This window comes from Staurois parvus, unplaced genomic scaffold, assembly GCF_062004578.1.
Source record: "Staurois parvus isolate SC_StPar_1 unplaced genomic scaffold, SC_StPar_1.0 ptg000628l, whole genome shotgun sequence".
In the NCBI taxonomy this organism is placed as follows: domain Eukaryota; kingdom Metazoa; phylum Chordata; class Amphibia; order Anura; family Ranidae; genus Staurois; species Staurois parvus.
The window spans coordinates 110869-255047 of NW_028318424.1; the positions used below are offsets into that span (position 1 = coordinate 110869).

The 144179-nt window shown below is 43.8% G+C and overlaps 1 protein-coding gene and 1 long non-coding RNA gene across 3 annotated transcripts; one reads left to right on the plus strand and one right to left on the minus strand.

Annotated features, from left to right (window-relative positions):
* Positions 1 to 24229: 24229 nt before the first annotated feature.
* Positions 24230 to 118175, plus strand: LOC149449351 (branched-chain-amino-acid aminotransferase, cytosolic-like). 2 transcript variants are annotated; one of them, XM_089693349.1, is made up of 11 exons: positions 24230 to 24367; positions 68858 to 68932; positions 90675 to 90875; positions 96686 to 96796; positions 98472 to 98591; positions 102556 to 102719; positions 105336 to 105478; positions 109068 to 109153; positions 110683 to 110823; positions 111409 to 111483; positions 113272 to 118175. In XM_089693349.1, exons 1-11 carry the CDS (start codon positions 24362 to 24364, stop codon positions 113317 to 113319), a joined length of 1170 nt encoding a protein of 389 aa, XP_089549475.1. In that variant the 5' UTR covers positions 24230 to 24361; the 3' UTR covers positions 113320 to 118175. The 2 variants fall into 2 exon arrangements, with proteins under 2 accessions (XP_089549475.1, XP_089549474.1); XM_089693348.1 differs by lacking the exon at positions 24230 to 24367 and adding an exon at positions 54566 to 54767.
* Positions 81714 to 90326, minus strand: LOC149449352 (uncharacterized). The gene is made up of 2 exons (XR_016315418.1): positions 90084 to 90326; positions 81714 to 82245 (listed from the first exon to the last, which is right to left on the minus strand). It is a non-coding gene; the product is annotated as an uncharacterized LOC149449352 (long non-coding RNA).
* Positions 118176 to 144179: the final 26004 nt, after the last annotated feature.

Genomic DNA, 144179 nt, shown 5'->3' on the forward strand with positions numbered 1-144179 from the left:
GGCCCCTATATACCGCCTCCTCATGCTGCTGCCAGGTCCACAGTGTCTCATGCCATGTGCCACTTTCAGGTCTCCTCACACTGCTGGTGTGTAGAATTTTTTGACATAGGGTGCTGGCAGATTATGGGCCTCCTATAGCTGCTGCCAGGCCCCTAATCTGCCATAGGCCCCTATATACCGCCTCCTCATGCTGCTGCCAGGTCCAGAGTCTCTCATGGTTCCCTGTACGGCCTCCCATTGCTGCTGTCTCCATCGCCACACTCTGCCATGTGCCACTTTCAGGTCTCCTCACACACTGCTGGTGTGTAGAATTTTTTGACATAGGGTGCTGGAAGATTACGGGCCTCCTATAGCTGCTGCCAGGCCCCTAATCTGCCATAGGCCCCTATATACCGCCTCCTCATGCTGCTGCCAGGTCCAGAGTCTCTCATGGGTCCCTGTACGGCCTCCCATTGCTGCTGTCTCCATCGCCACACTCTGCCATGTGCCACTTTCAGGTCTCCTCACACACTGCTGGTGTGTAGAATTTTTTGACATAGGGTGCTGGCAGATTACGGGCCTCCCATAGCTGCTGCCAGGCCCCTAATCTGCCATAGGCCCCTATATACCGCCTCCTCATGCTGCTGCCAGGTCCAGAGTCTCTCATGGGTCCCTGTACGGCCTCCCATTGCTGCTGTCTCCATCGCCACACTCTGCCATGTGCCACTTTCAGGTCTCCTCACACTGCTGGTGTGTAGAATTTTTTGACATAGGGTGCTGGCAGATTACGGGCCTTCTATAGCTGCTGCCAGGCCCCTAATCTGCCATAGGCCCCTATATACCGCCTCCTCATGCTGCTGCCAGGTCCAGAGTCTCTCATGGGTCCCTGTACGGCCTCCCATTGCTGCTGTCTCCATCGCCACACTCTGCCATGTGCCACTTTCAGGTCTCCTCACACACTGCTGGTGTGTAGAATTTTTTGACATAGGGTGCTGGCAGATTACGGGCCTCCCATTGCTGCTGCCAGGCCCCTAATCTGCCATGGGCCCCTATACCGCCTCCTCATGCTGCTGCCAAGTCCAGAGTCTCTCATGGGTCCCTGTACGGCCTCCCATTGCTGCTGTCTCCATCGCCACACTCTGCCATGTGCCACTTTCAGGCCTCCTCAGACACTGCTGGTGTGTAGAATTTTTTGACATAGGGTGCTGGCAGATTACGGGCCTCCCATAGCTGCTGCCAGGCCCCTAATCTGCCATGGGCCCCTATATACCGCCTCCTCATGCTGCTGCCAGGTCCACAGTGTCTCATGCCATGTGCCACTTTCAGGTCTCCTCACACTGCTGGTGTGTTGAATTTTTTGACATAGGGTGCTGGCAGATTATGGGCCTCCTATAGCTGCTGCCAGGCCCCTAATCTGCCATAGGCCCCTATATACCGCCTCCTCATGCTGCTGCCAGGTCCAGAGTCTCTCATGGTTCCCTGTACGGCCTCCCATTGCTGCTGTCTCCATCGCCACACTCTGCCATGTGCCACTTTCAGGTCTCCTCACACTGCTGGTGTGTAGAATTTTTTGACATAGGGTGCTGGCAGATTACGGGCCTCCTATAGCTGCTGCCAGGCCCCTAATCTGCCATAGGCCCCTATATACCGCCTCCTCATGCTGCTGCCAGGTCCAGAGTCTCTCATGAGTCCCTGTACGGCCTCCCATTGCTGCTGTCTCCATCGCCACACTCTGCCATGTGCCACTTTCAGGTCTCCTCACACACTGCTGGTGTGTAGAATTTTTTGACATAGGGTGCTGGCAGATTACGGGCCTCCCATTGCTGCTGCCAGGCCCCTAATCTGCCATAGGCCCCTATATACCGCCTCCTCATGCTGCTGCCAGGTCCAGAGTCTCTCATGGGTCCCTGTACGGCCTCCCATTGCTGCTGTCTCCATCGCCACACTCTGCCATGTGCCACTTTCAGGTCTCCTCACACACTGCTGGTGTGTAGAATTTTTTGACATAGGGTGCTGGCAGATTACGGGCCTCCCATTGCTGCTGCCAGGCCCCTAATCTGCCATGGGCCCCTATACCGCCTCCTCATGCTGCTGCCAAGTCCAGGGTCTCTCATGGGTCCCTGTACGGCCTCCCATTGCTGCTATCTCCATCGCCACACTCTGCCATGTGCCACTTTCAGGTCTCCTCACACACTGCTGGTGTGTAGAATTTTTTGACATAGGGTGCTGGCAGATTACGGGCCTCCCATAGCTGCTGCCAGGCCCCTAATCTGCCATAGGCCCCTATATACCGCCTCCTCATGCTGCTGCCAGGTCCAGAGTCTCTCATGGGTCCCTGTACGGCCTCCCATTGCTGCTGTCTCCATCGCCACACTCTGCCATGTGCCACTTTCAGGTCTCCTCACACTGCTGGTGTGTAGAATTTTTTTGACATAGGGTGCTGGCAGATTACGGGCCTCCCATTGCTGCTGCCAGGCCCCTAATCTGCCATGGGCCCCTATATACCGCCTCCTCATGCTGCTGCCAGGTCCAGAGTCTCTCATGGGTCCCTGTACGGCCTCCCATTGCTGCTGTCTCCATCGCCACACTCTGCCATGTGCCACTTTCAGGTCTCCTCAGACACTGCTGGTGTGTAGAATTTTTTGACATAGGGTGCTGGCAGATTACGGGCCTCCCATAGCTGCTGCCAGGCCCCTAATCTGCCATGGGCCCCTATATACCGCCTCCTCATGCTGCTGCCAGGTCCACAGTGTCTCATGCCATGTGCCACTTTCAGGTCTCCTCACACTGCTGGTGTGTTGAATTTTTTGACATAGGGTGCTGGCAGATTATGGGCCTCCTATAGCTGCTGCCAGGCCCCTAATCTGCCATAGGCCCCTATATACCGCCTCCTCATGCTGCTGCCAGGTCCAGAGTCTCTCATGGGTCCCTGTACGGCCTCCCATTGCTGCTGTCTCCATCGCCACACTCTGCCATGTGCCACTTTCAGGTCTCCTCACACTGCTGGTGTGTAGAATTTTTTTGACATAGGGTGCTGGCAGATTACGGGCCTCCCATTGCTGCTGCCAGGCACGTAATCTGCCATGGGCCCCCGTACCGACTCCTCATGCTGTGACGTTGCAACAAGGTGGAATTCAACCCTACATATGTTAGACCGCCTTTACGAACAGCGAAAGGCCATCACAGATTTCCTGATGTTAAAAGCGGATAAAGGTACTCCCTGTGTAACTTAGATGTCAGCCATTGGCAGCTCATGCGTGACACCTGCGCTTGCTCAGGCCCTTTGAGGAGGCCACGCTATTCGTGAGTCGGCAGGACTATGGGATGAACGACGTCATTCCTCTGTTGCACGTCCTGGAACAAATGCTGTTAACAATGGCTGGTCAGGGTGCGGTAGACGTGGCGCACAGATCTCAATGCCACATGACCCCTGTGGGGGCAGGACAGGAAGAAGAGGAGGAGGTAGAGGAGGACATTGGTGCTCAGGAATTATTGAGTGAAATGGGTGGTTTTTCCACTCAGCGGACAGGAGTGGAGGAGCAGGAGCATCTGGTAGAGGAGGAGGAGGAGGAGGAGACAGAGGACCCAGACGCACCGTGGCAGTATGCTGTGGAGATGGAGGCAGGGAGTCCCTCGCATTCCTTGGCACAAATGGCCCATAGCATGCTCGGTTGCTTGCGTAGCGACAGCCGAATAATAACCATCAGACAGAGGGATGACTTTTGGCTGTCCACCTTGTTGGACCCTCGCTACCGTTCAAAAATGGTGGCCTTTTTCACACCTGCTGAGAGGGAGGCCAAAATAACGTACTATAAAAACCACCTATGTAGTCAGCTGGTCTCTGCCTGTCTGCGCCAACGTCCATCCTCAGACACTGTGGGCCCTGTGCGCTCGCGTTCCGCTGCCATGGCAGCAGGGGAGGGGTGGGGTGGTAGGAGCAGTGGCAGCTCCACCAGCAGTGGCTGCCTCAGTCTGCAGTCGATTATGAGTAGCTTTCTTCACCAGCGCAGTGAGGAAACTACTAACCAGCCGCAGCAGCAGCAGCAGCAGCATCAGGTGGACCTGGAGCAGGACCTCAAACAACAGGCTTAGGCCTACTTGGACAGCACCCTGCCAACCGAGGTAGACAATCCTCTTGACTACTGGGCAACGAAACTTGACCTTTGGCCCCAACTAGCTGAATTTGCCCTTGAAAGGCTGTCATGCCCGGCCAGTAGCGTGGCATCGGAGCGCGTGTTTAGTGCGGCAGGAGGTATTGCAACTCCGCGGAGGACACGACTGTCCACCCAAAGTGTGGAGAGACTGACGTTTGTGAAAATGAATCAGGCGTGGATTAGTCTGGATTTCAAACCACCAGTTCCTGACACAACTGACTAAATCCGCCATGAATCATGCCCCAAACATGTGCCACTTTCAGGTCTCCTCACACTGCTGGTGTGTTACATTTTTTGTCATAGGGTGCTGGCAGATTACGGGCCTCCCATAGCTGCTGCCAGGCCCCTAATCTGCCATGGGCCCCTATACCGCCTCCTCATGATGCTGCCAAGTCCAGAGTCTCTCATGGGTCCCTGTACGGCCTCCCATTGCTGCTGTCTCCATCGCCACACTCTGCCATGTGCCACTTTCAGGTCTCCTCACACTGCTGGTGTATTCCATTTTTTGTCATAGGGTGCTGGCAGATTACGGGCCTCCCATAGCTGCTGCCAGGCCCCTAATCTGCCATGGGCCCCTATACCGCCTCCTCATGCTGCTGCCAGGTCCAGAGTCTCTCATGGGTCCCTGTACGGCCTCCCATTGCTGCTGTCTCCATCGCCACACTCTGCCATGTGCCACTTTCAGGTCTCCTCACACTGCTGGTGTATTCCATTTTTTGTCATAGGGTGCTGGCAGATTACGGGCCTCCCATAGCTGCTGCCAGGCCCCTAATCTGCCATGGGCCCCTATACCGCCTCCTCATGCTGCTGCCAGGTCCAGAGTCTCTCATGGGTCCCTGTACGGCCTCCCATTGCTGCTGTCTCCATCGCCACACTCTGCCATGTGCCACTTTCAGGTCTCCTCACACTGCTGGTGGGTTCCATTTTTTGTCATAGGGTGCTGGCAGATTACGGGCCTCCCATAGCTGCTGCCAGGCCCCTAATCTGCCATGGGCCCCCGTACCGACTCCTCATGCTGCTGCCAGGCCCGTAATCTGTCATGGGCCCCTGTTGTCGCTTGTTGGCATATTCCGCTCGTTCAGATGCTCCTTCTCCTGCTACTCCTCTTCACGGATTCCGTCAGCAGTCTTTCTTGGAATCCGTTTCCAAGAGACAACAGTTTGCGAGCACGCACCAGACGGTGCAGAAGCTGAACGTCCTCCTGTCCAAGTTGCTGCTGCCAGGCTCGTAATCTGTCATGCGCCCCTGTACCGCCTCCTCATGCTGCTGCCAGGTCCAGAGTGTGTCATGGGCCCCCGTACCGACTCCTCATGCTGCTGCCAGGCCCGTAATCTGTCATGGGCCCCTGTACCGCCTCCCCATGCTGCTGCCAGGTCCAGAGTGTGTCATGGGTCCCTGTACGGCCTCCCATTGCTGCTGCCAGGCCCGTAATCTGCCATGGGCCCCCGTACCGACTCCTCATGCTGCTGCCAGGCCCGTAATCTGCCATGGGCCCCTGTACCGCCTCCTCATGCTGCTGCCAGGTCCAGAGTGTGTCATGGGTCCCTGTACGGCCTCCCATTGCTGCTGTCTCTATCGCCACACTCTGCCATGTGCCACTTTCAGGTCTCCTCACACTGCTGGTGGTTTCCATTTTTGTCATAGGGAGCTGTATGGCCTCCCATTGCTGCTGCCTCCACCGCCACACTGTGGCTCCACACTCTGGTTTTGGCCCCGTGACTGCCCAAATGAGTGAAGTGTGCGGTGATTCTAAGATCGACGGCACTCATCTGCATGTCATACTGACTGACAGTATTATTTCTCTTCCCCAGCAGACTCCAAGGGCATTTAAATTAAAGGTACAGTGTTCAGCACTAATATTAAGTCTCTCTGAAGCCTAGAAACACCCTTTTTTAAGTTAAATTCACAGCGAATATATTCGACTCGAATCAAAATTTTTCCACGTATTCGCCGAATCAGTCGAATCGAATTTTTGAATACTTCGCTCATCTCTAGTTATTTTGTGCACCTGTTCTGCCCTGTAGCAGTATTTCTGCTATAGGGAGGTGCGGAACTGGTAAAATATAGAATAAACATATTTTACCACTAATTTGCTGGCTTTTGAAATTAACAAAGGCAACAATTTGGATATTCAAAGAAAGGATAACACTGTAAAACACTGTTTGATAGATAAATAGCGCAATTTTTTTTACCACTATATACATCAGACCAAAATAAGAGACAAATGAGGTGGAAAGAGGGACAGAGGGACTTTTCTCCAAAAGAGGTACAGTTCCTCTAAATCAGTTGGAACCTATGTATTTGGGTTGTATATGGTCTATAAACCAGAGGCTCTGGATGGACAGTTGGATTAATGTCTCTATATTTAGGTTGTATCTGTATTATGAACTGGCAGTTCTGGATGTACAGTTGGATAAATGGTTCTATAGTTAGGACTATTCTAATGTGCTACTAGAACAGTGTAGTGTATTGTAGGTAAAATCATTGTGTAGGACTCATGCTAAGCGTGTGGGTCTGTGATTCATTTTGGGTTATTGCAGGTCAGCTGGATGACTCAACGGCTTGTGGATCTATTGCCTCCTCCTGACTCTGGAGGATCATAGAACCTTCCAGAAGTCGGTAAGCAGGAAGAGGTGGAGAACTGATCTGCATTTTCATGGGTTTAGAGGCCCTGGTAGAATGGTGGATTGGCCCATAAATAGGGGAAAGTCAGGCTGACAGGTGACTCGGGTAGAAGATGGAGTGCTGAGGAGACTGTCGGTGCCTGGGAGAGGTCCCCTAGGTGTGTGTGTGGGGGGGCAGCCTCCAGGATGGGCTTGGGAGGATACATTCAGCAGTACGGCGTGAATGGGATTGAGAACTGGAGCAGCAGGGAGCAAAAGAGGACAGTGTAAGTACAGTAGCAGTCTTTGGGATCTACAAGGGGAAAGACTGCCACACGTAGCAAGCTTTCTAAGGACAGTGCTGCTCTCAATCCCTTATCCTTGTCCTGGGAGATCTTCTGAGAAGCCAGGTGGGCTGGTAGTGCTTGCAGGCTGTGGAGCTGGGAGCAGCTCTATATATGGGTAGAGAAGACATCTCTGCATGTAGCTATGAGAAGTAAAGCTGATTTCTGAGGGGCTGCTAGTTTCTCGCCCGTAAAGGGCAGCTGCTACTGATCCGCAACGACTGACGACTTTCAGGAAAAGAACAGTCCAGGATCTGCCTTTGTACAAGGAAATGTCCCCGTTCCAATTATTCAAACAAGACTGGGCATCCCATAATTCCTATTTCTTTATCCAAGCAGATTTCCCCTAATAAAACAACAAAACCATGTCCAAGGACTGGTCATTGTTTCTGGGCACAAGCATGCAAGGGTCTAAAGCAGCTTTTCTCAACCTTTTTACCCCAAAGGAACCTTTAAATAATCTTCAGGAATCCCTGCTAAAATTAATTTATTTGGGGTCAGTGGGAAGAAGGCCCCTCACATTGGTGGTCAAAAAAGAATACCCCTTTACAATGGTGGTCAGTGGGAAGAATGTCCCCCCTACAGTGGTGGTCAGTAAGAAGAATGTTTCCATTACAGTGGTGGTCAGTGGGAAGAATGTTCCCCTAACAGTGGTGACCAATGGGAAGAATGCCCCCCTTTCAGTGGTGGTCGGGGGAAACAGTGTTCCCATTTTAATGGTAGTTAGTGGGAAGACTGTTCCCCTTGCAGTGTTGGTCAGAGGGAAGAATGTTTCCCTTACAACGGTTGTAAGTTGGAAGAACGTTCCCCTTACAGTGGTGAGCAGTGGGAAGAATGTTCCCCTTTACAGCGGTGACCAGTGGGAAGAATGTCCCCCTTACAGTGGTGGTCAATGGGAAGAATGTCCCCCTTACAGCAGTGACCAGTAGGAAGAATGTTCCCCATACACTGGTGGTCAGGGGGAAGAATGTCCTCCTTAAAGATAGCTAAAATCTATTGGTATCATGCAGGTGGTTCTGCCAAGTGGCCTTGGACCCACAACTATAAATGCACCATCAGATGGGAGGCCAATCATCCACAGCTCAAGGAACCCCTGGTTAAACCTAGAGGAATCCTACGGTTCCATAGAACTGGTTGAAAATAGTTGCTCTAAAGGGTCAAATGCACCCAAAACTGTAATTTTGATGGAGAGTTAAACCACCCTTTTTTAATCCCTGGGGGGCTTTACTTGTGAGGTCAATGACCCTGAATTTCCAATTCCTATGGGGGGCTCCAACTCTCCCTGCTGGAATGAAGTAGAGGCTCCCAAGGTGCGCAGGAGTATCCAAACCTCCAAAAAGGGAAAGTACAAACTAGCTAAGGGTCCCACCAATGAAATTCCCAACAAAAATTATCTCAGCAAGTGACCCACAAGCTCCACCTATAACTGAAATATCACTTTTGTGTGGACTGGCTGTCAGGATACAAGCCATGGCCATACTCAATGTTTTGCAGTCAATCAAGTGTTTTTTTTCCCTGTTGTCCTATCCATAGATGATCTGTTCTATCACATAAGCTGGATGTTGGTGGAAAGCTGGCACTGAAAATATTTTCATGTTGTGTAAAAGGAAAATGATGCAATTATATGAGAGCAGACAAACACGTTGTATGTTGGTTTTCTCAGATTTCAGCAGCAGGTGTTTTTCAGGGTTATAGTGACGGATTCCTTTATTGATTCAGAGGGGTGTGGGGGAGGTGTGTTGTGTGCGTGGCCGGCGTGCCCCCTAACAGCTGCACACACCTCCATGTTTGTACACTGATTGTAAAGGACAACCTTGACTGTGTGACATAATAACAAAGTTCTCTACAGCCATGCGGCAAAGATGGGAGGATCAGAATTGTCCTCCACATGGCCCTGAACTTCTGGCTTAATACTGACAGTGCCACTGGAAATGGTAAACAGAGAACAAAATACTACCTAGGGACAATTCTCCATGAAGCCACATAATCTGTCCACAACTGAGAGAGGTACAAAATATAATTATTGTTGTGCAGGAATTCAATTCAGGCAAAATACAACTTTTAACTGGAGAGGGCTGATGCCATAGATTCAACCACCTGCCTATACCCCCTTCCTGCCCAGGACAATTTTCAGCTTTCAGTGCTGTCCCATTTTGAATGACAATTGCACAGTCATGCAACACTGTACCCACATGAAATTTGTATAATTATTTTCACACAAATAGAGCTTTCTTTTGGTGGTATTTAATCATCGCTGGGTGTTTTATTTTTTTTGTGCTATAAACAAAAATAGCAAAAAAGAGCAAAAAAAAAAGTTTTTCTTTGTTTCTATTATAAAATTTTGCAAACAGGTAATTTTTCTCCTTCACTGAATGATGAGGTTGCACTGATAGGCAGCACTGATGGGCACTGATAAGGTGACACTCATAGGCAGTACTGATGGGCACTGATAGCCGGCACTGATAGGTGGCACTGATAAGCAGCACTGATGATCTGGCATTGATGATGCTGCACTGATATGCAGCAATGATGGGCATTGATAGGTGGCACTGATAGGTTGCACTGATAGGCGGCACTGATGATCTGGCACTGATATGCAGCAATGATGGGCATTGATAGGCGGCACTGATAGATGGCACTGATGGGCAGCACTGATGGGTGGCACTGACTGATGGGGCTGACTGGCGGCACTGCTGGGCATTGATGGGCAGCACTGCTGGGTGACACTGATGGGGAGGTACTGCCGGACACTGGTGGGTGGCACTGCTGGGCACAGGTGGGTGGCACTGCTAGGCACGGATGGGCACAGGAGGGTGGCACTGATGGGCACAGGTGGGTGGCACTGCTGGGCAGCACTGATCATTGCTGATCTGTCCTCTGAAAATTTGCGGTTATCGGCAGTACTTTCCTCATGCTGTGACAGTGTGAGGAAAGTGCAGCTGATAACTGGCAACTGTATCTACCCTTCGATCTGCTGTGTCATTAGACACAGCTGATCACGTGGTAAAAGACCGCTGTGATTGGCTTTTTACCACATCATGCGATCAGCTATGTCCGTAGGATCGCCGGGTGCTGCCTCTGGGGACTCGCCAGAGGGCGCGATCTGGGAGGACGTCATATGACACCCTCCCAGGACTGGACAACCGTGCTGTAGCCGTCATTCAGCTGTAGCGCAGTTGCCAAGTGGTTAAAGCAGTGCTAAATCCAAAACGAAAAAATGAATACTGTACATTGCAACTTACCAATCCTTAAATAATATGGTAACTGCATTTTCTTTTCCTTTTTTTGTCATTTTTCCCGTTATTTTCACCTGGTGAGCCTACCTGTAACATACCTCCTGTTATGGAGCAATGGAGTCACCTTTGTTGGTCTGGAGAGTAGTGTCCAGGGGCCGACTGACCATTTGGAAACTCGGGCACTGCCCGAGGGCCCGGGGTCAGTAGGGGGCCCCATGAGATGCCCCTGGTACCTTTTTCATAGGCTTTTTTGAGTTTGGGCAAGGACACAGGGGCCCCATGATCCCCTATTGCCCGGGGGCCCCATGCGTTGTCAGTCCGCCCCTGGTAGTGTCAGACTAACAGATTTAGATGGACTTTACTAACAAATTAAAGCTAAGTTCCAGCTTACACTTTATACACAATTACAGTAGGTTTTTTTTGCGGGGGGTGGGGTGCAGAATATTTTATGTAAATGGAAAAAAAATGACCATTGTAAGCAGCGGTGGTGTAAATTCTGTATAATATAACATATATCTGGAGAGCGGTGATGTCACTCTTGTATAATATAACTTATATCTGGAGAGCGGTGATGTCACTTCTGTATAATATAACTTATATCTGGAGAGAGGTGATGTCACTTCTGTATAATATAACTTATATCTGGAGAGAGGAGGTGTAAATTCTGTATAATATAACATATATCTGGAGAACGGTGATGTCACTCCTGTATAATATAACTTATATCTAGAGAGCGGTGATGTCACTTCTGTATAATATAACTTATATATGGAGAGAGGAGGTGTAAATTCTGTATAATATAACATATATCTGGAGAGCGGTGATGTCACTCTTGTATAATATAACTTATATCTGGAGAGCGGTGATGTCACTTCTGTATACTATACCTTATACCTGGAGAGAGGTGGTGTAAATTCTGTATAACATATATCTGGAGAGCGGTGATGTCACTCTTGTATAATATAACTTATATCTGGAGAGTGGTGATGTCACTCCTGTATAATATAACTTATATCTGGAGAGCGGTAATGTCACTCCTGTATAACATATCTGGAGAGCGGTGATGTGACTCCTGTATAATATAACTTATATCTGGAGAGCGTTGATGTCACTCCTGTATAATATAACTTATATCTGGAGAGCGGTGATGTCACTCCTGTATAATATAACATATCTGGAGGTGATGTCACTCCTGTATAATATAACTTATATCTGGAGAGAGGTGATGTCACTCCTGTAAATTATAACATATCTGGAGAGAGGTGATGTCACTCCTGTATAATATAACTTATATCAGGAGAGCGGTGATGTCACTTCTGTATAATATAACTTATATCTGGAGAGAGGAGGTGTAAATTCTGTATAATATAACATATATCTGGAGAGCGGTGATGTCACTCTTGTATAATATAACTTATATCTGGAGAGCGGTGATGTCACTTCTGTATAATATACCTTATACCTGGAGAGAGGTGGTGTAAATTCTGTATAATATAACATATATCTGGAGAGCGGTGATGTCACTCTTGTATAATATAACTTATATCTGGAGAGCGGTAATGTCACTCCTGTATAACATATCTGGAGAGCGGTGATGTGACTCCTGTATAATATAACTTATATCTGGAGAGCGGTGATGTTACTCCTGTATAATATAACATATCTGGAGGCGATGTCACTCCTGTATAATATAACTTATATCTGGAGAGCGGTGATGTTACTCCTGTATAATATAACATATCTGGAGGTGATGTCACTCTTGTATAATATAACTTATATCTGGAGAGCGGTGATGTCACTCCTGTATAATAAAACTTATATCTGGAGAGAGGTGATGTCACTCCTGTAAATTATAACATATCTGGAGAGCGGTGATGTCACTCCTGTATAATATAACATATCTGGAGAGAGGTGATGTCACTCCTGTATAATATAACTTATATCAGGAGGGAGGTGATGTCACTCCTGTATACTATACCTTATACCTGGAGAGAGGTGGTGTAAATTCTGTATAACATATATCTGGAGAGCGGTGATGTCACTCTTGTATAATATAACTTATATCTGGAGAGTGGTGATGTCACTCCTGTATAACATATCTGGAGAGCGGTGATGTGACTCCTGTATAATATAACTTATATCTGGAGAGCGGTGATGTCACTCCTGTATAATATAACTTATATCTGGAGAGCGGTAATGTCACTCCTGTATAATATAACATATCTGGAGGTGATGTCACTCTTGTATAATATAACTTATATCTGGAGAGCGGTGATGTCACTCCTGTATAATATAACTTATATCTGGAGAGCGGTGATGTCACTCCTGTATAATAAAACTTATATCTGGAGAGAGGTGATGTCACTCCTGTAAATTATAACATATCTGGAGAGAGGCGATGTCACTCCTGTATAATATAACTTATATCAGGAGAGCGGTGATGTCACTTCTGTATAATATAACTTATATCTGGAGAGAGGAGGTGTAAATTCTGTATAATATAACATATATCTGGAGAGCGGTGATGTCACTCTTGTATAATATAACTTATATCTGGAGAGCGGTGATGTCACTTCTGTATACTATACCTTATACCTGGAGAGAGGTGGTGTAAATTCTGTATAACATATATCTGGAGAGCGGTGATGTCACTCCTGTATAATATAACTTATATCTGGAGAGCGGTAATGTCACTCCTGTATAACATATCTGGAGAGCGGTGATGTGACTCCTGTATAATATAACTTATATCTGGAGAGCGGTGATGTCACTCCTGTATAATATAACATATCTGGAGGTGATGTCACTCCTGTATAATATAACATATCTGGAGAGAGGTGATGTCACTCCTGTATAATATAACTTATATCAGGAGGGAGGTGATGTCACTCCTGTATAATATAACTTATATCTGGAGGGAGGTGATGTCACTGCTCTACAATATACCTTAATTGTGCAGCGCAGTGAAGTAGCTCTGTTTTGTTTTATATACCAGCCGTAACCTCCGCAAACTGAACCCGGCCCCTCTCCACTCCGCAGCTGACTGTCTGTACGACAGTATCCTTCCACTGTCCTGCCCCGACCTGGCCACTACTGCGTATAGCAACTCGCTGTCAGCTGCCTTAGACTCCCTAGCACCGCTAACCACACGCAGCATCAGACCCCAACCGCTTCAACCCTGGCAGAATGACCGCACCAAAAATCTTAAACGACGCAGTCGCACGCTGGAGCGATTATAGCGCAAAACCAGATCCCCTCAAGCGTACACCCTTCACAAATCCGCCTTCCTCACCTACACCTCCTCCCTCCACGCCGCCAAACAAGCCTACTTCGTAACCCTCATCAATACCCTCTCATCCTGTCCTCGCCGGCTCTTCTCCACTTTCAACTCCCTACTCTCTCCCCCCCCACCTCCACCCAGTACCTCACCCACCGCCCACGAGATTGCCAACCATTTCCAAAACAAGATCGACGCAATCTGTAAGGACATCACCAATGCTCAATCTACCTCTCCACCTAGCCTCCCTCCCAATATAACCCCCGCAACTCTCCCCTCCTCTGACCTCGCAATCGCCCTGACCCCCACCACAGCTAACATCCCGCACACTAAAGCCTCCCCAACACTCCACTCCTTCAGCCTTGCTACCACTGAAGAGGTCACTAAGGTCTTCACAGAAGCCCATCTCACCACTTGCCCCCTTGCACCTGTCCCCACACAACTCCCCTGGACACCCTCCTCCTCCATCCTACGCTCCCTCACCCACATCTTCAATCTCTCCCTCTCTACTGGCGCATTCCCCTCCCCCCTAAAGCACGCGCACATCACCCCCATACTCAAAAAACCCTCCCTGGACCCCTCCGACCTGTGCAACCTTAGACCCATCTCCCTGCTGCCATTTACATCCAAGCTCATTGAGCGCTTGGTCTACAATCGCCTAAGCTCCCACCTCAATTACAACAACCTCCTCGATCCACTACAGTCTGGCTTCCGTCCCCTACAATCCACTGAAACCGCTCTACTCAAAATCACTAATGACCTGCTAACCGCCAAAGCTAATGGCCACTACTCAGTCCTCTTACTCCTTGACTTCTCCGCGGCCTTCGACACAGTTGACCACCCCCTCCTCCTTAATAAACTACACTCCCTTGGCATCAGAGACTCCACTCTCTCCTGGCTCTCCTCCTATCTATCCCAACGCTCCTTCAGCGTTACCTATAACGCTACCACCTCCCCGTCTCTGTTGGGGTCCCCCAAGGCTCTGTCCTCGGGCCCCTTCTCTTCTCCATCTACACCTCCTCCCTTGGCCAACTGATACACTCCCATGGCTTCAACTACCACCTCTACGCCGGGCGACCAACAACGCCACCATCAGTCCCACTCCACAAGCCAAAGTCCTAGGTGTCACTCTAGACTCAAACCTGTCCTTCCAACCCCATGTCCAATCGCTGGCAAACTCATGCAGGCTCCACCTCCGCAACATCTCCAAAATACGCTCGTTCCTAACCCCAGACACTACCAAACAACTCATACACTCCCTTATTATCTCACAACTCGACCAATGCAACTCCCTCCTCACCAGCCTACCCCACCACATGCTATCCCCACTTCAGTCTATCCTGAACTCAGCGGCCAGACTCATCCACCTTACCAACCGCTCCGCATCTGCCCCCCCCTCGGTCATTCCCTCCACTGGCTTCCGATTGCCCAACACATTAAATTCAAACTACTAACACTGACATACAAAGCCATTCATAACACTGCTCTGAACTACCTCACCAACCTGATACCCAAATACCACCCTTCGCTCCTCACAAGACCTCCTACTTGCTAGCTCCCTGGTCTCCTCCTCCCACGCCCGACTGCAGGACTTCTCCAGGACTTCCCCCATCCTCTGGAACTCACTACCCCAATCCATCAGACTGTCACCTACCCTGCTCACCTTTAGGCGCACCCTGAAAACCCATCTCTTCAGGGAAGCCTACCCTACCCTCACCTAACAGCCAATCTCCTCCACTCCTCCTACCACTCCATCCCCCACAGCCACTTCCTCCTATGCCACTATCCCCTCCCTCCTAGATTGTAAGCTCGAAAGAGCAGGGCCCTCGAACCCCTCGTATACTATTTTGTTACTGTATTGTCTCATGTACTGTCCCCCACTACTCTGTACAGCGCTGAGCAAACTTTCTGGCACTATATAAATACTGTATAATAATAATAATATACGGATGTGATGCAATCAGGAAGTCGATCATGGTTTGTATGAATGGAATTTTGTTTTTACAGGCGCTAGAAGGATAATCATAGAGAAGGAAAAAAGAAACTTAACAAGATCTAAACTGTTTCCATCCTACACAAAGGGAACCAATTACTTATTTTTCTTCAGATCACAATATATTAAAGCTACATTAAAATGGCCCTAGCATCAGACATACGTATAAGTACAGCATGCTAAGTAATGTGTCATTGTAACTCTTTCAGGTATGTATTAACTGTCTCAGAGATCACAGTACTTTACCTTACAATGACTTCATCTGTTTTTGTCTCCAGAAGGACAGTTCCACATATGTTCAGGCATCGGCCAGGGTCACCAGCTACTTTCTGAGATGCAGGCTCAGAGATAACACAGGCATCTAAATCTTGGTGCCTTTGAATTTCATGGCTGTGTTAACAAATGTCTGAAACAGATCAGCCATTCCCGCAGTCTCTCACCTTTTGATTTACTACAAAGGTTGCAGTCTGATCACTGGGGAAGAGAAGACTGAGGAAATACTTCTTCCTGCCTGCAGCAGACTGATGACATCATCTCAGACTAGGCAAAGCCACTGTCCAGGAGTTTTTAATGGCAATTATTTCTGAGATACTGTTAATGTATATTGTGACATATACAGTAAGGGATGTAGTCATGCAGACCTGTAAAATTACTGAAAGGTCCACTTTCATTTAATAAAAAAAAAAAAAACAAGTAAACATACTGAAAAAAAATTCTCAGAATTTTTAAAGTGTTAGTGGTGTGATCAGACTGCTATCATGTTTGTGGGTGCGCCAGGAACATTCAAATGTTGTTAGTGACTTCACTAACCATAGCACCAATGCCTGAAACATGCCAGTTATCTGTAAGTGAAATGGAATCTGTCCAGAAGGCATATTTGTGTGAATCATCATCTGGTCATTTCACAAAACTCCCCTACTGATCCTCTACCGTGATTATACTGTAGGCTTTTCTTTTATGTTTTTTTACAGCTTTCAGTTCTAGTAAAAATAAAGTTAATGTTTACATCTTAGCTACGGATATAACTCTCAGGATAGCTGCGTCAAACTCCTACTGAATCTTACGGGAGGTTCCACGTGGTGAGGTGTTAGAATTTTGGCAGGAGGAGAAGAGAGACCAGCCAGGAAGGAGGTGTGAAATATGATAGAAACTTGGCACATGGGGCCCTCTGAGGTCTCCAGAAGGAGCCAGAGAGAGAGAATAAAGATGACCTGTCATGCAGAGATGCATGATTTGTGACATGAGCCTGGTGACATCACTGCGGTTTGAGGCACATTGTCAGACCCCTCACACATGGATCTTGTAGATGTAGTCCGAACCACATCATGATCAGAATTCATTAAAAAGCATTCTAGAAGGCCAGAAAGAAACTTTCATTACAAGTATGAGAATACTGAACAGACCACGGATCTTAGCAGAAGCGCTGGCTGTCGTTTAGCAGACAATTAACTGCTTGGGCAGATGCGAGGAGGGAAGACCCCCGAAAGCTTGTCCTGAAAATCTAACTGTTCATGCAAATAAAAAAAAGTATCATAGACAATACTCGAAGTGGTTGTAAAGGCTCAAGGTTTTTTATTTTCATGAATTCTGTGCATGAAAGTAAAAAACCCTCAATACTTATGTGAGCCCCATCGCGATCCATTGATGTGCACAACAGCCTCGGCTGTCTCGGGTCTTTGTCTCCTCATTGGCTGAGACAGCAAGCGGGACCCATTGGCTGCCACTGCTGTCACTCACAGTCAGTCAGCCAATGAGGAGAGAGAGGGGGAGCCAAGCTGTGGCTCCATGTGTGAATGGACACACAGAGCAGCAAGTGCCCCCATAGCAAGCTACTTGCTATGGGGGCACCCAACAGAAAGGAGGAGCCAGGAAAGCCTGTGGGAGACCCGAGAAGAGAAGGATCCAGGCTGCTCTATGCAAAACCACTGCTTACAGCAGGTTAGTATAGACATGTTTGTTAATTTACAAAAAGAACAAATGAACCTTTAGTATCTCTTCAACCGTGTTGTTCTACATGCTCTGATATGGCTACAATCACCTTAATGATGCATTCACACCTGTGCGTCGCATTGGGGTTTTTTAACACTTTTTTGGGTGCATTTGTCCTATGACAGCATATGTGCAACAAATGCACCAATGCAGCTGATGTACCTTCTTTTGGACTAAGCCAAGCATGTTTTGCCTCATTTTTCATGTGAGAAAACATGGGACTGCTACATACATTTGGGGTACCATTAAGAAATAATGGAACCACGCATGCGATGCATGTTTTGCCATGTTTTTCATGTGTCTCCAGGGATTGTGGGCAGAAACACGCATCTCTGCCTGTGTTCCTGGATCAAGTAGATGTAGAGGCAGCCTAAGAAGGCATTTCACAATAAACGCAGCAGGACTGCCAACCTAATTTGCTATTTTCACATGTAAACTACACAGAACACCCAACTTTTTTCATGGACACTTTAAAGGTTTATTTTAAATGTAAGAATTCCAAGTCGCTATACTGCTGGCACCCACCTGTTTCACATACATAGTTTCATAAAAAATAAATGAGTAACAGATGTAAATAACTTAAACATTAAAACTGCTGTGAGCCTTGTAAAAATCTATCCACTGAGATAGCTGCCCCCCTCCCCAGTGATGACTAGCAGCTCAGCAAAACTGAACCATGGCTTTCAGTAGAACGGGAAAGGTTATAGCTTGTGTGAAGTTTTTTTTGCTGTTTATATCTTTTTAACCCAGTGACATCTGATCATGTGCACCAATAAAGGGGACATTTTATTGCTAGAGTCACAGACAACAATTAAAGTGTTACTAAACCCACAACAGTAAAATCAGTCTGTATAGGCAGTAAAGCACTGTGCATTGTGTAAAAAGGCTGTTTGACCCTGACTTCTCCAATCCTCCCCTTCTTTCAGTGTCCCTCTCCTATCGCCAATAGACATACCGTGTGCACATGCTCAGTTTGGCGTGTATTGCAAGAGGTTTTTTTCTTTGGAGGGTGCATGTGATCGGCACAGGGCCAATCAATACTGTCCAGATAGAGGTCAGGGGTTCTGCATCCTCTTAGAACAGACAGAAAACTCCGCCTACAAGCTTTAACCAATGCTCAGCTGAACACTGATAGAAGTCACAAGACTGCTCTAAGAGCTGATAAGGAAAGGTACTTAGCAGTTTATATTTACTAAAATAATTGCATTTCCATGTTCTGTGTACTGTGGCAGATATAGTGAATGCAGGGTCCTGGGTTTAGTAACACTTTAACACCATAATGGGTTTCTAAAGCTGGCCATACACGTATTTGGTCGGCCTGTGGGCTAACAGATTCCACCATCCATGCTAAACATTGCAGAATGATGACTCTATTGTATTCTGAAACGTGGCACCTGTGACAGAATACCTGAACAGTGACTTCAACTGGTTGACTGCAATCAGTGTTCGGTCAACTATATTCTGTTGAGCCAAATGGTGCCAGCAGGGCCGCCAATGAATCAAATTTTGGCTGATTCAGCAGGAAACTCACAAAATGTGATCTGTGTATGGCTAGCCTAAAGCCAGCTATACATCTGTAGATTTTTCTGGTTGAGCACTCAAACCTAAAAAAAGAAAAGTTAATTAATATCTCCCTCCAAGTTAAACCATGTGGATAGTGGAAACCCCACTGGTGACACTTATATTCAGAAGCTGCTGAATATCTGGACAGTGCCTGCATCTCAATGGATGAGGTCAATGTTCAGACAAAAATTTTATAATGGATTCCTGCGACAGAATTCAATCAGATTGACCAAAATTTGAAGTGTGTAGGGCCACCATAACTCTTCCCTACCCCATCCAAAACAAACAAACAAACAAATGAACCAACCAAATGCTTTGGCCTGCATTGGGCTTTACAGTAAATTGTCTTTTACACTGATTCATTTTCTCCTATAGTTACTGCAACCGACTTCAGTACTGAACCCCAATTCCCATATCACTGGTGAAGCTGATGTCACCATGTAAGGGCTTGTAATGGCTGTTTCCAAATATTGTCAGACTTTTCTTATACAGAATTTTCCCGTTGTTGCACACTGGGAGAATTCCTGAAAGCTGCATTCTGCATGCACCACCCTGAGTAAATGATACCCTGTTTTACCATGGTGCATGGTATAAACCTGTTCCTCAAGAAACTTTGTTTACTGAATGTATCTGTATCACTGTGGGTGTTGATTGTGTTACACACTGTAACATCTCCAATGTTTACAAATGTTTTCTTTTATATTTATATACACTTTTAAATGGTACATCTCTTGGGAACTAAGGTTTACTGAGAACGCTGTTTCTCATGATAAGAGAAAATCAGCTTTAAAAACTCGCCTATAAGGCTTCATGTACACTGGCAGCTCTTAAACTCAACTCCATAAAAGCCTGTGTTTCCATGTACACATGGGATTTTAGAAGAGTTTAGAAGCTGCCACGTTTAGGTGAGGTTAAACCTCAATCTCCTGAATGCAGAAGAATCGCATTCAGTATAGGAAAGTTTTGACCGCCGGCTGCAAGAAAACGCAAAACATGGCACAAACGCATGAATATGTAGCCTTAGCCTTCTAAATAGTGCTTCATGTGTATAATGGGCAATCAGATTTTTGGACAAGATGCCATGGCCATCAGAAAATTATGTAAAAAAAAATGAATGTATACATATTTTTAATACATTTTTATTATTTATATTTATTTGTTTATTACAGGTACTTATATAGTGCCGTCAATTTACGCAGCGCCTTACATAAATATATTGCGCATTCACATCTAGCTTTGACATATTCCACAGTTCTGTACAGAGAACACTAAGTCACATCAGTCTCTGCACCAGAGGAGCTTACATTCTAATGCCCCCACCACAGTCACACATCATTATAATATGTTTATATAGGTCTGTCATATTCTGCAGTGCTGTACAGTGAACACTGAGCCAGTCACATCAGTGTCTGCACCAGAAGAGCTTACAGTCTAACATAAATTTACTATACATTTATATTTATTTATTACAGGTACTTATATAGCGCCATCAATTTACACAACACTTTACATAAATATATTGTGCATTCTCATCTAACTCTGACACATTCCACAATGCTATATAGAGAACACTGAGCCATTCACATCACTCTCTGCTCTAGAGGAGCTTGCACTCTAATGTCCCACCCCAGTCACACACTATTATTATTATACATTTATATAACTATGACATATTCCACAGTTCTGTACAGAGAACACTAAGTCACATCAGTCTCTGCACCAGAGGAGCTTACATTATAATGTCCCCACCACAGTCACGCACCATTATAATATGTTCATATAGGTCTGTCATATTCATCAGTGCTGTACAGAGAACACTGAGCCAGTCACATCAGTCTTTGCACTAGAGGAGCTTACATTCTAATGCTCCCACCATAGTCACACACCATTACAATCAGTCACATCAGTCTTTGCACCAGAGGAGCTTACACTCTAATGTCCCCACCACAGTCACATACTAATATTATTATTATTATACATTTATATACAGTAGCTCTGACATATTCCCCAGTTCTGTACACAGAACACTAAGTCACGTCAGTCTCTGCACCAAAGGAACTTACACTCTAATGCCCCCACCACAGTCACAGAACATTATAATACATTTATATGCTGTAGCTCTGTTGTATTCTGAGGTGCTGTACAGAAAACTCTGAGCCAATCACATCAGTCTCTGCATCAGAAGAGCTTACACTCTAATGTCTCCCCACAGTCGCACACTATATTAATATACAATGGATCTTACACTTTATTATCCCCACAGGGGCCTGCGAGTCAATAAATAAGCAGGAATAGTTAATACTTGATCAGAATAATGTATAAGTGCCAGAACCCCCTAGTAACTGATTAGTGTACTGGCTGCTCCAAGCTGAGGAAAGATGTGCTTGCTAGACTTTACCGCACTCTTCACATCATCGTCCCCTCCCTCTGCTCCACCTCAGTGGTAGAAAAGCAGAAGATGCTCCAGGATCAGCTGGTACTTCCAATGACACAGGAACATTGAATTATAAAATGTCCGATTAGTTTCTCTGGTTTCCGTACTAATACCCGGCGGATTAGGAGGGTTATTATTTCCAGTAATCAGTGTCAGGATGATCAGGGAATGGGATACAGTGCTGCTGAGGAGAGGAAATTATTATCAAAGCAGTGAGAACATGGGGAGCCCAGCCATGCATTGAAGGAGATTGTTACAAGCAACGTAAGGCATTACTTCTATCAATGTGTGAAGAAGGGGCAGCAATGGCTTTAGGTTATTATCACTAACAATGTAGCAGATGATGATTGCAACAAATGATGTAGCCATAGGGATGAACATTTGATGACTAGAAGGAAGAAGAATCAGCTGCAGCAATATACTTTGTAGCAGGGATGATGAGGATAAACTTCTATCAGTTGAACTGGATGGACTTGTGTCTTTTTTCAACCAGACTAACTATGTATAACATTGTAGCATATGAAGGAAGATTGTTACACACAATGTCTCAACAGGCCTGAACATACAGTAGTGGTGATCAGGAGGAGGATGAAGCAACAACCATCAAAATATGTGGCAGATGATGATGGAGGGGAAGACCAGTACATGCAGTGTGGAGGAGGAACAGTGATACTAAGAGGGAGTGGTACAGTGAGAGGAGTAAGGTGAAGGGGGGGGGGGGGGTCAGTACATGCAGTGTGGAGGAGGAACAGTGGGACAGTGATAAGAGGAGGGAGTGGTATTAAGGTGTGTGTGTGGGGGGGGGGGGCGCAGAAGAGGAGGAGTAGGAGTGCAGTCAGAACCACAGGAGAAGCACAGACAGAGGAGAAGCAGATTAGTATAATGGGATATGGGAAGGAGTAGTACAGTCAGAGAACAGAGGGAGGAGGAGTACAGTAAGAGTAGTGGAGGAGGTAAAAGTAGCAGTACAGAGGATGGAAGGATGAGCAGTACAGTACAGGCAGAGGACGGAAGGAGGAGTAGCAGAGGCAGATGATAGAAGGAGGAGGAGTACAAGCAGAGGATGGAAGGAGGAGTAGTACAGGCAGAGGATGGAAGGAGGAGTAGTACAGGCAGAGGATGGAAGGAGGAGTAGCAGAGGCAGAGGATGGAAGGAGGAGTAGTAGACGCAGAGGATGGAAGGAGGAGTAGTACAGGCAGAGGATGGAAGGAGTAGTAGCAGAGGCAGAGGATGGAAAGAGGAGTAGTACAGGCAGAGGATGGAAGGAGGAGTAGTACAGGCAGAGGATGGAAGGAGGAGTAGTAGAGGCAGAGGATGGAAGGAGGAGAAGTACAGGCAGAGGATGGAAGGAGGAGTAGTACAGGCAGAGGATGGAAGGAGGAGTAGTAGAGGCAGAGGATGGAAGGAGGAGTAGTACAGGCAGAGGATGGAAGGAGGAGTAGTACAGGCAGGGGATGGAAGGAGGAGGAGTAGAGGCTGAGGATGGAAGGAGGAGTAGTACAGGCAGAGGATGGAAAGAGTAGTAGAGGCAGGGGATGGAAGGAGGAGTAGTACAGGCTGAGGATGGAAGGAGTAGTACAGGCTGAGGATGGAAGAGGGAGGAGTACAGGCAGAGGATAGAAGGAGGAGGAGTACAGGCAGAGGATCGAAGGAGTAGTACAGGCAGAGGATGGAAGGAGGAGTAGTACAGGCAGAGGATGGAAGGAGGAGTAGTATAGGCAGAGGATGGAAGGAGGAGTAGTAGAGGTAGAGGATGAAAGGAGGAGTAGTAGTGGTAGAGGATGGAAGAGGAGTAGAGGCAGGGGATTGAAGGAGGAGTAGTACAGGCTGAGGATGGAAGGAGGAGTAGTACAGGCTGAGGATGGAAGGAGGAGTAGTACAGGCAGAGGATGGAAGGAGGAGGAGTACAGGCAGAGGATGGAAGGAGGAGGAGTACAGGCAGAGGATCGAAGGAGTAGTATAGGCAGAGGATAGAAGGAGGAGTAGTACAGGCAGAGGATGGAAGGAGGAGTAGTACAGGCAGAGGATGGAAGGAGGAGTAGTACAGGCAGAGGATGGAAGGAGGAGTAGTAGGGGTAGAAGATGGTAGGAGGAGTAGTACAGGCTGAGGACGGAAGGTGAAGTAGTAGAGGTAGAGGATGGAAGGAAGAGGAGTATAGGCTGAGGACGGAAGGAGAAGTAGTAGAGGTAGAAGATGGAAGGAGTAGTAGTAGAGGCTGAGGATGGAAGGAGTAGTAGTAGAGGTAGAGGATGGAAGAAGAGATAGTACACAGAGGAGAAGGGAAGAGTAGTAAGACAGGGAGAGGAAGGGAACAGGGTTATTATAAACAGTAGAGAAAATGAATAGTAGTACAGGCAATGGAGGGAAGGAGTAGTACAGAAAAAAGTGAAAGAGAGGAGTAATATAGAGAGAAGGAGATATGGTACATGGAGATGAATAGTAATACAAAAAGAGGAGATTAGGAAGAGTAGTACAGACAGAGGAGGGACGGAGTAGTACAGAGAAAGATGGGAAGGTGGAGTAGTATAGGCAGATGAGGGATAAAAGAGTAGCACAGGCAGAAGAGAAATAGTACAGACAGAAGAGAACTAGTAGTACAGACAGAGGAGAGAAGGAGGATTAATACAGAGAGAAGGAGGAGTAGTAGAAGCAGAGTAAGGAAGGAAGGAGGAGTAGTAGTGTTGGTGAGTCTCCTCCCGGCAGGCGGATCACAATTCACAAATCTTTCCAGACTGCCTGCAACTCTGCAACGTGTCCGGGCTGCATCAGCCAAATCTACTACCCCAAATGGAGGTAAGAGGAATAGAGGGGGCACACTGTGGGGGCACTAATATTGTTTTGTGTGTGCTCTCTGCCACTGCTGTTTAGAATGTACTTATATACTTCATATACACCCCACACCACATGCTGACACTCCTGTTTATTCCTACAGGCTATGTAGAAACACATGTCTCTGCTGTGGAGAACTTGATGGCACACCTGTACACCCTATACATCCTATGATGGCACTATTGTACACTATACATCCCACGATGGCACTATTGTACACTATACATCCTATGATGGCACTATTGTACACCCTATACATCCTATGATGGCACTATTGTACACTATACATCCCATGATGGCACTATTGTACACCCTATACATCCCATGATGGCACTATTGTACACTATACATCCCATGATGGCACTATTGTACACCCTATACATCCTATGATGGCACTATTGTACACTATACATCCTATGATGGCACTATTGTACACTATACATCCCATGATGGCACTATTGTACACTATACATCCCATGCTGGCACTATTGTACACTATACATCCTATGATGGCACTACACTATACATCCCATGCTGGCACTATCGTACACTATAGATCCTATGATGGCAATATTGTACAATATACATCCTATGATGGAACTACACTATACATCCTGTGCTGGCACTATTGTACACTATACATACCATGATGACACTACACTATACATCCCATGCTGGCACTATTGTACACTGTAGATCCTATGATGCCAATATTGTACACTATAGATCCTATGATGGCACTACACTATACATCCTGTGCTGGCACTATTGTACACTATACATCCTATGCTGGCACTATTTTACACTATAGATCCTGTGATGGCACTACACTATACATCCCATGCTGGCACTATTGTACACTATACATCCTATGCTGGCACTATTGTACACTTTATATCCTATGCTGGCACGTTTTTACACTATACATTCTATGGTGGCACTATTGTACACTTTATATCCTATGCTGGCACGTTTTTACACTATACATTCTATGGTGGCACTATTGTATATGCTTTACATCCCATGCTGGCACTTTTGTACACTATACATCCTATGGTGGCACGATTGTATGCACTTTGCATCCCCTGCTGGCATTTTTGTACACTATACATCGTATGGTGGCACTACACTATAAATCCCATGCTGGCACTGTCATACTATGCAGAACATGCAGGTCCATTCTTGCCCTCCTATACCATCTTTCCCGTTCTTATGCAGCCTGGCACCATCCCATATGCTAAAGATGCATGGTATGTGACACATCAAATGTTGGCATGTCAGTGCTGGTTGCTTTCCTCATAAGCTGTGTGTTCTATACAGTACACCCCATGTACTGTGTACCCTGTACAATAGACCACCTATACTGTGTACCCTGTCCCATGTGCTATACATCTCATTATACTACACACTCTGCCCTATATCTCTTTTTACCACATACCCTGACCCATATGCTATACATCACATTATACTACATAATCTGTTCCATATGCTATACAGCTCATTATACTACATAACCTGCTCCATATGCTATACAGCCAGGGGCGGACTGACAACTCATGGGGCCCCCGGGCAATAGGGGATCATGGGGCTCCTGTGTCCTTGCCCAAAATCAAAAAAGCCTATGAAAAAGGTACCAGGGGCATCTCATGGGGCCCCCTACTGACCCTGGGCCCTCGGCAGTGCCAGAGTTTCCAAATGGTCAGTCCGCCCCTGTATACAGCACATTATACTACATAACCTGCTCCATATGCTATACATCCAGTTGTAATACAGTGCATACATTACACCATACTATGATCAGACTCTTCTCTCTCTCCTCTCTTTTTGTTGGTAACTCTCCAGTATTCTCTTCTCAGTATGAAATATACATTAATATTTCTGTACTTTTCTTAAAGGGTCCACCTACTTTCAGCACTGTACTGCCTAACATATGGTGGTGGGCTCAGAGTAGAGGAAAGCACCCTTTTATACTGTAGTGGTGGGCATAATGCTGTATACAGCTAGCACATTCCTATACTGTAATGGGGGTTCCGTACAGCAAATTCCTGGCATGCGTCAATGGAGGGGTATAGCACTGTCTCCACATGGCACCCTTCAATGAGAGGTACAGCAATGTATAAACCTTTCTCTGTGCAGTCATCCTCCTTTTTGCCATATTTGCAGTGCAAGGATATGATGCAACATGTTTGTCATATTGGCACATGTGTGTGGAGTGTATGTTATATCATTTCCACTTTTTATGTGGTGCCACCTATGAGGCATAATATATATTACACATACTCAGTCTGATATATGGCACAGTTATTTTATATGTCTGTTGCTTCACCAAAGTCCATGATCTCTGGAACTGAACAAGGTGATATGTGGCATTCTGCAGGGATGTCACTTGCCTGGACTCCATACTGCCCAGAGATGGTTCCAGGGTTAGTTTACATGAAGCTCAATGTAAATAATAGTAGGTTGCCAAATTGTGGTGCTTAACTACCCCATGTTACCAGAGGTAGACTATTGCCATGTCGGTAACACCACAGCAGAGCCATGTTACAGGAATGAGAGTGATACCAGTGCTATATGACCAGAGCCGTGTACTGTGTAATGCCATCTTACTATCTTACTGGTGTGATGACACTGATATATTCAAGAGCTATGGTCAGGCCTGATTTCTTCTGCCAATCTTCACTGTCATGCCACAAAGGTCAGCACATATCCTTGGAAGATTCTTAAAGCTGAACTCCGGACATATATAAAATAACATCAAATATGATGCAGTTATCAATTCATTATCATTAAATGTGTTTAAATGCAACTAGTGTAGGTAGCTTAGACTTTTCCATCAACCTCTTATAACCCCCTGTACAGCAGAACTCTGAAGGTGAGTAGGAGGGGAAGCAAAAAGAGGAGAGCAGAGAGATGTGCTTATCAGTCTGCTGCTGCTCCTTCATTATCCATCATACATACGTTGTGAAAGGTGAGGTGACCAGGCTGTATTATTCTAACTGCAGTGGCAAAAAGTTAGGTCACCAACTACGCTCTGATGTCTGGCTTTGGCATATAAAACAGCTCCCATTACTAGGTTTTAGCTGTGTTTTTAGCAGTTTTCTTGCAGTTCAGGTCTGAGCGTTTGGCTACGTTCACACTAGCTTTGTCAGCAGCCATCAGACAGGCGTTTGGGAAGCATTTTTAACTCTTCTCAAATGCCTATGAAAATTCTGGCAGCACACAGTGCTGTTCACACTGAAGCATTAGCGTCGTGTCACGGCAAAACTGATGCCTCATGTCGAGTCAGGAAGACTTGTAGCCTCCCATTCAAGTCTATGGTGACGCTTCTCAAACGCCTGGCAGGTGTTTGTGGAGCGTTTGTGGAGCGTTAATACCATTAAACTTCATTATAGGTATTTGTGGTGCGGTTTCAATGCTTTGCAAATGCCTTAAAAATGCGCATAGGGCATTTTGGGAGCGTTAAAAACGCTTCCCAAACGCCTGTCAAACGCTATAGGGGCATTTGGCAGGAGTGAGAAATAAAGTCAAGTGTGAACGTAGCCTTTAGATCAGATGAGAGTCAGCCTGTGTTTAAAACTCTTTCTCTCCTGCTGTGGAAAACATTTCATGCAGTGTGATGCATTCTGCCTGCTGCTGGATTTTGATTTACTGCTGTCAGCTGTGTGACAAAACTAAACTCCTGATTGTATCTTATATGTGGATAGGAAAATCTGCTGAGGGGCTGAGGAATAGCACAATGAGTAGCAGGTGCCCAGCTACAAAATAGATCCTTGGTACCCCCATAGAACTACACACTGTGCCATAACACTGGTTCATATAGATAAAACCAGCTATACACTATTAGAATTTCTTGTTGTAAGAACATTTTTTATTAGTGGGGTCAAATCTATGTTTGTTTTTGACCACAGTTATGAGAAAATTTGAAAAGCCAGGATATATATTTTTTGTTAAAAGAACTAATTACCAACAGTGTATGTGATGTTTATTAAGTAAACTCCATTTGTTCCAAAATCAAATGTTAAAAGCAAAGGCAATTTTGAATTACTTTAGAATGACATACATTGAGTCGTCAAATGTACTGAGAATTTTTGTATGAATTTTCATTCATAAATCTACCAGGGTACAAGCAGCTTAAAGCTGGTCATTGGACCTCAGTGTAGCTGTCACAGATGTCCAGGTGACTGCAGGTCTGGTGGCTGGACAGCAGGGTCATTAATCTGGGTTCATTGCCACCATCCTGGACATGGTCCCGGGCAAACATATTCTGCAGCACTTCCACAAACAGCTTCCTGTAACCACTAACAACCCTTTGCCTTTGTTGGCTGCTCCCTGGAAAGGATCAACGGGATGATGTCCCCATCAGGCTTAGACCTTTATTGTCAGTTCTTTATTTTAACATTTTGAAAAACTGCAATAGAAGAAAGTTAGACTTTTATTACCTTTACAGGACTCCATCAATAAATCCCTGACATGTCACAATATACAACAATATCATGTTTCAGAAAAATCCCACCTTTTATCATTAAAAACCATCCTTGAGCTCCAGTTAGTAACTTTTCCTAGGCTGAGATGATGTCATCAGTCTGCTGCAGGCAGGAGGAAGCATTTTCTCAGTCTCCTCTTCTCCAGCGACCAGACTGCAGCATTGTAACTTTGTAGCAAGTTTTGTGCTTTAGGCTTTTTTTTTGTTTTACAGGCAGCGGTTCGTAGAAACAATGGCTTTTATTTGCAATGATGATACCATGTTCTGACTTTGATACATTAATGCCCATAAAAGCCAAACTAATTTCATTTCCAATAACTGCTTGTAAAGGCTTTTGCAGACTGGACGTTTGGCCATCTCTCCTAGACGCCTTTTCTCCTGGCAACAGCATTTTCCCAGAAAAAACTTGCAATCGCGTGTGCTGCATTTAGGTTCATCAAGCGCTTGGGAGTTCATTTTATTTACCAGAATAATTAATCATTCATTCAATTAAAATAAATTAATGTTCAAGTACTAAACATGCCTAGCAGTAGCATGTGTTTAGACATGTTTACACGCATAGATTGTTTTTTTCTGCCAAAATGCTGCTGCTCCTGGACTCACTGACAGTGGGGTTTTTTCTGCGTCTAAACACCCCTGCCTCTTCTCTAAATGCCTATGTGTGCAAGGACCCATAGACTAACATGCAGGGGCATGACGCCCCTAAGAGAAGCATTAAAAATGCCCAGTGTGCATGAGGCCTAAAATAGATAAAAAATATAATGCAGTTAAAAAAAGGAATATAAAATGCATTTCTGCAATTGCAGCTGGAAAATCGAATTTGATTTTCGGACAGGTACAAATCTGTATCAGACATGGAGAGGTTTCTTGGCCTTAGAAAACTGAAGCTTCACCTAAAACTAGTACATGTACTGTATATCTACCACTATACTGACATTTGCAGCAACCACAATGTTTTTCCCTGACACACTTCATCCAAGCTTCTTAAAGCATCAGTCTACTCAACGTTGATGATTCTCTTTTGGATGGATGCTGGAGGATGAATCGTCTTCTGATGCCTGCTAGAAACTCCAGACCTGAGGTCTCCACACCTGCTCTTTCTGCTCTGTTCATCTTCTTTGACCATCCTGCGTGGATCCAGCTCTCCCTGTGATTTCTACATATTAGAAAAGGCTAGGAAAATTTAACTTTTTGATATGGGGGATGGGGGCATTTTGAAAAAGATCTTGCTGCATTTATTTATTAATATCCACTCAGAACTAGCATTTTACTTTTGGGTGAAATGGCCTACCTACAGTGTTCTTATAGCACAGGCAGAGCGGGACATGCAGCACAGTGGCTAAATGGTTAGCACTTCCACCTGGCAGGACTAGGGTCGTTGGTTCATATCCCAACCACAGCACCACCTGCCTGGAGTTTGCATGCTCTGCCTGTGTGGGTTTCCTCCAGATACTCCAGTTTCCTTCCACACGCCAAAGACATGCTGGTAGGTTAATTGGATCCTCTCTAAATTGGCCCTAGTATGTGTATGTATGAATGTAAGTTAAGAATCTTAGAGTGTACACCCCTTAAAGGTTAGGGACTGATGTGAATGTACAATATGTATATATGAAGTCCTGTGTAAATTGACAGCACTATATAAGTACCTGAAATAAATAATAGAGGCACCATGTATACATTGGCTCTGATATGTAAATCTGATGTGTGTCAATGGGCCAACCTCTGTCCCAGGGACAAATGCTCATTCCTGTACCAGAAGGGATATATAGTTAGTATATGAGTTCACTCCTGTATGTATTCCCTCCACAGCCTGCAGAGCTCAGCACTACAAGAGGCCTAGCAAGAAGGTGACAGAGATAGATATGTGTGTGACAGATAAGACAGAACACAATGACAGTGCACAGAGCGAGCAGTGAATGAACTGCACTGAGAATGTTCTCTTGGATTGTATTTGCTAAGGCTACTTTCACGCTGAGGAGTTTTTGAAGCATTTTTGCATTTAAAAAAGCATCTGAAAAGCTCAAGAAAAACACTTCCCTATGTATGTGAATGTATATCTGTATATGTTTTCACACTGAGGTGTTGCGGTGCGGTGTAAAAACTCCTGCTTGGTGCATCTTTGGGGCATGTTTGGGGAGTAAAAAAAAAAAGCCCCAGAAATGCCTCTTCCCATTGAAATCAATGGGAAACACCTGAAAAGCAGCTCAAAAATGCCTCTGAGAAGCTTTTTTTTTTTTTCTTTTTTTTTTTTTTTGAGCAGTTTTTAAATCACCTGTCCTTTTATAAACGCTCAGGGCAGTAAAAACGCCTATGTGTTTTTGCAGTGGATCAGTGTGAAAGTAGCCTAACATTGTTGTATTGCCTGAGCTTTCTGCATTGCCCCCTACGATTTTATTGAAGTAAATGTTATTGGCTGAATGGAAATAATTGTATTGGTGTGTGGTGATCTTTAACAATCATGATTATTGTTTTCAACTCTATATGGGGGTGGCCAGCTCTTTCAATCTAGGGAGGCTCAGCATCACATGTGGTCATTACCTAGGGTAGTCTGCCTGCAAACTGAACCCACCTGGGAATGCCTAGTCCTCCAGACTGACTTCCACCTATCAAGGCACTTCGCATAACTTCTCCCAAGAACCCACCTACTGTTTCCATCAGAGTTCTTGAGAGGAGTACTGAGGCAGGGTACTGTGATGTTTTTGGGAAGCTATAGATAGGCACCCTATTAGCCCCTCTCACCAGCTATGTTCTGCCTGTGTTGCATAGAGCGCCACAGAGACCCAGTGATGATGTCACTGGTAAGTTATGTAATGAAAATGGAAAGGTTTTATTTAAAAATGTCATTAGGGCAGCATACAAAGTATTGTTTCGTTGGTATTGGGCTCTGGCTCGTTTGGCCCAGGCGAACCCTGCCTGTAGTGATAGATGCTTTCAGGGTTGTGGCCATCGTGGTGATGTATTGCATATCTGGTGGTCATGCCCGAGACTGCTTCATTTTTGGTCTTGTGTGTTTGGCCTCCTTTTCACTTTGTTCCATCTCTCTATACGCCGGGATGCTCGGTATGCTTTGCTTCATTGTCCCATACCGGACTTCTTGGCTCATCAGCAGAAGTTGGCTTCCTATTTGTTTTTGTCGGCCACTAGAAAAATTGCTCAGGCCTGGAAGAGCCCGTTTGTCCCTCTTCAGGGGGTGCAGGACCGTAGGACCACTATGATGCTCAATGAACAGATGTTGAGTATCTGCAATGACCCCCAATGTAAATTCTTAAAAATGTGGGAGCTGTGGTTGCAATTTGCCTTTACCATGCTCCCCCCGGCTAGTCTCGGGATGTGATGTTGTTCGGCATTGGCGTTCTTGGACCCCTGCTCTTGGTTTTATGTTTTTTCTCTTTTGTACTCCTTCTTCCTTTTCCTTGTTTTTTTGGTGTGGCAGTGGATAGCTGCCTTTAGTTTGAGTTACTATCGGGTGCCATTGATAGCCCCTGCGTGGGCACACCTTTTGCTCTGTTGGTGTTAGAGCACTGATTTTTCAAATTTTTTATGTGCAATTGATAGCCCCTGCATGGGCATGATTTGTTGCTCCTGTGTTTAACTGTTACAAATTAATAAAAACAATTGAAATATAAAAATGATATTAGCATGTTGATGAGGAGTTAGCAAAATAAACTTTAGAGAAGCAGCACAGTGGCTAAATGGTTAGCACTTCCGCATGGCAGTACTAGGGTCACTGGGCAACCATGACACCACTTGCCTGGAGTTTGTATGTTCTCCCTGCGCCTGCATGGGTTTCCTCCGGGTACTCAAGTTTCCTCCCACACTCCAAAGACATGCTGGTAGGTTAATTTGCTCCTATCTAAATTGGCCCTAGTATGTGTATGTATGAATGAATGTGAGTTAGGGACCTTAGATTGTACACCCCTTGAGGGTTAGGGACTGATGTGAATGTACACCCCTTGAGGGTTAGGGACTGATGTGAATGTACAATGTGTATGTAAAGCGCTGTGTAAATTGACGGAACTATGTAAGTACCTGTAATAATAATTATAAAGAAACCCATCAGGTCTTTAGAGAAATAAACAGAGCAACGTATTATAAGAGAAGGTTTTACACTCACCTCTCTGGCAGCCCAAGTCTGTTTCAGCTCTACAGCCTTCATATGGCATTTGACACTTTCAGGACTGTCGGATGTCTGCACGCCCCACTGCATGACATGGTTCTTTCCTCCAACCCCTGTGTAATTGCTGTGTCCTGTAAGGACTTAGGGGTTTGAAGGAATAAACCACAACATAAGACTGGGACACAGGCAATCCACACTCCTGTAGGCTTTGATTGCCAAAAAGTCAGATGGAGACTGCAGCTCTGGAAGAAGACTTGGGGTGCCAGAGAGGTCAGTTTAATACTTCGCCATCATTTTTATTCCTTTGCCTACCCGTTGTCATCATTGGACTTTAATGCCATACAGTTTGTGTGCTGGCAACATTCTTAACATCTTTTTCTTGAAAATGTGCGTTACATAAATATGAATGGTAATACATATAAAAGACATAAAAAATGAGTGTAAAATGCGCATATTTTTCATCACAAAAGTGTGAATGCAGCCTTAAGCTGGCTAGACATGTAAATAAATAACCATTAGTGGTAGTTTTGATCAACCACAAGAATAGGGAATTATAATTTCCCCAACAAAATGTGATCGCTTTTAAACTTATTGCCACAATTTTTTTTCTTTAAAGAGTTTTATTTAACTTATCAATTTATTAGCCAGTTTCCAATTGACCAAATTCTGACAGTGGCTTGATCAAGCTCATAGGTGGTAGTTTCTGGTGATGAATTGTGATCATATGTGCAGTTCCCAGTGTATTGCCAACATTAGAGAAGCATCCCTCGTTATAATAAGCTCTGTAGTAGGGTTCATGTGAGGACTATTCACACCCACTACCGTTCTTGGATTCACCTTTAACCTGCCTGTTATATGCTCTTCTAGAGCAGACTGGTTCAGCCAGCAGTTGGCTATCATTGTGTTTGGCAGCGTGGAGCCAATAATTACCATAATTAGGATTGTGGAGCTGAAATTGAGGTATTTGTTGACCATAGAATGTTTGTAGTAATTCAGAGCTGACTTATCACATCGAGTTCTGGTCTGTCCTGGTCTGCAGTGTCCTTCTCAAGGCCTATTCTTAGATTGTGTGTGTCCGTGATTACACAGGGAGGGTGTTTTGATCCTTCCTAAACATAGGCTGACACTTCTGTGTTTGACTTAGTTTTGTACTACATTTTGCAACTAACTTTTTTGTTTTTGAGTTTTCTTTTTTTTCTTTTCCTGCACTTGCTAACTGCATTTATATGAAATGACAGTAGGATTTATATTTATACCAAGCACAGCTAGAAAGTTCTCACTTCCTAAAACTACCTTCACCCCCGGAAGTACTTTTTGCCCACCTTTTGACAGGTTATGACATGCAAAAAAAGGAAGTTTCAGTACATTTGCGGATATCAACCTTCAATATTTATAAAGACTCAGTTGTTGATCATCACCTGTCGGTCACACATGAATGTACTACAGGAGATGGTCAGAGGCTGCAGACATATGACAGAGGGTGATCAGAAGCTGCAGATATAACACAAAACATAGTCAGAGACTGCGGATATACCGCAGGAGATGGTCAGAGACTGCGGATATACCGCAGGAGATGGTCAGAGACTGCGGATATACCGCAGCAGATGGTCAGAGACTGCGGATATACCGCAGGAGATGGTCAAAGACTGCGGATATACCGCAGGAGATGGTCAGAGGCTGCAAATGACAAAAAGGGGGTCAGAGATATACTATAGTAGATGGTCACAGACATATATTATAGGAAATGGTTAGGAGCTGAAGACTAACTGTTTAATAAAACTCTTCAGTATCAGTATTTGTATGTGGATACATCTTCTTGACTGCCTGTTTATAGGGCAGCTTGGGCTGTCAGGGTTGTAGCAGGGGATTGAGTCAACAGGTGCTGGTATTGTCAGAGATGGAAGTGGTTCTGGGAACATGTAGCTGGGAAAGGAGGCAAATCAGTTGACTGCACTGGAAAGTGAAATGTGTGACAAATGTGTAAGTTCCCATTAGGGACAGACTGGTGGTACTTAGTTCAACATATACTGTACATACATGCAGCAGTAATCATATGCATCAATAGGGGCTCATACTGTCTGTGCACAGAGCCCTCAGTTATGGTCCTAAGATAGGCAGACTGGCACCTACCCTGCGCATGCATGTCCTCCATCCCTTGCACTGTCACCTTCATCCCTGGTGGCATCTCCTCTTCGATTTTATGTCTTCTCTCTGCGGTGAATTTTTTGGAATTTACACACTGAACAATTCTGATCCTGCTGAGAGCTGGAGATTCAATTATTAGTGCCCTCCATAGGGGCCACCGGCAAAGGGTTAGCAGGTCGTCCTTTGATCTATGGGAAGAACACAGTCCAGCGTCTCAGCTGCCACCGGTGGGCCCCTTCCATGTCCACCGGGATCTAATTTTCATCGTTGTGACATATGATATTCAGGACTGCAAATCCTCACCTGTCCCTGACAATACGCTCAATTTCCGTGCTCTCCAAACTTGCAGGGTTTTACACATTCTCACAAAAAAAGCATTTTCACTTGTAGAAGCCCTCCTGCTGCTATCACTAAATCCTCTGTTTTTTCTTTCTGTGCTTTTCAGCCATGTCTGTCTATATTCTGGCAGGTCGCTTTATTTCCCTTTTTTTCTTTTGCACAAAAATCTAACTCTTGAAACCTGATACATACAGCCAGATTTTGTCCTGAAATGAGGAGAATCGAGGACATGACAGTTGGATAATAGAAAAAGGGCAATGGGCTTTAGAAAAGGTGCAAGAGTGTGTGAAGTGGAAACATCTTATACATCGATCAGCCATAACCTGATGATCGGTGACCACCCACCCAGGGGCAGACTGCAACTCATGGGGCCCACGGGCAATAGGGGATCATGGGGCCCCTGTCCTTGCCAGAACTCAAAAAAGCCTATGAAAAAGTTACCAGGGGCATCTCATGGGGTCTCCTACTGACCCAGTGTCCGAGTTTCCAAATGGTCAGTCTGCCCCTGCACCCACCTAATATTGAGTAGGTTCCCCTTTTGCTGCCTAAACAGCCCTGACCCACTGAGTAATGAACTCTACAAGACCTCTGAAGGTTTGCTGTGGTATATGGCACCAAGTCATCAGTAGCAAGTCCTGTAAGTTGTAAGGTGGGGCCTCCATAAATCGGACTTGTTTTTCCAGCACATCTCACAGATGCTCAATTGGATTGAGATCTGGAGAATTTGAAGGCCAAGTCAAACCCTCAACTTTGTTGTTGTATTCCTCAAACCATTCTTGGACTATTTTGCGGTGTCAAGCTGGTCCTGGTCAAGGGGTTCCCTGCCATCAGGGAATACTGTTTCCATGAAGGGTTGTACTTGGTCAGCAACAATGTTTAGGTGGCACATGTCAAGTAACATCTACATGTATGGACCATTGCCCAAAGCATCACATTGCCTGTGCTGGCTTGCCTTCTTCCCATACTGCATCTCAGTACCATCTCTTCCCCAGGTAAGTGACACACATACACCCGACCATCCACATGATGTAAAAGAAAAGGCGATTCATCAGACCAGGCCACCTTCTTCTGTTGCTCTGAGGTCCTGTCCTGATGCTTATGTACCCATTATCGGCACCTTTGGCTGTAGACACGGGTCAGTATGTGCAGCCCGAGGATCACCAATATGGGTCCAAAAGTTTTAATGAACAATCACATCGTTACAGCAAGGCAACATTTTGGAGTATCGCAGGACCCCTTCACCAGGCATGTGACCCTTGCTGATTCTGTTCGGTTCCAGCCGACAGTCGCAGCACCCACTTATACACACAGCCATTTTTAACGCAGGAACGTGTGTGTTTGTATTGTACATTTTAAGTATGTGTAGCCCGACTGCTCGGAAGCTATGCAGCCCCACACAACAAACTGCAGTATATGTTCTGACACCTTTCTATCAGAACCAACATTAAAGTGTTACTAAATCCACAAAAGTAAAATCAGTCTGTATATGCAGTAAAGCATGCTTGTTATACTCACTGTGGAACATAAGGTGTTGATCCTCCACATTGTGTAAAAAGGCTGTTTGATCCTGTCTTCTCTGATCTCCCATTCTTTCACCATTCCCAATTCATCTGCTGATAGTACAGAGCCCTAGGAATCACTCTGCACATGTTCAGTTTGGTGTGTATTGCTAGAGAGCTTTTTTCTTGGTGGGGGGGCATGTGATCAGCACAGGGCCAATCAGACAGAGGATCAGGGGTCATGCAGCCTCATAGGGCAGTCGGAGGACAAGAAAAGTCCTCCTACAAGATTAACCAGTGCTTGGCTGAACACTGATAGAAGTCACAAGACTGATATATGCTGGTGATGAGAAAAGGTATTTAGCAGTTTATATTTACCAAAATAATTTCATTTCCATGTTCTGTGTACTGTGGGAGACCGGATATAGTGAAATCGGGGTGCTGGGTTTAGTAACACTTTAACTTTTTAGCAATTTGAACTACAGTAGCCCTTCTATAGGAGCCAGCCTTCTCTCCCCATGTGTATCAATGAGCCTTGGCCACCCCTGACCCTGTTGCCAGTTCCCCAGCTTTCTCTCCTTGGAGCACTTTTCGTAGGTTCTGACCTGTGCAGACTGGAAACATCCCAAAAAAGCTGCAGTTTTGGAGATGATTTGACACAATTGTCTAGCCATTACAATTTGGCTCTTGTCAAAGTCTCTTAAATTGCTACGCTTTCAACATCTCAGCTTCAGAGACAACATGTTCACTTGATGCCCATTATATCCCACCCACTTTAAGATGCCATGGTAACGAGATTCACGTGCCTGGATAGTGACCCTGATGTGAAGAGGTAGGCCTCCCATACAGCTCCGGCTCGAGGGCTACTGATTGTGGGACAGCGGCTGCAGGAGCACGGCGAGGTATAAGTGACTGTGATCAGTCCAGTAGTCCGTGTTTCAGCAGTAGCCGGCAGGCAGGTGAAGCAGCACTGATGGCAGATATCCTTGCATGGACCTTGGTTGTCAGTAGGCTGGAGATTTTTAGCGAGGAGCAGGATCCGGACGCGGCCATGATGGATGGATGGATGGATTGCTGGGGAACAAGATGGATGATGAAAGGTCAGATAAGCCAGGTAGGTAGCAGGCGGGTAGCTCAGACATAGATGGCAGGAGGTAGCGTAGTCGGGTCACAGGTCAGCAGCAGAAGTTCAATCAGACAAGAGCAGGAGACATAAGAGTAATCCAAGACAAGTCCGGGGTCAGGGCAGGTAGCAGACAAGCGGAGGTCAGGAACAAGCTGGTTCAGTATCAGGAGTCAGGCACAAGGATCAGGATATATATGCAGAGGTTAAAGACCAAACGGCAAAGAGACAATACTGCAGCCAGTTTAAATAGCCCCTTTCGGCACCAGAATTAACGACAGGTGTGCGCCTGGATGCGTGAGTGCGCATGCAACTGTGCGCACCTATGCCCTAGTACATGCACATCTGTCCGGCCCATCACTGTTCTGCGCATACTTGTGCAACGCGACTCTTCACCTGCATTATGGGCAAGCCTTTCCTGACACAGTGTGTGTTAATCACTGAAGCTGTCAGTGGTCATACATTTATGTCTGATTGGTGTATCTGAAGCCAGATCTTTACTGTTTGATTGTGAATGGAGTGGAGAACCTGTCTCCCCATTATCCTCTCTATTTGTCCTGATGATTATTGTTGCAAGAACTGAAAGTAATAAGAAGCTGAAAAGGTTACAGTTGCTGCCAGAACAGGAACAGAGAAGAAATCTTCCATTGGGAACACCTGTTCTGGTGACAACTGGCTAAAAGGAGGTTTTCTTGATTTGGAGAGATTTCCACACACGGCGAACTCCAGCAACAGATCCACCTGCTCAGCAGGGAATCTGCTTGTTCCAGTTGAGCAGGTGGATGACAGGTCCATGTCAGCTCTACGTATGCAGAGCGGACACACACACAGCCTGCTGCTCTCTATGGGGTGGTTGGATGAAAATTAACCTCTTGACCATTTACATCTGACTGCCATCCGATCTGCCAGACGGATGGGGAACGGATCTCCATCCACCTGTTTGTAGAGGACAGAATCAGATCAGATGTTGGTGGGTATCAATGGATGCATGTCCGTTGATATCTGCCAATCCATAGGGGGCAAAAGGCGGATCCAATTGGTCCGCCCATGTGAAAGGGGGCTCACTCTATGATTTCTTGGACAGGAAGTAAAAAAAAATCTTCTTAGTAGGTGGCAAAAAAAACTGTCAGTTAAAGCTGAAATTTGATCTGCTTATGTTTTCTTTCCCCCTCATCAACCTACCAATGATGTTTTAAAAGAAAACATTTCTTTCTGTATTACATATCTTATTTTAGGTTCAGTGATGTCATCATTGGGTCTTTGTGCTTCTCTATACCAGTGGTCCCCAAACTGCGGCTCATGGGCCGGATGTGGCCCTTTGCTTGCTTTTATTTGGCCCTTGGGGCAATATTCCCCCCACTATCAGCAACATTGGGGCACCATTCCTCCCACTGATGCCAACGATGGGGCACCATTCCTCCCACTGATGCCAACGATGGGGCACCATTCCTCCCACTGATGCCAACGATGGGGCACCATTCCTCCCACTGATACCAACGATGGGGCACCATTCCTCCCACTGATGCCAACGATGGGGCACCATTCCTCCCACTGATGCCAACGATGGGGCACTATCTCTCACGTTAATACCAATGATGAGGCATTGCTTACTCCCACTAATGCCAGGACATTTTCTTCTCCCAATGTCCACAGTCCTGCCCCCCTAAAGTCTGAAGGCCCTTCGTTTATAAAGTTTGGAGACCCCTGCTCTATGCAATGAGGGGGGGGGCGGGCTAGTAGGATGCTGCACATGGCTTACTGAAAATATCACAGCACCCTGCCACAATACTGCTCTCATGACCTCCCAGCCATGATGCAAGCGGTGGGTTGATGCCTTGATAAGTGTCTGTCAGTCTGGAGGAGTGGGCACAGCTAAGTAGGCTGTATTTGCATGCAGACCTTTCTAGGTAATGCTCACATATAATGCTGAGCCTCCTTGAATGATGAGACTTGGATCCAAAGAGAAGGACTGTCAAGCTGGGGAGGAAAGGGCTGGATGAGGAAATGAGGGAGGCTCTGTCTGACTTGCTGCAGATTCTAATGCACATTGTGAGAAGCTCACAGTGTGCAGTAAAATCAGAGTAAGTAATTACAATACAGAAGAGGAGCCTGTACAACTGTGCAAGACTGAAGGGAAGACCGGAGTTCAGCTTTATCCATTATCCTGTCCAATCCAAAACTAAAAATGACATTTTTGGCTTTAGACACACTTTCAGGTGGAAAACAATTTAATAATCTGATAATCCGGAATCTGCAGGGTGCGGAGGAGGTTTTTGTCTCCTCTCAGCCGGATATTGTGTTCATGTGTTTCAAGATGTTCTGAGACAATCTGAGAGATTTCTATCCGGGGACAGCTGTGCGCCTTCTAAATGGGTCATTGTGTGTCTGGGCAGATATCTGTATCACCCCCGATCCCGGGATAATGACGGATGTGTTTTATAGGAAAGGAGCTGAGTGCTTCCAGTTTGTTGGAATTAGTGCAGCAAAATAGATTGCTTTTTAAACAAGTGCCTTGGTGACACCACTAGCTCCCCACAAAGGGTGAGGCAGCATTCTGTGCCTCGGCCTGCTTTTAGAAAAGAGAGAACATAATAAAATTAGGAAGGAGCAGACACTATAAACCTATGGAACTTCGCCATGCCTCCAGTGTATCTGGGCAGGCCCCGAGTCTAGACATGTGCAGTATGCAAATATTGGCTTTGCCGCAAGTTGGAGATTAGATATGCTCTCTGCATCCCACAATGCAATGCATGCTGGTGCCAGGATTGAGGGGTGTGGGGGCACGTTAGGGGTCAATATTCAGTTTGGAGTTTGTTGTGCAGCCCTCAGACCCAAGCAGTCATTATTGTTAGTGGGAGAACTGACTTGTATAGAAGCTGTGATCTCTCGCAGTCTCATGTTACATATTCTCAGTCTCTGACTGTCTGTTGCAGTATGCCAGGTCTCCAATCACACTTGTGGCATGTCCATAGTCTCTGGACCTGCTTATAGGTACTAAGCATGAACCAAAGTAAAAAGTACCAAGATCTAACTAAAACAGGCTTGGAAACATGTCGGGAAATATAGGCAGCAGACAGAAAACCTTGTCCCATCACTTTCATTTTTTTTTTATGATGCCATAGTGACATCTGCACTGTGCTGTACATAGCTTGGGCAGAGCTGTGGGAGGGACCTAACAGGCTCCACCCACCACCGGCTGCCTGCAGAAAACTACAGGAGGGGGCGGAGACAAGACCAGTCACCCTGCACAAAGAGAGAAAGCAGCAGTGATTGGTCTTCATTACAGGAAGCTAATCTATAGAGGTAAAGTTTCACACTAGATTACTGCATAAATCTGGAAGAAATACACAAAGCACAACAAGATTCAAGGAAGACTACAAGTTTATGTATTCAGACAATATTTGCATATCCTGGAGATCAGTTAGGGCCAATTTTTGAGACCTAGATATGCATTCTAAGTTATTTGTGTGCCTGGAATGGCATTGAAGGCACTTTGTATGAATGATGCCAGTTATCAGGCACATTCTGCACTCACAGAAGTCACATATGTGTTTTATATTGGAGAACTAATATCTCCATTGAGGTACATGGCACCCCATACTGGAAACTCAATACAATTGACTATATTAGAATGTTTACTGACCTCTCATCACTTGCTACATAGACAGGGACTCTTGTCTTTAGAAATAAGCCTCATTTTTAAGTATGTAGCACCCTCCTCTAGTTAGGTTGTGAAGTTAAATTTAGTTTTTGGATCCACTGCAGTGAGTGGAGCAGTGATTTATTATTTTGGTCTTTTCATGGTTTCCTGAGATGAAAGTTTGCTTCCTCCCACCTGCCTCTGAATGAAGTGTCCAGAGTATAAGGCTGGGAGATTCAAATGATCAGTGTGAATATTTATTATGCCCCAGCCAATCCCTGGAGGAAGATATCCAGAAGGTGGCTGGGGAGGCTATAAATATGCAGGGGTCTTTTCCCTCAAGGGAGGCTTCTGGTTCTCCCTGGAGGAATCTGCAGTCTGGACCTCAGCAGCTGTTGGGCTGAGGGCCTGGAGAAGATTGCCAGAAGATTTTGCTTGCTGGAGGGCACTGCACTGAGATCCTGGTCTGGAGAATTATCTTGTTATCTCCCTCACTGAGGATCTACCAGTGGATGCTGGGTGGCAGACAGCTCCTGGGACACTGTGAGTAAAGACTTTGCTAGGGACTAATAGTGCAAGTGCCAGAAGGGAAATAAGTGCCAGAACTGTTGCTGCACAGTCCTACATATACTGGTCATTCCCAGTTACCACCAGGAAAAGCTGCTTTTAGACATCTAGAAAGAAGTTTGGCCTCCTATCATTATTACTAATTGTTTTGGAAGTATCCTCTGACCGTAAACCCTTTTCTTCTATTCAATAAACACTAAAAAAGTCATCCCATAGACTGATCCTGAATGCCAATGTGCACAGGACTGAACTTGTGTGACTGACAGCCTCTGTTACTTTGAGAGAACCTGTCTATTTCTAGTGGACCCTCCAGAGGGTAGGCGCTTCAAGTGCAAGGCTGCTATGGGCCCATCTGGAATTTGGTCTGGATTTTCCTTATAGACCTCACTCTAGCAATCTCTTAGAATGTCCCTGCACTCTCTGGCAATTAATTTCCACTCTAAGCAGCTTTCAGGTACTGTTAGGAATACAACTTCTGCGGGACAGGTTTCAGATTGAAACGAGAGCAGGGGCGGACTGACCATTCAGTCACTCAGGCACTGCCCAAGGGCCTGAGGTCAGTAGGGGGCTCCATAAAATGCCCCTGGTACCCCCCCTTTTTTTTTTTTTTGGCTTTTTTAAGTGTGGGCAAGGACACGGGCCCCATGATCCCCTATTTCCTGGGGGCCCCATGAGTTGTCAGTCCGCCCCTGAAAGCGAGTGCAATTCCAGGTGACACACAGAAGTCAGATACAGATCTTCAAAAACTCACCTTTTTCGGTCTGTAATGTGGTCATCTAACAAAGTAAATCAGAGAGCTGCTAATGCTGTTCAGTAAACACTGCAAACATGTCAGAAAATTCACAGTTTTTATGTACTGCTGGAACTACAGCCTCGTGTCACATGACAACCTACCTATATGTGGGTGAGGCTGCAGTAGGGAGGTGCTGGTAATAGGGAACAAACTGAATTTGTGGTGTCACATTCAGGCCCATTCAGAGGATGGGAAAGGTGACTACTATAATGATTTAGCAGCCATGTGCTCAATGCCAGAATAAAAAATCCTGCCAGTTTCTAGACAGGGCACATCTTTAGACTTCAGATGTTTCATGTCAGTATTACCCCTCTCTGGCTCAGAGGAGCTCATTGTCATATGTTTCCTGTTATTGTGGTATAACTGCCGGCTATAATTTAATTCATTGAGTTCTCAAATGATTTGCACGCTCATTCACGTGATGTCAGCGTGATCCACGCAGAGGACGATGAAAAGGAAACCCTGTGTGTCTGTGCGGATGTAAGACGTCACAGGCGCTCAACAGAAAGAAACCACCAAACAGACAAAACTTCATCTGTGTAACATCTCTGCCCTGTGATGTGTGATCAGCAAACTTTCTGGGAGATTTGGAAATTCACCTTCACTATTCTGAAAAAGAATTCTGCTTGTTTCACCATTTCCTTCCATAGACTGATGATTGAGACATCAGCCTTCATTATCACCGCCTAAGCAGGCACAGTATTGGAATGAAAAAAGCTGCAGTGTCTGCATCCCTGTAGGTGATATGGGGGGGGAAAATATCTACACAAAAAGAAATGTTCTGATTCAGAAAGCCTGAGATTTTACTTTTACCTCTGACCTGACTCCTGGGGAAAAGCAAGGAGCCAATCACACAAGCAGTGTACAAATAATACTTCAGCGCAACAAATAACTCCTCAAATTCCTCTGTATACCAGTGCTGCTGACACTTACATGCGTTTCCACGCACAAAAGATATCATAGAATAGTGCCGCGCATATATCTCTATAACCTCATATATGGTTTAAAGCATCCAAACCATGTGATGATGCAACAACAGTGAATACAACTTAAAAGTCCATAATATGTACTTGATCCGTGCCTTTATAATTTGTTCCCAAACAGGTGCTCTTTATTGCCTATATCCACATATATTCCTATAGGTGCTCCTTCACCAGAGACATACATATATACATTCACCTCCTTTTATGACCCAAATTGCATAGGTCAGATACCGCCTTTCTCTTTGAACCCGGTAGGTATACTGCATAGATGACTCTACTTTCCTCCTCACTCTGCTGCAAACGGTACTGTCTCCTCTTTATCCCACAAATCCTCCACATATGTAAACAGAAACGCTTGCCATAGTGTAGTATATAAATATAACGTGATTTATTAAAAAAAAACAATGTGCACTCACATTTCGAAGATGGCGGCTTGTAAACTTCTGGTTTCGCTGCTTGATGCCAACGGCCTACCCTATGTGTTACATCACATCATGTGACTTCCTGAGGAAGTCACGTGACGTAACGCGTAGGGTGGGCCGATGGTGTCAAGCCGCTAAACTGGACGTTTACAAGCTGCCATCTTCAAAATTCCTGAACACATTGAAAATACTTTATAACAAGGTTTTTTTTACTGTGGTGTCTCAGCAGGACACTTTTAAATGTGAGTTTTTTTTAATAAATCACGTTATATTTACATACTACACTAATGGCAAGCCTTTCTGTTTTACATATGTGGAGGATTTGTGGGATAAAGAGCAGAGTGAGGAGGAAAGTGGAGTCATCTGTGCAGTATATTATAGACTTTTTAAGTTGTATTCCGTGTATTCACAGTTGTTGCATCATCACATGGTTTGGATGCTTTCATTCATATATGAGGTTATAGAGATATATGCGCGGCACTATTATATGACAATCACACAAGCAGATTTTAAGGTGTGAACCCCTCTGGGTTACATAGAAAAGGACATTTGGATTTTTTGACAGTTTTAGAAATACGCAGAAAGAAACTGAAAGGTAATTTATCAAAGCATCAAATTACAAAATGGTGTGTGTAGGAATTCTATATGTTACAACAATTCTTCATCGGTAACCTGAGTAATTAGGGCAAGGTACTGCAAAATGACAAAATCAAAATGCCTCCTCTGCACAATTAACAGATAAAATAGATTTTTAAAAATCTATTACAGGTACTTGTATAGCGCCATCAATTTAGACTGTGATAGAGATATATATATATATATATATATATATATATATATATATATATTACATTCACATCAGTTCCTAACCCTCAAGGGGAGTACAATCTAAGGTCCCCAACTCACATTCATACATACACATAGTAGGGCCAACTTAGACCGGAACCAATACCACCTTTTGGAGTGTGGGAGGAAACCAGAGTACGGGGAGGAAACCCACGCAGGCACAGGGAGAACATGCAAACTCCAGGCAGGTGGTACAGTGGTTGGAATTCAGGTATACACACCCTCCTACATCCCACGATGGTGCAGCGAGTAGGGTGTTGGGGATACATACTGCATTATGGGATGGACGCTGAGCACTGATGAGAAATGCATACTGAGTCTTCCAGGATATTCCTGTCCTGAGAAATGCCATGCAGCCATAGCTGGAGTGCATGCACACTGGAAGTGGCTGGAAAGAGGCTGCATGAGATCAGCAGAACTGAGATAGAAAACAGGGATGGAAACAAGAAATTAAAAAATGGCAGTAGTTTGTGATGCACATTACACAGAGCAAATGAAATGTCATCCAAATAGAGTTTACATCGGGAGTTGGGACATCGTTGTGGAAGTTTCCCACACACTCTAAACTCTTCTACTAGTCGCTGTGCATATACTTTCACAAACTTCCTCTTTGGTTTCCCACAATATCTAATAATTGCTACAGGAAACAATGTGGTTGAGAAGAAAAAGAAGCAGCTTTGCAGGGATGATTGTAAGCTCCAAGGAGCAGGGCCCTCCTATCCCTGTTGTATTGAACTGTATTGTTGCTGTATTGTCTCCCTCCATAATGTAAAGCGCTGAGCAAACTGTTGGCGCTATATAAATCCTGTATAATAATAAGTGGAGAGACTTTGCTGAAATTGATTTTGCAGCAAAACTAACAATTTCACCTGCAATTACATTTCACTGAAATGCTTCTATTTTTATTACATATCCTTTTTTTTTTTTTTTTTTACATCTAGTAACATCATTACTGGGACTTTGTGCTTCTCTATGCAATGCAGGCAGATTATGGCTGGTGGAAGGAGCAAGCAGTGTGTTCTACATAGCTTCTTGTTGACATCACAGACCTCAGTACCCTTCTCAAGAGCCCCCTGGCTCTTGAGTAGAGTTGTGCAAATACCAAAATGTCTTGATGGGTGGATGTTTGTCTGGAGGAGTGGGCATTCCGGCACAGGCTGTATTTTCATGCAGACAGGCCTAGGTAATGCCTGCATGTGACGTCTCCATGATTGAAAGAACTGAAATCTAATGAATGAAAGGGGCAGGCAGGCTGGGAAAGAAAGACAGCTAGATGATGATGGATGTCCTTTAGCTAGATTATTATTATTATTACATTGAGTTGATATAGCGTCAAAGGGTTTGCTCAGCGCTGTACAATAGAGGGGGGGGCACAATACATGAAACAGTACAGCAACAACAAACAGCACACGAAGGGTTAGAGGTCCCTACTCTTTCAAGCTTACAATCTAGGAGGGAGGGGGTAGTGGTACAGGAGGAAGTGGCTGTGGGGGATGGATTGGTAGGAGGAATGAAGGAGGACGGCTGTTAGGTAAGGTTGTGGTAGGCTTCCCTGAAGAGGTGGGTTTTCAGGGAGCGCCTGAAGGTGAGGAGGGAAGTCGACAATCTGATGGATTGGGGTAGTGAGTTCCAGAGGATGGGGGAGGACCTGGAGAAGTCTTGCAGTCGTGCGTGGGAGGAGGAGACCAGGGAGCAAGACAGAAGGAGGTCCTGAGAGGAGCGAAGGGTACGGGTAGGGTGGTACTTGGGAATCAGGTTGGTGAGGTAGGTAGGTTCAGTGTTGTGAATGGCTTTGTAGGTCAGGGCTAGCAGTTTAAATTTGATGCGTTGGGCAACCGGGAGCCAGTGGAGGGATAGGCAGAGGGGGGTGGCAGAGGTGGAGCGGTTGGTGAGGTGGATGAGTCTAGCCACTGAGTTCAGGATGGTCTGAAGCGGGGAGAGCCTGCACTGGGGTAGGCCGGTGAGGGGGGAGTTGCAGTAGTCAAGGTACGAGACAATCAGGGAGTGTACGAGTAGCTTAGTGGTGTCTGGGGAAAGGAGGGAGCGTATCTTGGCGATGTTGCGGAGGTGGAGCCTGCATGTGTTTGTAAGTGATCTGACATGAGGTTGCAAGGAAAGGTTTGAATCCAAAGTGATGCCAAGGACATTGGCTTGCTGGGCGGGATTGATTGTGGTGTTGTTGGTAGTGATGGATAGGATGGGGGGGGGGGAGGTGGGCAGGAGGAAAGACGAGGAGCTCGGTTTTGGAGAGGTTAAGCTTGAGGAGATGGAGCGACATCCAGTCTGAGATGTTGTTTAGGGAGTGAGTGATGCGGGTGGAGACTGAAGGGGTGAGGCGAGGGGTGGAGAGGTAAATTTGAGTGTCATCAGCGTAGAGGTGATAGTTGAAGCCGTGGGAGTGTATGAGTTTGCCAAGGGAGGAGGTGTAGATGGAGAAGAGAAAGGGTCCGAGGACAGAGCCTTGGGGGGCCCCAACAGAGAGGGGGAGGGGAGGTGGCACCGTTGTGGGAAATGCTGAAGGAGCATTGGGATAGAGAGGAGGAGAACCAGGAGAGAGCGGTGTCTCTGATGCCAAAGGAGAGTAGTTTATTAAGGAGGAGGGGGTGGTCAACTGTGTCGAAGGCCGTGGAGAGGTCCAGGAGAAGGACAGAGTAGTCGCCTTTGGAGGTTAGTAGGTCGTTTAGTGATTTTGAGAAGGGCGGTTTCGGTGGAGTGTTGGGGACAGCAGCCGGACTATAGTGGGTCAAGGAGGTTTGTTGTCAGGTGGGCGCTCAGGCGATCGTAGACTAAGCGCTCAAGGAGCTTGGAAGTGAGTGGCAGCAGGGAGATGGGTCTGAGGTTGTTTGGGTCTGTGGGGTCCAGGGAGGGCTTTTTGAGTATGGGGGTGATGTGCGCATGCTTTAGGGGGGAGGGGAATGCGCCAGTAGAGAGGGAGAGATTGAAGATGTGGGTGAGGGAGCGGATGAGGGAGGAGGGGGGTGACCGGAGGAGATGAGAGGGTATAGGGTCCAGGGGGCACGTAGTGAGGCGGGCTTCTGAGAAGACCCTGGTGACTTCCTCAGTGGTAGCAGGGCTGAAGGAGTACAGTGCTGGGGGGGGGGGGGTTACAGTAAGCGGGGCCTTGGGTGTGGTGGGGGGGCAGTGCGGTTGCGAGGTCAGGGGAGGGGAGAGATGAGGGGGTGATGGGCTAGGTGGGGAGGTAGATTGCGAGTTGACTATGTCCTTACGGATTGCGTTAATCTTGTTGTGAAAATGGGTGGCAATCTCGTGGGTGGTGAGTGAGGTACTGAGTGGAGGAGGAGGGGGGGGGGGGGAGCGAGCAGGGAGTTGAAGGTAGAGAAGAGTCAGCGAGGGGAGGTGGAGAGGGTGTTGATCAGGTTTACGAAGTATGCCTGCTTGGCAGCATGGAGGAAGGAGGTGTAAGTGAGGAAGGCAGATTTGTAGAGGGAGAATGCACGAGGGGACCTGGTTTTGCGCCATAGTCTCTCCAGCGCGCGACTGCGACGTTTGAGGCGTTTAGTATGGTCATTCTGCCATGGTTGAAGCGGTCTAGGTTTGATGTTGCGTGTGGTTAGGGGTGCCAGAGAGTCTAGGGCAGCTGACAGTGAGTCGTTGTATGTGGTGGTGACTAGGTCAGGACATAACAGTGGAAGGATGCTGTCGTGTAGGCGGTCAGCAGCCGAGTGGAGGGGGGCCAGGTTCAGGTTGCGGCTGGTGATGGTTTGGCGCCTTGGGGGGGGGGGGGGGGAGTTAGGGGAGATGGAGAACGTGAGGAGGTGGTAGTCGAAGAGAGGGAAGGGGGTGTTGGTGAACTGGTTGAGCGTACAGAGGTGGGAGAAGACGAGGTCCACGGTGTTCCCATCGATGTGGGTGGAGGATTGGAGAACGTGAGGAGGTGGTAGTCGAAGAGAGGGAAGGGGGTGTTGGTGAACTGGTTGAGCGTACAAAGGTGGGAGAAGACGAGGTCCACGGTGTTCCCATCGATGTGGGTGGAGGATTGAGCGTACTGTGTGAGCGTGAAGGAGGAGGTTAGGTGGAGGAGTTGGGAAGTAGCTGGGTTGTTGTCGTTGATGGGGATATTGAAGTCCCCAAGGATGATGGTCGGTAGCTCAGAGGAGAGGAAGAAGGGAAGCCAGGCGGCGAAGTCATCTAGGAAGCGGGGTATGGATCTGGGAGGCCTGTAGATCACTGCAATCCTTAGGTGGGTGGGGGAGAAGAGCTGGATGCAGTGAGCCTTGAAGGAGGAGAAAGGTAGAGAGGGGGGGTTAGGGACCTGGAAGGTGCTCAGCGGTGATAGGAGCAAGCCGACACCACCACCTCTGCGACCGCTCGGTCTGGGTGAATGGGTCCAGATGAGACCTCCATGTGTGAGTGCCGCAGGGGAGGTAGAGTCAGTGGCCTGTACCCAGGTTTCGGTGACCGCTAGGAGGTTGATGGGCTCTATATGACCTGTTGCAGGTTCCAATGCATATTGTGAGAAGCTCGCAGTGTGCAGTGAAATTAGAGTAAGCCGTTTTGTTTAGAGAGAAGCTTGTACAACTGTGTGATACTGAAGGTAAGGATGGAGGTCAGATTTAAGGTGTAGGAAGACTACTGAGTCCTGACCTGTAGAGTATACCCACCAGTGTTGGACCATTAATTTCTTGAGTGGTTGTCTTGACTCCCCAATGTGCACGTCTTTACATTCCTTACTACACCGCACTGCATCTACACAGTTACTTCTTGTGTTTGAGTATTGGGTCTTTTGGATGTTCTAGCTTCCATCTCAGTGTATTTCTGGGCTTGAAAAACAGACACCTGCTATCTCTCCTACCATTTGCTAAAATCCTCTCATGCTTCAACCACTTGAAGTATCGAATTAAGAGTGTTTCAGGCACTAGGAGTAATGGGTTAGGGGTCTTCAGACAGTCTCATATTTCAGGCACGGGGAGAAATGGATTAAGGGTCCTTAGACAGTCTCATGTTTCAGGCACTGAAAGTAAGTGTTAAGAATCTTTAGACAATGTCATGTTTTAGGCATGGGTCAAGTGCAGACGGTGAGGTTGAGACCACAAAGAGAAATATTTGCAGGACCAAAAAATGGGTGTCTTACTCTGACATAACAGACATTGATAGAAGCCAGGTCCAGCAATTGTACAGGTGGTCAGCATCGCTATAACGGCTGGAGAGATTTTTCTCTTAGCTAATTGGAACTTTTCTTGAACTGCCCCTGTAAACCACTGAGCACACTAGAGCTCAGCGCAGTTCCTGAACACAGGGAATATGACCCGGTACAAACCCTAATTATTCTGGGACAACTATAGGTTGGGTGGCGTCTATGAAACATCCTGCGGCATGTAATAAAAATGTTGCACACCATGCCAACTATAACTGATGCCACATTGACACTGACACACACGGAGTACAGCAAAGTCCAGAGGTTTCATAAAGACAATTCATGATTATGTCATGTGACTTTTATGGGGAACGACCTCAATTGCCCACCGTATTATCTCGCTCAACTTATAAAGAATTGGCAGAGTCGTGGCAATGTAATCAGCTTGTGCAAACACGTTGTTCACAGATTATACACGGCACCATGCCAAGCCTTCCGGGGTATACACACCGTGTCACGCTGAGGAGTCATCTAAAGGGGAACTTCAGAAACAAAATCGAAATCCGAAACAAAAGAAACAAAAAAAAAAATTCTCCTTCTGATGCGCATGAAGAAGATAATAAACTGACTATTCTTCGTGCCCATAGTATGACCAAAAAACAATAGTGTGCTTTTTTTTTTTACCCTACATAAACACACTGACTCTGATGCTATGGCTAGGTTCACACTATCACGGCAGTGTGAACTGTGATTTGTATGGGCAAGGCTGCCCATTCATTCCGGGAAAAGTTCCTGCAGAATTTTAGAAATCGCAGCCCGCACGGGAACTGCAAGTGCAGTGTGGTTTCCAATGCAGGCATGATTTGGCATGCCATTAAGATTAACAGCACCCACACACATCTCCTGCGTTTTTCTGGGATGGTGGTGGTGGCTGTGGGAACAGGTGCAGTCCCGAAGTGGCAATCACCCGCACAGATGTGAACCTAGCCTAAGGGTCAATCCACTCCAGGAACACGCAGTGCGTTTCTGTGTGATTCACATGCGGTACGATTTCAGTCCATTTATTTTGAATGGGCTGAAGCTGCACTGGACCACAATGTAGTGCATGCATTTGAAAAAACCCACTACAACCAGATCACATGGTGCTTCTGTAGCATGCAATCCAGTGCAGGCAGACTCGCTGCGCGGGGGGGGGGGTAACTTAACATTAACCCTGCAGATTACTGCATTGCATTTTGAACACGGTGCAGGAAATGCACACAGATTGCGGGTATCCTGTGCCACGTTCTGCTGTGAGGGGCACTTAATCTTAAACCTTTTTTTCTGTTTGTGTATATACACTTCACTAATGAGGAGAAAAATATATAATGTATTTTTTCTCCTCGAAGAAGACAGCAGCGGGTTCTCATACTAGTGATCACTGTGATTGGCTGTCATTCAGAAACGGTAAGATCAATCATCACTGGCAGACTTGGTCGTTACCGTGCCCTCAATCAGGGAGATCAACTATCAAGCGCTACCAGAGCAAATATGTAGGATACGTGTTACATCATTGTCAGCGGTGCCATCAAACAATGAACCCTGGTTGAGAATGGCTGGTCCAAATCCCAGCATCTCTTGCACATAGGCTGCCATATTTCCAGTGCCCAGGACGCCCAGGTACAGTGTACAGCCTGCCACTGACATGAATAGTGGTGCAATGCTGTACTCCTAAATATAGCGGTGCGTTAATAAACATGAGTACAGAGTATGGGAATATGCTCATATGCTGTACTCGTTTTTATGATAGCACTGCCATATACAAGAGTGCAGCATTGCACAGCCATTCAGGTCAGTGGAAGGCTGTATGCTACACCTGGGTGTCCTGGGAGCTGGAAATACGGTGACAGTTACGCTGAACATGCTCAGCTAGCCTGTGTGCAAAAGCCCTTAGGTGACAAACATGTACTTGTATTTGACCTCATTGACATCTGATCTTACTCAGTGCAAGTTACAACATTTTCTGGCCCTGGGTTAGGGAAACAAATTATACGTTTTAGGCTGTATTCGCACATTGTGTAGTGAGACGTTTTACTGCATTGTAAAATACTGTCACTGCAAGGACACATAGAAAACAATTGTTTCCTGTGTGTCCCAGTCACACTGCAATGCATCCCGGAGCTGCGTTATAATGCAGATGTGCTGTGATAAACTGCAGACATGCTGTATTTTATTGCAGTGCACTATACAGAATCGCATGGTGCTGTACAGCAGGACAGAGCAATGTGCTGCTATACAAGGCCATGAGTGATGTGCATGTTTTCTACACTTCAAATACATTTTCCAACACACACTGCGCTGAATTGTGCACCACACTGTCCCCTACTACAGTCGGGAGTAGATGGCTGCTGGACAGGTAAAGCACTTCAACAGCTGTCCTCTGTAATGTGAAATGGTCCTTAAAGTGGACCATTCAGTAACTTTACACCGGAACTTTAGGCTGAGGAATTAAAATTGGCGGACAGGCAGGAATTGTAATGTAGAAGAGACATCCTTTTGCATTAAGACCCTTTCACACTGATGGTCCGATCTGGTCTGCCTGTCCGTTAGTTTTTCACGTGGACCCGGACCACCCATAGACCTCTGTGGACCCGCCAGCATCTGACCCGATCCTGTACACCAAAAACAGATGGATGGGGATCTGTTCCCCATCCATCTGGTGGATCGGAAGACAGTCGGGTGGAAATGGACAGTCTGTTTCCATCCGACCACCCCATAGGAAAAAGAAGGTGGTCTCTGTCTCTGCTCTGCAGCAGTGGAGCGAACACAGACCTGTCATCCGTTTGCTCAGTGGTGATCAATGGAGAGATCCCCTGCTGGGCAAGTGGATCCGCTGGTGGGTCTGTCCCATCTGAAAGGGGCCTAAGGGCCAGTTCACACTATATGCGTTTCCGTTGCTTTTTTTTCTGCATCCAAAATGCACAGAAAGTAGGTTATATGGTTGTCACTGTCACAGTTCACATCAGTGCTTGCAGTGCCAGTGCATTCTGGTTGCAGGAAAAAAAGTAGAACAGGCTGCATTTTTCCTGCACAGAACTGTACTGGAATGTGGTAAAACACATCAAAATTGCACTAGAACTCCCCAAAAACGGACTGGAATGCATATGTACCTACTTGAAATTGAAGATAAAGAGGGGAATAAATTAACTGTAACGCACGAGAATGTGTCAAAAATGTGCATGCAGGAACACATCTGGGCTGCATTTCTATAGTGTGAACCGACCCTAAAAGTTACTTACCGGCCTGTCTGCCCTAGAATGTGCACAGCTACAAATTTTGCAATACTAGATCTGACTGAACTCCTGTGCCTGTGTGGGAGTGATGTCATCCCCACCCAGCCAATAATAGAGCTCCAGCATGCCGCATCGCTGGAACTGATGTGAGTATTGTTATGCTTTAAAATTGCATGAACAAATTTCCTGGCATGTCACATTATACAGCAACAGTATCATTTACCAGAAAAGCTCCACCCGTATTTACTTTCTTTGAGCTCCAGTCAGTGCCTGTGCCTAGGCTGAGATGATGTCATCAGTCTGCTGCAGGCAGCAAGGGGCATTTCCTCAATCCCCTCTTCCCCAGTGATTAGACTGTACATTGCAGCTTTGTAGCAGATCACAAGGTGAGAGGTCACAGCAGGAGCTGATCTGTGTCAGACATTTGTGAACACAGCCTAGAACTGACATCAGAGGTGAAGACCCCAGGATGCTTCTAGTTCTCATTCTTGTGACTTGCATGAATTGTAGTGGTATGATGGAGGACATACATTCTGATGCCACTTTTCGGCAGTGCACCACATTACAATGCATTTTGGTTGGTATGTTGGCTGCCATGCTGGTTTGCGGTAATAGTAATGTTAGTTCAATGACGGTGTAAGGTAATGTACAGAGAAACCATGCCTGCACTAAGATGCTGTCATCAGAGCATTGATGATGTTCTAATGAACGACAGTATGATGATGAGGGCGCTGACATCTTGATACATTGCTGTACAGGGGATATCTGACGTCACATCTCTTCCATCATGACATAACATTGTCATTCACATCCTACAGCGGCTCAGCCCGATCTGTCTTCCAAGCGCGGAGTACGCTGATACAACGCAACCCTCAGCGCTGCGGGAGTCCTGACGTCACTGTGCTCGCCTAGGCTTAGGGGGCTCTGACGTCACCGGTGGGTAGAGCTGCAGCGAGTTGGTAAGGGAGGTGACGTCACTCTGGTGGAGGCGGAGCGGGATGGAGAGCCTGGCACAGCGGCAGAGAGCACCGGGGCACCAGGTAACCCGCATCACCCGGGGGAGGGAGGAGCCTGGGCGCTTATTATAGAGGGGTCACGTGGCTGTAGAATAAACATCCCTCTGACAGATCAGCCTTCTTATATAACATCGTACAGCAGTGACGTCACATGTGACCTGTCCCATCACATTGCCCTGTATATAATCCCCATCATATAGGAGGATACGGGGCTCTATATATAGGAATTTGTACTATAGATTCAGCATTGTCCCCTATAGAGGTCAGATTTTATATAATCCCAATCATGTAGGAGGTTACAGGGCTCTGTATATAGAGAGATCTGTACTATAGATGCAGCATTATCCCCTATAGAGGTCAGATTTTATATAATCCCTTTGTATAGGAGGATACAGGGCTCTGTATATTGAGGGATCTGTACTATAGATTCAGCATTGCCCCTATAGAGGTCAGATTTTATATAATCCCCATCATGTAGGAGGATACAGGGCTCTGTATATAGAGGGATCTGTACTATATATGCAGCATTGTCCCCTATAGAGGTCAGATTTTATATAATCCCCATCATGTAGGAGGATACAGGGCTCTGTATATTGAGAGATCTGTACTATAGATTCAGCATTGTCCCCTATAGAGGTCAGATTTTATATAATCCCCATCATGTAGGAGGATACAGGGCTCTGTATATTGAGGGATCTGTACTATAGATTCAGCATTGTCCCCTATAGAGGTCAGATTTTATATAATCCCTATCGTATAGGAGGATACAGGGCTCTGTATATAGAGGGATCTGTACTATAGATGCAGCATTGTCCCCTATAGAGGTCAGATTTTATATATTCTCCATCATATAGGATGCTGCAGGCTCTGTGTATTGAGGTATCTGTACACTCCGCTATGGACACAACATTGTCCTCTGGAGGTTGGATCTTGTATATTCTCCTTTATAAAGGATTCTGCAGGCTCTGTATATACAGTAGATGTGTCTGTAGCCTGAACTATAGATTCAGAATTGTCTACTATAGAAGTCAGATTTTTTATAATCCCCATCATTTTGGATGCTGCAGGCTCTGTATATAGATGTATCTGTATACTCAGCTAGAATCCCAGCATTGCCCCATATAGAGATTGGATTTTACTGTATATAATCCCCATCATATATGATGCTATATGTATATATTTGTACACTCAGCTATCAATTTAGCAATACCCCCAGTAGAGGTTAGATCTTAGATAATGCCCATTATATAGGTTACTGTGGGCTCTGCATATAGATGTATCTGTGTACCTAGCTAAAGATCCAGCATTGTCCCCCTATAGAGGTCAGACCATGTATAATCCCTATCATATAGGATGCTGTGGGCTCTGTATATACATGTATCTGTATAATAAGTTAAAATAACAAGTTATTCTTATTTTATAGAATAGCGTGGGCACATTATTTAATCTATACAGTGCAGCTTCAAGTACAATTATCAGTGCGTCTATATCTATATAACGCATATATCTCTGATATTCCTCTTATTAATATTATGTCTCCCATATATGACTTTATCTTACATCCATACTGTCTACTCTATAATCCCCCACACTGGCTGCTAATAGTATCCTGCAATCACATTGGCCTCATTATACGCTATATTGCTAAAATTATTGGGACACCTGCCTTTACACGCACATGAATTTTAATGGCATCCCAGCCTTAGTCCATAGGGTTCAATAATGAGTTGGCCAACCCTTTGCAGCTATAACAGCTTCAACTCTTCTGGGAAGGCTGTCCACAAGGTTTAGGAGTGTGTCTATGGGAATGTTCGACCATTCTTCCATGTCAGACGAGAAGGCCTGGTTCACAGTCTCCGCTCTAATTCATCCCAAAGGTGTTGTATCAGGTTGAGGTCAGGACTCTGTGCAGGCCAGTCAAGTTCCTCTACACCAAACTCACTCATCCATGTCTTTATTGACCTTGCTTTGTGCACTGGTGCGCAATCATGTTGGAACAGGAAGGGGCCAGCCATCCCCAAACTTTTCCAACAAAGTTGGGAGCATGAAATTGTCCAAAATTCTTGGTATGCTGACGCATTAAAAGTTCCCTTCACTGGAACTAAGGGGCCAAGCCTTACCACTGAAACACAACCCCACACTATAATCCCCCCCTCCACCAAACTGTACATTTGGCACAATGCAGTCAGTCCAAGTACAGTTCTCCTGGCAACCACCAAACCCAGACAGGTCCATCAGATTGCCAGACGGAGAAGCTCTCATCACTCTAGAGAACACGTCTCCACTGCTCTAGAGTCCGTGGCAGCGTGCTTTACACCACTGCATTGACTCTTTGCATTGCACTTGGTGATGTAAGGCTTGGATGTAGCTTGCGCGGTCATGGAAACCCATTCCATGAAGCTCTCTATGCGTGCTAATCTGAAGGCCACACGAAGTTTGGATGTCTTTAGCTATTGACTCTGCAGACAGTTTGGCGACTTTTGCGCACTGTGTGCTTCAGCATGCGCTGACCCCGCTCTGTCATTTTACATGACCTACCACTTTATGGCCGAGTTGCTGTTGCTTGGACTTATCGCACAGGTGGCAACCTATCACGGTACCACGCTTGAATTCACTGAGCTCCTGAGAGCGACCCATTCTTTCACAAATGTTTGTAGAAGCAGTCTGCATGCCTAGGTGCTTGATTTTATACACCTGTGGCCATGGAGGTGATTTGGAACACCTGAATCCAATGATTTGGAGGGGTGTCCCAATACTTTTGTATATTTATTTATTATTATTTCAGGTACTTGTATAGCACTGTCAATTTACACAGCGCTTTACATATATATTGCACATTCACATAAATTCCTAACCCTCAAGGGGTGTACAATCTAAATACAGATACTAGGGCCAATTTAGACAGGATTCAGTTTACCTACCAGCATGTCTTTGGAGTCAGCATCATGTGATTCTGGAACATGTATTTTGTTTGGGACCCTGCGGCTCCACATTCTGCCCCAGCTGTGTCTGATCTGTGTCCTGTAAATCATATTTCTGTTTTCATTGTACATTTAGTGATTTGGGACATAAATCAGAGTCATTCCCTTTTCATACCAAGTTATCAAATATTTACTCTGTATCCGAAGTGAAAAATGACAGACAGCTGTCAGGTGAGGATGCATTGGTTGGTATGGAGTGATATAGCTTGATAGACCTGGGCCCTAGGGCAAGGTGTGAGCAAGGGCCTGTGAGGGGCATTTTTTTACTCCCTGATCAGATGGACTAACCTCCACCACTATGACTCCGATTTTATTATACTGCTCTATTACTTCCCAACCCTCATATCCCCAATGTCATCCCCACCCCCAAATCCTTAACTCCCATCTGTACCCCCTATAACAGCCCCCTAATTCCATTTATTTCTCTCCTCCATCTCTATTCCCCAGTACTTATAACCTCCTACTACATCCCCACACCAAGTTCCTTCACCCCCTCTTCTATCCCTACCCTCAATTTCTATAGCCCCTCTCCCATCCCCACTCCTCAATTCTGATAATCCCCTCCCCACCCCGTTGTAGCTATTCTCTCCTCCTTTCTCCACCAACCCTAATTCCTATAGGCTCTTGCCATCTCTGTTCCCTGTGTATGCCAAATACACCTTCACCTTAACTTCCTGTCCCAGAGATGCAACAGGAAGTAAGCAGAAATTTTTAAAAAGCAAGGAGATATCCTCTTGTATACAGTTGTCACCAGAAATAGCCTCTTCATTGGAAATTTTCCCCTCATCTCCTATTCCAGTGACAACTCAAACATTTTGGTTTTCCTATTAATGTTTTCTTCAGCTCTCCTCTTTATAACAGTAAAATGAATTTTGTTGGAACTCAGTGCTGTGTATGGTTTACAGTCCTATTCTCAAGCAGATCCAAGGCCAAAGGTTTTGAGAGAAGTTTAATTATATTTATTGTCAGATATTTTTATTGTAAAACTTTTTATTATGGCCATGATGGAGAATTGATGAGAAATAAAATCAGCGACAATCTTGGGTCGAAGGTGACTGCCTTGTTTTGCTCTGTGAATATTATTTTATTTTAACAAGGCTGTATTCATAATTTCACCGTAAAAATTTGGATGAAAAAATATTTCACAAGAGTGGAAAAAGTTTAGTGTAATGTACCGTGACGGGGCCTGGTAACCGGAGCGCGTATTGTCCATGTGGAGTTAATGATTACAAGGATCCCCATTCATAATGGCTCTATTACCATCTAAAACTGCTATTGTGCACAGTCCGAGAACACTGTAATAATGCAGCAAGGTTACCTATAGAATAAGTGTGCTTTGTTGATGGAACGAGCCCCAACCACACAGTGTCTGTAAAATGATATGTTCAACAAGGTTTCCGGGATACTTGAATTATTGAAACATGAGAATTATTGATCCTGACCATTCCTGGTATAATGCAGTGGTACAGTGATACCATGCAATGCTACTTGACCCCCATCTAGGTCTGCAAAATGTGTGTATGTGTATATATGTGTGTGTGTGTGTGTGTGTGTATGTATGTATATGTGTGTGTGTGTGTGTATATATATATATATATATATATATATATAAATATGTGTATATGAGGGAGATTCAGAAATAGTGGGATGTGTAGTCCAGGATTGGTCTAAAATGCTCCTTACTTTTACATTTTTGTTACTTTTACACATTTGGGGCAAATTTAGAGCTCTACTCAGACTAAGATTTTCACTCTTCTATGTTTCAAAACTGAAAAAGTTTTATTTATAGATACAATGTAACTTTTACAAGGGATATACAGTATACTTGTTAGGAAATTTCAATAAACAAATGTCAAAATCAAGCAGGATCCATACTCTCTGCTCTCATATAGAGAAATAAGAGGATGTAAAGTCCACAATTGGTCCAAAATGCTCCTTACTGGTAACTCCAAGTGCAAATAATACAAATCACATTTTGGCAGTAAAGTGATGTATGGCAAATGTTCTTTCAGCTTGACAAAGAATGCAGTCTTTCGAAATATCGCTTTACTGCTAACATGTGATTTGTATTATTGGCACTTGGAGTTACCAGTAAGGAGCATTTTGGACTTCACATCCTCTCTCTTTCTCCATATGAGAGCAGTGATTATGGAGCCTGCTTGATGTGTACATCTGTTTATTGACGTTTGCTAACAAGTACAGTGGGGAAAATAATTATTTGATCCCCTGCAGGTTTTTAAAGTTTGCCCACTTACAAGGAAACAAAGGGTCTATCATTTTTTATTATAAGTGTATTTTAAATGATAGAGACAGAATATCAACCAAAAATCCAGAAAAACACATGATTAAAATGTTCTAAATTGAGTTGCAGTTCAGTAAGTAAAATAAGCATTTGATCCCCTACCAACCAACAATAATTCTGGCTCCCACAGACTGGCTATGTGCTCATGTGGTACACAGATTAGTCCTGTCAATTTTAAGAAGGTGCTCCTAACAACAACTCATTATGTGTATAAAAGACACCTGTCCACAGAATCTCTTTCTTCTAGTCAAACCTTACCACCATGGGCAAGATCATAAAGCTGTCAAAGGACATCAGGGACAAGATTGTAGACCTGCACAAGGCTGGAAAGGGCTACAAGACCATCAGCAAGAAGTTTGGTAAGAAGAGAAGTTTTGGAGTGATTATTCTCAAATGGAAGTAATATAAAATAACCATCATCCGCCCTCGGTCTGGAGCTCCATGGAAGATTTCGCCTCATAGGGTAAGGATGATCATGAGAAAAGTGAGGGATTAGCCCAAAACTACATGGGAGGAGGTTGTGAATGATCTCAAGGCAGTTGAGACCACAGTCAACAAACAAACCATTGATAACACAATACTCCACCATGGATTTAAATCAGGCTCGGACTGGGACAAAAAAAAGTCTGGGCATTTTGGACTGAGAAGCCTAAAGCCCGGGGACCCTTTCCTCGGAGCCTGGTGGCGAAACACCAGGGCCTGGTCAGAAGAGTGACCTGTGCGACCTTGTTAATTCCGCCACTAGTGTCAATAGGTTTTTATTAAATTTTTCAGAATTTTATATTTTTTATAAATTTTTAACTTTTTTTTTTTTTTTTTATAGGGGAGAGAGAAAGTAAGAAAGGGGGGAAAAAAGGAGGAAAAGAGAGAGGGAAAAAGAAACAGGAGACAGAGTGAGAAAGAGAGAGGCGTATAGAAAGAAGGAAAGAGGAAAAGGAAGGAGGAGACAGAGAAAAAGAGCTGTATAGAAGGAGGGAAAGAAAGAAGGAAAGGAAGGATGGAAAAAGGAGACAGAGAAAAAAAAAACTTATGGAAGAAGGTAATAAAGAAAGGAGAGAAACAGGAGACGGAGAGAGAAGGAGAGAAAGAAAAGAAAGAAACGGGAGACAGAGGAAGAAAGTAGGAAGAATGGAGAGAAACAGGAGACAGAGAAAGAGAGAACTATAAAAAAAGAGAGAAAAAAATGAGAGAACGGGAGACAGAGCGGAATAAAGAAAGTAGAGAGACAGCGAGAGAGAGAAAGAGAGAACTATAAAAAAAAAAAAAAAAAGAGAGAAACGGGAGACAGAGAGAGAGGAAGAAAGAGAGAAAGAAATGAGAGAAACAGGGAGACCGTGAAAGAGAGAGAGAGAACTATAATAAAAGAGAAAAAAATGAGAGAAGCAGGAGACAGAGAGAAAAAGAAAGAAAGGAAATGGGAGACCGAGAGAGAAAGGAGAGAAACAGGAGACAGCGAGAGAGGAAGAAAGAAAGAGAAACCGGAGACCGTGAAAGAGCAAACTATAAAAAAGAAGAAAGAGAGCCAAAAAATGAGAGAAATGGGAGATAGAGAAAGAAAGGAGAGAAACAGGAGACAGTGAAAGAAAGCGAGAACTATAAAAAATGAGATGAGGGAGGGGGCCACTGGAGGAGATGAGGAAGGGGGCCGCTGGTGCAGATGAGGGAGGGGGCCGCTGGTGGAGATGGAGAAGGCTGCTGGAGGAGATGAGGGGGGAGGCCGCTGGAGGAGATGAGGGAGGAGGCCACTGGAGGAGATGAGGGGGGGCTGCTGGAGATGAGGGAGGGGGCCACTGAAGGAGCGGAGGGAGGAGGAGCGGCCACCAGGGAGCATACAGGAGCCAATCTCATGCAGGAGATTGATAGGAGAGAAGGCTGGGCGGCACATAGAGGAACCGAGAAATGCACGGTCCTCTGTGCTGCCCGGCCGCCGGGCAAATGCCTGGTGTGCCCTATGGCCAGTTCAGGCCTGATTGAAATCCTGCAGTGCCCGCAAGGTTCCCCTTTTCAAGAAGGCACATGTACAGACCCATCTGAAGTTTGCCAATGAACATCTAAATGATTCAGAGAAGGATTGGGAGAATGCGCTGTGGTCAGATGAGACCAAAATTGAGCTCTTTGGCATTAACTCAGCTCGCCATGTTTGGAGGAAGAAAAATGTTGACTATGACCCTGAGAACACCATCCCTACAGTCAAGCACGGAGGTGGAAACCTTATGCTTTAGGGCTAATTTTCTGCTAAAAATACAGGCCGACTTTGAGGGACCAATAGACCGGGGCCATATATTATAAAATATTAGATGAAAACCTTCTTCCCTCAGTGAACACTGAAGATGGGTCGTGGATGGGTCCTCCAGCATGACAATGACCCAAAACATACCACCAAGGCAACAAAGGAGTGGCTCAAGAAGAAGCACATTAAGGTCATGGAGTGGCCTAGCCACTCTCCAGACCTTAATCCTATAGAAAATTTATAGAGGGATCTGAAACTTTGAGTTGCCAAGCGACAGCCAAGAAACCTTAAGGATTTAGAGAAGATCTATAAAGAAGAGTGGATCAAAATGTCTCCTGTGATGTGTGCAAACTTGGTAATCAACTACAAGAAACACCTGACTTCTGTACTTGCCAACAAGGGTTTCTCCACCAAGTACTAAGTCATGTTTTGCTTGGGGATCAAATACTTTTTACTCACTGAACTGAACCTCAATTTATAACATTTGTTTGTTTTTTTTTTTTCTGGGTTTTTGGTTGATATTCTGTCTCAATCATTTAAAATACATCTATGATAAAACTTCTAGACCCTTAATTCTTTGTAAGTGGGCAAACTTACAAAATCTGCGGAGGATCAAATAATTATTTTCCCCACTGTATACTGTATAACCCTTGTAAAAGTTACATTATATCTATAAATAAAACTTTTTTTGTTTGAAAACAGAAGAGTGACAATCTTAGCTGAGCTCTAAATTTGTCCCAAATGTGTGAAAGTAACATTTAAGTCAAAATAAAACAAAACACACAAAAAAAGAGGTAACACTTACCTGCTATGTGCAATGATATTGCACAGAAAGATCTCCTTTGTCCTCTTCTAGCAGTCCCTGCTAGCACTGTAGGATCCTTCATTCTTCAGGTGCCCTCCTGTTGTAGCAGGCTTGCAGCTATGCAGGTGCTGCATCAAGTTGCATATGGTCATAGACGCACCAAGTTGCAGGTAAGCTGCACTCCCCCTCCCTCTTCACAGGAGATTGACTGATGGCAACAGGAGCCTATGGCTCTGCTGCCCTCAGTTTCTCCTGTAAAACCAGGGAGGGAGGAGAGCAACTCTGGAGAGATGACATGGAGCCAGTTAAATTTTTAGGGATGGGGGTGGGGACGTAGGAAGGTAGCGGGACATTTTATTTAAATTAACCCCTTGGTGCCAGCTGCCCCCTAGCCCTTTAAGGGTTCTAAAACACAGGAGGCGGAGGCGTACCATTGGGTCATGCGACCGCTGTGATTTGGCTGTGACAGCAGTCACATGGTCGGAAAGCTCTAGATCACAAGTATGCACCAGGAGGTTACCGATCACTGCCAGCTACTGTGCGGGGAGCGTGCTCCCCACACAGTATGTCATTTTAGCAGGGCCTCATATATGTGGCCGCTAAGCATTAGGCTCCATGCACATTGGGTGTTTTTAATAATGCTGGTAACGTTAGCTGTGTAAAGTCACATTAAAATTGTGAGTTCTTAAACGCCGGTTTGCCGCGATTTACTGTGTGTTGCCGCGTTTTTCAGCGATAGTGTTTTTACAGCTAAAAAACTCCTCTAGAAACCCACTAGTCCTGAGTTTTTTTTTCCAGCCAAAAAACGCCCCTGCCAAAAAACATTGATTACAGTCTATGTGTGCATGGATACATAGGATAACATGCTGGGGGTTTTACTGGCTGTAGAAAAAAAATGTCAAAAGCCAAAAACAGCAGCTGTAAAAATGTCCAGTGTGTATGAGGACTTAAAGCCCACATGCCGAGTGGCTGCATATATGCATACTACTGGCATCAACAGGTTAATGCAGACTACAACAAAGTAAAAAATGTTTAGGTTTCAGTACTACTTTAAATCCACTTACTGTTGACTGACTCACTACCTCTTCTGGAAGTCTATTCCAAGCATCTATTACTCTTTCAGTAAAATAATAATTTCTAAGGTTAGTTTTTGAACTTTCCTCCTACAAGTTTGAGGTGAAGACCCCGTCTTTGGCTTCCTACTGAAAATTCCCTCCTGAACACTATTCCCACCTTTCACATATTTAAAGTAGGACTAAACCCATCAGTTTAGCAGTTTAAAAAAACTGTTACATTCGTGGCATGCCTGGAATGATAACTGTCACATTTGCTTGTGCTCTCAACCAAACTGTCAAACAATCAAATGGCTGGTGTCATGACTGATCACATGGGCAGCACCATGGCAGTTAGGCCTCTTTCACACCATGGTGCAGAGACATCAATTTTTCTGCACGTGTTTTGCAAGGGCACAACAAAATCAATTGTCCTGTATATGTCCTGTTCACACAACAACACTGGTATCATGTGCATATTTTCTGTGCAGGAATCTGCAACGTGTATAGAACTCATTGAAGTGTGCGTGGAAACTGATGTCTCTGCAAGTGAAATCTGCATGTCATTTTCCATCAGTTTTTCTGCAAGTATGGTGTGAATGAGGCCCTACTTGTGCTCTCAACCAAACTGTTGAACCATCAAATGACTGGTGTCATGACTGATCACATGGGCAGCATCATGGCAGTTGAAGATCAAACAGAGGCTAAGATGGCAGCTTCCTTGGTTGAAAACGATTGGAGGGTTTAGTTCTGCTTAAGCCCTGGTTCACACTGATGCTTTGTGGAATTTGCAGCGTTTTCCATGCGAATTCCACACCGCATCAGAATTGCACCCCGTTCGTGCGAACTGCTGCGAGTGTGTATGTTAACACCCCGAAAGCGGTCCGCAAAACGTGGTGCGATGTGCAGAATCGTATTGCATAGCTGTGAATACCCATGCGATCCGATTCTAGTGCAGACCCAAAAAAAGGGTCCTGCATGTTTTTGATGCGGGTGTGGTATGATTAGAGCCATACATAATGCTCCAATTTGCACCGCACACAAATCGAATGTGATTTGCACAGGAATGCGGTGTAGTTCCTGTGCAAATCACATGCGATGCACCGCACATTTGTGAACCCAGGCTTAAGTTTCTCCAGACTGTCCTGATAGTATAGATTATAGGTGTCCATGTTGCCGTTGTAGATTTCCCTTGTCACCACTCTGCCCAAACTTTAAAAAAAAAGTTTTAGCTGGAGTTAAACTTTCAGGGGCCTGTTTTTAATGCTTGGTGCACTCAGAGCTACAGGAGCTACTTTTTACTTCCATAAACTTGAATGGGAACATGTAAAAATGTGAAATTGCGCAAGTGCCTTAAGCTTGAAAAGACATGTAAAATTTGAAACATATTTCTAAATCAATCGCATACTTGTGCAAAAGTGCTAAAAATATGCCTGAAAACATCTGAAAATCACTCTGCTCAGGTTTGAATGTTGCCCAGAGACTGCCATGCACAGCTTGAATTTCAGCTGATTCCTACTGCATCGGTCTGAATTTGACCCACAGATGGCCTTGTCAGCACTACCTGGATTAACAAAAGCCAATTTTTCATTTAATCAGCTGTGGTCAGTGTTCAGGTATTCTGACAGCCGTGGGTGCTGGCTGTCAGAATACAATAGCCGCAGTGGGAGATTAGTATGAATGAAGGAATCTATTACATTTCCCAGGGGCTGAACAAGAAAAAAATGTATTGCTAGCCTTACACTTCTGTCAGAGAATTCCAGTCTGGAGTTCCTGGAATGGATTGTAGTAGTAGCCATCAAAAAGGCAGGCTAATGAAGGCTATAGACAGTTCATTTATCGGCCGAATTTTCGAAACATCGGTCGTTCTGTTGCCACCAATGATTACAAAAAACGTCCGTTTTTCTCAAATTTTCCAGCATGACCGATAAAAGAAATGAGGAGGAACAGCGAAAATCAGCCGATGACATTGCCCCACTAACGGTGCGAATATTGGCCGATTTATTCTTTCGGACGAAAATTCGGCCGATAAACGTACCTATGTCCTGCATTAGTAGTTTCCTTTAATTGTAGTCTTGAAAACCTAAAAGGAAAAGAGCCTCAATTTGTAAGAGCTTTTCTATTTACAGGCCTGTAGAATTTTATTCAAACGTTCTGATGAAAAGTCCATTCGATGGTGCCCTCATGGACTTGACTGATTGACTTTTTCTAAAGTTCCATGTCTGTCTTGATTTTCATACAATGAACATTCTACTTTCGGAAGAACTTTTACAAATGCATGCACGTAAGACTGTTTTGATTTTTCTCAGCCAGGAGCAGATTAGTACTTTGTTCATTCTAATTAGATTCAAAAACATTTTCTATTCTTATCCTTTAGTTTTTTTTCTCTGCTCCCTCTGATTGAAACCAATTGTTGAATTGTCCTATTTAACTCTTAGTTAACATAACCAGCATTGAAAATGACATATTTTATCAAAATTCTACAGGTGTAAGGCCAGCTTTAGATTTCCTTGGGACCTCCAACTTGGAGATCTCACCACTGGAGCCCTTGAAATACCTAATGTTCCATTGGATGATTAAGCTCGCCAGAGCCAGAATTTATCGAAAACTGAAATACCTGGATGTAGAGCCCAGTATTGCCAGGGATGGAGTGCTGCCAGTGTGACTAGGATTGCTGAGTCCTTTGTAGATACACAATAACAGAGAGTTGTGGCAGAACGTGGTGTACATGGGTGCGTCCTTGACCCTCATATGGAATGCTCTGAGTGATTACCAATCAATGCCACAGATGTCATTACCCTGGAGTCTGAGAATCAATGAATATCCCAGTTTTTACATCTCCTAATGCTGCAATGCAGACATATTCATTTTTTTTACCGTTGGCGTATGCACTAATTCTGAACATATAGGAACTATATATGAAGAATGTATGAGTAACAGTATATAGTTTAACATGTATTCTATCTGGAGGAAAGTTTATCATTCAGGATCTGTCTGTTAGAAAACAATATCCTCTTTGCAGTCTTTGATGACAGGAAACATCCACATTGCTTCTGATAGTCAGAGATCATGTAACTTTAGGCTTCAGATGGGTTTTTTTTCTCACGAAAAAAGTACCTTTTTTGCTTTAAAAAGAAAAAAAAAAAAGTTATTCGCTAACACTGCTTCATGGGAAGTGAGAATTATGACAGTAGCTGCAGACACATTGCAATCTGCATGTATTGTTTCACATTTAGATTTTTTTTTTTTTTTTTTACTGTCACCAAAAAATATACCAAAAAATAGTAGTATATAAAAAAAGAGTCCTAACAGGAACTGTCCCATCACTGGTGACCCCGATCTTTGTCCCTTGTAAAGCTGGCCAAAGAATCTTCAGATTTTTGCCACATATTCAGGGGGATACTGTGGCTTGGGATGTAGTGGGCAAATGGGGTAAACTGCAGTGCACTATAACAGACCAGCCAAACAACACACCTGGAATTTTCAGCCACAAATTGTAATGTATGCAATGTGCTTTGCAATCATTTTTACTTTAAAGCAGAACTAAAGATAAGACTTTTTTTTTTTTTTTTCATTTTGGATAAGGTACAGAAAGGTTATAACCACTGCCATTTTTTGGCAATCTCTGTCCCAATGGGGAGATTTCCCATCACTTCATATTTCATAGTCACAACTGGAAGTGAAAGGAAATCCCTCTAAAGTGAGGGAATCCCTCATTGTCACCAGGGTCATCACATCTACAGTAGTGTCCCCATTGGATGATTTCCCCTCTATTCCTGTTCTGGTGATAATCCACAATTTGGGATTTTTTTTCAGTCTCGATGATAATGGTAAACAGGACAAATACGGTGAATTTCCCTAATGGGGCACAGACAGATATAAATACCAGAGAGATGTTCTAATACCTCTCCACTCTATCCAAAGCTGAAAAAAAAAGTTTTGCCTTAAAGTGTAACTAAAGGCAAAATGTTTTTTTTTTTAGTTTTTGATAGGATAGGGATTAGGCTTTTATTGCTGTCTGTGCCCAATTAGGGAGATTTGCCTTCTCTATTTGTAAGAAAATCCTAAATTTTGGGTTGTTACCAGAACAGAAATAGAGAGAAACATATCCAATGGGGACACTAGATGTGACGATCCTGGTGACAACCAGGAATTTCCTCACTTTTGCAAGTGAAGGGAAATCTCACCTATGGGATACAATTGGTAAAAACTTGTCAGGGGTTGTAACGCTCCTTTACCTATTCAAAATGAAAAAAAAAAAGGTTTTGCCTTTTTAGTTTCACTTTAATTTATACTTTAATGTCACAACTTTCTCATGCGTAGAAGTTTTACTTTGATGATTTTGTGGTTGATACATTAAAAAAAAGTGATTAAAGCCGACAAGAAGACGAGACGAGTGCTTAGGGGGATCACAGGAAGAAGTAGAGATCAGAAATTCTGATTGAGTGGACAGGCAACAGATGATTCTATAGCATTTAAAATGAATATCTCTGAACTGCAGATCTCTGTATTGTCATGTGAAGGTAACTGTAGAGGTGCATTATATCGGCATGTGCTGGCCATGTTTATCTAACAATATATTGTGCAAATATGAACCTTTCTGAGGCCATCTCACCTCCTCCTCCAGTGTTCTGTGTACACAGCGGTCAGATAAGGCATGTGGTCACAATATTCAACAATCATTAATATTGCTCATTGCATTATAATTCATATTCCAAATAATTTCTTGTTTTTTCTTTAACAGAACTGTAAGAATGGCTGCAATAATGGAGCCCCCTGCTGTGACGGGGACAAGGATCATGTACCTGGTGCCTTTAAGGTGAATATTTAATTGTGGGTGATGGGTTCCTATAAGGTGATTCCTGACTCTGTTCATAACATATTTAGTCTGGCTGAAAAGGACAAAAGTCCATCCAGTTCAACCATATAAAAAAAAAAAGTTATAATTCTATTCCCACAGTTGATTCAGAGGAAGGCAAAATCTCTCCTTCCTGATCCCCCGAGAGGAAATCGGATATTCCCTGGATCAACTTTACCTATAAATGTTAGTACACAGAATATAACTGTATATCTAAGAAACAATCCAGGCCTTTTTTAAAGCAATCCACTGAGTTGGTCAGAACCAACTCTTGAGGGAGTCTATTCCACATTTTCACAGCTCTTACTGTGAAGAAACCTTTCAATATTTGGAGATTACATTTCTTTTCCTCCAGACATAAAGTGTGCCTCCTTGTCCTTTGTGATGATCTCAAGGTGAATAACTCTACACTGAGTTCACTGTATGAACCACTGATGTATTTATACATTGTTGATCATATCCCCCATTAATCTCCTCTTCTCAGGAGACAGTAAATTTAATTCCTCTAATCTTTCCTCATAGCTGAGCTCCTCCATGCCTCTTATCAGTTTGGTTGCCCTTCCCTGTACTTTCTCCAGTTCCCCAATGTTCTTTTTATGAATTGGTGGCCAAATTTGAACTGCATATTCCAGATGAGGTCTTACTAATGATTTGTACCGGGGTAATTATATCTCTCTCTCTGGAGTCTATACCTCTTTTAATACAAGAGAGGATTTTGCTCATTTTAGAAACTGCAGCTTGGCATTGCATGCCATTATTAAGCTTGTAATCTACCAGAACCCCCAGATCCTTCTCCACCATTGATTCCCCCAGTTGTACCCCCCCTAGTATGTATGATGCATGCATATTCTTAGCCCCCAAGTGCATAACTTTACATTTATCAACATTAAACCTCATTTGCCACATAGTTGCCCAATTACACAGTGCATTGAGGTTGGCTTGTAAGTTGAAGACATCCTGTAAGGACGTTATTCCACTGCACAGCTTGGTGTCATCTGCAAAGACTGAAATGGGATTTTTATTCCCAGACTCTATATCATTTTATGAATATATTAAAAAGTAAGGGGCCCAACACTGAACCTTGGGGTACACCACTGACAATCTTAGACCATTCAGAGTATGAATCATTAATCACTACTCTCTGAATACGATCTTTTAGCCAGTTTTCTATCCATTTACATATAGATTTTTCCAAGCCTGTAGACTTTACCTTACACATTAGCCATGTGGGGGGAACTGTGTCAAATGCTTTTGCAAAATCCAAGTATTCCAGTAAGAACTCATCTATGTGGTCTTTTATTAAACTCTCCAGTATCTTCCAACTATAGATGTTAAACTAAGTAAAGTAAATTTGGTAAATATTTTGACCTCTTTTTAAATATAGACACCAAATTGGCCTTATGCCAATCCAGTGGTACTATGCCAGTCATTTTAAGAGTCTCTAAAAATTAGAAACCACGGGTTTAAAATGACAGAGCTCAATTCTTTAAGGACCTGTGGGTGTATGTCATCTGGTCCAGGTGCTTTATTCACCTTTTATGCTGTCTAAATATTTTTGGATCATATCAATTGTGAGCCAATGTGGATGATCTGGAGCTGTGTCTATACCATGCCCATTATGGACAAGAGCTCCCCCATGCTCCTTTGTATACACAGAGCTGAATACGGCATTTCATAAATTTGCCTTCTCTTTGTCCCCAGTCACCCACTCTAGATTATTTTGTAAAGGGCATACATGCTCGGACCGAACCTTTTTACTATTATATATTATATATATTTGAATAATTTTTGGGGGGTTTGGCCTGCTATCTTTTGCAATCTCTCGTTCGTTTTCAATTTTTGTGCCCTTTAATTCCTTTTTGCATATTCTGTTATATTCTTCTGATACATATTATTTATTATTAGAAGAATTCTGCAACAAATAAACTAATATCGTCTCTGCACCAATGGAGCTTGCACTCTAATGTCCAACCAGTCACACACTATAATTATTTTACATTTATATAGCTCTGACATATTCCACAGTGCTGTATAGAGAACACTGAGCCAGTTATAACTAACTCTGCACTTGAGGAGCTTACACTCTAATGTTCCATCACAGGCACACACTATTACTTGTATACATTTATATAGCTCTGGCATATTTCACAGTGCTCCACAGTGAACACTAAGCCAGTCACATCAATCTCTGCACCAGAGAAGCTTACACTTTAATATATCACCACCACAGACGCACACTATTAATATACATTTATATAGCTCTGACATATTCTGCAGTGCTGTACAGATAAGATTAAGCCAGTCACCTATCTCTGCATCAGAGGAGTTTACACTGTATTGTCGTCACCAAAGTCATACAATATTATTATTATTATTATACATTTCTGTAGCTGTGACTTATTCCATAGTTCTGTACAAACAACACAGCAGTCTTTGCACCAGAGGAGCTTACACTTTAATGTCCTCATGACAGTAACATACTATTATTATTATATATTTATATAGCTCTGACATATAGTGCTGTACGGAGGTAATGAGCCAGTTACAATTATCTCTTCACTTGAGGAGCTTACACTCTAATGTCTCACTACAGTCACACATTATTATTTTTATATATTATATAGTTCTGTCCTATTCTGCAGTGCTATACAGAGAACACTGAGCCAGTCATGAAAGAAGCTTGCACTCCAATGTCCTATCACAGGCACACACTATTATTATTATACATTAATATAGCTCTGACATATTCCATAGTTGTTCTGAGAACACTGAGCCAGTATCAGTCTGCACCAAAGGAACTTGCACTCTAATGACTCCACCACAGTCACACACTATTATTATACATTTATATAGCGCTGCCATATTCTGTAGTGCTGTACAGAGAACACTGAGCCAGTCACATCAGTTTCTGAATCAGAGGAGGTTATGCTCTAATTCAGTGGTTGTCAACTTGGCTAAAGGGGGCCTCAAATGCAGCCTCTGACATCAGCAAAGGCTTGCACATAATGTTCAATTTATGAAATGCTTGAGAGGACTGTCAAAAACTGCGGATCAAAGAGATGAAATGAGGGTCAAGGAGTGTAGACATGCTACACTATTAGCTGGAGATGGTTAAAGAAGACAATATGAAACTGGGAACATGTTGATGAGGCTAGTAGAGATCAATGCTATTACCCTAATCAATATTCCCACTATAGACTGCTGAGGTTCACACATCCTATATGAAAGGGCCACATGTGGCCCTCAAGCCACAGGTTGGGCACCAGGGATCTAATGTTTCTACAAATAAGATATGGTAGGTTTGCCCTGCTTGTTCTGTCTCCTCCTCATTTGCTGATTCTGGCTTTGAGTGAACTTGGCCCTCCTGACCTTTTTGCTATGACATCTGACTTGTCTGTTCGGTCTCCGCTTTATCCCCTGGCGCTGTTTTCAGCCTGCTGGTTTGACCTTTGGTTTCCATCCCGTGACCTTCTTTCATCTGAGCTCCTGGCATTTTCCAAATTGCTTGTATGCTGTTGGCCTGGTTTACATCCCCTTTTAGGAACAATAAATTTGCTCAGCTTCCTTAACACATCATATAGCCTGGGGCACCCAAATACAGCGCAGAAGCATAACATTTTCCCAGGCAGAAGCTTCTAGAAGTATAGCGCCCTGCTGCTGCCATTAGACCTGAAAAAGTGGTTGTCGCTTACAGTGTTTGAAAATACAAAACAGAAAATGTGAAAATGTGTTCCAGCAATCATGACTCTGGTTAACTCGCCAGGAGTAAGTAAATCTGCTTTCCAAACAATAACCTTAATATTCATAATAATGTCTGACTTTCCTGTGTTTGGTTTTGATGCAGCATTTTTATAATGTGGATTCATTGTGAGTGCGGCTGGGTGTGACACAGCTCTCCAAACACATGACACATTGTACTGGTTTTTCATGGGCATAAAATAACCAGACTTCATAAAAAGGAGCTGGATCATATAAAGCACAGGTCTCTGTTTTAAGGGCTTCTTCACACCAGAACGCGGTGCTGAAAACTCGCGTTCCATGTGCATTTTTTTAAATTAGTGCATGCACTACTTTCCTGTGGTTTAGTGCAATTTCAGCCCATTCAGGTGAATTAGCTGAAATTGCACTGCACTTGTATCACATGTGAATTGCATAGGAGCGCACAGTGTGTTCCTGTGCGATTTATGGTGTGAACAGGCCCTGTAGTCCAGATCTCCCCTGTACTGCTGTATCCTAAAGTATATCTAAATCCATTTTTTCTTGCTTTGGATGGAGTATGGAATGGTTAGACAGTGGTACATGCAATGATCATTAAAGGAATAAAAATTCAGCTCACACACATTGTAGAATGGGATGGTGACATGGGGCAGAGTAGAAGGAAAATGGGAACTGACTGTACACAAGATGTAACGGAGAAGAGTCACTAGGTGGAATTGTCCATAGGATGGGCAAATGGAGGAGAGTGCAGACCAAGGAACCAGGGCATCTGGATTGGAGCCTGCAAGCATTGTCAGGGATGGTGAAGATCCTATGTTACCGATGTGGTGGCAGTGTGAACACAGTTAATGCGTTCTGAGGCTGACAATGAAAGAAGGGATGAACCAGAAGGCAAATGCCTGGAAAAGGACCGGCAGCTCCTCCTCAAGGATGTGGGGAATCCCTCCAAGACAAACAGAAGAAAGCAGGGCGCCAGGTCAGGAGGAGTAAAGCCAGTGAAAAACTTTAAAGCAGAAGACTTACATCTGGAATTCCTTCAGTCGGCATGTGGAGTGGAAGGACCAGCAGAGGAGCGGGATCGTGGTACACTCTGATGGATGGATCAGTGACAGCAGTGGGACCATGCAGGGAGCTGCTTGCAAACTTGGCGATGTGTGTTCAAAGTTCCCATCTGGCAGGGGAGAAAATGACAGGTGCCGTGAAAAGCAGAAAAAAGGAAGGCGCCATGTGAGAAATGAGTAAAAAACAGTAAAGGCTTTATTGCAGAAGACTTGCATCTAAAATGACTCCAGTCGGCATGTGGAATAGAAGAACAGGCAGAGGAGCAGGATTATGATCACTCTGGAGAATGGATCAGTGATTGCAGCGGGACCAAGCAGGGAGCCGCTCGCTAACTCAGCGGTGTCCATTCAAAATTCCCGCCAGGCAGTGGAGAGGACCTCTCCATTCCACCAGAGTGATCACGATCCTGCTCCTCTGCCTGTTCTTCTATTCCACATGCTGACTGGAGGAATTTTAGATGTAGGTCTTCTGCAGTAAAGCCTTTACTGTTTTTTACTCATTTCTCACCTGGAGCCTTCCTTTCTTCTGCTTTTCAAGGCACTTGCCATGGCACCTGTCATCTTTTCACCTGCCGGGTGGGAACTTTGAACACACATCGCCGAGTTTGTGAGCGGCTCCCTAGATGGTCCCACTGCTGTCACCAATCCATACATCAGTGTGTACCACGATCCCGCTCCTCTGCTGGTCCTTCCACTCCACATGCCGACTGAAGGAATTCCAGATGTAAGTCTTCTGCTTTTAAGTTTTTCACTGGATTTAGTCCTCCTGACCTGGAGGGCTGACTGGACATACTGTGGTAGGGAGTTCCAGAGGATGGAAGAGGCTCCGGAGAAGTCCTGGAGGTGAGTATGGGAGGATGTGATGAGGGAGCTAGATAGGAAGATATCTTGGGAGGAGCAAAGTGGGCGATATCTGCGGATGAGGTTGGAGATGTAGCTAGGGGCAGTGTGTGGATGGCTTTGTAAGCTATGGTTAGTATTTTGAATTTTAGAAGTTAGAGTAGGTGGAAGCCAGTGAAGGGATTGGCAGAGAGAGACAGCAGTCACTGATTGGTTGGTTGGTAAGGTGTATTTGTCTAGCAGCAGCATTCAAAATACACTGAAGGGGGATAGCCTGTGTAACAGTAGACCAGTGAGGAGGGAGTTGCAGTAATCAAGGCGAGATAAAACCAAGGCGTGGATAAGTTGTTTTGTGGTGTCATTGCATTGATGGTGGTTGCATTCATGTCACAGAATCTCCCTGGGGTTGAGTTTTTGTGAAATGATGTAACAGTCTTCTGCATTTTATTGAAATGTATTGAAAAGTTTTAATGAGCCTCATTTGCTGGCTGGGGTGAGAACTAAGAAATCTGCCGTGTCCCTCCCATGGGCACCATATTTGCTAGTTATAAACTGTTGGAGTTGCTCCTTGTTCCATCTTGTTACACATACATTGTGCAGAGCTCAGAACTCCAGGATGCGTCTCACAAACGCACTCAATGAAATATCGTGTTTGTTCAGCAGACTGAGACTTTCTCTCTGAGCCGGGACAAATCCTCTCCTCTTTCATCGACCATCAGTGCTGAGCATGTACCCAGAAATAGACAGGAATCTTGGCAGCATCACCTAAACTGCACGCTACAAGTAAAATAAACCAGTTATCTGCTGATGTTATCCAGAAAACACTGCAGTCATGTTAAAGGCAAAAATTGCTTCAATTACCATTTAGGATATGTCTGTCAAGAAAGTACGAGGGCTGCTATTGCTGAGATATTTACCACAATGCTGGTTGTCTGGCTGTTTTATTTTAATATTTTTGAGCAACAGACCCAGAAAACAGATGCTTGCCAGTCAGTGTTAGAAAAGTGTCAGAATTTCTTAATTCTTTATCTCTGTTCCTGTTCCAAGTCAGTGACTCAGATAACATTCAACATTTCAGCTGTCTTTTATCACTAAGGCAATGTTGCTCCAAATCACGTGTTGCAGTGCACCATAATGCACGGTAAAGCACTACTATGCACTGTGGTGTGTTGCTTTGCCAAAGCTGGCGCTTGTCAATTTTTTGGACATTTTGATATATTGGCATCCCATTCATTTAACTGGGCTGACTAATGCAAGGCACATTAAAGCAAAACTAAACTCATGATTTATTTGTTTCCCAAAATGGTTACATTCAAGGCATGCCATGAACAACTGGCATAGCGCTCCCAAAAGCACTAAATGGCCGGTCAAATAACTGATTATGGCACCAACACAATGGCAGCTGCAGATCAAACAGAACTAAGATGTCCGCTTCCCTGGCTTTAATTGATAGAAGGGTTTAGTTCCACTTTAATGTGCATAAAAAAAGCATATTAACACGTGTGCATTAACAAAAGCACCAGGACACCAGGGCCTGAATGGGCCCAAACAGTTTTTCTCTAGAATTGCCTTATGCTTGGCTGGACTTATCTTGCTCTTGGTTCTGACCAGTTTTCCAATAATATCTTGATGAAAAGCATCCCACCACATGATGCCACCACCATGCTTTACAGTGTGGACAGTGGTCTCAGTCTTACAGTGTGGATAGTGCTCTTCATATTTTACATTGTGGATAGTGCTGTCCATGCTTTCAATTGTGGATAGCGCTGTCCATGCTTTCAATTGTGGATAGTGCTGTCCATGCTTTCAATTGTGGATAGGGCTGTCCATGCTTCCAATTATGGATAGTGCTCTTCATGCTTTACAGTGTGGATAGTGCTCTCCATGCTTTACAGTGTGGATAGGGCTCTCCATGATTTATGTTGTGGATAGTGCTCTTCATGCTTTACAGTGTGGATAGTGCTCTCCATGATTTGTGATGCGGATATCACGCTTACCCCTAATGCAGGTGGTCTGGCACTATAGGTGGCTTCTGTGTTTTTCACCTATAGCAGCCGCCTTTCCCATAAGGCAAGCAGCTGGTGTGAACTGAGCACAGCAAACAGGTAATTGTGGTTGGCAGATAAGCAGAGTGGTTCAGTCTAGGTACAAGGCAGGTAAGGTTCAGATTAGTCAGGGTCCAATCCATAGTCAAAAGGCAGGCAGAGTTCAGAGAATAGTCAGTCAGTATCCGATCCAAGGTCATAAACAGGGGAGTCCAAACAGCAGAGCAGGACTTACTCAAATCAGGTTTGGTCTCCACCCAGAGACTGGCCACATTAACCACCTTTCAGGTGGACAGACAGATAGGGAGAGTGCATCATAGCCAAAACCAGGATGTGGGAACCAGCAGATATGATGGAGCAGGAGTGCTACATGCTGCTGAAAGTTGATTGAGTTATCCATGCTTTACAGTGTGGATAGTGCTCTGCATGCTGTATGGTGCTGTCCATGCTGTACGTTATGGATATTGCTCTCCATGCTTTACAGTGAGGATGCTTAGAGTTGTGGATGTTGTTGACTTTCTGCCATAGGTAGCATTTTGCTGTTTATGGGTGGTGGGCAGTGTTGACTTTCTGCTATGGAGTTCCATATTAGTCTCACTAGATCGGAGAACCTTTAGCACATTGGCTTCTCTAATGCTCTGATTAGCCATATCCTCTCCATATATTACAAATGTATTTTGAGCTTTGAAAGATGTTCAAAGCTTAAAATATATAACCAAACCCTGATTGGTGATCTGACTTGTCCTGAAAATCCCCTTTTCCGATGCTGTATGTTTAGATTTGCTTTCTAACAAATGATAGGATCTTCTAGAAATATGTATTTTGAGACTCTGGTTTACACGGGTGGCATGCAATCAACTATGTGACTTCTAAAAGCAATTGATCTTGCTTTATCTTAGTTAAAGTGAAACTCTAGGAATGAAAACAAAATCTACCCTTGCAGGGGGCACTGCAAGGGATAAATGGTTGTTTAGTGCAGGGGTTAAGTGTATTGCTTACCCTAACCCTTGGTCTGGCACTTTCCTCAAGCTTTGGCTGTGGATGGTCCCTTGGCATCACCACGAACAGTGCAGATCTAGTAACCCTCTATTGTACATATGGAGACAGGCATGCAACCGCAGCCTGAAGCTGCTTAGAAGGGATCACTTGCATTGGGTCTGGCACTTCTGGCTGGTGGACACATGAAAGTCACCTTAAGCTGTACAACTTGGAAAGAAAAGAGGCAAATATTTGTGCAATCAAAATATTCCTTTTTTATTAGTAAATATCTTTAACTTTATAAATGCAACATTATGCAACATTATTGCACGCTGTGGTAAGGCGAGGCAAAACAAGCACAAGAAATGCTATACAACTGTTTAATAAAATACTTATCATATAAAGTTTCAAACGGCACTGTATTTAGATTGCTAGAATCTGGTTCTATACTATTCGCTGTCTCCTCTCCTCCTCTAGAACTGACCTCATGTGACCTGTCACTCCCACCGACATCTGGCACGGTTGCACATTCCTGCAATTGCAGTTGTTTTTGGAAGATGTTTGTATTGTCTTACTCCAGCTCCTCAACTTCCCGCTGTCTGGATCAGCTCGCCTCCTGCGGCAGGAAAATGACTGCAGAGATTTGTCCCATCTGGGGCTTTTCTTGGCGTTGTGACTGTAGAGCGCGGGAAAGTTAGATTGCTCTTTTGTGATCGCTTCCTGGAGAGTGAAACATCTGGGAAAGTTACCAGAAGTTGTAGTAACATTTTGTAACATGTTCCCCGCTGATTAATGCAGAAAGTTTAAAGTTTAAGGGATGTCCTTTATTGGATAGCCTAAGTTATTAAAGTTGACTTTGTATGAAATGGAAGGGGCGCTTATTAACCACTTCCTGCCCATAGAACGTACCCATACGTCCTTGGGTTTAAGTGGCTATATTGGGGCCATGGCTGCAGCTGCAGTCATGACCCTGTTATATTTTTTTCCAGCTGAATGATGTAAAAGTGATCCTAGCAGCCAAATAGCTGCTGCATGTCTTTTTCATGTGGTGGAAGGGGTTTCCCTGCTCCACTCCCGTTGCCTTCCTGAGCTTTCCTTCTCCACCAGGAGAAACCAGGAGAAGCAATGAGGATTTTGTCACTTCCTGTTTCGCACAGATGTAAACAATCTTTAGACAGCATCTGATCAAACTGATCTCGGTTTGATCAGATGCTTTTTAGGGTAGAGGAGATATCTGGGGTCTGTGCGACCCCAGATGCAGGGGCATATCTCCCCAAGGCATTTTACTTGGGAGCGGCGCCACTCCCAGACAGAAGGGACACACGTGGGTGTGAGCGGCAAGGCCACCATCGGGGGCTGGGGCAGCCAACACACAAGTAGGGGGGCTGGCTGCAGAGGAGGACAGAGTGGTGGGTGGATCCGCAGTGTGTGCAGGGAGTGGTCAAGGGCCGGGGTCCGCTGTCAGGCAGGCTCTAGTCAGGATCTGCAGTGTACGCCGGGCTGTGTGGGGTGGGTGAGGCCAGGGGTGCCAGCAATGGGAGTGCGGAAGAGGAGGACGTAGAGGGCAAGGTCAGGATAGAGGAGTGCCCCACTTTTTGTTGCAGCTGCTGCCGGAGATCCTGGTGGAGATGTGACACAGGCTCAGCTACCCCTCCTGGCACCAGATCCTGACACCATCTGGAGGAGTCACTGCTGAACAGCTAAGAGCTTGCAGGATTGGTGCTTCCCCACTCCTGTTATACGCTGCCCCCCCATCACACTTCCCACCTCCTGTCCTGCTGCCGCCCACCTGTCCTGCCTCCTTCCTGTCCCTCTGCCCCCCCGTGGAGCACCCTCCCTTGTCACTCTGCCTCCCTCCTGTCCCTCTGCCCCCTCCTTTCCCATTGCCCTTCAACTGTCCCTCTGCCCCTACCTGCCCTACTGCCCCCCTCCTGTCCTGCTGCCCCCCTCCTGTCCTGCTGCTCTTTCATCCTGCTGCCCCCATCCTGTCACGCTGCCCACCCCCTCCGTCATGCTGCCCCCCCTTCTGTCCTGTCCTGAAGTGGTGGGTTTTAAACAGGCAGAGGTGGGACAAATTTAGATGGGGGGTGCCCGATTTTAGTCTTGCCTAGGGCAGCACAAAACCAATATACACCACTTCCCAGATGTCTAGGTAAAGAGTACCTGTCACTACCCATGCTATCACAAGGGATATTATTTATCCCTTGTGATAATAAGTGATTAAAAAAACAATTAAATAGACAGTGTAAAAAATATTTTAAATAAAATAAATAATAAAAAATGAAAGTGCCCCCCTCCCCCTGTGTTTACACAAAAAGGTGAACACATCAGTAGATCACGCAAGTATATGTAAATGGTGTTCACATCACACATGTGAGATATCACCGGAAAATGTTAAAGCGGGAGCAATAATTCTAGTACTGAACCTCCTGTGTAACCCTAAATTGGTAACCTGTAAATACTTTTAAAACGTCATCTGTGTAGATTTTTAAGTACCTTAGTTATCTGCCATTCAATGCAATTTTAAAGCGTGACATGTTAGGTATCTGTGTACTTGGTATACCATCATCTTTTACATTTTACCAAACAATTCAGTGTTGTATTTTGTTTTTGTGTATTCAAATTAATTAAAGGCTGTTTAAAAAAAAAAAACACTGCACAAATATTGTGTTAAAAATTTCAACACCCACCATTTTATTCTCTACGGGACTCTGCGTAAAAATAAATAAATAATAATGTTTGGATGTTCTAAGTAATTTTCTAGCAAAAAAAATATGCTGATTTTTAAGTGTATAACAAGAAATGTTAGAATTGGCCCAGTAGGCAAGTGGATAATTGGCCCTTCCCCCCATAAACCCGAACTGAATGACATTTAGTTTGTTAATTAGCCATTTTTTGTTAAAACTCAACACCAGGATCACCTTAAATACTCCCATTCCTTGCTCCCCCCAAGCATAGTCCATAATCTTACTGTTAATTTTCAGATATATAATTAAGACATTTTACTTACCTGCGACATCACTAGTAGCAGCCGAAATCCTAGCTATGGTTGGGCATTGGGAAGAAGGCCTTGTGTATTGTGCTGGACATGTTCTACACTGTGGGTGGTGAACAGGCAAGTTCTCTTTGTTTTGTCACCAGTCATCTGCGGGACTGCATTGTCTGATTTGTATGAACTGCCCATCAAATTTAGTGGATCTTCATGGGCAGGGAAAGACAGCAAGGGATAAACAGAACGGCTCCACCCACTGCTGTGCTGTACTACTGAAGACTACACAGGGCTGTTACATGACCGGAGACATAAGAGGCCAGGGGCTTGTTTTCACTGACAATGATACAATAAAAATGTGGTCATAGGAGGTACTGTTGTTGAAAGCTGACCACACTTAAAGGAAGCAGGAAAAAAACTTGACATTTATTTAATTGAAATTGCAGATTTAGAAAGAATGAAAGTGACTTTTGGAATGACATCAACATGTTAAAATGTCTATTAGATTTTGGTGATTGGGTTTACTACTTTGGAAAAAAAAAAGACAAGAAAACCATATACCCTGACTTCTAGGCAAGGGTGACATCATTGGGTATTTTCCTGGAATCCTGAGAAAGTGGAGTACCTCAAGTCCCATGGGAATGTGCTCCTATACTGTGTTTAGGGTCCCCCAATTTCCAAGGAGCCCAGGAGAAGGACCAGTGAGGTCACACTTGCCTAAAGGTCAGAGTGCATGGTATTTTGTTTTTTATATTTTCTTCTGATTTTCCTAATTTTCTCCTTAATGCTCTTTTTTTTTGGGGGGGGGGGTAAGGGGCTTCCAAATAAGCAATTAGTTAGGTCCTATGCAATGCGGAAGATTGTCTTCTAAGCTTATTGTGCCTGATGCCATTTAAACTGCCATTTTAATGCAATCCACTTTTTGGCCAGCTAATGACTTTAAAAACTCAGATAATACCATATAAAAGTAGCAGTGACATCATCAATGTGCTGTACATAGCCCTTGCAAAGGGCAAATATGTGGGAGAGGCCAGCAGGCTCCACCCACTACAGCCTGCCTACAGAAAACTGAGAGGGGTGGAGACAGACCAGTCAGTCTGTACAAGGCTAGATATCAGCAGTGACCAGTCTTTATTACAGGAAGCTCTTGAACAGAGGTAAAGTTTCACGCTAGATTACTGCACAGATCTGGAAGAAATACACAAAGCACACCAAGATCTATGTAAGCATACACATGACCCTGTATTCATAGAATATTTGCTTACCCTGGCATTCACCATTAATGGTGGCATCATATTTTCTAGCTACAGGTTGTCTTTAAAACTAAGATCATTTAGCTTGGCTTTTCCTCCAGTAACATATTTTGCAGCGGCTGGCAGATGTAGAGGAGAGAGTCATATGATCAGCAGCTGGTCTAACAAAGAAGGAGACTCAGAGTGGGGCGCAGCCTAATGCCCCATCCTGTCATGTCCAACATCGGGTGCTCTGTGCAGCTCTCTTGGTGGGATTATCCTTGTAATAGGATAACATCTTGTTCTGTTGTTTTCTTACTGGAAGAATTCCACATCAGAACAAACAGCTTCTTGTAGATTACAATTCTGCAATGGTGAAATCAGATTTTGGGATTTTGTTTTCCATTTCCTCCTGTTTGGCGAAAACAAAAAAAAACAACACGTGAGATATTACAATTATAGGTCTAATGTTTCCCCCAAGAACTCCAATGGCATGTGCTATCTGCCATGGTTCCTGGTGCTCCTTGGAGTTTTGGGTGTTCCAGACCATATTATTCACTCCCTGGTTATCTCTTGCATCGACTACTGCAACTCCCTCATCATTGGCTTACCTTTACATTGGCTATCCCCCCTCCGGTCCATCATGAACACTGCTGCCAGGCTCATCCACCTTACCATCCATTCAGTGTCTGCTACCCCTCTCTGCCAATCCCTCCACTGGCTTCCACTCTCCCAACAAATAAAATTCAAAATACTAACAACTTACAAAGCCATCCACAACTCTGCCCCCAGCTACATCACCAACCTGGTCTCAAAATATCAACCAAATCGCTCTCTTCGATCCTCCCAAGACCTTCTGCTCTCTAGTTCCTGTGTCACCTCCTCCTATGCTCACCTCCAGGACTTCTTCCGAGCTTCTCCCATCCTATGGAACTCAATACCCCAATCAGTCCGGCTATCTCCTAATCTATCCAACTTTAGACTATCTCTGAAAACCTTTCTCTTTAAAGAAGTCTATCCTGCTTTTACCTAGTATACCGCCATTTATTTCCTCCATCAGCTCATCCCCCCACAGTTATTACCTTTTGTATCACTCAGCCCTTCCTCCTAGATTGTAAGCTCAAACAAGCAGGACCCTCTGTTTCCTCTTGTACCAAATTGTAGTGTAACTGTATTGTCTACCTTCATTTTGTAAAGCGCTGAGCAAACTGTTGGCGCTATATAAATCCTGTATAATAATAATCTATAAAATACTGCACATAGCCATGCAGTAGGGGTGGTGGAAACTGATGGAGGTTCCAAAAATTCAGGTGATTGCTATAGTGTTGCAGCTCTTTATTGCATTGTGAAACTCCAGTAGGTTTACTGGTAGGGATGAGACAAACCTTCCTGGGTTTTGTTTGCTGGACTTTGCTGAACTGCTCTTAAATTTTGAATGTTAATCCAGACCCCATTTAAATTAATGGAGGCTGAATCTTTCAAATTAATTCTTCCCATTTTTAAGGCTATTAGACAAGGGATAGTCGAACAAAGGGCATGGGGAGCTGTTCTCCTCTCCCCTGCAGCAGCCGCTCACTGGCAGAGGGGAGCCAAAGCTACAGGATCACATGACCCATGACCGGACCAGATCAGATTAAAAATAGGTAAGTACACACAGGGATTTTTTTTCTCAGAAAATAGTTGCAGGAACTCCAGGACCCCCCCCCCAAAAAAAAAAAACCCTCTCCCACCTACAGGGAGTTACAGAGTTTAGAGTTTAGGGGTGCACTACATGCAAAGTTCAGGGGTGCGCTATACACAGAGTGCAGTGTTCAGCCTTCTTCCACAACTGTTCACTTCTGCATCCCCCAGTCACATCTCATTTTCACCCCTTTTTGGCTCTGACCTCTGAATGCAACCATCCCCCCCTCCCCTCAATCCACTGCCCCCCCCACCCCTTAAAATCTCCACCATTTTCCACTTGTCTTAATTTTGTTTCTGCATTAAGCTGAAGCACCCAGCCGGCTGTAGTTCCTCCCCGCACACTGTAGGTGGCTCTGCCTCTCTCACTTGCAGGGAGGTCATCCAGTGGGGGTGTTGGCATCCACACTGCACCTGCATCTCCCTTGTCCCCATCCTGCACTCAGTGGGAGCCGCTCAGGAGATCACATCTATGGTAGCTATTGGAGACAAGCTGTCATTTGTAAACACAGAAGCTGGAAGTGATAGTGGTGAACAAGGAGCAGAAGGCCTGAGCCACAGGTAGAGAAACTGAGTTCCACCAAGTTCCAGATGAAAAAAAGTCCTGAGTACAAACATATTTTTTTTTTACAGGTTAGGTGTGATGGATAGAAGGAGGAGGCAGGAAACTTTTTACAAAATAGGCTTTTCTTTCGCTTTACACTAACAGTTGAGGGGCATAAAAACCTCTGTGGATGAGCCATGTGTTTACTGCCCCCCTCCCCAATCACTACTCTTTAGCCTGCAGAGACAGTGGCTGGGGGTGTACACATACTGCAATCACAATACTTTGCTTCGCAATGACAGCAAGAATTTTACACGCATGCAGTTGGGGCACACTAGTGCAAGCTTCAAGGTAATACAACGCCACCTCACTGCATGTCAAATGCTCTCTGAAGAGCAGTATGAATGTGGATCGCTGTTCAGAGACCAAAAGCAAGTGTAAATGAGCCCTAACTCACCAGAATCAACTAAAAGCTAAGATATCAGGTGGATGGACCCTTTAACAAGAATGGTGTTTGGTTTTCAGATGGGGGCTTTGTTTGCAGCACAATCTGTGCAGTGCCGGACGTTATCTCTGTTTGTATTCCTGGAAGTGCCACTGTACTGGCTGTAACAAGGTCATTTCCTTTTTGTTGATTCAGTTATACATTTTCCTCTCTGTATAGAACATTTTCTTACATCACGAGCGGGCATGTGATCGCGTGCTCCAAAATGTTAAAGGAACAGAGGGCAAGGATCTTGTATTGAGGGGTCATAACATGCAGTATACTGTGAATACATCGGAGACTATTCTCTATTAGTCTGACCCTACCACTACATCATACAAATAAACCCTAGAAGCAGGTGCAGGTACTCCTCTCTTCTGAGTCACTTGTCTCCGCCCCCTACCCACCTCTGAGCACCGTCACTTGGTTCCACCCCCTACCCACCTCCCAGTACCTCTCCTTTTAGACAATATAGAGCCAAATATAATTTTGTGGTGCTAAGTAATTTGTATGAAGTTTGTTAATGGTAACAAGAAAAGCAAAAAAACAGATCCCCCGCAGCCAGCAGCAATAGACCCCCCCCCCAGCAACAATAGATTCCTCCTGCAACAATGGGCCCCCAAAACAAAATACCACCCCAGCAACAATAGACCCCCAACAGCTACAACAGATCTCCCAGCAGACAGCATCAATATACTCGCCAGCAACAATAGAAACCAAGTCTCCTCCCTTGACAGTAAATCCCTTCCAGCAACAATTGACCTTCCCAGCAACAATAAATCACTACACAAAAATAGATGCCACTCAGTGACAATACATCCCCCAGCAATACAATGGATCCTCCAGCACACCCAACACCCCCTGCCAATACATACATTCAGTGCTGGAGGTGCCAGAACTGCGGTCCCTCGCGTTCCCACTGAAAGCCATGGTTATAAGGGAGGCAAACACAGAATTAGCAGGCAGTATGAAACAAAGGCATAGAGCATCACTGCCCTCTTCATTCGCCATTGGCTGACCTCTCTGTCATATAAAGGAATTCTATGGTCACAGCAAACACTTTAACCACTTGCCCACTGTCCTATAGCAGAAATATTGCTACAGGGTGGCATGGCTGCACGTAATCACACACACAAACACACATATATACAGTCATGGCCGAAATTGTTGGCACCCTTGATATTTTTCCTGAAAATCAAGTATTTCACACAAAAAAGGTATTGCATTAACACATGTTTTGCTATACACATGTTTATTCCCTTTGTATGTATTGGAACAAATATAAAACAGAGGCAGAAAAGCAAATATGACATAATGTCACACAAAACCCCAAAAATGGGCTGGACAAAAGTATTGGCACCCTTAACTTAATATTTGGTTGCACACCCTTTGGAAAACATAACTGAAATCAGTCGCTTCCTATAACCATCAATAAGCTTCTGACACCTCTCACCCGGAATTTTGGACCACTCTTCCTTTGCAAACAGCTCCAGGTCTCTCTTATTGGAAGGACACCTTTTCCCAACAGCAATTTTAAGATCTCTCCACAGGTGTTCAATGGGATTTAGATCTGGGCTCATTGCTGGCCACTTCAGAACTCTCCAGCGCTTCTTTGCCATCCATTTCTGAGTGCTTTTTGACGTATGTTTGGGGTCATTGTCCTGCTGGAAGACCCAGGATCTTGGACGCAAACCCAGCTTTCTGACACTGGGCCCTACAGTGCGACCCAAAATCCTTTGGTAATCCTCAGATTTCATGATGCCTTGCACACAGTCAAGGCACCCAGTGCCAGAGGCAGCAAAACAACCCCAAAACATCATTGAACCTCCACCATATTTTACCGTAGGTACTGTGTTTTGTTCTTTGTAGGCCTCATTCCGTTTTCGGTAAACAGTAGAATGATGTGCTTTACCGAAAAGCTCTATCTTGGTCTCATCTGTCCACAAGACGTTTTCCCAGAAGGCTTTTGGCTTACTCAAGTACATTTTGGCAAACTGTAGTCTTGCTTTTTTATGTCTCTGTGTCAGCAGTGGGGTCCTCCTGGGTCTCCTGCCATAGCGTTTCATTTCATTTAAATGTCGACGGATAGTTCGCGCTGACACTGATGCTCCCTGAGCCTGCAGGACAGCTTGAATGTCTTTGGAACATGTTTGGGGCTGCTTATCCACCATCCGGACTATTCTGCGTTGCAATCTTTCATCAATTTTCCTCATCCGTCCACGACCAGGGAGATTAGCTACAGTGCCATGGGTTGCAAACTTCTTGATAATGTTGCGCACTGTGGACAAAGGCAAATCTAGTTCTCTGGAGATGGACTTGTAACCTTGAGATTGTTGATATTTTGCCACAATTTTGGTTCTCAGGTCCTCAGACAGTTCTCGTCTCCTCTTTCTGTTGTCCATGCTTAGTGTGGCACAGACAGACACACAATGCAAAGGTTAAGTGAACGTCTCTCCTTTTTATCTGCTTTCAGGTGTGATTTCTATATTGCCCACACCTGTTACTTGCCCCAGGTGAGTTTACAGGAGCATCACATGCTTGTAACATTCTTATTTATCCGCAGTTGTGAAAGGGTGCCAATACTTTTGTCCAGCCCATTTTTGGAGGTTTGTGTGACATTATGTCGAATTTGCTTTCTTTCCTCCCTTTTTTTGTTTTGTCCCAATACACACAAAGGGAATAAACATGTGTATAGCAAAACATGTGTTAATGCAATACGTTTCGTGAGAAATACATGATTTCCTGGAGAAATATCAAGGGTGCCAACAATTTCGGCCATGACTGTATATATATATATATATATATATATATATATTATATGTGTGTGTGTGATTTTGCATTTCCGTGTAGGGGACCTACCTGCACTGCCATTGGCGGCTTCGGCTGTTGATCACTGGGTCCCGGACAGAGATTCCCCGCTGGCACCTGGCAGTTGCCGATGAACATTGACAGGGGAGAGGTCTGTATGTAAACAATACAGATCTCTTCTCTGTCCACTCCAGCACGCTGCTTTGCAGAGCAATACAAAGCACCATTCTTACAATGTAAAGTACACAGTAAAACAGCACACAGTTAACCCTTTGATTGCCCCAGATGTTAACGCTTTCCTGCCCAGTGTCATTAGTACAGTGTCAGTGCTTTTTATTAGCACTGATCACTGTATTAGTGTCACTGGGGATGTCAGTGACAGTCAGTTCCCCCCCAGTGTCAGAATGTCCGCCGCAGTCCCACTATTAAGTCGCTGACCGCCATCATTACTAGTATAAAAAACAAACAAAAAAACAGTATATATACGGCCATTTGTAGATGCTATAACTTTCATGTAAACCAATTAATTTACAGGTATTGGGATTTTTTTAGCAAAGACATGTAGCAGAATACATTTTGGCCTAAATTTATGATGAAATTTGAATTTGTAAATGTATTTACTTATTTATTTAGCAAAAAGTCAAAAATATTATTTTTTTTCTCAAAATTGTCGGTCTTTTTTTGTTTATAGCGCAAAAAATAAAAACTGCAGAGGCAATAAAATACCACTTAAAGAAAGCTCCATTTGTGGGAAAAAAGGACAAAGATTTAATTTGGGCGCAGCGTTGCATTACCACACAATTGTCAGTTAAAGTAACGCAGCGCCATATTGCAAAAAATGGCCTGCTCAGGAAGGGGGGTAAATCCTCAGGAGGGCAAGTGGTTAATTCTATGACATCAGTATTGTTGTTATAACAATGCAAACAATAGTTATTACTGGCAATCCAATATAATCATACTTGAAAAATCTCCTGCCATGTTGTGAGTTCTGCCAACTATCTTTTTCTACAACTTCCTGGATTCTCTCAATGCTTTGCAGCTTCTCCTCTACTGTTTACTTTCAATTTCTAAGGACTATATATCCCATGGTACCTTGATTCCTGTACTGACTCCGATTCATGAAACTCCTCCCCTCACACCACTAGTTCAGAAGGCAGACTCTGTGAAATGTGTGACACAGCAGTGCCTACTCACAGGGCTGACTACGTGTCACAGAATTCAAGGAAGTGATGCTGTGTGCACACTAGTGTTTTTATGAGCTCAAAAAAATACTAGAAAAAAACGCTGGATGAAAAATGCTGATAATAGCATTTTTATGCCAGCTGCTTGTAGTGTTTATGAATGTTTAGGAGCGTTAGGGTTTTATTAGCGTTTTGTACATTACATTAAGAAACAAAAACTCAAACAAAGCTGTTGGAATAATTTAGAAGCGTTTAGGAGCGTTCGGCGTTTTTTTCTGCTGGGAAAATGCTGCCAAAAACTGTACAAAACCAATTTTTTTTCTGCTCCTAAATGCTGAAGCTTGGAAATCAATTATAACATAATATAACATGAACACATAGCATAGTACTATTTAGCTTCTGGGAGCTTATAAAAATGCTAGTGTGCATGGAGCCAATGTGTGGGGATCTTTATAAAGTATTTATTTCAGGTACTTATATAGCGCTGTCAATTTACACAGCGCTTTACATATATATTGTGCATTCACATCAGTCCCTAACCCTCAAGGGGCGTACAATCTAAGGTCCCTAGCTTACATTCATATATTAGGGCCAATTTAGACAGGAGCCAATTCACCTACCAGCATGTCTTTGGAGTGTGTGAGGAAACTGGAGTACCTGGAGTAAACCCATGCAGGCACAGGGAGAACATGCAAACTCCAGGCAGGTAGTCCTGTGGTTGGGATTTGAACCAACAACCCTAGTACTGCCAGGTGGAAGCGATAACCATTTAGCCACTGTGCTGCCCCAGTAAAGTAAGTTTACAAATGTCATGATCATTAGAAGTAGTTGAAAAACAACGTGGAAATGAATTCTCGATTTTATTTTTTGACCATAGATATGCTTACACTACGATTACTGAATGATAATGCCACTGAACTGAACTTTCCCTTCTTGCTCCCGCTATAAGCTATCACCCGCTATTGGCTGTCCTCTGGGTCACCCATCAGTGATAGGCTTCTAGTCTTAAATTCTAACGTCCCCCTTCTTCTCCTTTTCCTATGTTACACTTTATCATTAATAGAAGCTGTCCCATCAGTGATTAGACATGTGCATTTCATTACGATTTGTGTTTCGGCCGAAAATGTAATTTTCGGAGATTTGGATGTATACAAATCTCTGAATCAACATAGTAACGAATGAAATTAGCGAATGCATTTGTTTCATTCAGATAACATCACATGATTTGATGATAGTTCGGGCCCATGGGGAAATGAATAAAATTTTGACATTTGTTCAATAATTCAGATTCAGACAACAAACGGACCTGAATTTTGTTCCATTCATTAATTCAGATGCACATGACGCCAGACAATATTGTCCAATCAGCTCATGCCATTGCCCTTTGTGGATTGGACTAGTGTTCAAAAATATTAAATCCTTCCGATTCAAATCTGTTCCGATTCTATAAAATATAAATAACGACTGTGGTCCCAACTGCCTTGAGATCATTCACAAGCTACTGCCGTGTTAGGTTTGGGCTGATCCCTCACTTTTCTCATGATCATCCTTACCCCATGAGGAAAAATCTTGCATGGAGTTCCAGACTGAGGGCGATTGATGGTTATTTTGTATTTCTCCCATTTGCGAATAATCGCTCCAATAGTTGTCTTCTTGCTGAGTCTTGTAGCCCATTCCTGCCTTGTGCAGGTCTACAGTCTTGTCACTGATGTCCTTTGACAGCTCTTTGGTCTTGCCCATGATGGTGAGGTTTGACTGGAAGAAAGAGATTCTGTGGACAGGTGTCTTTTATACAAATATTGAGTTGCTGTTAGGAACACCTTCTTGACGGGACTAATCTGTGTACCACATGAGCACATAGCCAGTCTGTGGGAGCCAGAATTGTTGGTTGGTAGGGGATCAAATACTTACTTTACTCACTGAACTGCAACTCAATTTAGAACATTTGTATCATGTGTTTTTTCTGGATTTTTGGTTGATATTTCATCTCTATCATTTAAAATACACCTATGATAAAAAACTATGGACCCTTCATTTCTTTGTAAGTGGGCAAGCTTACAAAATCTGCAGGGAATCAAATAATTATTTTGCCCACTGTAGATGGCATAGCATGTAATAAACATAATATCTTTTCTGTGTTTCAGGCATCGGAAATCACCATTGAACTGACCACCTCACCCAAAGAAAAGCCTGACCCAAGCACTCTGGTCTTTGGCTCAGAATTTACTGATCACATGTTCATTGTTGAATGGTCAGTGAAGAATGGATGGGAGAAACCAGTCATCAAGCCTTTCCAGAACATTCCCATCCACCCTGCCTGCTCCGCACTTCACTATGCCATCCAGGTGAGCAGGAAACCAACAGCGGCCTCTCTCAGCATCTCTGCAGAGTCAGTGGCCATTTTGTTGGGTACAGCTATCCCGTGTACATATATATATATATATATATATATATATATATATATAAAAGCAAATATGTTCAGAATCAATACTCCGACACACTGCCACATTCTAAGCATGATCATTTAGTATTACAGCTGAACTCTAGACAGATCTAAAAGACACAAATTAATGCAGCCCTGTATTCAATAATATATCAATACGTGTATTTTTTAAATGCAAGCAGTGTAAATACTCGAATATGACCTGGTATCAGATAGGTTCAGCCACTTGCAGTCATGTGCAGCAGAGCTCAGACTGTTGAATGGGTGGGGGGTGAGGTAGCTCAAGGAACCAATCAGTTCATGCACTGGCAAGGAATGTGCTGATAGCAGGAGAGAGCAAAGTGACAGACTGAGGGCATCTTGTGTTGGAAAAGAAGTACTGCAAGAGAGCCCTGGACTGAAAGTGAATTTTGCAACAAGAGTTGTATTTTTATTTTACCATTAAATAGGTGAATTTTTATCTTGTTAATTTTAGTCAGAGTTCCGCATTAAAGAACAAATCCGGGCAAAAATGTGATTTTCCCATGCAGTGCACTGCATGGGTTAAATTCTCGTTTTTATTTAGGGGATCATAAAGCTGAGGTGTAGTTATCTAATCCGCAAATCCTCCAAGCGCAAGACTGGTCCCTCTCTTGCACACTAGCAGTCTTATGAATGGGCTGTTTCTGACGTCATCCCATCATAGACTGGCTCAGGATGTGAGGACAGCAGGAACAGTCTACTACTGGACGTGGGGGAGTGCGGTTTTCCAGAGGATCGGAGGACGGGGCAAGTATAGCTTTTCCCTGAGCCCCTTGACAAAAGCAAGCAGTTAACCCATGCAATGCGGGCAAAGCCCTACTGCATGGGAGAATAAAAAAATAACTGGAGTTCTGCTTTAAGGGGCCTAATGTGTGCCACACCACCATCCTGACCCTCTGACACTAAACAGGGTGGGTGGATTCCCGAAACTACACCGAATTCTGACTCTCCACCTGCAGCTCACAGCAGAAATCCTGATCTCCCACAGCAAGCGGTGCTTTTCTCTTTTTGATCCAATGAATTATAGAGTGGAAAAGAAGGTAAAGTCAGGAAACCAACATTTTCACAAGCAGCTTAGAGTCGGAGAACCCCTTTACAATCCTTGAATCTGGTGCAGTTTTATCCTATTTAGATCTTGGTTATTTTTAGCCATAAGCCTCTGCTGCAGCCGGTGTGGTGATATTAACCCTCGTGATGGGGCTTTCACAGCGGGAGGATTGTTACCCTTCGCTGCATGTTTGTATCAGCATTGTTGGCCCGTATGAGGTCAGGCTCAGGTTGCTGTTTATAACTACAGGGAGTTGATGATGTACATCTACCAGCTGCCCCTGCTTTAGAAGCCAATCTCTTTGTCCCTCGTTCTTCCACAGTTGTTGCTCACTTGGGTGCGATCGAAAGCTCTACACAACTTACGAGCAAAACTTTCTTAGTAATTTTCGATAGAGTATGGTGGGATAAGGGAGTGATGACCACTTGTACTAGTCTTTACCAGGGATTTGACAGGTGACTATGCAGGAGCACAACTTGCAGACGGTAATGTCACTCTGTCCTGGACAAGGACATTGATTGTAGGATCACCCGGGATTATTTTATTGAAAGCTGAAGATTCAAAGCATTAAAGCTTCTATGTGATTTTAGAGATTAGGTTACGTCTCCTTAAAGTCAAAGGATTTTATTTTAAATTCTTCTTTTGGTACATTGTACCTCATATAGTTAAAGCTGACATTTTATTAGATTATATGTTGCCTTACCTGCCCCCCCCCCCCTTATCTGACATGCTGCAGTTTCTAATGCACATTTTGAGAAGCTCACAGTGTGCAGAGTAAGCAATTTCAGTGCAGGAGAGGAGCCAGTACAACTATTTTAAGCAGAATTAAAGGCAGTTAATACCTACCTTTCCTCCACTGGGCCCATTCTTCACTGGTGACACCCTCTTCTCCTGTGTGCTGGTTTTCGTCCAGTTTCATTGGCCAGTATGAGATGACATATGTCCAGCGCAGGAGGCTGTCATTCTGGCACACAGGGATCAGGCCAGCTGCTGTAAGCTGAGCCATGAATGTGCATCTCAGTTTACATGCTGGGGGATGCTGCAAACAGGCAAGTGTATTTTATTGCAGAAGAGGCATTGTATGTCAAAGATCATGCCTGCTCACAGCAAACAACTGTGGAACGTCAGTTCCACTTTAAAGCGGAGCTAAACCCTCCTATCCTTTACAGCCAAGGAAGCTGCCATCTTGGCCTCTGTTTGATCTTCAATTGCCATGATGCTGCCCATGTGATCAGACATTTGATGGTTTGACAGTTTGATTGAGAGCACAAGCAGATGTGACAGTTACATTCCAGGCACATGCCAGGAATGATAACTGTTTTTTTTAAACTGTTAGAGCTGATTCACACATGTGCGGTGCGGATTGAAGCTCAGGTTTCACAGCTAATTGATACAGTAGTTGTTCACAGGTTCACATCAGGTTTATGTCTGGTTCAGGACAGGATTAGCTCAGGATCTTATCTTGTTCACACATATGCGGTTTAGAAATGGTTCCCATAGAAGTTGATAGCCTGTAATCTGAACCTGAAGGGACTGCACTGCTCAGAAATCGGACATGACTCTTTTTAAAACCGCACTGAATCTGCTCTCAATTCGCAGCACCAGTGCACCAGACACATGTGAACAAGCACCATAGGAAGCAATTTTTTTGCATGTCATGTGGAGTGGATGCGGTTCAAACCACATCCAATCCATATATATGTGATCGGGCACTAAGGCTACTAACATTGCTCCATTGCGTTGTATTTTTGATGCGTATGCATTGCATTTTCCTCCCATATCTCTGGACTGGACAAAGCACTTCCCACAGGTGTGTTGTGTTTTTGATGCGTTTTTGCTGTGTTTCCTATTCATTTCAATAGAGAGGTGCATTTTTGGTGCGTTTTTTTTTTTTTTTTAACTGACCAAACATGGTCGAAAAATGCAGCAAGCAGAATTTTTAAAAATGTAACTGAAATGCAACGAACCGGTGTGAAGAGTTCAGGGCAGGGCTGGATCTAGCTTGTCTGATTTGGGGGTGCAGTGAAAAATGTTGGGGGAGGATGCAAGGTCAACAAGAGTCAGTAGATCAGTGCACAGGGGGTCAGCAGGGCAGAGGATAGGGTCAGCAGTTTGTACAGGGCATAGTAAAGGGGTTAGCAGTGCAGGGTACAGGGGTTAGCATGGTGGAAGACAGTGGTCAGCAGAGATGAGAATAGGGTCACTGCTGGCAGGGCACTTAAGAGATCTCCTCCTCCTCCCCACAGAGCACATAGCTAAGATCGGCATCCCTCCACACAATGTGTTGCTGGCTACTGCAGCTGCCAATCCAATCAGGAAATTTCATGGGTCAGAACTTCAACATAGCAGCTAGTTACACATTGCGCAGATTGATGCTGTGTCTGTTAGGGAATATGATCTCAGCTATGAGTTATGTGGGGAGGAGAAGATCTGTTGAGTGCCGTGTGGGCAGTGCCGAGACAAGGTCATCCAGCATTCAAGGTGAAGGTGACAAACTGTGCCACCACCCTCCACCCCACCCCCCCAAAAAAAAATTAGCACTAATCAACACACTCACTCCCTAAGCATACATTCCCTCTGCAAGCCCAAATTCTAGCCAACCAAAAATGCAAAATTTCCCCATCCTCAGTCCAAATCCTCCTCCCAGCACAAATCTTTGCCCCCCAATCCCACCTTCCAGCTCAAATCCCCCCCAATTCCCCACAAATCTTCCATGCCCAAAAAAATCAATCTCTCCCCTCTTCTGGTACAAATTATCTCCCCCCCAGTACAAATCCCCCCAAATCTCCATTTCTAGTGTAATTCCTCTCCCAAATCTTCCCTCCTAGTACAAATGTTCCCCCCTAAACCTCCCTCCAAGCACAAATGCTCACCCAAATCCCCCCTTCTAGTTAAAATCCCCCCTACTAGTAAAGATCCCCCCCAAATCTTCACCCTTCCCAGCACAAATCCCCACCCCCACACAAATCCCCCCAATCTCCCCCTTCTAGCACTATTCTTCCCCAGTTCCCCCCTCCTAGCACTAATCCTCCCCCTGAATTTCCCCCTCCTAACACAAATTCCCCCCCCCCCAACACAAATCCTTCCCAATTCTGACTCCTAACACATCCCTCCCAATTACCCTTCCCAGCACAAACAGCCCCCCTACCACCCCTCCTCCACAAGCTCCCCCTCCCCCCAATCTTACATGTGTGAACTACTGGAGTAGTGAGTAAATGCAGGCTCTCTGTGATCTCCCTCCTCCTGTCATAACAGCGCTCCTCCATACAGAAGGTTACATAGGATCGCTCTTAGATCCAACCGTACATGGCTTGATTATCCGCCCCCTACCCACATTTCCAGGAGTTGAGTGGTCTTTGAAGGAGATGGGGGTGGGTAATCAAGCTGTGTACTGCAGGATCTAAGAGCGATCCTATGTAACCTTCTGTATGGGGGAGTGCTGTTATGGCAGAGGGAGAACGCAGAGAAGCCTGTACCTCCTCTCCACTCTCTCCTCTCTGCCGCTGTCACTTTAGTTCACTGTAGCTGGCCCTGAGTGCGGGGATGGGGGGGAAGCTCAGTGGTCATAGCCACAATGTACATGGGTGGGCGCCTGGCTTGGGGAGGCACAACTGAAATCTGAGGGGCACAGCCCACCCTAGTGGGCCCCTTGATCCCACCATGGTTCAAGGCCTTTTACATGGGTGGACTCCCCCAGCGTATCTGCCTGCTCAACTGTCTGCTGATGTCTGCTGATCCCCGCTGAACAGGCAGATGGCAGGTCAGGCTTAAGCCTAGTACACACAATCAGAAAATCGTACGAAAAATTCCTCTTTCGAAGTGATTGTACGATAATCTGACTTTCGGCCAAAATTATTTGAAGGGACAAGCATGAAAAGGTTTCTCATACTATACCAGATTGTATGATTTTCATTTAATCAGTACAGTTTTTTCATCCAAAAATACAATACATCACTTCCAAACTTTCTTTCTAACGTACAAGAATTTTTGTAATGTCCATTGACCCTCCCGGTTCACATCTATGCAGCTGTGTGGACCGCGTTTTGCACGGGCACAAGAGCCTATTCATTTGAATGGACTCCCATGCCGTGACATGCAGGGAAAGAAGTCCCTGCACTTCTTCCAAAAATGCAGCCCACACAGGAACCTCAGTTGCCAGTACGGTTGCGTTTTCCAGTGTGGGCGGCATGCCATTAGAACTAATGACCCCAGCCCGTGGGTCCGCATTTCTCTGTGTGGGTGGTGCGGCTGCACGGATTTTCGTGCGGATCCGCAGCGGCACCACCTGCATAGATGTGAACCGGGGGTTACATCTGCCTCTGCATAGAGGGCAATGGATGGTCTGATCAGCTTTGCTTAAAAAACAGACAGACGGACCCAGTTGGGCTGCCCCTGTGAAAGGGGCCTTCTATAGGCTTTCAAGCAATGCATTTTTCATGCATTATTCTTGCACTGTTTTTTAACTGAGCAACAAAACAAAAACTGCTCAATGTGGAGGCAGCCTAAAGTGATGGGTTTTGTTCCACTAAGGCTGAAGGAAAGGTTGGAGTTCAGCTTTAATTCAATGTAATATCTTTTATGTACATTGTATCCCAGTCACTCATTGTATGACATTGTAATAATTTGTATCTTTTCTCCTTCAGCTGTTTGAAGGACTGAAGGCTTACCGTGGTGTGGATGGTAAGATTCGATTGTTTCGGCCACAGATGAACATGGATCGAATGTCGCGTTCAGCTTTCAGAATGACTCTGCCGGTATGTGAGAATAATTGCAGCCTGAACACGTTTTATAATATGGACCTATTGCATTACATTGCAGTCCAGGACTTTCCCAGAATTAGCTGGCAGCACATTAGAACACCTTATGAACCAGAAAACCGATCAGACTTGTTACTGACATTTGTGTGACTGTAAAGACTTTCTGAAAATGTAAAATATGTCATTCGGTATCTTTCCTTATTGTATACTGAGTGCTGCCTATTACGTTGTTATAACCCCTGAAGGTCCTCAAGTAGCAGATCTTCATTCTGGTACAGTAATTCAGCCTCAGGGCTTATTGTCACTGTGGTTTTTCTGGTGAGTTGTACTTGCTGGGCTGCCAGATTCTGACCCCAAATGAAGTTTGAGGGAGACATTAAAGCCACAGGAGGGACATTAATTCTGGGGTATAGATTTTGTTTACTGCACTTGTGTGCAACCAAAAGAGTGGGCCTGGGAATATACACATCCACACACAATGTATACTTGCTGAGACCAGGATGGTACTAGCAGTCATAGTCCCAGTGTAGAGAGCTGACTTGCTATTGGGCAAGAAATTTCTACTGTCTTCTGACCAGAATGGGACAGTAGGAACCCCTCATAATAGATGCAGTAGGTGTACATACCTGGGGACTCAGTGTAGGGATGGTGGGAACCCCTTATAATGGGCACAGAACTAGGAATTCAGCACAAGGACCTTCATATTGAGTACAGCAGGTGTACAGACCTGAGAACTCCATGCATGGATAGTGGGAACCCCTCGTAATGGACACAACAAGTGTATGGACCTGAGAACTCAGTGTAGAGATGATGGAAACTCCTCATAGTGGGCACAGCAGGTATACAGACCTGGGAACTAAGTTTAGGGATGGTGGTAGCCCCTATTAATGGCCACAGCAGGTGTACAGACCTGGGAACTCAGTGCATGGATAGTGGGAACCCCTCATAATAGGCACAGCAGGTGTACATACCTGGGAACTCATTTCAGAGATGGTGGGAACCTCTTAAAATGGGCACAGCAGGTGTACGGACCTGGGAACTCAGTGTAGGGATGGTGGGAACTCCTCATAATGGGCACAGCAGGTGTACGGACCTGGGAACTCAGTGTAGGGATGGCAGGAACCCTTTATAATGGGAACAGCAGACATAGGAATTCAGCTCAAGGACCTTGAGTACAGCAAGTGTGCAGAGCTGGAAAATCAGCACAGGGATGGTGGGAACACCTTGTAATGGGCGCCATGGGTATGTAGACCTGGGAAACCCCTCAAAGTGTTCACAGTAGGCATGCAAACCCAGGAAATCAGCACAGGGATGGTGGGAACCCCTCATAATAGACACAGCATGTGTGTAGAGCCAGAAATTCATCAACTGAATTTATCAATAGAGACCACAAGAGATAGAAGACCTTCAAGTAGTTTGATTCTTTAGCATCTAACAAACTCTGAAATCTCAGTTTTAGGAGGGCCAACTCTTTAAATATATTAAAACTTCTTGAAACTTCTACGTGAATAATAATAAATAATCTGTCATATAATTTATGTTCAGTTGTCCTTTATCAAGGATTTCAGATTGTAGTGTTTGTCCATGGGATTGCTGACAGGAAGTAAGCCGTGCGCAGGAAAATATCTTCCTTCCCAAAGAACTTTCTCTTGAATTCAATTTGTGTTTTCAGCCTTTCGATAAGAAGGAACTTCTGGAGTGCATCAAGAAATTGATCAACGTGGAGAGAGAATGGGTGCCAAAGTCCACCGATGCCAGTCTGTACATCCGCCCCATCTTCATTAGCACTGAGGTGAGACCCCAATCTGATTGGCAGCCATGGTCAGTGTATGGCCAGACTGTACAGGATCACCGCTGAACAATCAGAGCATTGCATGACTGATAACGATTGATTGTGGGGCCTCTGAGATCAACTTCATTGTTTTTTTTAAATAAAAAACATTTGTTACTTTTTTCCATTAAAACTATTTTATATTTACTAGCAATTGATCAGTACATTTGACAGGAGCATTTGAAAAATGGTTTTGATACAGTTAACCCCAACAATCAGATTTCAGTTAACTGCACTCGGATAAATGAAAGTTTCTCTTTGGATAAAACTTATGTATTTTGTGGATAGAGCAATGCTTCGATCCCCTGTCAGTGTCCTGCTGGGGAGATTTCCCTTTACATCCTGTCCCAGAGACACAAAAGGAAAGGAGGCAAAACTCTCCATAGTTGGGGGGAAATCCCTTCTTAGATAGTTGCCCCTGGAACATGTGTCCTCATTGGAAGATTTTCTCTAACCTCCTGCTGTGCTAACATCTGTAATATTTTAATACTTTGATATTGGTTGTAAGGACAAACAGAGAGGGAGAATCCCACCTGTGGGGATACAGACAGCAATAAAAAATGACGAATTCTTCCATACCCTATTCAGATCTATTTAAAGAAAAGTTTTGGTTAGAAATGCACTTTAGAGCTAAAGCTGATTCTGTCTATATTTTGTCTAACCTGGTCCTCCCTCATCAACCAGATAATAATTTTTTTAACCACCTCCTGCCCGCCATATAGTCCAATGACGGCGCAAGGTGGTTCTCTTGTTCTGGGAGGACGTCATATGACGTCCTCCCATTCTCACCGCGCATGCGCGGCTCAGGGAGCGCGCAGCGCAACGATCAGCGGTGCGCTGTGTCCCTCGGACACAGCGGATCACCGATCACGGAAAGAGCTGAAGATGTTGGCTCGGTCATATGATCGGCTGTGTCCAATCACAGCTGATCACATGTAAACAGTGAAATGCCGCTTATCGGCATTTCTCTCCCCACGAGCTGTCACGCTGACAGCTCGTGAGGAGAGGAGAGCCGGTAATGGGCTTTCCGCGGAGGGGACATGTACACTGGTCATCAGGGCACTGATGATCAGTGTGCCCTGATGATCAGTGTAGCCCAGCAGTGTCACCTGTCAGTGTCCATCAGTGCCTTGTGTCAGTGCTCATCAGTGCCTCGTGCCAGTGCCCATCAGTGCCACATCAATGCCACATATCAGTGCCTACCAGTACACATCAGTGCCCATCTGAGCTGCCTTTCAGTGCCACCTATCAGTGCCGCCTATCAGTGCCGGCTAACAGTGCCATATATCAGTGCCATGTATCAGTGCTGCCTTTCAGTGCCCATCAGTGATTCCTGTCAATGCCCACCAGTGCCACCTACCAGTGCCTCCTCATCAGTGCCACCTATCAGTGCAGCCTATCAGTGCCCACCACTGCAGCCTCATTAGCACACATCAGTGAAGGAGAAAAATCACTTATTTACAAAATTTTATAACAAAAACTAAGAAAATAATTTTTTTTCCAAACTTTTCTGTGGTTTTTGTTTTTTTAAGAAAAAGTAAAAACCCCAGAGGTGATTAAATACACACACCAAAAGAAAGCTCTATCTGTTTCAAAAAAATGATAAACATTTCATATGGGTACAGTGTTGTATGACCGCGCAATTGTCATTCAAAGTGCGACGGGTGAAAGCTGGAAATTGGCCTGAGCAGGAAGGGGGTATAAGTGCCCTGTAGGCAAGCGGTTAAATAAAACCTTTCCATTTTCATTACATACCTTATTTAGATTCAGTATTGTCATCACAGGGTCTCTGTGCTTTTCTAAGCATCACAGGCAGATCATGTCTGGTGGGAGTAATGGATAGGGTGTTGTACATGGCTTTCTGACAACATCACAGCACCCTTCCTCAGTACTCCTCTTGGGAGGAGTTATGCAAATAACAAAATGCCTTAATGGGGGAATCTCAGTCTGGAGGAGTGGGCATTCTTAGGTAGGCTGTATTTGCATGTACAGTTCTGTTCAAAATAATAGCAGTGTGTTGAAAAAAGTGAATAAAGCTCAAAATCCTTCTAATAGCTTTTATTTCCATACACACAAATGCATTGGGAACACTACACATTCTATTCCAAATCAAAACATGAAGAAAAATATATCAAATTTGTGTTGTTCCTCTAAAAAAAAATTGAAGTGAATATTAGACTGTTCAAAAAAATAGCAGTGTTTGTATTCTTCTTTACAAACTCAAACATTCACTATATAAACTGAAAAATGTTTTGAAGATTTTGCTTTCCTTTGAATCACTTAATATTTGGTTGTAGTCGCACTGTTTCTGAGAACTGCTGTACATCTGTGTTGCATGGAGTTAACCAACTTCTGGTACCTGTGAACAGGTATTCCAGCCCAGGATGATTGGACTACATTCCATAGTTCTTCTCTATTTCTTGGTTTTTGCCTCAGAAACTGCATTTTTGATGTCACCCCATAAGTTTTCTATTGGATTAAGATCCGGGGATTGGGCTGGCCACTCCATAACACAATCTTGTTGGTCTGGAACCAAGATGTTGCACGTTTACTGGTGTGTTTGGGGTCGTTGTCTTGTTGGAACACCCATTTCAAGGGCATTTCCTCTTCAGCATAAGGCAGCATGACCTCTTCAAGTATTCTGATGTATTCAAACTGATCCATGATCCCTGGTATGTGATAAATAGGCCCAACACTGTAGTATGAGAAACATCCCCATATCATGATGCTTGCGCAACCATGCTTCACTGTCTTCACAGTGTACTGTGGCTTGAATTCAGTGTTTGGGGGTCATCTGACAAACTGTCTCCGGCCACTAGACCCAAAAAGAACAATCTTACTTTCATCAGTCCACAAAATGTTGCGCCATTTCTCTTTAGGCCAGTCAATGTGCTCTTTGGCAAATTGTAACCTCTTCAGCACATCTTTTTTTCAACAGTGGGACTTTGCGGGGGCTTCTTGCAGATAGCTTGGCTACACATAGGCGTCTTCTAATTGTAACAGTACTCACAGGTAACTTTAGACCTTCTTTGATCTTCCTGGAGCTGATTGTTGGCTGAGTCCTTGCCATTTTGGCTATTCTTCTATCCATTCGAATGGTAGTTTTTCGCTTTCTTCCACGTCTTTCAATTTTTGGTTGCCATTTTAAAGCATTTGCGATCATTTAGCTGAGCAGCCTATCATTTTCTGCACTTCTTTATATGTTTTCCCCTCTCCAATCAACTTTTTAATCAAGGTACGCTGTTCTTCTGAACAGTGTCTGGAACGACCCATTTCCCTCAGAATTTCAGAGAGAAGTGCACTGTAACCAGCATGCACAACATTTGCTGCCTTCCTTCCTTAAATAAGGGCAATCATTGCCACCTGTTTTTCAAAGAATGAATGACCTCACTAATAGAACTCCACACTGCTATTATTTTGAACATGCCCCTTTCAAATAGTGATTCAATTACACAGAATCCACAGCATGCATCTCATGACTGTTGGGTGTGTTGGATTTCTATTACTCTACTACACCTGCTAGTAAGTTATTTGCCATGTAGAAATATCATTTCTACCAAAAACAGTGATTGATCCGGTTAGTGATGTCTGACTGCTATTATTTTGAACACAAATGTAGATTGCCCTGGGCAATGTCCACATAGGATGTTGATCCTGTTGATTTTGAAAGAGCTGAAATTCAGTGAATTAAATGGTTGGGCTATGGACAATCAGGCTGAGGAAAAAATGGTTAGATGATGCTGGAAGTCCTGCAGCCAGGAAATGAGGCAGGCTGCACAACTGTGCAAGTCAGAAGGGAAGGCTGGAGAGCAGATTTAATAGATTAAATATATAAACTCTGATTGTTGATCTGGTCTTGGCTTCTGTATATGTCAGCATGTTTCCATCATTTCAGGTCAAATCAGAGTTTTTCTTATGTTTGTAGCCCTCTCTAGGTGTGAAGAGACCGTCCAAGGCTGCGCTCTATGTCATCCTCAGCCCGGTCGGGGCTTATTTCCAAAGTGGAGCTTTTAATCCAGTGTCACTGTGGGCCAATCCAAAGTACGTCCGCTCCTGGAAGGGAGGCACCGGAGACAGAAAGGTTGGAGGGTGCGTGTTTGTTTAGAAAATATTGTAGCTGCTATTCTAAATTGTCAGAATAAACTCAATACACCATATCTTTGCCTGGAATTGGCCAGATACTTTATAAAGACTGATGACAAACCATATGATCCGCGTTTTTATGTCCCCAACAATATATAAATTTTGCAATAAGAATATATAAAATTGACCTGTTCCCATATAAACTATGTGCAAAGTTTAATTAAATTACAAACTATTGCATACATATCCATAAAATGCGTGACACAAATAATGTCTGATTCCACCATAAACGATGTGCAAAAATATTAAAAATATTTAAACATAACTTATAATGCAACAAATGTCCATAATTAGTGTTCCAAAACAAAGTGCTCTGTGCCCAATGTTCGTGTCCAGACTGCGCAAGACAAAAAAGACACTGGGAAAAAAATGCTCTTCCTCTGCGCCCCAAAAGAGAACACACCACACTCACCAAAAGTATATGACCTCTCTTCTTAAAGAAGGTCAGTCGCGTATGTAATAACTGGTGTATCAATGGGAGAGAGTAATCCCACCAAACACTTGAGGATAACTTCATATCATGGCACCCATCCTGTGAATTTAACAGACTCTGCATAAAACCCCCTCACAGAGGGAAAGAGAGGAACCTCTCATAATGTAGCAAATTCTATTTGTTATAAAAATTGCACTTACATGAGCTTATATCATTCTGGCATATACAGTTTCTATGATGGAAACCAGGTGCGCTCCACCAGCATTCCACTTACCAGGAGTGATGTATCACAGATGACCTGTCCTACATGTTTCGTCAGCAACATCTGACTTCATCAGGGGTCTAATCATGTCTAATGGCCTGGAATGGTCTAATTTTAAAGCCTAACTCCAGACAGAACCATTTGTTTTACAGTGGTCATACACTTGTACATTTTAGAACAAATGTTCATACGAATATATGTATCAAAATTTGTACAAAATTTCTCAGTGCATTCGATTTGATGACTTGGAAATGTTCGAAAATACTTCAAAATTTAGTTTTCTTTTAACAAGTGAATGTCATTTTTTTTTTTAACAAAAACCACAATCACAGTTAGAAATTTGTTTGAGAAAAAACTTCCATCCTGCCCTTCGAATATTCTTATCACTGTGGTAGAAAACAAACGGATGTTCTTCAAACTAACAATTTCAGACAAAATTCTACTAGTGGATGAGCAGCTTTAGTTTTCATTATACTTGAGAAAAGGGAATACTTCTTTGTTGCAGTCTGTATCCTCACTGCAGAAAGTCTAATTGTTAAAGAAAAAAGAGTTCAAATAAAAATCTGACAGGTAATCTTTCTTCCCCATCTGTCAAAATGATTCGAAAGGTTTATTTTTTTTTTCTAACAAACTTGTCATGCTTACCTGTTCTTTTCAATGGTTTTGCACAGAGCAGCCCCGATCCTCCTCTTCTGGGATCCCCCGCTGGCTGTCTTGGCTCTTCCCCCTTCTCTGAGTACCCTCATACCAAGCCGTTTGCTATGGGGGCACTCATGTGGGCTCAATCCTGAACCATGCTGTGGCATCTATTGACATACACAGTGTGGCTCAGCCCTGCCCACTGCTCTCTGCTCACAGAAAATGATTGGCAGCCAATGGCTCTCTGCTGCTGAGCCTCCTGTGAGAGAGGGGAGAGAAGAGTAGCACTGCTGCAAACATGCACATCCCCCATCGAGATGGGACTCGGGTAATTATTTAAGGTGGCCTGGGGGGTTCTGACAAGGAAAGGTTGTGTGTTTTTTGTTTTTTTTTCTTTTTTTTACCTTTAAAGTGGTTTTAAATCTCTGACGTGAAACATGAACAAAGCATATTCCTCTGTAGTGTGTACTTGTCTCAGTTCAGAGCATTAAGTGTAATTTCTGTCTGCTGCCTCATTCTTCTGCTATCTACATGAGTAACATCTGACAAGTTTTCCTGACACCAAGAGAAAAAAGGTGATAGGGGAGGGAGCTCCAGCACGCAGCCTGCGACTGATCATCTCAGCTGTGTTCCTGTGTGTTGTGTGAAGGGAGTGTGTCCTTTCCATCCAATCAGAGCTCTCCTCACTGACTGTAACTTCATCTCCCCGCCCCCAGATTTTCAGAGCTGAAAAATCCTGTGTAAATTCTGCACTTTGAAAAGATGTAGAGGACAGATGGCTATAGAAATACAGGTACAACTTATATAGGGGGATTTGTTCCATCTCTGTGTATCACCTGAGGCCAGTCACTTTACGGGGTATATGTAAGGGTTTACAACCACTTTAATGCAGAGAATGTATTTAACTTTACAACCACATAGAAATATACATAGTTGGGATTCAGTTAAGCATATTGGGTCCTGCAGAAAAGATGATTTGCACCCCTGATCTGATCGTTCCTGGAAGCGTTTTGTGCACATGGGGGGGTGGGGGGAGGTTATACAGTACAGAATGATTGCTCTGAGACGCATGAAAGAACTCTGCAAGACCTGCTTAATATAAAAAGGGGAAAATGATATCAACTATTAGACTTTTGGTTAGTTTCTGTGTTTCCGTGTCAGCATTTGCAGTTTACTGACTGATCTGGAGCTGCACTTTAAAGATGTGCATTATCTGTTTTGTCCTCAGGAATTATGGAAACGCCCTGTTTGCGCAGTATGAGGCTCAGGATGCCGGCTGTCAGCAGGTGCTCTGGCTATATGGGGAGGATGAGCAGATCACAGAAGTTGGGACAATGAACCTTTTCCTGTACTGGACAAATGAAAATGGAGGTAGGTTATTTATTTCTGTAAAGGAAACTTGAACAGAAGCTTTCAATGCTCAGCTATTCTGGAAATACTGTTCGCCTGGAAGTCTCTTCTAAAGCTGAACTGCAGGCAAATATAAAAGGTACACAATAATGCAGCTCTGTATTCACTGATAGATCAATCAGTTGTGTTGCAGTGCAAAAAATAGACTGATAGGAGGAGTAAGTAGAGAGTTGTCCTCATCACTATGCTGCTTCTCCTTCATTGTCCACTCACAGGCTTAGGGTGGATCCATGCAACTGCTGAATGGGCAATGTAAATACAGCAAATTTTCTGATTCTGGTGTCAGATGGGAGAAGAACAATAGAACTGATTCTTTATTTCTTCTTAAAAGTACCTTAGGTATTCTATCCATCATCTTGCATGAGGTGATCATTGAATTATCAATAAAGAATGTAGAGAGTGAGTTTATCATAGAAGTTGTTTGTGCTGCAGAACCACAAAGCAGTAGAATGCAGACATGGGTGGGGGCAGATGGTCTGAAGACAAATTCATTTCAAATCCAATTTAGAGCTTAAATGTTCTTTCCTACAGAAATTAAGAGAAAAACAAAGACAATGTTGTATTAGTGACCACACACAGCCAAGGAGATCTAGATAGAATGTCTCTGTCTCTGAAGCTTAATTGTGGACAGAATCTGGTGAATATCTCCCTCTCAGTTTTCTGTTATACATAATAGATGTAAAGTTAAAATACAATTGGTGTGACAAGTCCAGCGCCTTTTTTTTTTTTTTTTTTTTCTTTTAACTGTTCCTTCCTCCCACTCTCCTTTCTTGAAGTACTCTACACTGCTGGAGGACAATGCTTCATCCTCTAACTCTCCCATCTGAAATACTCTACACTGCCGGAGGACAATGCTTCATCCTCTCCCATCTGAAATACTCAACACTGCCGGAGTACAATGCTTCATCCTCTCCAACTCTCCCTTCTGAAATACTCTACACTGCTGAAGCACTCTGCTCCTTTTTGCTAACTCTCCTCTCCTGAAATACCCTGCACCGATGGAAGACATTGCTCCTATCTCTATATAACTTTCCTCTCTTGAGAGATACTCTGGACAGCTGGAGGACTTTTCTCCTTCCTTTAACTCTCCTCTCCTGAATAATTCTGCAATGTTGGAGGACTCTACTCCTTCCTCCATCTAACTCTCCTCTCCTGAAATACTCTGCTCTACTCTGGGATTCTGTTCCTTCCCCTGTCTAAGGCTGGGTACACACAGAGCGAGTATCGGCCTGTATCTGCTGGTTCAACAGAAATTGGTCAACATTCGGTCAGCGTGTACAGATGTCTTTTTGACAGAAGTTGGTCAATCGGCTTTTGTCTAAGGGACATGCTGGAAAACCAGTATCCAATCAGCACTGGCAGACAATGGCTGTGAGCACTTATCAGTGTGTTCTGGCAGGGTGGGGGCAGTCCCCCTGTCAGAATACAAAGACACAGTGGGGAGATTGCTACACTAGCATTGCTTGTGTTAGTAAGGCAATCTGTCAGGTTTTTTTCATTCAGCCCACTGGGTTGAACGGAAAAGAACTTGACGTGGGTACCGAGCCTCATTCTCCTCTTCTGAAATAGTCTGCTCCTTCCCTTATCCTAGATATCCATTAAATATTAGTAAATATAATTATGTCTATATCCCAGGTCTCATAGACTCAGGGCTCTCTGTTGTCTGGCAGTACTTGGTGGGTCTTGGGGGTAGCGTCAGCTATCCTGTATGGGGCCTGGTCTCTTCTCTCTCTTCTCCTGCTGGCTTTCAGCTGCTACAGGGGAAGCTGCAGGGGGATCACTTCCAGTAATTGTACCCCCCCTTCCCGCCTCTCTGATCATCCCCCCGTCACCTCGATCTGACTTCCGTCTCCCACCTCCGTCAGCTCTGATCCCCCTTTGTGCCCCCCCAAACAGCACTGCTGGCTTCTTTTTCTGTCCCTCCCACTGGCTTTCAGTTGCTGCAGGGCACAGGGGTATCGGGGTCAGGCTGGAGAGCAGGGGACAGGTAAACATATTGCATGTTTACCGGCCCTTCATTTCCTGTATGAGCACAGTGAGCGATCATTACCAATTGCTCCTGTGTTCATTCATAAGTGAAGCACAGTAAACTGTGTTTACTATGCTTCAGTTTGTGAATGAGCAGAAAGCCTCTTTACATAACGTTTCCTGTTTATTCATTCTGTAGTGCAGCTTAGGCTGCAGAGAAAGGGATTGAGGAATCTGCGCCTTAGTCACTTAAAAGTTAAACATCAGTGGTCTGTATAGACCGCTGAGGTTTCATCAATGCTCCTATCTGCTCTCCAAAGAGTAAAAAATATAAACAAAACTTAAAAAAATAATTAAAAATACACATAATTATCGGCTCATTCACACAGTTACTCTGGCTGTGTGAGTGAGTGGTTTGTTCATGCTGTTGGAGCTGCCTGTTACTCCATGGGCATGCAGCAGCTGTAAAAACACAGCCGCAGGTCCTAATTTGATGGGTGTGCAGGTGTGGGCGAGTGGCCCCAATTACACAGTGTCTGTGTTTGGGGTCATACACCTGCACCCACATGCCTGTCAAATTAGGACCTGTCTGTGTTTGTACAGCTGCTGCATCTCCATAGCAAAACATAGGCTGCCTGCACACTGCTCCAACCACATAAACAAAGCACTCATTCACACCGTACAGGCCTGTTGAAGGTGCCCCAAGACCTTATTCACACACACATTAATATTATCAACTCAGTACAGTTTTATCTTTTAGATTTAGCAGGGATTTGTAAGTTTTATGTTTGTGTACACTAATAATAATTCAGTGTATCTTTTGTGGACTTATATTTTTGATCTTTTCTGGAGGGGGGGAAGCTGTCAGGTAGGCTGCACAGGACCCTATGATTTCTAACAGCAGCCCTGCTTTTACACCTACAGCATAGGAACTGGTGTGTGTGTGTGGACAGATATATTTATCTCTTCCTCAGATGCTGCCATGACAGGAGGAGAGGTGAAATACACTCCCCTTTTGCTAGAAATCCTCATATCATCTTCCTACACAACTGCTGATCTCTCACATTTTATTGAGTTCATACTGGAGCCCCTTGGTGTTAGTTTCTTCAGCTTGGCGGATTTATGGCTAACGTGACAACTGGTGGTCCCCTGGGCCCCATTCATAAAAAAATGTCACCAAGCAGGTGGTACAGCCAGTGATGGCACATTGGAGGAATCAGCTGATGAAGGGAGAATACAGTATACAAATGGGCTGATTTACAAAATGAGTTGAAAAAATCTTCACACAATAAACTGTGAATATTCTCTTTAACTATCCAATCATGTGAAACACATACTCAAGCTCACTTAGGAAGTGGTGATTAAAGATGAAATAAGCAAACAAAAATTTGATTTTGATATTAATAAATTAAAGGAAATATTCACGCAATTTATTGTATGAAGATTCTCCATTTGTTTAGTAACTCAGCATCAAAATCTGCAAATGATTTGTTAACCTGAATTATTTTCAGTAACCTTCACATTCTGTTTTTGTATTGCCAGTAATTACAATAACTTAATTAATTGCTTTGTAACTTTGCAGAACTAGAACTGGCTACTCCACCCCTAGATGGAATCATTCTTCCTGGAGTTACAAGACATAGTATACTTGACCTCGCCACCAAATGGGTGAGTACTTGTCTGTATGAAATAGTACCAGGACAAAGTCCTCTGGTTCCCAAGGCAAGGCTGCCAAAGTACAATCAGTGGGAATAAACATGGCCTCAGGGTTGGTAGTCAGTAGAAGGATGAGTAGTGCCCCATGATTGGTATTAATGGAAAGAATATCAGTGGAAGATATAGGGCCTCATTGTTGGTGTCTGTGGGAAGAATAGAGAACAACCTCAACCCCACTGACACACCAAGTTAAGCAAATGAATACTTCACTGCTACTGAGAACACAAATACAGATACCCTGCACACAACTAAGGTTCAGTCTCAAAAAGCAAACATCAGATTGGTTAGTGGTGAATTAACCCAAAATACATATTTTCATGGGTTGCATTAAATAGCAATATGCACATAAATAAGCAAGTAACGGATTAGGTCAATCACAATTCACTAAGCAATATGTTCACTAGGCCATAGCAGTATAGAATGGAGTTCTATGCAGCTGAATTAGAGAAAACCTGGTAAGCCACAAAATCAGCAATAGGTAATGGCATTAGAATGCTGCAATAACTCCTCTGTAACAGTAGGCTTTCTCAGCTTTAGAGTGCACTCTATATTCTGTAAATGGCAGTGTTGAAATGTAAGACTCCCTGAAGAGGTATCTCTTACTATGGACAATCGGTAAAACTCTTGTGAAGCAGCTATATGAGTAGGCAGTCTTTAGCCCCTGTTCTTCAACTAGCTAGCATTGGGGCCCTGTCTTTACTGTGGTGCACATGAGTACAGTCCCAGTAAAGTCTGCATGCAGTAAATAATGCTGCTAGTTAGATGGTTGGTTATGTGCTCAGTCTCTGGTATCAGCATCAGGTTAATAGCAGCAGTTTCCTCTCACCAGTCCCAGTGATACAGCAACAAGGGACCCACTGTTCAGATGTTGGCTCACTTCTGGATCTGCCTGGAATGAATCCGGTCCTCTGTGCTTGCCTCCAGGTTTGTAGCAGGTTGATGTGCACACAAGAGCAGTGACGTGCACACCTCGGTCTCCTCACAGAAAAAAGAAAATTCCTCTGTATTCAGCCTGTGGTAATGCAACTCTCCCTCCCCTTATACCCAACTTGAATTGGGAATTGTAGTCCAATGGTCCATAGTAAAGTTTTGTTTTTCGAACTTATATCTCCCATGATTCAGTGCTACCAAGCATCAAGTCTCTTGAGTGCCTTCTGCTTGTCAGCTCCCCCTGGTGGAAGGAATTGGGTTAGTGTTAACCCATTCTGCTGAAGTCTATTGGGAGCCCAGAGAGCACTGCAGCACAGTGTCGTAAATTACTCTCTCTTTCTAGCCAAACACCTGACTACATTAGACAGGTCTAAAGCTAGGGGTTCACTTTTATTTTAAAGTGGACATCCCCTTTAAGAAATGTAAGAATGTAAAGAAACAAAAATGATCCAAAAGCCAGAGACCATCAAGCAGGTTTATTCAGAAAATGAAGAGATGGGAGTCCAAAAGTTAATGCATCCACATATGATATGTTTTTTGCCTTTTCACAGGGTGAGTTTAAGGTGTCTGAGCGTTACATCACCATGAATGAATTGTTAACAGCATTGAAAGAAAACCGGGTGAAGGAAATGTTTGGATCTGGCACAGCTTGTGTGGTTTGTCCAGTTGGAACAATACAGTACAAGGACAAGGTGAGACTGAGCTGTCTGCGCTCACTGCATGCTGACAGAGAATCAGCGATCAATATAATCAATCTGTCTGATAATACGGATGCTGATCGTCTTGCCACATTGTAGAACATCTCAATCTGTGAGCACACATGAGCTATTATTTCATGAGAAACAGAAAAAAAAGTAGTTTTATGTATTTTTTTAGTTTAATTTTATTGCTAAATTTTTATGTAATATCTAGTATTTCAACAGTTTTCTGGAAGCCCCAAAAATGGAATGGATGTGGATAAAAAAAATTTTTTTTATTATTTTTTAAAATCCTTTTTTAAAAACCATTATAAACAAAAACAGTTGGCCAAACTTGCTGCATAATGTTTTAATAAAAAAGCAGAGAGCAAACGAGTGCAAGGAAAATGCTGTAGCTAAACAAAATAGTAAGGATCTGCTAATTTCTTTTAATCAGCTTGTTTTGCAATTATTAAAAGAAGAATATAAATTAGAAAAAAGACCAACACTTTTATATACCGTTACCTTGTTGGTGATTTGAAATATTTTCGTTTGTAGTTGTAACAATTTTTTTAATCCTTGAATTTTGGGTTTCCACAGAATTTACATATCCCAACCATGGAGAATGGACCTAAGATTGCTGCTCGTCTTTTGAAAGAGATGGTCGATATCCAGGTGAGTTATTACATCCTTTGCCCCTGTTTGGAGGCAGGAACACTTCTCCTGCTTTGTATGTTTACATTTTCACGTATATTTATAAGGAAAGGAGCAATTTTGCAATCACAATTCATTTATAAGGACTGATTTAAAGCTGAACTGTAATGTTAGCATATAATACTTTCCATTGTTCTTCTCTTCCCCTCAATCAGCATGCAATTACATTTTTTTTTTAACCCAAAATGTTCTTGTTTGCAAATTATACCTGTTTTTAGACCCAGTGAGAGCATGACTGCATCGCTCTGCTGGTCTTTGCTTTCATTAAGATCATGTTTGGTGGGAATGGCCAGAAGAGTTTAGCTCATGCATTATATGAAAAAACACATATCCCTTTAGATGTGCATGATCCTCCCTGCTGGACATGATTGGTGGGTGCAGACTTTACCTGTACAATCTGCTACTCAGTTTGATTACAGTCTATACATTTAAGTTTACTGATTAGCTTAGCAGATTGCATGACTAAAGTCTGCATCAAAGTGTATAGTACTGGTCAATTATATTAAATATAAACGGTGCTTATTCCAACTCATAGAACAAGAATGGACATACATTTTAGAAAACAAGGACTTTGCAAGCACCAAAATATTATTGCGCTGTACTCTACTGTTCTCTCCTGAAGAAGATTCAAAATATAAATCTTATGAATTGAAACATGTTGGCATTTTTCTTCTTGGTGATATGCAGCAAACCATCGCCATTTTGCGCAATGCTATGTATAATGTATCTCTCCTTTTTTGTTTTTAAAATTGGATTTATTAAAATGGTGTTTTTATATATTTCTTTTGTTGTAATATTTGGTGCTTGCAAAGTCCCTGTTTTCTAAAATGTATGTCCATTCTTGTTCTAAAGTCTGCATCACCCATTGGCCAGCTGTGGGGGGGGGGGGGTGGCAGCATGCACTTCTAAAGGGATGCTGGGGATGTGTTCTTCATACAACAATCAGAGCAGAGGACCAATAGATTGATGGCAGAGAAAACAAATAGCTGTAAGAGGTGGTCCAGGGACTATACAGATCAGGAGGAGATGGCTCCATGATGCTTAAAGTTATTAGGACTGGAAATAGGGTGGACTCAAGATATCTGCTGCAGCTTCTAATGCTTGTGTTGTGAAGATGACTGTGTGCAGGGGAAGTGGACTAAACAGTTTTAGAACAAGAGATGACTCTTTACATGACTGCAAAAGGAAAGGTAAGGCTGGAGTTCTGCTTTCAGCTAATATCTGGCAAAAGTTTGTTTAGAACCATAGCTTGCATCCCCAGTAAGGTGTGTATTCAGTGCTCGCAGGTTGAAGCTGAAGGAGGCAAGGGTCATCAATGCATGGGTGTCTGGATCATATTTAGCAGTGTCAGCCTGCATCATTTAATGTGCTGTTGAGTGACCATGTGATCAGAACCATGCTGATTGCTTCCTGGTCATTTGTGGAGATTGGACCCATCAGCCACTACTTGATCTGATAGCTAGCAGCCTGCACCTGTGCATGCTGCTAGTTGTCAAATGGGAAAGGTAGAATGACACCCAACCCCAAGACACTGTGTTAAGGAGCATTAGTGTACAGATTACAGTTGGGAAATGGGTTGAAAGGAAATGCAAATTTTTTTTGGGGGGGATTAATTTCACATATTAATTTTGTTCATGTTTTGTGATATATAAATTACATTTTGTGTTGGCTTTTCACTGTCATATTCTTGGTTTGGCTTCTTCTTTTTTTTATTTATAAGTTCACATTCAATGTATTTTATGATTCCAGTATGGAAGGACGGAGAGTTCCTGGGCCATAATGGTGGACAGCTCCTAGACATCCTTTTGAATCGTGAACACAAAAGAACACAAGACATACAAGTAGAGCCTGCTGTATAGTATTGCCTGGTGTATTGTGGGTGTCAGTGTTCCTGTCTATGGGTTTAGTTTATAGATACCATTTCTAGTTCTATAAATCAGTGAAACACAATAAGCACTTTTCACAATCATACCTCGAATGAGGTGTCTCTTACTGATGTGCACAATGTATCGATCGTAAATTATCCTCCAATGCACCATTATCAGGACACAATGTGAAGGCTCTTCACTCTGTGCTTGCTTTAATGTGGATTAATCAGGGTTCTAGGCACTAGGTGATCTGTTTTATTATGTTGTGGTGAGACGCACATATAAATGTGAACAGGTTTGTAAATGAAGTAGCCAAAAGAAATTTTAATTAGTGTGTTTTATACTTTAAATTCTCCCGGAGCAATATCTAATGAAGCACAAGGTTTGTGAAGCACAAAGAGATGCCGAAGATCCTACTCTGTCACGTCGGCTGTATAGCTTTTGTATCTTCATATAAAATTAATGGCACTACAATTTAGAAATGACTAGACGTATTTCAGTAATAGCCAGCGGACCCCAGTATTACCCCATTCCTTCAGTAGAAATAAAGCAATATATCTATTATTTAGGAGAGCTGGTACCTGCTATAACTGAGGCTCCCGTCCAGCCATTGCCCAGTTCCAGGAGGTGGTGCTTAGCCAGGGCTGGGTCAAGGTGTAGGCAGAAGAGGCGGTTACCTTAGGTACTTAAACAGGAGAGGAGCACAAAAAGGGCAGGACTTGCATTCTAGGCATCTGAAATAGTTTACAGATCCTGGGATCGGGTGAGTAGAGGGGGGTGGGGACACTTTGGCCTTTTGCCTTGGGTGCTAAATTACCTTGTCCTAAGCATGATGCTTAGAGATAAGTGGAAAAGATTTAGCTGTGAAATGTCTGATTTTGCCAATTAATTTTCACCAAGCTTTTAATTTTCAGTTTTCCTCACTGAGCTGCTTAGGAGATATGTACTCTTTATATTTTATTTAGAGCCGTTTTTGTAGGTAGCTTGGCATATCTCATTTTAGTGTTTTGCATTTCTTCCCCTTTTTATGTGTTTTCTTTGTATTTCTGAACTGTCTTTTTTTGGCTTCATGTTTTTCATTTTGTGAAAGAAAAAGTAAATTAAATAACAAGGCTAAAGCCATTTTTTTTGGCACAAGAATGGACCAGAATAGATAAGAGGAGCTTTTGGAACACCTTGGAGACATTTAAAGCCTCATGCACCTTAATGAGCCAGCTTTATTCTGCCTACTTCTTTGACCATTTCTCCAAAATGGTAACATTTTGCTGAAATCTTCTGATTTTCACTGACTGGTGAAAAGGAAAACTCTTGATCTTGCTCATCCCTAGTGGTGGCATTTCTGCTGCGGCACATGACAGGCCTGGCCCGGTAGTAGCACCGCTTCAGGAGGTCATGTGCTGGCATTGGATTTTTGCTGTAACATTGTTCTAACATGTTACCTTCAGGGGAGCAGTAAACTTAAAAATAATGAGTAATTATGTAAATAATAAAAGAAAAGTTTCCAAAAGCCCAAGTTTCTGACTTTTTTCCAAAAACGTGATGCATCGAACCACATGGCTGCAGCACCATGCAGTTTGGCATGCATGAAAATGCATGTTTGCAGATGTGTGGGGGTGCCATTAACTTCATTTTACATAATTTCACAAATGATCTCAGAAACTTCCTCATGTGATCATTTGCTTGTTGCAGCCTGGTTGCTGTTGCATCATACAATGGTCATTTGACCCCCAACTACTTTTTCCATTTGGCAGCTTTTCTTCTTGATTACTTTTTGTTAACAAATCTTTAAAGAAAGCCTATTGAAATAAAAATATGGGAGATACTGTTGCCGGCTGTTTTTTTTTTATCATCATGGTCATCAACTTTAATACTTCATGAGTCACTGACTCGGCACAAACATGCAACAAAAGTAGGACATCATGGTAGGGAGGGGAAGGGAGTATACCTGTTGCAGGTCACTGACTCTTTATAGTTGATTTACTAAAAGCAGTAGACTGTTCACTTTGCAAGGGAAATGGCACTTTTCATGGGATTTTACCCAGAGTTTAGGGAATCAGGTGAAACTCAGCTGACTTCCATCATTCAATCATAAGCAAGCAAAATTGCTGTTTCTTTTATTTTCCTCGCACCTGATTTGGTATTCTTTGTGAAGTGCATTCACTAAGCTGTGGGAAAAATCCCTTACAAAATGTAACTTCCCTTGCAAAATGAACAGTCCATTTGCCTTTAGTAAATCAACCCCAATGACTAGTTCTAGTAAAGCTAGGACAAGATTGACAGCCCTGGGATTTCTTTCTTTTTAAACATGTCAGCAATGGCAGTTCCCATGTGTCTGCCCTGACAGGTCTCATTAAATGTTTTTGGAAGGTCATTGGCTCGTATAATAACTTTATGTTGTACTTGAAAATCTAAAATGATTTCATTTAATTCTATCCAGTTCTTTACAATACAACCTTGCCATTGCTCTCTGACACTTGAAAATGTGCCATCTGTGCTATTCTCAATGATAAATGAAGATATTATATTCTGTTATTGCATGAGTAGTAAAGTTGTGTTGTCTCACCAGACTTCCATTGTTATTAATTCTAGAGTATTTAATATTTTGTGATCTTGAACCCTTAGACAACCCTTAGACAACATGGCTGTGAAGGTGACTCCCTCCCTTTGAAGCATATTGATAACCCCAGATTTATCGGATGATATGCTATGGTGCAGGATGAGCCTATGGGCAATTTCTGTGAGTATAGAAATATCTAGAGATGATTTACTAAAGGAAAATAGACTGTGCACTATGAAAGTGAAGTTGCTCCAGAGCTTAGTAAATAAGGCAAAGCTCCAATCAGGGTGCAAGGAAAATGTAAAAAAAAAAAACAGCATTTTTGCTTGCACATGATTGGATGATGGAAGTCAGCAGAGCTTCCCCTTATTTAATCTGCTCTGGAGCAACTACACGTCCAAAGTGCACAGTCTATTTGCTCCACTGTGCAGCATTTCTGGTATTTGGTATGATATCCGGTAAATCCAAGTTGGGTTGATTCCACAATGAACCTTGTCTTGGTCTCTGAGATGTTCTGTATAATATGTATTATTTTCATGGTATGCAGTGTAAGGGTGTTGCTGATGTACAGATGTTTGTAAAAAGGTTCATTTAGGGGGATATTATCCTATGGTGGCTCCACATCGTGCTGTAAGGCTGTCCATAAACCGGTCACTGGGAGCCGCCATGTTCTAGCCACAGGACACAACTCAGCCAGTGCACATGCCATAATATTTTTGCTTCTTTTTTTTTTTTGTAGAGAAGGGCATCTGAAATTAAATTACTAGCCCCTCTGAGAGTCCAGGTGCTCAATTTCACTGCCATTATAATGCAGCATTTGCATGATCCTCCCCGTAATGGTTACCTCTGGGCCTGGTGTGTATTTAGGTCCACGATAGATGGAGAGGTACCTACCAGAGAGCAACAACAGAGAGATAACCATGTGTCATGGGGTCCCATACTGCAACCATTAAGGCCCCCCACGTCTCTAAATCTAAAAACTTGATAGGAAATAGTAATTACTTTCTTACCAAATGTATAGGTTCCCAAACTATACATACAATAATTGTATCCAAAATGATTTGCCAAAGACTATTGATAACTGAAAAGATGACTATTCTGCTGTGGTTTATGTGCTGGGCCCCATAACACTTGCTTGGTCTGCTGGGGCTATAGATACACCCTTGGGTGGGAGTATACTTATACTGTATGTTTGCTGCTATGATCCTCACCCCACCCACGAGAGTGTGATTCCATCCTTTGCTCCATAGAAAATAAAGAGTTGTGCATATTTGTGGGGACATTTTCTGTGATAACCATCACTGGAGGTGATCAGAAACTGATAGTCACAAGCGATGCTCACAATCAGGAGTATTGATTGTAATTATTTATTACAGGTACTTATATAGCACTGTCAATTTACATATATATATTATACATTCACATCACTTTCTGCCCTCAAGGAGCTTACAATCTAAGTTTTCTAACTCACATTCATACATACACATACTAGGGTCAATTAACCTACCAGCATGTCTTTAAAGTGTGGGAGGAAACACACACGGGGGCAGGGAGAACATACAAACTCCAGGCAGGTAGTGCTGTGGTTGGGATTTGAACCAATGATCCTAGGGCTGCTAGGCAGAAGTGCTAACCACTTAGCCACTGTGCTACCTAAGTGTCAGTTTATGGCCTGTCTAAACTTTTCTAGAACTACCTACAATGTTTTTATTTTTTCAAACCAGCCCATACATTCAGGAAAAATCCAGTATGGCTGAAATTCACCCAGCTCTATATTTTCAGATGCGTCTGAGCTGACATTTCTACAAAGCACATTGTGGCCATTGCAATGTATACCGATACACTTTTCTAAACAGTTACAGGTCTATCAAAGACCAAAGCCACAATATTTCCGTCACCGGTGATGGTGTTCATTTGCGAACTCCCCACTGTTTCTCCTCCATGTAGTTTAATATTCAGGATTGGCAGCTGTAGGGGTTGCAGTTGTCTGTTCTCTGCCAGCAATAATACCAATTGATCTGTACTGAATTATCCATTTATTATATTGTAAAGCGCTGAGCAAACTGTTGCCGCTATATAAATCTGTATAATAATAATAATAATCCAGTTATTTCATTATAATCAGACCAGTGGCTGATGATTACTACATGAAGTGTTTGTCTCAACACTCCAGATATTTTGTGTTCATTTGTGGGTTTATGTATCTCTGAATAAACAGTGTTTAATAATCATGATTTCCCAGTAGTTTTTATTTTAAATTATTTTTAATCAAACTATTTTTATTTTAGTTTTTACATAGAAATAAATAAGACACAATTACTATAAAGCATACAAACATATACATAGCCAGAAAAGGCTTATTTATTTCATTTTATACAGAGATGACAGTATTCCCCCCTGACAGTGCCTTCATCTGGTTTCCTCTCCATAAGAATGGAGCCAGCTTTGTTCAGCCAATATCAACATCTACTTCCAGGACTGAGATGACACAATCCTGTAAATCCTGGTACCTGTGCAGATCTTGGCTGTGTTCACAAATGTCTGACACAGATCAGCCCCTGCAGAAACCTCTCACCTTGTGATTTGCTACAAGGTTACAATGGTGCAGTCTGATCACTGGTGGAGAGAAGACTGAGGAAATGCTTCCTCCTGCCTCCAGCAGACTGATGACATTATCTCAGCCTAGGCAAAGTCACTGACAGGAGCCCAAGGAGGGCTTTTAATGATAAAAGGTAGAGCTTATGTAAACTGATACTGTTGCTGTATATTGTGACATGTCAGGAATGCATTTGTGTGGACTGAGCTGCTTCTCTTAATGCTATTTGTCTCCCCCTGCTGGACTAATATTAGGTTTATTTTTTTTTTTTTTTAAATAAGTATTTTAAAGGAAACCTATGCTGAGAACATACAGTATTTAGGCAGCTATTGCTGATTTCTTTTGAAAATTCCCTTGGAATTCTGGAGATAAGCATGACTGCCAGTAATTTTAGAATCATAATGTGAAGTGAAAAAAATGCTGTGCTATATGAAACAATGGCAAATCCATTCTATAACCAAAAAACAAAGTGAAAAAATAAAAAAAAAATATTTAGGAAGAAAAAATGGTAGAAAAAATATTAATATTGAAATAAAAATATAAATATGTATATAAAGAATATATATACATATATATATATGAAAAACAAAAAACACACACAAAACACAAAAAATAATATAAAAAATAAAGAATATTTTTAAGTATGAATCAAACAAGTCATTAAAAAAATCAAGTTCAATCAATAAAGTGTTTATTTAGTGAACCCTCCTTTAGGATAATGAAAAAATATGTGCATCTGTCATCAATTCCCGTGCAAAGACATCCTCCACCATATATCCGCTCACCTCACGAAGTGTGACCTCACATTATACAATGTTACGGTCTAACTGCACTTATGGTCCCACAAGTTCCAGAGGTGTATTTTGCACCAGGTATGAAGATCCATGATGTACTGATTAAACACTAGATGGCAGTATCATCTCAGCAACAGAGTCCTGTACATGCTCAGAACAGACACCATCCATCCTGTAATGCAAGGCAAAGCACGGGCCCACTTAATGAATGCTATTGCCTGCTGTAATGTCGTTCCAAGAGCAGTTTGTAGAGTACTACAAGCCGCTATCCTGATGAATGGCAACATTGTGATGTCATCCGCACACTCCTCCCCGACAAGTTTCGTCACTAGTCACGTGACTTTATCAAGGGGATACGATTGGACTGTCCGACAATCAATCAATTTATATAGTAAACTGGCGCCATTTTGTTGTGGACTGGCCTAGCACATGGTGGAAAAGCCGATCGGTGCCATTTTAATGAAGACCAAACAAGGAAAAAAGAAAATGCCAAATAGAATTGGAGGGGTACCAATACGATAAGAGAGCTTAGTAAAAGAGAGTCCTATTGGATCCATGAGCTTCAAACTTTGTTTCCCAAGGGGATAAATAGAGAATTTTGATCTTAACTGCTTCATTAGTGATTCTTAATTAGTTTTATATCTATTTTATACATATCTAATGTATACATACAAAAAAAAAATATATATATATATATGTTTGTTTTTTTTTATTATATTACAATATTAATATGTATAATTTTTATTTTATTTTTTTATTCACAATATTTTTATGTTAATGTTCTTTTTTGTTTTATTATTGTTATATTTTTGTTAGTAAGTGGCTTTGCAGCTTGCTTGATGAGCATCCTATATGAAATGTACTGAGGGCTGTGGATGGTGAATGGGTGATGTCTCCACAGCTCATGCAGTACAGATCCCATGTTATTTATGAATGAACGGCGTTTGTTTTTTGGCATTTTCTTTTTTCCTTGTTTGGCCTTCATTAAAATGGTGGCGATCGGCTTTTCCACCATGTGCTAGACCGGTCCACAACAAAATGGTGCCAGTTTACTATATAAATTGATTGATTGTCAGACAGTCCAATCATATCCCCTTGATAAAGTCAGGTGACTAGTGACAAAATGCGTCGGCGAGGAGTGTGCGGATGACATCACGACGTTGCCATTCATTGGGATAGCGGCTTGTAGTACTCTACAAACTGCTCTTGGAATGACATTACAGCAGGCAATAGCATTCATTAAGTGGGCCCGTGCTTTGCCTTGCATTACATTACGGATGGTGTCTGTTCTGAGCATATAGAGGACTCTGCTGCTGAGATGATACTGCCATCTAGTGTTTAATCAGTACATCGCTGGATCTTCATCATACCTGGTGCAAAATACACCTCCGGAACTTGAGTGTATTTCTTGTGTTTTAATTGATGAATAACATTTTTAAAAGGATAAAGCACTATGTTGAGTTCTTTTTTAATGAGTAATACAGCTGATACAAAGACGCTTATCAGGAGGGAGCTTACTTTGCAGTCTTCATTCAGCAAGCTGATCTTCTGAGTCCATATGGGACCAAAAGTGCAGTTAGACTGTAACATTGTATAATGTGAGGTCACACTGCGTGAGGTGAGCAGATATATGGTGGAGGATGTCTTTGCACGGGAATTGATGACAAATGCACATATGTTTTTGTTATCCTAAGGAGGGTTCACTGAATGAACACTTTATTGATTGAACTTGATTGTTTGAATGACCTTTGTTTGATTCATACTTAAAAATATTCTTTATCTTTTATATTTATTTTTTGTGTGTGGTTTTTGTTTTATATATATATATATATATATATATATATATATATATATATAATTTCAATATTAATATTTTTTCTACAATTTTTTTTCTATATACAGTGGGGATCGAAAGTTTGGGCACCCCAGCTAAAAATTTGTATTAATGTGCATAAAGAAGCCAAGGAAAGATGGAAAAATCTCCAAAAGGCATCAAATTACAGATTAGACATTCTTATAATATGTCAACAAAAGTTAGATTTTATTTCTATCATTTACACTTTCAAAATAACAGAAAACAAAAAAATGGCGTCTGCAAAAGTTTGGGCACCCTGCAGAATTTATAGCATGCACTGCCTTCTTTGCAAAGCTGAGACCTGCCAGTATCATGGATTGTTCTCAATCATCGTCTGGGAAGACCAGGTGATGTCAATCTCAAAGGTTTTAAATGCCCAGACTCATCTGACCTTGCCCCAACAATCAGCACCATGGGTTCTTCTAAGCAGTTGTCTAGAAAACTGAAACTGAAAATAGTTGACGCTCACAAAGCTGGAGAAGGCTATAAGAAGATAGCAAAGCGTTTTCAGATGTCAATATCCTCTGTTCGGAATGTAATTAAGAAATGGCAGTCATCAGGAACAGTGGAAGTTAAAGCAAGATCTGGAAGACCAAGAAAAATATCAGACAGAACAGCTCGCAGGATTGTGAGAAAAACAATTCAAAACCCACGTTTGACTGCACGATCCCTCCAGAAAGATCTGGCAGACACTGGAGTTGTGGTACACTATTCCACTATACAGAGATACTTGTACAAATATGGTCTTCATGGAAGAGTCATCAGAAGAAAACCTCTTCTACGTCCTCACCACAAAAATCATCGTTTGAACTTTGCAAATGAACATATAGACAAGCCTGATGCATTTTGGAAACAAGTTCTGTGGACCAATGAGGTTAAAATTGAACTTTTTGGCCGGAATGAGCAAAGGTACGTTTGGAGAAGAAGGGGCACAGAATTTAATGAAAAGAACCTCTGTCCAACTGTTAAGCATGGGGTTGGATCAATCATGCTTTGGGGTTGTGTTGCAGCCAGTGGCACAGGGAACATCTCACGAGTAGAAGGAAAAATGGATTCAATAAAATTTCAGCAAATTTTGGATGGTAACTTGATGCCATCTGTGAAAAAGCTGAAGTTAAAGAGAGGATGGCTTCTACAAATGGATAATGATCCTAAACACACCTCGAAATCCACGGGGGATTACATCAAGAGGCGTAAACTGAAGGTTTTGCCATGGCCTTCACAATCTCCTGACCTCAACATAATTGAAAATCTATGGATAGACCTTAAAAGAGCAGTGCGTGACAGACAGCCCAGAAATCTCAAAGGACTGGAAGACTTTTGTAAGGAAGAATGGGCAAAGATACCTCAAACAAGAATTGAAAGACTCTTGGCTGGCTACAAAAAGTGTTTACAAGCTGTGATACTTGCCAAAGGGGGCAGTACAAGATATTAACTCTGCAGGGTGCCCAAACTTTTGCAGATGCCATTTTTTTGTTTTCTGTTATTTTGAAAGTGTAAATGATGGAAATAAAATCTAACTTTTGTTGACATATTATAAGAATGTCTAATCTGTAATTTGATGCCTTTTGGAGATTTTTCCATCTTTCCTTGGCTTCTTTATGCACATTAATACAAATTTTTAGCTGGGGTGCCCAAACTTTCGATCCCCACTGTATGTATATATATATATTTCACTTTGTTTTTTGGTTATATAATGGATTGTGTATATTGTTTCATGTAGCACAGCATTTTTTCACTTCACATTATGATTGTATAATTTGCCCCACTGAGACATGGGTTGTGTGCACTAGAGGCTACAGCATTTAATTGCAATTTTTTTGTTTTATTTCACCATAGTTATCGTTTGAGTTATTCAATTTATTTTAGTAATTTTAGAAACAAGGCAGTAATGGTAGCCTGTGTATTTTTACAGGTACCCTTTAAAGTGTTACTAAACGCACAACAGTAAAACCAGTCTGTATATGCAGTAAAGTATGCTTGTTATACGCACTGTGGAACCCAAGGAGTTAATCCTCTGCATTGTTTAAAAAGGCTGTTTGATCCTGTCTTCTCTGATCCTTCTTCTACTGTCCCCAATCCATCTGCATAGAGCCTTGGGGGCAAGCTGCACACGCTCAGTTTGGTGTGTATTGCTAGAGATATTTTGTTTCCTTGGGATAGTGCATGTGATCAGTACAGGGCCAATCAGCACTGTCCAGACAGAGGGTCAGGGGTTATGCAGCCTCATAGGACAATAAGGAGAGAATGAAAACTCCTTCTACAAGATTAACCAGTGCTGTGCTGGACACTGATAGAAGTCACAAGACTGCTCTAACTGCTGATGAGAAAAGGTAATTAGCAGTTTATATTTCTTAAAATAATTGCATTTCCATGTTCTATGTACTGTGGAAGGCCAGATATAGTGAATGCAGGATCAAGGGTTTAGTAACATTTTAACTCAAAGGATTTTAGGCTCCATGCGAGCAAAATCACCTTCTAACAGTTTCCAAGTTCCTTTCCTTTTGGCAAATTGCGCATCTTTGCTCCTCCATATGGTGACACTTCCAATTGTTTACATATTACTTTTCCATTTCCCCCATCTGTTCCTGGGGATGCAGAGTGAGCCTAGGCGGAAGGATAAATGTCAACTAGAAAGAGCGTATGTGCGCCATCCCACAATCCCCGGCATCACCTCCCTAACAAGCTCCGAACAGATGTCCATTAAATGACTTCACAGGCGATACAAGTGCGGCGTAATTGCTGCGCTCATTGTGGGAACCTCAAACAATATAGACATTTTCGATTAGCGGAGGATGGCCACGATTACAAGGCTTTTTAAACACACACACATCACACGTTCGCTGGCAGATGGCGCGTGGCGAACAAAGGATTTTCTGTGCTTTTAATTGTGCATTTAAGAAACCTGCTAGAGAGGTAGAGAGAGCGGCGACACCGGCAAACAAGACGGATGAAACATCTGTTGCCATTGTCCCGTGCCCAGCGCCTTTGTCAGCCGCTATTACCAGGGATGGAGTGATCTAGGGAAGAGCGTTTTACCTTTGTCTAATGCCTCATTTTCTGCTATTGAAATGGCGAGCGCGCCGTGCGTTGTAGACGCTGCACAATGGAGAGTGCAGCGCGAGAAGCTAATTGTCTTTGCACTCGCCTCAACAAAACAACATGATTTAACCAGGCCGCCGGGGCTATTTATTAACTGAGTACAAGAGGAGAGTAATTGTCTCAGAGCTCCATTATCTGCGCTCTTACCACGCATTAACTGTCATCTTGCTGTTCTCAGTTCATCAATTTGGTTTTGTTTTAAAAAAAAAAAAATAAATTACTGCACATATAGAAGCTGCATTAGCCACTTTGTCTTTAAACATGAGTGGAGATGACCTTTCTGTTTCAATCTACCAAGCAATACATTTTCTGCAACTGACAAAAAAAAACCTCTCTTTTCCTTGCAACCATGGCAGCAGTACTCATTTTATCGAAGGGAATTGTCGGAATTCTTATCTCCCTTCTCCTGCAATCGTCTCACTCCCAGAAGTCCCAAATTACAGGGAAATGATGCATGAAATATGGCATCCCTGGTAATCTAAGGTTTGATGAACTTAAGCTGGCCATACATGGGTCAAAAACTGAATGAAAATTCATGTCTAAAGAACGATTGTTTAACTTTTGAATAATTAGTGTGCCCGCAACAACAGCCAATTTTCATGCCATTGAAAATGACTGATTGAACATGTTGGAAATTTTTTGAAGAATTAAGTTTTATAATCATTGATGAGAGATTCGTCCACGAAAACATTTGACAAAGAAATGCACATAAGCCAGGAAAGAAGGCAAAGAATGTTCTCTGTCACAAAATTTCTTCAACACCCTACACTGTTCAATTGCACAGAAAACATATAATTTAAAGCAATAAACATAATGCAATTATGAATAGGCACAATCAAATGAAAACTCATACTCAAATTTTGATTTGCGTTTGGCAGATCGTTCATTTTTTGACCCATGTATGACTTGCTTTGGCGTTTTTATGTTTGGTGACCTATTACACAATGCAGCACTGAGAGATGGAAATGCTGCAGTAAGAATGATCTCAGAAGCAGGTAAGGATTAGCTATACAGATAGGGATAGATCGATTGATAGAGATCGATTGAATCATTAATAAAAATTAAAAAAAAAATAATTAAAACATAAAAAAAGTTGAAGGTACTATAGATGTAAATAAAGTGTAACTGGATGATATTTACTGTAGTGTGTATTGGAATCCTGTGTGACAAGGTGACAACACAGGTGCACAACTGGGATGAAAGAGACACCGCGTTGTCAACCTATAACAGGAAATACCTGAACAAGGATGGTCACCAAGGAATTTTTTACTGAAAGCTGCAGATTTAAAAATAAGGAATGACTTCTGAAATGACATTAGCATATTCAAGTAGATGCATACTTCTGGATAGGGAATTTACATATTGTTGTGGGCTAGGTAACACTATTGCATTATTCTGCAGGTTTACAGTCAGGTCCATAAATATTGGGACATCTACACAATTCTACCATTTTTGGCTCTATACACCACCACAATAGATTTTAAATGAAACGAACAAGATGTGCTTTAACTGCAGACTATCAGCTTTAATTTGAGGGTATTTACATCCAAATCAGGTGAACGGTGTAGGAATTACAACAGTTTGCATATGTGCCTCCCACTTGTTAAGGAACCAAAAGTAATGGGACAATTGGCTTCTCAGCTGTTCCATGGCCAGGTGTGTGTTATTCCCTCATTATCCAAATTACAATGAGAAGATAAAAGGTCCAGAGTTAATTTCAAGTGTGCTATTTGCATTTGGAATCTGTTGCTGTCAACACTCAAGATGAGATCCAAAGAGCTGTCACTATCAGTGAAGCAAGCTATCATTAGGCTGAAAAAAACAAAACAAACCCATCAGAGAGATAGCAAAAACATTAGGCGTGGCCAAAACAACTCTTTGGAACATTCTTAAAAAGAAGGAACGCACCGGTGAGCTCAGCAACACCAAAAGACCCGGAAGACCACGGAAAACAACTGTGGTGGATGACCGAAGAATTCTTTCCCTGGTGAAGAAAACACCCTTCACAACAGTTGGCCAGATCAAGAACACTCTTCCAGGAGGTAGGTGTATGTGTGTCAAAGTCAACAATCAAGAGAAGACTTCACCAGTGTGAATACAGAGGGTTTACCACAAGATGTAAACCATTGGTGAGCCTCAAAAACAGGAAGGCCAGATTAGAGTTTGCCAAACGACATCTAAAAAAGCCTTCACAGTTCTGGAACAACATCCTATGGACAGATGAGACCAAGATCAAGGTGTACCAGAGTGATGGGAAGAGAAGAGTATGGAGAAGGAAAGGAACTGCTCATGATCCTAAGCATACCACCTCATCAGTGAAGCATGGTGGTGGTAGTGTCAAGGCGTGGGCATGTATGGCTGCCAATGGAACTGGTTCTCTTGTATTTATTGATGATGTGACTGCTGACAAAAGCCGCAGGATGAATTCTGAAGTGTTTCGGGCAATATTATCTGCTCATATTCAGCCAAATGCTTCAGAACTCATTGGACGCCGCTTCACAGGGCAGATGGACAATGACCCAAAGCATACTGCAAAAGCAACCAAAGAGTTTTTTAAGGGAAAGAAGTGGAATGTTATGCAATGGCCAAGTCAATCACCTCACCTGAATCCGATTGAGCATGCATTTAACTTGCTGAAGACAAAACTGAAGGGAAAATGCCCCAAGAGCAAGCAGGAACTGAAGACAGTTGCAGTAGAGGCCTGGCAGAGCATCACCAGGGATGAAACCCAGCGTCTGGTGATGTCTATGCGTTCCAGACTTCAGGCTGTAATTGACTGCAAAGGATTTGCAACCAAGTATTAAAAAGTGAAAGTTTGATTTATGATTATTATTCTGTCCCATTACCTTTGGTCCCTTAACAAGTGGGAGGCACATATGCAAACTGTTGTAATTCCTACACCGTTCACCTGATTTGGATGTAAATACCCTCAAATTAAAGCTGACAGTCTGCAGTTAAAGCACATCTTGTTGGTTTCATTTCAAATCCATTGTGGTGGTGTATAGAGCCAAAAATGTTAGAATTGTGTCGATGTCCCAATATTTATGGACCTGACTGTATGTGTGTTGCGGTAAGGCCATTCACTGTTAAAGGGTCACCAACACAACAAAACAAACCTTTTTATGAACATGTAGCATATTTTTTGGCCAGCACACCACAATGCACTACAAGGAAGTGCACTACTATGCTGTGCATTAAAGTGTACTACAATATGCAGAAAAACAAAAACACACACAGAGTGCGCTACACCAAGTTGATGGCTTTCAATGACCTCCTACTCATACCCGATGTGTGCTTATACGTCTGCCACTAAACCCACCTAGCCAGGAGGAGCTGCTGGTGAACTGACTCTCTTTCCCCAGTTAGAGCACACACAGCCAGGCACACATGTAAGTACGCTGGAACACTGGTTAGTGAACCAGCAGCCACAGCCAGGAGGGAAAAAATAACCTGTTTCCCCACACTTTTTGCTGAGCTCTGCCTCTCTCCCTGTGCTGATAATAAAGGGGGGGAGGGCTCTGCCCAGTTACACAGTCTGCATGGGAAGTACAGACACAGACAAGCCACAGCATGTAATCTCCATCTGCTTACATCGAAGAGAGATGGGGGGGCAGTCCCACCTCAGAGAGCAAGCTTTCCTGCTGTCACATCCACCATGTAGGAGGACTGCTGGGACCTGCAGTTCTCCCTGAAAAACACCAGTGCTGGAGATCTGCCACTGTGGACTCTGCTTTGTACGAACTCTTGCCTACGCAGGTATGCTGGGGCAGCCACAAGTCTGGGTTAAGGATTTATTTATGGAAGAGACTGTGCACTTTGTTTTGGAACTGTTATGCTGAGAGTTTCCAGTAAAGCTTTTGAAACTTTGCCCGTGCCTGGTCTAGAGGTCTCAAGCGGTACAATGCAGGTAACTGGCACACATAGTTTACAGTGGGGGTCAGCTGAGCACATCGGAGTATGAAGACTAGAGTTGAGCGAATCGAACCAGGCGAAGTGGAATTCGATTCGAATTTCAGGAAAAATTCGATTTGCGTCGAATCCGAATATTAGCCTACTTCGGGTGCGCGAATCGGATTTTTCCCGATCAGCCGGCAAAAGTGTCCCTGCAGAGAGCTCCGCTATTTCTGACAGTTCTCTGACAGTTCCTTCACATGTACAGCGGTTGAAACATTGTATCTATTTGTTTCCATTTAGGATACAGATGTTTTTATTCGGAAACAGATACAATGTTTCAACCGCTGTAAATGTGAAAGTCAGAGAACTGTCAGAAATAGAGGAGCTCTGCAGATACACTTTTTGCCGGTTTGGAATTATTCTTATTTTCATCCTACTTCTTCTTCTTCTTCTTCTTCTTCATCCTCATCCTCAGAAGAAGAGGATGAGGATGAAGAAGAAGAAGAAGAAGTAGGATGAAAATAAGAATAATTCCAAGGCGGCAAAAAGTGTATCTGCAGAGCTCCTCTAAGTGTATCTGCAGAAAAGAGGAGCTCTGCAGATACACTTTTTGCCGGCTTGGAATTCTTCTTATTTTCATCCTACTTCTTCTTCTTCTTCCTCTTCATCCTCATCCTCATCCTCTTCTTCTTCTTCTGAGGATGAGGATGAAGAAGAAGAAGAAGTAGGATGAAAATAAGAAGAATTCCAAGCCGGCAAAAAGTGTATCTGCAGAGCTCCTCTAAGTGTATCTGCAGAATAGAGGAGCTCTGCAGATACACTTTTTGCCGGCTTGGAATTCTTCTTATTTTCATCCTACTTCTTCTTCTTCTTCCTCTTCATCCTCATCCTCTTCTTCTGAGGATGAGGATGAAGAAGAAGAAGAAGAAGTAGGATGAAAATAAGAAGAATTCCAAGCCGGCAAAAAGTGTATCTGCAGAGCTCCTCTAAGTGTATCTGCAGAATAGAGGAGCTCTGCAGATACACTTTTTGCCGGCTTGGAATTCTTCTTATTTTCATCCTACTTCTTCTTCCTCTTCTTCTTCCTCTTCATCCTCATCCTCATCCTCTTCTTCTTCTGAGGATGAGGATGAAGAAGAAGAAGAAGTAGGATGAAAATAAGAAGAATTCCAAGCCGGCAAAAAGTGTATCTGCAGAGCTCCTCTATTCTGCAGATACACTTAGAGGAGCTCTGCAGATACACTTTTTGCCGCCTTGGAATTCTTCTTATTTTTATCCTACTTCTTCTTCTTCCTCTTTATCCTCATCCTCATCCTCTTCTTCTTCTTCTGAGGATGAGGATGAAGAAGAAGAAGAAGAAAAGTAGGATGAAAATAAGAAGAATTCCAAGCCGGCAAAAAGTGTATCTGCAGAGCTCCTCTATTCTGCAGATACACTTAGAGGAGCTCTGCAGATACACTTTTTTCCGGCTTGGAATTCTTCTTATTTTCATCCTACTTCTTCTTCTTCTTCTTCTTCCTCATCCTCTTCTTCTTCTTCTGAGGATGAGGATGAAGAAGAAGAAGAAGAAGTAGGATGAAAATAAGAAGAATTCCAAGCCGGCAAAAAGTGTATCTGCAGAGCTCCTCTAAGTGTATCTGCAGAATAGAGGAGCTCTGCAGATACACTTTTTGCCGGCTTGGAATTCTTCTTATTTTCATCCTACTTCTTCTTCTTCTTCTTCCTCTTCATCCTCATCCTCATCCTCTTCTTCTTCTTCTGAGGATGAGGATGAAGAAGAAGAAGAAGAAGAAGTAGGATGAAAATAAGAAGAATTCCAAGCCGGAAAAAAGTGTATCTGCAGAGCTCCTCTATTCTGCAGATACACTTAGAGGAGCTCTGCAGATACACTTTTTGCCGGCTTGGAATTCTTCTTATTTTCATCCTACTTCTTCTTCTTCCTTCCTCATCCTCATCCTCAGAAGAAGAAGAAGAGGATGAGGATGAAGAAGAAGAAGAAGTAGGATGAAAATAAGAAGAATTCCAAGCCGGCAAAAAGTGTATCTGCAGAGCTCCGCTATTTCTGACAGTTCTGTGACATTCCCTCCATACAGCGGTTGAAACATTGTATCTATTTGTTTCCATTTATGGAAACAAATAGATACAATGTTTCAACCGCTGTATGGAGGGAATGTCACAGAACTGTCAGAAATAGCCTATTTCTGACAGTTCTGTGACATTCACTCCATACAGCGGTTTCAACCGCTGTATAGAGGGAATGTCACAGAACTGTCAGAAATAGCCTATTTCTGACAGTTCTGTGACATTCCCTCCATACAGCGGTTGAAACATTGTATCTATTTGTTTCCATTAAATGGAAACAAATAGATACAATGTTTCAACCTCCATACAGCGGTTGAAACATTGTATCTATTTGTTTCCTTCTCCTTCTTCTCATCCTTCTCCTTCTCCTTCTTCTCATCCTTCTCCTTCTTCTCATCCTTCTCCTTCTTCTCATCCTTCTCCTTCTTCTCATCCTTCCCTTCTCCTTCTTCTCATCCTTCTCCTTCTCCTTCTTCTCATCCTTCTCCTTCTTCTCATCCTTCTCCTTCTTCTCATCCTTCTCCTTCTCCTTCTTCTCATCCTTCTCCTTCTCCTTCTTCTCATCCTTCTCCATCTTCTCATCCTTCTCCTTCTTCTCATCCTTTTCCTTCTCCTCTCCTTCTCCTTCTCCTTCTCCTTCTTCTCATCCTTCTCCTTCTTCTCATCCTTCTTCTCATCCTTCTCCTTCTTCTCATCCTTCTTCTCATCCTTCTCCTTCTTCTCATCCTTCTCCTTCTTCTCATCCTTCTTCTCATCCTTCTCCTTCTTCTCATCCTTCTCCTTCTCCTTCTTCTCATCCTTCTCCTTCTTCTCATCCTTCTCCTTCTTCTCATCTTTCTCCTTCTCCCTCTTCTCATCCTTCTCCTTCTTCTCATCCTTCTCCTTCTTCTCATCCTTCTCCTTCTCCTTCTTCTCATCCTTCTCCTTCTCCTTCTTCTCATCCTTCTCCTTCTTCTCATCCTTCTCCTTCTTCTCATCCTTCTTCTTCTCATCCTTCTCCTTCTCCATCTTCTCATCCTTCTCCTTCTTCTCATCCTTCTCCTTCTCCTTCTCCTTCTTCTCATCCTTCTCCTTCTTCTCATCTTTCTCCTTCTCCTTCTTCTCATCCTTCTCCTTCTCCTTCTTCTCATCCTTCTCCTTCTCCTTCTTCTCATCCTTCTCCTTCTCCTTCTTCTCATCCTTCTCCTTCTCCTTCTTCTCATCCTTCTCCTTCTCCTTCTTCTCATCCTTCTCCTTCTCCTTCTTCTCATCCTTCTCCTTCTCCTTCTTCTCATCCTTCTCCTTCTCCTTCTTCTCATCCTTCTCCTTCTCCTTCTTCTCATCCTTCTCCTTCTCCTTCTCCTTCCTCATCTCCAAGGGCATTTAAATTAAAGGTACAGTGTTCTGCACTAATTTAAAGGCTCTCTGAAGCCTAGAAACCCTTTTAATAAGTTAAATTCGTAGCGAATTAATTCGCATCGAATCGAATTTCTTCCTCAAATTCGGCGAATCAGCCGAATCGAATTTTTGAATAATTCGCTCATCTCTAATGAAGACAACAGTGTAAGAGCTAATACAGTGTGAAGACACAAATGGTGACCAAGGGTAACAAAGCTTTCTGTAGCAGTCTGTCCCAAGTGTGTACATGTGGCAGGTGGGGTAGCCTTCTGCAGGAGGAGTTGTGAGCAGTTCCATCTTTCCCACCAACAGGAGCAGGTCAGCACCACAGAGATCCCCAGCCTGTGCACAGGTACAGAAGAGGAAGCATTAACTAAGTGCATGCATGGAGTCTACTTTATTTGTTGAAATTAGGGATACATCGATACCAATATCCGTATTGATGCCGATAACATGAAAATGCTCCCTATACAGGAAACCGATGCTTTGCGGTGCGATTTGAGTCAGTACAAATTACACCGCAAAGATTAGAATGTGATTTGAACCTGAATATGATTCCTGTCCAATTCGCATGTAATTTCCCCACTGCTCCTGTGTGAACCCAGGCTTGTCATAGCACAGGAGCGATGCAGGAAACCTCCCTTTATGGATCCCAGGCTGAGCAGAGAGTGGACATGTGGGGATGTATACTATGGAGGCAGTAGCTCCACATTCTCCACGGTAGGAGAGGAGAGAAAGCGGCAGAGATTTGAAATCCTTGCCGCTTTCTCTCCTCTCCTTGCAGTGAGGAGTATTTAATTTTGTATTGACCCAAATCGCACCGCAAAGTATTGGTACTCATACTCGCCAATAAAAAAATGGTACATCCCTAGTTCAAATGTATACGGTGTACGGCCATCTCTAAATTGGAGGTCCGCCTTAAGGTTAAGTTTTTCTCCAAGAGCAGCCTTTGCCTTTTCCCTGGGGCAGTGATGAGCAGAGCATGAGTAAAGGAACCCCATGTGCAGGGCGAGTGACCCAGTCTATGCTGCCTAGTGTAGCAGCCCACACACATCATCTTCACTCCTCTACTGGCTCAAATGAAAGAGTCTAGGGGTGTCTTTTTTAGGGTTTTATTGTAACATTTAACTTGGATAGGGGTCACCTATGGAGCAGTGTAAAGACTTTTTGATAAGCCTTTTATGGGGAAATGACATTAACTGCAAGAGTTCTTTAAAACACACAGCAGCAATCATAATTTTAGTGGTACAGCACAGCTTTCTCGTCAATTCAGTGACACTTTTCTCTGCTGCAGAGCTTTCCTCTGGCTCCTTGGTTGCTGATTGCTAGGAGCAACAGCCATGCAGGTTGCTATAGGAGATACCAGATGAGCCCCCACATGTAGCACTACCCCCTTAGGAGTTACAAAATATTTGGGTCCCCCTATAGACCTGAACAGCCAGTCAACACACATTTTCCACATATAATTTCACCCAGGAGTCAGTAACTTGTCCTTGAGCTTGTTTTGGAATTTTATTCGGGGATTTATAACTTGGATAGGGGTAGGGGTGTACAGGATGCCCAAGGGAACTGAAAAACCGAAGACAAATATAAAAACCTTTCTTGGATGGTAGTTTGCCTGGGACAATTTGTAGATTCTCATTTAGCTTCTACCCTATTTTCTAGAATTGCTGCAATACCCTACTGCTGCCACTAGGCACTTAGGGCCAGAGTTCTGGGATTGTAGCAAATCTTGTGTTATTGAGTCTTTATGTCTCTTCTGACTACCACTAGTAGTTTCCTGCAATGGTGCATGCTGGGGGAGGCTTTAAAAGCTTGATGAGTAGCCTTGTGATGTCTTTTTCCCTGGGCTTCACTCTGGGGAGGATGTGTGCAAAGTGTTTGTGCTGTGTGGCCCTATGGGGCCAAGCACAGGATAGTCAAGGAAGGTGTGCTTCCAAGGTGGAAGAGGCTATTGGATGTCTGCTGAAGGGAGTCACTATCCACCCCAGAGGATCCTGGCACTCCTCTGGACTAATGGAGTCGGGAAGACCTTGTTGCTAATGGAGACCTAACTCTCTCTGTGTGAAGTTGGAGCAATAAACCTTGAAAAGACTAAAGGAACTGGATCCCTTTTTGTTGTGTAATGCTCTCCACTGCAGCTGTGGATCCACCCTGAGGTAATCAGTAGCACTTTCTCTGCTGGAGGTGAGCCATGCTGTCTGATTTTTCTGATCTTCCCATGCCCCCCTCTTATCTCCTGATAAGACCTATCGTTTGGAGTCACTCTGCACATGCTCAGTTTGGTGTGTATTTCTAGAATTTTTTTTTTTTTTCTTGGGAGGGTGCATGTGATCAGTACAGGGCCAATCAGCACTGTCCAGACACAGTGTCAGGGGTTATGCAGCCTCATAGGAAAATCAGGGGAGAATGAAAACTCCTCTTACAAGTTTTAACCAGTGCGCTGCTGGACACTGATAGAAGTCACAAGTCTGCTCTAACTACTGATGATAAAAGGTATTTAGCAGATTATATTTACTAAAATAATTGCATTTCCATGTTCTGTGTACAGTGGGAGACCGGATATAGTGAATGCAGGGTCCTGGGTTTAGTAACACTTTAACCTTTATATCCCCAGTTATTGCACTTTACTGGTGGTACTTGGCAAATTACACAAACAATCACATCACATGGACATACTGTGCTGGGTCACTTGACAGCACATTGTCAATCACATTTGGTGGACGATCTGCAGTAGTCACATGTGAAATCATCGTGCAGCCATCTTCTCTTAACAGTCTCTCTCTGCATGTGGGGTCATTAGTACTCACTGGGATGGGTTTTGTAGGTGTCCTGTTCATACTACAATGCTGCACTGTGGTAAAATGCAACAAGTATGCATTTTAATGCAATGCAAGTCAATGCGTGTAAAAAGCTGGTCAACAAAACGTAAGAAAAAAGTTTGCATTACGATGTATTTTGTGATCCACAGGATGTGATGTCAGAGGAAATCCTGCAAAAGTGCATTTTAACATACACTAAAACGCGCATCAATGCATGTCAAAATGTGCACCAATGCAAGTCAACGTGCACTAAAACGTTCATAAAATGGATAGAAATGTACTTCAATGTTCCCTGCATTTTATCACAAGTCACTAAGAATTCCACCTCAAGAAACTCGGCCTGGCCTAAAAGGGCTTTTGCAACTCCATAAGGGGCAGGAAGTCTACAGCCAGCTCTTCTGGGTGCAGATCTACAGATGAAACTCGAACAATTAGAATATCGTGCAAAAGTTCATTTATTTCAGTAATGCAACTTAAAAGGTGAAACTAATATATGAGATAGACTCATTATATGCAAAGCAAGATAGTTCAAACCGTGATTTGTCATAATTGTGATAATGGCTTACAGCTCATGAAAACCCCAAATCCACAATCTCAGAAAATTAGAATATTACATGCAATCAATAAAACAAGGATTGTACATAGAACAATATCAGACCTCTGAAAAGTAGGAGCATGCATATGTACTCAGTACTTGGTTTGGGCCCCTTTTGCAGCAATTACTGCCTCAATGCGGCGTGGCATGGAAGATATCAGCCTGTGGCACTGCTGAGGTGTTATGGAAGACTAGGAGCCTTCAGCTCTTCTGCATTGTTCGGTCTCATGTCTCTCATCTTTCTCTTGGCAATGCCACATAGATTCTCTATAGGGTTCAGGTCAGGCAAGTTTGCTGACCAATCAAGCACAGTAATCCTATGGTCATTGAACTAGGTTTTGGTGCTTTTGGCAGTGTGGGCAGGTGCCAAATCCTGCTGGAAAATGAAGTCAGCATCCTCATAAAGCTTGTCTGCAGAAGGAAGCATGAAGTGCTCCAAAATCTCCTGGTAGACGGCTGCGTTGACCCTGGATTAATGAAGCACAGTGGACCAACACCAACAGATGACATGGCTCCCTGTGGAAACTTCACACTGGACTTCAAGCATCTTGCAGTGTGTGCCTCTCCATTATTCCTCCATACTCTGTGTCCTTGGTTTCCAAATGAGATGCAAAAGCTGCTCTCATCAGAAAAGAGGACTTTGGACCACTGAGCAACAGACCAGGTCTGTTTTTCTTTAGCCCAGGTAAGACGCTTCTGACGTTGTTTGTTGTTCAGGAGCGGCTTGACAAGAGGAATATCACATTTGAAGCCCATGTCCAGGATCCGTCCGTGTGTGTTGGTTCTTGATGCACTGACTCCAGCCTCACTCCTTGGGAAAGTCCCCAACACTTTTGAATAGCCTTTTCCTGACAATCCTCTCCAGGCTGTGGACATCCCTGCTGCTTGTGCACCTTTTTCTTCCACACTTTTCCCTTCCACATAACTTTCTATTAATGTGCTTTGATACAGCACTTTGGGAACATCCAACTTCTTTTACAATTACCTTTTGAGGCTTTCCCTCCTTATGGAGGGTGTCAATGATGGTTTTCTGCACAACTGTCAGGTCAGCAGTCTTTCTCATGATTGTGATTCCTACTGAACCAGACTGAGAGACCATTTAAAGGCTCTGGAACCCTTTGCAGGTGTTATGGCGTAATTAGCTGATTAGAGTGGGACACTTTGAGCCTAGAATATTGCACCTTTTCACAATATTCTAATTTTCTGAGATTGTGGATTTGGGGTTTTCATGAGCTGTATGCCATAATCATCACAATTATGACAAATCACGGCTTGAACTACCTTGCTTTGCATGTAATGAGTCTATTTCATATATTAGTTTCACCAGTTGCATTACTGATGCAAAAGAACTTTTGCACGACATTCTAATTTTTCGAGTTTCACCTGTATCTCTTCCCGGCCTTCATTTGCTGTAATTGGCTTCCATGCCCCGACTGCACTGAGCCTGGCTTATATATGGGCACTGACTCACCCATAACATCACCACAGGAGGGCTCCTCTCAGCCTGGCTTATATATGGGCACTGACTCATTTGTGACATCACCCCAGGAGGGCTCCTCTCAGCCTGGCTTATACTGTATATGGGCACTGACTCACCCATGACATCACCACAGGAGGGCTCCTCTCAGCCTGGTTTATATATGGCCACTGACGCATTTGTGACATCACCCCAGGAGGGCTCCTCTCAGCCTGGCTTGTATATGGGCACTGACTCACCTGTGACATCACCACAGGAGGCTCCTCTCAGCCTGTCTTATATATGGGCACTGACTCGCAGGTGACATCACCCCAGGAGGGCTCCTCTCAACCTGGCTTATATATGGCCACTGACTCATTCGTGACATCACCCCAGGAGGGCTCCTCTCAGCCTGGCTTGTATATGGGCACTGACTCGCCCGTGACATCACCCCAGGAGGGCTCCTCTCAGCCTGGCTTGTATATGGGCACTGACTCGCCCGTGAAAATCACCCCAGGAGGGCTCCTCTCAGCCTGGCTTGTATATGGGCACTGACTCGCCCGTGACATCACCCCAGGAGGGCTCCTCTCAACCTAGCTTATATATGGGCACTGACTCAGCCGTGAAATCACCCCAGGAGGGCTCCTCTCAGCCTGGCTTATATATGAGCACTGACTCGCCCGTGACATCATCGTAGGAGGGCTCCTCTCAGCCTGGCTTATATATGAGCACTGACTCGCCCGTGACATTACCCCAGGAGGGCTCCTCTCAGCCTGGCTTATATATGGTTACTGACTCACCTGTGACATCACCCCAGGAGGGCTCCTCTCAGCCTGGCTTATATATGGGCACTGACACGCCCATGAGCTTACCGCAGGAGGGCTCCTCTCAGCCTGGCTTGTATATGGGCACTGACTCACCCGTGACATCACCCCAGGAGGGCTCCTCTCAGCCTGGCTTATATATGGCCACTGACACGCCCGTGAGATTACCGCAGAAGGGCTCCTCTCAACCTGGCTTATACTGGTATATGAGCACTGACTCACCCATGACATCACCACAGGAGGGTTCCTCTCAGCCTGGCGTGTATATGGGCACTGACTTGCCCGTGACATCACCCCAGGAGGGCTCCTCTCAACCTGGCTTGTATATTATTATTATTATTATTATTATACAGTATATATAAAGTGCCAATAGATCGCTCAGCGCTGTGGGCACTGACTCACCCGTGACATCACCCCAGGAGGGCTCCTCTCAGCCTGGCTTGTATATGGGCACTAACTCACCCGTGTCATCACCGCAGGAGGGCTCCTCTCAACCTAGCTTATATATGGGCACTGACTCACCCGTGACATCACCCCAGAAGGGCTCCTCTCAGCCTGGCTTATATATGAGCACTGACTCAGCCGTGACATCACCGCAGGAGGGCTCCTCTCAGCCTGGCTTATATGTGGGCACTGACTCGCCCGTGACATCATCGCAGGAGGGCTCCTCTCAGCCTGGCATATATGGGCACTGACTCGCCCATGACATCAGCACAGGAGGGCTCCTCTCAGCCTAGCTTATATATGGGCACTGACTTGCCCGTGACATCACCCCAGGAGGGCTCCTCTCAGCCTGGCTTATAAATGGGCACTGACTCACCCATGACATCAGCACAGGAGGGTGCCTCTCAGCCTGGCTTATATATGGCCACTGACTCATCCATGACATCAGCACAGGAGGGCTCCAGCTAAAAGGGAAGATATCACTTCTAACTTTCCTCTATAAGGGGCTCTAATGGGAAAAGAGCCATCTAATGGCCAACCAGCTAACTGCAACTGCTTACAATAGGGGGACAGAATCAGCCTCAAACCCATGATGCGACAGAGAGGAAAATATATGTTTTTATTTTCTTATATAGGCCAAAACTCTTTTTGTGAACAACAACATGTGTGGTAGATTACCTTAATCACTTGCCCTCCAGAATATTTACCCCCTTCATGACCAAACATTTTTTGTGATATGGCGCTGCTTTACTTTAATTGGCAATTGCGCAGTCATGCAACGCTGTACATAAATGAAATTTGTGTCATTTTTTTCCATAAATAGAGTTTTCTTTTGTTTGCATTTGATCACCTCTGCATTTGTTATTTTTTGCGCTATAAACAAAAAAAGACTAACAATTTTGAAAAATAAACAATATTTTTGACTATTTGCTATAACACCTATCCAATATAAAAAAATAAAATTTCTTCATAAATTTTGGCCAAAGTGTATTTGGCTACATGTCTTTGGTAAAAAAGCAAATCTCAATAAGTATATATTAATTGGCTTACATGAAACTTATAGGGTCTACAAATGGAGGTATATATACACTGGAGTTTTTATTTAATTATTTATTTATTTTATACTAGTAATGGCAGTGATCAGCAATTTATAGCAAGACTGCAGTGGGCATTCTGATCAGTGCTAATACCATGCCTTGAAAAAGTATTCATTCACCTTGAAATTTTCCAGTTTGTTATGTTACAACCAAAAATGTAAATGTATTTTATTGGGATTTCATGTGATAGACCAACACAAATCGGCACATAATTGTGAAGTGGAAGGAAAATGATAAATGGTTTTCACATTTTTTACAAATAAATATCTGAAAAGTGTGGCGTGCATTTGTATTCAGCCCCCTTTACTCTGATACCCCTAACTAATATCTAGTGGAACCAATTGCCTCCAGAAATCACCTAATTAGTAAATAGAGTCCACCTGTGTGTAATTTAATGTCAGTATAAATACAGCTGTTCTGTGAAGCCCTCAGAGGTTTGTTAGAGAACATTAGTGAACAAACAGCATCAAGAAAGCCAAGGAACACACCAGACAGGTCAGGGATAAAGCTCTGGAAAAGTTTAAAGCAGGATTAGGTTGTAAAACAAATATCCCAAGCTTTGGACATCTCACGGAGCACTGTTCAATCCATCATCCAAAAATGGAAAGAGTATGGCACAACTACAAACCTACCAAGACATGGCCGTCCACCTAAACTGACAGGCTGGCAAGGAGAGCATTAATCAGAGAAGCAGCCAAGAGGCCCATGGTAACTCTGGAGGAGCTGCAGAGATCCACAGCTCAGGTGGGAGAATCTGTCCTCAGGACAACTATTAGTCGTGCACTCCACAAATCTGGCCTTTATGGAAGTGTGGCAAGAAGAAAGCCCTTTTTGAAAGAAAGCCAAAAGAAGTCCCGTTTGTAGTTTGCGAGAAGGCATTGACACTGTACTAATGACACTGGGCACTAAGGGGATAACTTCCGGGGCAATTAAAGGGTTAAAAAAATGGCAATCAAGGGGTTAATATGTATCTGATTATTGCTGATTATTTACTCACATGTGGTGTGTCTTTCTTCTCACCCTGGAACAAAAAGGTTCCAGGGGGAGAAGATCCAGCTAGATCCTGTGTCTGTTTACAAATACAGGCACAGCTCTGCTTCTCCATTTGTTGCAGACCAGCAGAGTCCCGGCCAAAAATCTTTGGCCGGAACCTGCTGACAAACAAGTTCTGCAGCGAATGACAGTGGGGGTCCGTGGGGGAGGGGCATGCGAATGCGTGCTCCAAATTCTGAAAAACACAGCAATGTATGGGTATGTCGCTGGTCCTGTAGCTGATACCTGTCCACAGTACATTGCGGGCAGGCGGTCTTTACGTGGTCTGTTCTTTGTAGGTTCTCTAAAATGTTTTAATCTACAACCCCAGCACTTCCTGGTAAAAGGTGACAGCGCTGCCCCCCTCTGTGCCCTCTATGGAGTGTTGTCACCTAAATATTTGCTCCCATGCTGAACTGCAAAGAGACCTTGCCACAACCTCTGACACATCCTACAGGAAAGTGTACTGTTACATTGTGCACTCTTCATATTCGCAGTTCTGGGTACGGAGTGTGTACTGCATTAAAGGATAGGTAGTCCCAAAGGAAGGCTGGGCAGTGCCATGCACAAGCAAGCACTCTAGTGGGATGATGCAGACCTGAGAGGTGGCTCTGTGCACAGCACTGTGCTGAATGCCTTTTTTAAAAGCAAGCAGTGTATCTGAATGTGACTTGGAATCAGCCACCTGCTGTCCCGGTACAGCAGAGCTCAAACTATTAGAGGGAGGAGCAGCACAAGGAGCTGTGCACAGTTGTGCTCCAGTGTACGGAGTATACTAATAAGAAGAGAGAGCAGAGTGATGAAGTCATCAGTCTGCTGCATCTTCTTTTGCTGCCCCATTACAGGCTGGGGAAGGAACTGTAAGTGAAAGTGAAATTGCAGCAGAGAAATACCAGGTTCCTTCCACGGTGCTGCTGCAAAACTGTGTAAATCTGAAGATTTGATGAACAGCCTTTTTCTCCTTTCTTTGAGAATCACTGATCACTTGCTGATCGTCTGGCAGAAGGAGGATTTTTGATTAGTGCGGAATTTCAAGGGCTGAATAGCGCTTTAACTTTATTCACTTTAATCATTACACTGTCTGAATTAAAAAAAAAACACTAAACACAAATCTCTGGCAAGAATCCCATTACTGCTCTGTTACTATCTGATTTGCATGTAAACTGTCGTATGAAATATCCAGGACATGATGAACCGATAGGAGTGGATAGGAGTGGAGACAGAGAGGACTTTGCATTGTAGCAGGAAACATGCCACCTCACCGACACAATGTATTTATTACACAATACTCCACCACTATTAGATTAGATGCAACCAAGCAGAATCGGTGGTGTCATGTGTAAGGACGAAAAAAAATAACAGCCAGCATACAAGGTGCCAGGAACGTGTACAATGTTCTAATATATATTCTTATGCCCTAACATGTTAAAGCCCAACTCTACGTTTACACCCCCCCCCCGAATTTTTTAAGAATGCAAACTAATTAAAGCTGAATTTTTTGTTATATTTCCCTTCACTCCCCCCTCCCCAAATCAACATGGTATTAAAAGCTTTCCCTTTTCATTACATATCATGTTTTAGATCCAGTGATGTCATTACTGGGTCTCTGTGCTTATCTATTTAATGCATATAGATCACTGCTAGTGGGAGGGGCTGGCAGGGTGCCGTACTTAGATTCCTTAAAATGTCAAATCACCCTGCCTCACTTTAATGGGTGAATGTTCGTCTGGAGGAATGGGCACTCCAAGGTAGGCTGTATTTGCATGCACACTACCCTCATATAATGCTGATCCTCCATGATTGAAAGAATTGAAATCCGGTAAATCTGGGATCGTTGATCTGGAGAAGAAAGGGGTAAATGAGGCTGGATGTCCTTTAGCCAGGAAATGAGGCAGGATTTATCTAACTTGCTGCAGCTTCTTATGCACATTTTGAGAAGCTCAGAGTGTACAGTTGTATCACTAACCCCTGCCCTCAAAATTTCCACTAACCCGCTCGCATTGGGATGACCATGGGGATGAGCAGTGCCCTAGGGGTATGTGGGAGGTACAGCGGTGGGGGCAGTTACAAGGACTGATCTCCTGTATGGCTTTCAATAAAGCAGCTGAAAACCATGGGAGGGAGAGGAGGAGATGCGGCTTCCAGCTGCTTCATTGCAAGACATACCGGAGATCGCTGCTTGTCACTGCCCCCACTGCTGCACCGATCATACCCAATCATTCCACATCCTTTCTGCCCCCCCCCCTTCCCCCTGCTTTGTGCTCCTCAGTGTCCATCCCCTCCCCCCATCCTCCGGAAAATTGTACACAGAGCAGCCGACAGCTCTGATGCTTCTGTCTGAGCATGTAAGTCCCACCTCCCTTCCTTCCACCCCTCCCTTCCTCTTTTCTACCCACCCCTTCCTTCCACCCATCCTTCCCTTTTATCCCTCTCTCCCTTCCTTCCACCTACCTCTCCCTTACTTCTACCCACCCCTCCCTTCGTTCTTTCCGCCTGCCCCTCCCTTCCACCCACCCCTCTTCCTTCCTTCCTCCCTTCCTTCCACCCACCCCTTCCTTCCACCCACCCCTCCCTTCCTTCTTTCCTCCTGCTCCTCCCTTCCACCCACCCCTCTTCCTTCCTTCCACCCTTCCCTTCCTTCCTTCCACCCACCCCTCTCTTCCTTTCTTCCACCCACCCCTCCCTTCCTTTCACCTCTCCCTCCCTTTCTCCCTTCCTTCCATTTGATTTCCTCCTTCCTTCCCTTCTTTCATTCTAATAAAACCTTTAACAGTGCCATCTCATGAGATAATTTATGAGGGTGTGTTTAGGGGTGGAATTAAGGGCTGCGCAGGGTAGGGGTTGGGTGGGGCAACTGGTGTCTAGTAACTCTTAAGTCCTGGCTAGTAGCTCAGGACTTGAAATTTTGAGCCCTGACTACCCCCTTAAGATCGCTAGAGAATTGGACCCCCTTATTGTCCTGTACAGCCAGGCAACAGGCATTCCTCACCCACTTGCATCCAGGAGACAGGAACCAGTCCTTGAGCTTGGGTTTTTTTTAGTTTTATTAGGGGAATTGAACTTGGATGGGTTAAGGGGTGTATAGGATGACCAAGGGAACTGCAGATGAGGGCAACTTCCTGGAGCTACTTACAAGACTTTACACAGCAAAATTCTCTTCTTGGAGAGCTCTTCAGCCTCTCCTGGTCTATCACCCAGACCTCAGATAATCCTCCTCTATCCAGCTGTCTGAAGGAATCCCTGGGCTGGGGATCCAGTGCCTGCCACTTTATGGTGAACAAGGAGCTAATCCAGTTTCCCACCAGAGTGCCTCTTTCCCTTTAACTGGTCCAGTGGGTGTAGGATTACTCACTCAGTCCTGTTCCTATGAGCTGGTGGGTTGGTAGCTGCTTTCAGGCCTTCTGCTGGGCTGCCTCCTAACCCTACTGCAGAGGTGGTCCTCGCTCTGGGGGCCCGTGAGGTCTGAGCTCACCTCCTCTCCAGCATCACTGCCTGGAGGTGATTCCATTCCTAACTGGGCCCCCTCCCAGGCTCCTGCACCTTAGCCTTCTCATTCCATCTTCCACCCGAACTCTCCTGCTGCTGAACAGGCTCTGTCACATTTAAGGGCTGCCCTTGCTGCATGCCAAGCCTTCTGCTTGGGGATTGGCCAGTGTCCCCTAATTGTGCAGGCCAGCCCCCCTCAACCCCGCCCAATGCTTTTAGAATCTTCTCCAAGATTATAGAGCAGGGGAAGGTATTAGGGAACTGACCTGCAGAGCCTCTTAGCCCTGACCTAAATATAACCCTGCTTACTATTACACCCAGGCTGCTGCTCAGCCCTCCTGACTGAAAACTGAAATCTAGCTCCCCTTGGCTATCTAGAGGGGCGCTACATAGTAAAATCAGTAAGTAATTTCAGTACAGGAGAGGAGCCTGCACAACTGTGCAAGTCTGAAGGGAAGTCTTTGCTCATATTTAATGCAGAATTACTTTGGTCTTTATAGGCAGTCAAGGGAATGGCGTCCAGACATGGCAGCCTTTAACCTCTTCATGCTGGCCGCACACAAATGTTGCTGCCTCCCGGCGTCTGGGCCTAGACGCCGAGCGGCCGCACATTTGCGTCCAATTATAAAAAAACATATGTGCTAAGAGCGCGCACCCTGCACGCTCCCAGCACACATGTCCGGTACTCATGGAAAGGTCCCGGTCTTCTTTTGATCGGCATCTTTCCCAATCATGTGACCGCTGTGACAACGTGTCACGGCGGTCACATGATCCCT

Excerpts from the sequence above, each read along its gene's own strand:
- LOC149449351 (XM_089693348.1), top strand. The coding sequence starts at position 54,726 with ATGGAGAGCCTGGCACAGCGGCAGAGAGCACCGGGGCACCAG. Across the intron at positions 96,797-98,471 it reads CTTTCAGAATGACTCTGCCG|CCTTTCGATAAGAAGGAACT; the intron begins GTATGTGAGAAT and ends TTGTGTTTTCAG. Across the intron at positions 111,484-113,271 it reads AAGAGATGGTCGATATCCAG|TATGGAAGGACGGAGAGTTC; the intron begins GTGAGTTATTAC and ends TTATGATTCCAG.